The sequence below is a fragment of the Numida meleagris genome, chromosome 3 (assembly GCF_002078875.1).
Source record: "Numida meleagris isolate 19003 breed g44 Domestic line chromosome 3, NumMel1.0, whole genome shotgun sequence".
In the NCBI taxonomy this organism is placed as follows: Eukaryota; Metazoa; Chordata; class Aves; order Galliformes; family Numididae; genus Numida; species Numida meleagris.
In genome coordinates, this window is record NC_034411.1 from 65544764 (window position 1) to 65669091 (window position 124328).

The window sequence follows — 124328 nt, forward strand, 5'->3', positions numbered from 1 at the left end:
CAAATAATGCGCTGGTAAAGCACCTCTAGAACTTGTTTTACATTCCTTGTTATTTTCTCAGGGATCTCACATTTGATTAAAAAAAAAAAAAAGGAATGAAAAAATCATGAAAAAGAACTGCTAGACATCAAATAATCTTTTGCACATTGTGTGGAAGAAGAGATTACTGTGATGATGAGGAGTACATCTTTGGTAAATGCAACAAATGCAAGAATTTGAAAATCTCTGCAGTGTTGGCACTTAGCTGGCTTTTTGCTAAAAGTTTGATTCCCCTCTCAATAAGGTCTGTAGCCAAATTGCTGGTGACTCCCAGAGCATACCCTGTAGACCTAGGTGCCCATGAATCATCGCTCCTCCGCAATTTTAGCAACTCCATTATGCCCAGAGCTCAGCTGCCAAGGGATGTTTTTACAGCGTCATGCATGCAGAGCTGCTGGGAGATCAATGCAGTGGCCCATCCAGACTCCGGCAATCTCACACTTTTGCAGTTGCCATCCTATCCCTCAGAGAACCACAGTAAAATTAGTATCAGCTCACTGCCAAAACCAGAGTCTTAAGGAGTGCTGTAGTCAAAGCTGGGCAGTGGAAACTGGTGAGGGAGGGAATGTCTTACCCACTTCAGGGCCTAAGTTTGGGTGCCTAATGTCTAGGACTGGGATTGTAGGCAACTGCCACTTCACAGAATTAGGCTCCTCAGAAGGACAACCTCAAATATCTGTGTACCCCTGCCTAGACATGCAGGATAGGAACATTCCTTTGTGCCCAGGCCTGCTCCTGGGTGCCCTCAGCCAGGCATGAGTGTCCCATCCTGATGGGTGGCCAAACCCTGGAGCTGCCAAGCAGACTGTGGCCCCTCCTGTCCTGGTGGCTGAGCAAAGAGGCAAGAGGAAGTGGAGCTACTACAGCACTGAGGCCTTTACCCAGGAGATCACCAAATAAATGTTCTGTCAGTAAATTCTCCTTTTGGCCTCATGCATCATCCCTTGCCTTCTAAGTAATTGTACAGCACATGTGGATATACTGCACAGAGCTGCAGCTTCATGCATCAGTAATGATGTAGCATGGTATACGTGAATTTACCAGTTGTGCTGCAACTCACGTCTGTCTCCTGCAGCAGATGTAGATGATTATACTTCCTGCAAGAAAGCAGTTATGTTGCAATGGCTATTGGTATTAACAGCTAAAAAAACAAAGCTGGAAGACTTTGCTTTGGCTCACATCAGCTTTTCCTCAGTGTGTTCCCTGTTGTAGAGAAGGTCATCCTCTGTCACTAAGAAAGTATCTGTACCACATCTTCAGCTCTATGTTGTGGTCTAAGAGTAATCACTGTGATTCCTTTGGCTGAGGTACAAGTTCACTGTCAAAAAGTCACTTAAATGCCTCCTATTCCTTATTTTTGCCATTCCAGACATAACGCTAGAGCGTTTTTTTATGCTTACGATGGGCAGAATGTCTAAAGAATGCTTTTTAGCCAGAAAACTTGAAACAAATTATTTTTTCAGTTTATATTTGTTTGCTTCACTCATTTTCAGTTTTGTCTTCCCTTGATTTTAAATTTGAACTCAGAAGGGTTAATTTTCTGCCTTTTTTCATTGTGAACACACCAGGTTGCAGAGGAACCCCATTCCAGTTATCTGCCTCAAGGTATGTATTGCAGAACATAGTGAGAACTGAGTGTTCATCTATCTATGCATTTGGCTGCCACCTTCACTAATAGCAGCTTTCTCTATTTCTCTTCTGTGAGTTCCTGTGTTCTTGAAAGGCACTGAACTGACAGCTGTGAAACTGATTTTACCTGCAGGAGAGTTGGATTTTGGAGCAAAATGGCAAGCTTTCAAACATGGCCAGGAACCTTATGTCAGCCGTAACCCAGAGGTAAAACAGATAGCAGAGCAAGGAAAGTTTATGTTAGAACTCAGACCTCTTCAGAATCAGTTCACTCCTGGCTCTTTGCTAAGACAGCTGGGCAACTGGCCTCAGAGTTTGACCCTTTCTTCAACAGTTACACAACTATTTCTTGATTATAAATATCACAGGATGCAGCTTTCAAAGACATTTCTAAATCTATCCATTTTGTATTCACCTCTCCCTATAAAATTTAATTGTATATGGAAACTACTATGAACAATTTGGTGTGAGTGAAGAGCAGCTGGTTTTCATTACCAGCATGAGCCTGATAAATACTCCAATTAACCCCAGCACATGTGATCTGCATAGGTCATAGTAATTATTGGTGGTCTTTTTCATTTACAAAAATAATATTTGCACTGGCACAGCCATAATGCAATGGGTAGGATGTGACATGAAATTCTCAGGAAAGCCAACTCAGCTGTTCTCAAAATTGAATCTCTTGGGTGTTCTAGAATTTAAAAAGAAAAATTACAATACAGATTTTTAGTAAGCAGCTGTCTCACTTTAAGTGAGAGACATTATCCCTGACATGGGACTCACACATGCGCAAAATGCACTGAAACAATTTTTTGAGACTGCAAAGTCAAGCAAGAGTCACGTGCATTCAGTGTTTTTCTGTATACTCATTAGAACATTGCTTCTAATTACAGAAGTGGATAACAAGCTTGTCTATGCTTGTCCAGTACACTAGAGGATGGTGTTCACTTAATGAGCATCCCACTGATAATTTGTTTTCTCCTCATTATTCACTATCTGGGCCTCAGCTTCATGTACAGCACTCTGTTCAGCTGTTCATTTTCCCCACGGATTTTTCCACAGGCTTGGCACAGCATCTCAGTGATTCACAAACAGCCTCCTTTCATGTTGTGGGAACGTGGCTGTACTTTACAAAGAGTAAACTGAAATAGACATATCCATGGGGAAAGTACTCACTGATTTTGCAGCTCCTGTGATTGAAGGGTAGTTGTGTAAATAGCTTTTTAGAGAAGAAATCCCCTAAGAACTAGGAGGAATCAAATGTCACTGTCTGGTGGCAGCTGCTCTTTGGCACAGGGCACTGTGGAAGTAAAAAATTAAGATGGGTTCAAAATGTGACTAGAAAAAGTCGAGGAAGAAAAATCCATTGAGGACCATTTGATACAAAGACAACTGGCTCAGAAAGTTGTTGAGGTCTCGTTTTTGGAGACTGGGAAAATACCCCAGGGAAGTATTACTACATGATAGTCTTGTTCCTACACTCTTTCCATTAAGCCTGCTATTGGACACTGTCAGAGACAGGATGTGGGAGAGATGGATTATGTATTGCTCTTGGTCTGGCACAGCCATTCCTAACTGTACTCTTAAATATAACCTAGCATAACAGTAGTCCTGCGTTTGGCATCAAGACTCCATGTGGTTTCATAGAGCTATATCAATATGTGGGGGGATTTTGACATACCCAGTAGCAATATGGCAGAAGGTGGATAGTGTATTTTAAGATGTCACTGGAAATTCAAAGAGACAGCCAAATATTTCTGCTTGTTAAGGTCTTTGCCTAAATGATGTAGGTGATTAACTGACTTTGACTTTCATGGTTGCTCAGTTTCCCCAGTGATGCCTCTGCTTTTGAAAATGCTAGCCTTTAGATTCCTTTATAATCCCATAAAATAACTTTCAACCACATAACAGGAAAATGAAAACAAAAAAAAGGTATACATGATAATGTCAGCAACTCTGTCGTGTTACTTAATGCATCTTTTCAGTGCTTCAAAGAAATTAAAGTGAATGGATGCAACATATGTAGCTTCTCTTAGGCACACCATCTTTGTCTGAGATTTTTCCCATCAGCATTGGCTAGATATTTTTCTCACTCTTCATTTACGCACAGCAAAGACCTGACATCTAGCTATCAGCATGAATCATGCACTGAACAAAGAATCCATAGTCATGAACAGGCATGGGCATGTACAGTGATCTGCTGCCATTTTCTTAAAATTTGATTGTGTTATCTTGTGTTTAGGGAGAGATCATTTTGATGCTCAGTCTCTTAATCCAATTTGACACAGATACATCAAGGAAAAGCATCTGTGTTTCTACATTATATATCCTTAACGACTCTGAAAAATAAGAACATCAGGGAAATCTCCCACAAATAGCTCTCTACTCACTGCAGACTTACACATGTAGTGCAATAAATATCTGACTTTAAGTGAGAGGAGATTTTTTAATGACTCAGTGCTGTTTCTGTCATTTCTGCAAAACATCACTGTCAAAAGCATGATGATGTGAGGATTTGCTGGCTTTGAAAAAGTTAGTCAGAAAGGATCTGTGAGATTCAGAGTGGATTTCTGTTCTGAGAAGTACCCATCTCAGAATAAGACTGTCCTGGGAGTGAGAAAAAGACAGTAAGGAGACTTTAAGGGTAGTGAGGAGTGACAGGAAGGATCCCATATCCTGGGTCAGAACTTGGATGTTATTACTGCTTATTGGGGTAGCTCCACACTGTAGAAATCATTGAATAAGGATGGAAACAATGAGGGAAACAGACTTGACAGCTTGCTTGGAGAACTCATAATAAGTCCCACTTTCAGGTCACAAAGGGGAAATCAAGAACGAGGGCCTGAACTCGGCAGTTCAAGGGATTAGGAAGTGTTGTTTTCTTTCAACTTTCAAAAGACTCTGAAGTGTTTCTGTTTCATTCTTCTGAATGGCAAAGGTTCAGAAACCACAGGAAGTTCTGCGGCACAAGAGAAACCTCCCATCTCGCTGCCTTCTCTTTTGCCAGTTTTCCCATTCCCTCACTATGAATGCAAACTCTTTCTTTTGCTGCTTTGCTTTGGGGACAAAGACTAAGCCCAGCCCTAAGATCTTTCTAGTCTAGAGATAGCCTGTGATTCATGTGATTTGAGGTGAGGGGAATGGTAGCCCAAGTAAATACTAAAATCTGTGTACTATCAGATAGTTAGGACATTTTCCTACAAGGAGGGACCTTCAGATATGAGTCCAATCAGACACAGGAAAGATTTAAACTTGATTCTGCTGTGGAGATAAATTCTCCGAACAAGACATGGAGCCTGTGCACATGGCTTCATCTCAGGTGTCCTGCAGTCACACCATCTGCATTGGATCTCACCATGTTGAGCTTGAACATGCGGGGTTTGACACGCAGTCGCTTCTGGGACAGGCAGTGTGAGATTAGTGCATGCAGAGCTGCCATGAAGTCTAAATCAGAGAAATACTAGCATATATATGGCTCAATTTTACTGTCTGTGACATCAAATCTTTATTGATACTGGAGCACAATGCTGTTCCATTATGACTGGACGATCTCAGACAATCATTTAATTTTCTGTCTCCATTAGAGACCAGAGTGGAGTGCTAAGATGGAGCACACTACAGCTCTGCTTGTGAGACATATGGTCATTCTTCCTCAGTTTATCTCAATACTTCAACACAGCCTGAATATCATATTACTGAAAGATGACATTCATAAATTATGAAGACACAAGCTGTGAGCATAATTCCCCCACCCATTATGCTCTCACATACGTGTTGGAGAACTTTCTCTGTGTTGGCACAATAATCCACTTTGCAAGTATCAGGAGCACAGCAGGCTTGTCTAATTGAAGAGATAATGACAGTGGAATAGCCTCCTACTGTAAAATATTGTAAATAAATTAAAATATTCATTCTGACTTTTTTTAGTGACAGTATTTAATGCTAGTAACTCTACAGTCTCGTTAAAGTATCAGCATATAGAATCAAAAAGTAGATGATGGTGATTTGTTTTACAAAATGACAATTTACTGAAATGCTGAATTGCTGATAAAACAGTTCAAATTATTTGTGTCAGTGGTATCCTTATCTCCAATAAACTTCACTGGAAGCAAGAAGAAAATTTTCAGAATAAGACTTTGATCTTCTAAAACTTAAATATGCATCTTTATCTTCATCCTTTATTATCAATACTATTATTGAAATTAATAGCTGAAGCCAAGTGCAGGCAGAAGCCTTTACATGACTGAGAATGAGGTACAATCTAAAGCAGCTCACAGTATCAGTCTGACTGAAAGGGCAGATGTCATCTGATTTTATTAAGTTTGGCAAATTGCTTCTTTCATTTTTGGAAGTTATTTTCACAAGCTGACAATCTTCTCCTTATTTTCCGAATTATGTCAAACTCATGGAAATAAATGGTAATGCTGCCACTTTATGAAATTTTGTCTTCCCGAAAGTCTCACATAATCCCATCTTTACAGAATGTTACATACAGCATTTCAAAAATAAATTGAGCTAGTTCTGCACTGTGGAGAGGTAGATGTAAGCATCTGAGAAAGCCTGGTCTTGGTGATTATATAAAAACACATTTATTTTATTATTCCCTATTTGTCCTTTTGCCATCTGCTTTCCCATCTATGTATTTGTCTGTCTTTGTCAAGCTGCCACAGACATCAGACTTACAAGAATAACACCACTTAATCATATACAAGCTTAAATTCAAAAGCTGATCTCTAGAGCTTTGTCCCTCTTCCTAGTATTGTAAGCCATCTGTGAAGAGGCTCTTGCTTACTGCAAAATAGATGCATGTACTGCAGCCAATGGAAAATAAGAACCCATTCATTATTTCTGAGTTAGCAATTGAGTGAGTGATTTTCAGCACGAAGAGGGTCTTTTTGTTCAGAAGAGAGGAAGACTAGATGTTGTGCAGCAACAGGAAGGAAATGTTTGCTTGAGTGTCTGTGGCTCTTTCTTGCCATTCTGCACCTGCTACAGTCACTGCCCTTCTGGGACAGTACTTGGATTACTATTTACAATTCCTAAAATAAAAGCCAGGTCCTGAATCTGATCATTGTAAGGACCCTTCCCATACCTTATCTTTTTTTTGTGTGCATTCCGCAACAGCACTGCAGCATCACACAGTCACAGAACAATTTAGATTTGAAGGGTGTTCTGGAGATCACATATTTAGGTAGAGATGCCACAAACTTGTTTTGGAAAGGAATATCAAAGCTGGTTTTTGGCCAGCCAACCGCAGTCCCATCTCCTTGATGTCAAGGAAAGTTTGAGTGACAGAGCCTGGGAATAGAGGCAAGGTGAAAGACACGTCTCATTTCTTCCTGGACTGTGAAGAGGATCACAGGAGAAGCCAGTGAAAATGTTTCCTTCTGCAGGAGACCATAATGCCTTACAGTGGAAGCTGGAAGATGACAGGAAGCAATATGATTTCTGTAGCACTGAGCTAGAAGCTCCTCATATCAACAAAGGAGGGACTGACTTCCCAGAATCTAGAGGATGAAATCCATTTGAAGAAGCTGACACTTTTCAGCATGGACGTCTCCAGTACTGCTCAGGTATGTGAAAGTCAGCAGACCATCTCCCAGCAGATCTGTGCATATGTGGCTTGTGCCTTTGAGTACACACATTTGTAATGCACAACAGGTTTAAGAGAACAATATCAAACAAAACAAGAACAACATAGGTTATTATCAAGACAACACTAGCAAGATAATCATATTTAATTGTTATACTTTAACAAAAAGAAAAAAGGTCATCACTATCTAGAGGATTTCTAACCTACTCTGATTAATGCCTAAAGTATACTTTCAATCTGCTTATATGTGCAATAAACAAATACATATATACAATTACCCTAAAAGAGACAGAAGACACAGATGAAAAAATTCAACCCACACTACACAGGACAGGAAAGGGCAAAGAGCAGAACCGGTGCAAGCCCACAATGCAGAGGCTTAGACCATTGCACCATCCTTTCTCCCCAAACCTTTTGCTTTCTTTTCACTAGGTTTCCTCTTCTGTGTTTTTGTGACTTGTTCTTCAGGAGAAACAATTGTGTATGCTAACAGAAAGGTCAACAGAATGCGTGTTTTTCTTACCTTTTCTTCTCATTGACTTTCTTCGATTTTCCTCCAGAAATAAAATTAAAAAATAATAATAATAATCTTCTCTCACTTCTGCTTACAAATCCAGAGAAACTGAACTGAAATCACAGTTTGTAACACTCAGATTAATGCAGATTCTATTCCAATTTCTGTTTTCTCATCTTAAATCAATCTCTTTAAATCATTTCTGACTTCTATGCCATTTGAATTATCAGTAGTAACCAATTAAGGAAAATTATATAAAGTTTAAATACAGACACTGAATGCTTCACAATATTCACTTCCTTGTAGAGCTGATATTGTCTGATCCATTGAGAATGCCAATGGAATGTTAATATGCACAAGTTGCTCTGAAAGTAATGTCTCCTATTTATTTCCATGGAAACTACAACAGAAACAAAGAGCACGATAACACTGTTCGATCATGGAGATTCTCAGCTACAAAACACTATTTTTCAACATAGTTACCATGATTAGCTATGCAATTTTGCCACTGATGAACAAGAGCCTACATGCTGCACTCATCAAAATCTGCATCAGTGGAGGTGACCTACTGTTGCCACTGTTGAAACAAACCATCCACCACCTTACTGTGCTCACATCCACTTTTTGGTCTCCATAAATGTTCAGCAAGCATGGATGAATGTCAGTGGGTGCCATTTTTTCCACATGGAGGAACTCAGTGGAAACACACCTTTGCTTCATAAACACTTCAGACGCCATTCTGTCAGACTGCCTCTCTGCTGCCATCTGTCACATGGCAACAAAATGTAATGGAATATGGGTGGGAATGTTCAACCTCTCCTGCCATATCACCAACATCTGCCTCTGATGTCATGGGCCAAAATCATAAAATAGGAGGCATTACTTTTGGAGAAGTACCTCGTAGTAGGTCACCTCTAAGCCTTTAAATAATGAAAGTAAAGAGCAAGTAAGTGAGCTATAGTATCAATTCAAGCTTTTTTTCTCTAAGTCTTGAGTTCTTCTTGCTGACTAGATCAGAGTTGTTGAACAGTCATAATAATGTCACCAGTTCAGAGTCAGCCCCTTTGCTCCCTGATAATGTGTATCCAGAGCAAGAGCTATTCCTGATTTGGAAATACTGGTTTTCTCATTAGCACCAAAAGGCAAGAGTAGGAAGAGGAAATCAGCATCATCCCACTTCTGCTCTCAGGCTGTCTACTGAGATGGAAGGGACAGCTTGTCTACACAGATCCAGCAGTGATGTAGGGTATGGTTTGGGCAATCACTCACAGAGGTGTGTTTGTCACATGGTATGTTATTTTGGACACTGCAGCTTCACAGCCAGATGCACTCCTGGGTGGGCAGTCAGTGAGGCCACTGCACAAGGCACAGACACAGAGAGCAGCCACGGGCTCATTGGGGACCGCATGGCAACCCATGCCAGCAGCATTTGTGAGAAAAGTGCAATATTTTCATATTATTATGTATGACCTGGGAGTCAGAGACACAAAGTGACAGCTTTCAGTTAGCTGGGAAGTATTTGCCCTTTGACTAGGAGTACATCACATCCACAGAAGGAATTTACCCTTTGTTTGTTTGGGTCTGACCTCTGCCCATGGTAGCGGTTGCAGGCAGCCCCTCCTCCAGGAGCAGAAAGCCATCTCAGTGCTGAAGTCTCTTTTCTCCATGAAGCTAATGGAATCTTTGTGCACATAACCCACAGAGTGTGAACATTTATCTGCTGAGTAAGAAGCTCTCCAGCAACACAGGAAAGAGATGTGAAGAGCCAATTCAAAGCCTGCTAACCTAGAACAATTTGGTATGGGAATTCCTTTATTGCTACATCTGGGTGAATGGAGTAAAGAGCGGGTGCAGGATTTCATCCGTATGCATTTCTCTAACTGGCATGTTCAAGTTTCATGTTGCTCATCAGAACATTTTGCATGATTTTAGAGCTGCTCAAATTGTGAAGCTGATCTAGGAAAGTAAGATGAAAAAAAGAAAAAGGTGGAGAAAAGACATTCCAACATTTAGGGGAGGAAATGACACAGATTCTGCTCTTCAACACCAAAAGCCATCGGATTTGCTTTCTTAAGGTCTTTGCCCAGAAACATATTTGCGGGGATTACAGGTGCTCACAGACCACTTGCTGAAGTGGTGCTAAAGAGAGCACCACAGGAATTCTGATAAAGACTCATCTCTGGAAAAAAAAATGGTACTGAAATTATGGTGGCATTGCTAAGGAGCACAGCTCAGCACTGCACAGGCAGCTCTTCACTGAGAGACTAGGAGATGCCTCTCTGGGGGTCAGTACACGCTACGTTTGTACATGTGTGAGCTTCTTTCCTTCCCTGACTGCCCTCCTCAGTACAAAATGCAGTGTTTTAGCAAATACTTAGATGTCTGTTGTCAATACATTTGTGCCAAACTTTCCAAACTTTGCTTCTTACATGGCAGAAAAAAACCCTTTCTACACTTTAGTAGGATATGAAAGTCAATATGCGAGAGTTGGTGTTGGTTTTTCCTCCTCTCACACGGTGAAGTAACTACTTAAGGAAATATTTGTCAACACAGTCCTCATTTTACTCTTCTTACCATATATTGCAAATGGAGATCCTGTAAAGGATAATATTAGGAGACTTTTGCCAAGCAGAGGCACAAATGAGCCAAACTACATTTAACATAGTAAAACATATAAGTCTGGAATTACATCATCTTGGAGCTTGGAAATATTTATACCATCTTGGATACAATCACTTCCAGATTTTAGCATGCTGGTAGTCTTTATGAATGGGTCAGCGTTCCCCTTCCAAATCCCTCTGTTTAACAGTGGAGAACAAATGCAGAAGGCCAGTGGCTTAGTAGAAATAAGCTATTTATTTTCTATGGTCTAGAGAGTGTGATGGATTTCTTTTGCCCAAGAGAAAGATATTTCCAACCAGTTACTGCTACTCATTACCAGTGTAAAGCAATACAGCTATACTGACTGCACCGGAGCCCACCATACCATATCCCACAACACCATGAGTATTTAATGACAGCCACAGAGGAGGATACCTTCACTAAATGCGCCCAATTCCAGCTTCATAATAATTCTACTTTCTATGAATTCTCTGGGATCAGACAGAAGTAACAGAAAAAGTGCTAACAATGGAACTATCCCTGCACTTGAAAATGCATCTGCATTCCAAGGCATGACGTGATCCCTCTTAAAAAACTTTAGAAAATGTTTCAAAGGTCATCACATGGGGATAATTTGGGCCTTGAAAGACCCTTTGTGTTTCCAGACATGGGAAGTTTCTTTCTTGTCCAAATTAAATCCACACTATTTTTATGTACTGACTTTTCCTCTTTTTCCTCTTTCCCCCCTCCCCTATCTGGAGGAATTAATTCACAATACTGTTTAAAGGAAGTGAACTCATTTGGGTGGAGGGCAGTGAAAGATATAATCCTAAATCTCCATGTTTCTGTACATGAAGCCTACTGTGAAAGAAAAACGGCTGCCAAGCACTAAGCCTTTTAAAACTGCAATATTGTGTCCCTGGAGTGGCTTAGTAAGGGTGGAGAACAACAGTACACTGTGCAAAGTAAAGCCAGTGAGAAATAGTCTCTGGTTTTTATTTGTTTGTTTTGTTTTCTTTTTTTCTTTTTTTTTTTCCTAGAATCCCATGTATGCTGTTCTGTCTTGATGGCCAAAAATCTCATAGCTTTGAATCTTCCTCTTTTATTTCAAGTTATGGCTTTGACCTTTGAAACCTTTGCTTGGTTTTAGTGTTGAGAAATACTAATTGCATTCAAATGTCAGTTATGCTGAAAAGGTTCCTTTCCATCTACCCAAACAATCAACGCTACACCAGAAAAACAGCCCGACCTTGACAATGTTCCATCTCAGAAAGGAATCGGCCACAGTATCTGCACTGTTTGCTTGTAACCTCCTTACACACTTTTGAATTGTTTAGTGATTTTATAAACAAATAAATAGAGAGACACAATGAAAAATACAAGAATGCAACCTCTGACCCTTCTAACCTGTATTGTACTGCAATCCAACAAATCACCTAATAGTGTATCTCACTGAAACAGATATTTGATTTAGCTTGTAAAGAAGAACACTGGATGTTTCGTAGTATCAGAACTTCAGATATTCCACTACAACATATAGTGTCATTCTCTACGCTCTAAAAACTTCAGAGAAAGGCTTACTAAGGTGTTCTTTCCTCCTAATCGTCAGCTGCTTTCTTGGACTTTATATTGCAATGATAAATGTATGTGGAAAGTTCAATAGTTTCTGCTTTGCTTCTAAAGGTTTACTCCCTCTTTTCTGTTTTAAATCTACATTGTTTTTCTTCACTTGCAAGCTTCCTTTTATAAAAACACATGTAATTACATATGAAAATATGTGGCCAATGCAGATGCAAAGAGAATAAATTAAGATTTTCTCCTTTCCATTCTAAGAGAAAAATATTTGGGGTCAAGTCCAGGTTGAAGTCAATAAAAAACTCCTACCACCTTTGGTGGTGTCAAGAATTCACCTAATCTACTTCTTTAGAAAAACTATGAAATTACGCAAATAACTTGGCCAGCAAATTGCAATCTTGTTATATTTTGAAATGTTCTACTTACATTTTTTTAAGACGTGGATAACTCCTAGTTACACTAAGTCAGTTCAATTATTTGTTTTGCATTTGATTTCATCAAGGTGTGTTTTAATAAATCACAACAAACTCAAAATGTGGAGAAATACAGAACAGGGAAATAGAGATAAGCAAGTTATCCTAGTAAGGAAACCGATTAATCCTAATTTATGTTAACAAACTCCACTTAGAAGACAGGGACCAGATAAGATGAAGGATACCCAGCTCCTGAAGTAAAGTTTCCTCTTTAAAGTATTCATTAAACCTGCACTAGCACTGGTGCTTACTGATCTCTAAGCAAGCAATTCCAGGAAGTTAAACTAGCTGAAAACAATTTGATTTGTTTTGTAAGCTTCATTTTCAGCTTTAGTTCCCTGAACTGGCTCACCCCAGGATCAGAAAAATGCCAGTCCTAGTACATGAGAATAAATTAGATCAGAATAAATTGCCAGGAAGTTGAAAAAAACAAGGCTTAAAGGCAGTTAGATAAAAGAGTGAAAACAGCACATTAAGTGCTTAGTCAGTCTGACTAAATTCATACTTGATGACTGTGGTCAATGTTTCCTACTTTGCTTATCACTTTGATGGATTTAGACAGCACTTTTGGAGTATAACAGCACGAAACTGTCAATAGGCTTATGCAAACTAGTAGGATTGTCCAAAAATTACTCATGAAAAGATCTGACAGAGCAATTCCCCTTTTTTTATAATCAATTCTTGCAAATTTTACTGTCTCATATAATTCATATATGAGGTATAGTTCTATATTTAAGTCTTTAAGAGATTCTAACACAGCCTATGGCAAGATTCCATCTGGCTTTCATTATACCATTGTCTATTCCTGACGTCACCATTAAAACTCAATTCTATACGCCAAATCTGCAATGAAACTTCAAAAGCTGCTGGTCTGAGTTTGCTCACTTTTTTGCTGTTGATTAGAGCAATAATGTCGAGCTCATGCAGCCACACTCAGGATAACCTGTATTCACCATCAACCAACAACAAGTGGTCAGAAGCAAGGAGTTCCAGAGCTTACTTTCCAGTATTAATCCACAATCCCCCAAACTGTGAAATCTAACCTAAAATAATCTAGCCCACAAACACAGACTTAAAAATCCGATGTTAAAAAATTGGACAACTCATACCAAATGACATTCCCAACATCATGAGCTTAAAAGCTAAAAATATTTAAAATTTCTGGTTTTGCTACAAAACATAAAAAGGAGCTAAGGGAGCTTCTTGGCCCAAAATAATATCCTAACAGCCACATGTTGATAGCCATGAAGGTGAGAGGGCAGGTACCACTGGCATAAGAGCAAGGCAAAGAATCAGAAGTAGCAGGATATCTTGTACGATGAACAATGTTAAAACCATCTGCTCTGAGAAAGGGGTGAGTCTGGAGTGTCAGCCCTGAAACTTGGCTAACAAAACCTTTTTAGACATCTTTATTTTATCCACAAGAGAAACTTGTACCCAGCCCAGCAAGTACTGAGGACTCACATGAGGCCCAGAGCAACTATTTCTGTCTTTCTGCAAACTCAACCAAGAAGGAAAATATCTTCTGTTTAACTTGATGATCTGCATGAACAGTTGAGCCTTTCATGCAAATCCAGCATTCATCAGGGGTTGTTTCCAAAGCCGTTGAGTGTGATGTTGGCTGCTATGGATACATTAAGTGCAGTCACTGCAACAGCCATGAATTCTCCCATCATGATAATAAAATGTAAGAGCCCGTTGTGTCATCTGATTCAAGCATTCTGCCAACCACAATAAGGTCTGGAGCTAGGGAAAGAGTGATGTGAAAGACCATCACAACCAGCAATATTAATTTGCTTCTACTTGTGCTTGTCAACTAAGGAACAGAAAAAATAGAAAATAAGAGGTTAAACACAGCTTTTGCAGCTATGAGTAAAATCTAGCTGGGAAGTGAAGAAAACTTCCTGGCAGCTAGCAGTAATTTCTAGTTTATGGAAACTAGTAATAGTCACTAGAGAAAGTGGTTGGTTTTCTTGGAAACCACAATGGGAATGGTGTCAAAGTGTTAGTGGGTTTAATGTTGTCTCAGTGCCAGGAATTTTGAAAGTGTATGATTTTCTTGCCATTAGATTAGTGGTAAGCAAAATATATAAAGTGCTTTGTTTCCTGCAGCTTTGGCGGGAGTTATCAGAATGATGCTAGCTTTGTAAGCATCATTTGGACTTCTTCATAACCAGGGTAATGAGTGATGCTATGGAGACATGGTATATGTGCTGGAAGGGTATAGCAGACACTGAGTCAGGAGGACTTGGATGCATTCACTGGCATTGCTTTTAAAATAAATATAGATCCCAAAAAGTCTGAGTATTCCTTACCATGTAGAATTTAATGACTGATGAGGTGACTGGTTTGACGTTGTCCTGCCTCTGTCCGAATCAGTCAGCTGGTCCTGACTGCACAGATGCTGCACATGATAGCTTGCCTGGCTTTCTCCCTTCACACAGCAAAGGTTAAGGAACTCTGTGGGAACTGAGTGGAGCGCTGAGGCTGGAGTCTACATGGCTTCCATCCACACTGATTATAGATCATAACACTGTTATCACAGTGGGCCAGGTAGCCTGCAGTTACAGACCCACAGGACTGACCCATTATTAGCGTTGTTAATCACTTTCAACTCAGAAACCAAGTCTTGCTGTATCCACCACCCTAAGCAGGAAGAGTAGTTTCTCAAAAAGATACTCTCAGCTTAGCCAAAAGAGTAGTTTAGTGCAAAGTTTAGAGAAATCAAAAGAAATATCCTCAAAGGTATCTGAGCAGTCCAGTCATCCTCCAAATGTCAGATATCTAACAGTGAGATCTTCTCAGGATGTCTAAACTTCAAACTCAGCATTGAGTAGTTTTTCCTCAGAGTAGTTTGTGCCTTCAGCAACATGCAGCAGATCTGTTTAATGCTCCCCACGTCTTGTTTGTGATCATCCTATTTAAGTTAACACCTTTCTATTCCTTAGTAAACTTCTGATTCTTGTTAAAGGCAGAAGACTTTTCATGCTTGAGATAAAGTCTGCCTAAGACTCCAGAAAAGAAACAGCTGCCTCTGGTCCTTGTAGGGCATGTGTATGTAAGGGCAGTTGCCTCACAGCATGGAACTCTTTAGGGTTTTCCACAATGCCTGTCCACATGCTTGCAGACATTCAGATCTCTGATAGCTTTATAATAGTGGATAAAGCCACATGGATTCTCTCACAGCTATGAAAGCAAACGTCTAAAATGGAAGGGACTGGCTTAATCTGTAGCTGTCTGACTGCATCGCTAACAGCTTGGCAATTAGGGAGCTACCAGGATTCATTTGTATGTGCGGAGAGGCAACTAAATCAGCCAATTTTCAACTTGCATGCACACTGCTCTGTCTGTTGGCTCCACCGTGGCTGGCTGCTGTCGTAGCAAAACACTTTGTGCCAGCTCAAAGATGCTGCTGTCTCCCAAACTCTTGTTCACTGTGTTGTACCTGAAAACACACCATCATTCATGTGTGTTACACACTAGGGGATGTCACTGCATGACGAACATGTCCTGCACATTTGTAACGATACTTTCCAGGGTGCAGGGATTCTCTCAAAGCAGCTGACGTCATGGAGCTGCTGTTCTTTTTCTCCATTCTGGACAGATGAGGGTAGTACTTACACAATTCATTAGCCATCAAGACATGCTATGGAGCAGGTTAACAGCTGAGATTTTGTAGCTGTTGCTGTCAGCAGTTTCTGGCAATGGGACAGGGGCCAGCTGCTCAGCCAGCCCTGTTGCTAACAGACAGGCTGGGTTAGCTGGTATTGTGCCTCCTGTCAAAGGGAATTGCTTTGTTTTTGTACTGAATCCAATGGCTGTCCAGGGTGAAAATCACAAAAAAATTACACAAATGAAAGAAGAAAAATTCTTTCTTACCAATGTTAACTCTGTGGGTGACTTTCAAACACATTTGTTGACAAGACGGCCCAAGGAAACCATGCAAACTAGTGTGAGCAAGACTATTTTTTCACCTCCTTACAAATCTGTTTTATACAAATAGTTTCAGTTTATTATGCAAATTAAAACTTTTTTTTATTAAAATGAAATCATCAATGTAGTTAAGATCATTTGTGGTCCAGGACAAATGGGAAGTAAAATAAACACTAGAATAAAAAGAAATCTAATTAACTGTCTTAGTTCTCTGCCTTTCTCATTTTGACAGTTTCTATCATTCTCATGCCTTTGATTAAGCTCTTTTGGAAAAAACCAGAGAGCTCCAGCTGTCCATCATAATCTATGAGCTCAGCTAATTGCATCATACCAGCCAGTGCCCTTCATCAGATAGTCAAGACTTCATGAGCATTCATTTAATGCCTGTAGACTTGATGTTACCAAATTAAGCTGTCAGGAATGCAGGTGGCACAGTGCAATCAACATTTATTCCTCTGCCTTGCTTACTGGGACATTCAGAAGAAAACACTTCAGCATCTAAAACCATATAAGCTGAGAGAGAACATGCCCACAACTCCCTCCTTGAAAACAAATGCAGAAGAGTAGTATGGAAACCAAGGATTTGAAAAATTCCCCATCAGATCATACAGCAGGAGATATGGTAGAAAAATCTGGACATTTATAAATGTTCTGAATCTGCCTTGCTGAATTGTTCATGTTGCAGGGCAATATTTCTCTTTCTCATCACAGTACAGAAAGTTCTGAATGCATTTTAGGCTTGCTATGCAAGCCAACTAAGACTGTTTTCAAGCTCTGCTGGCACAGAACAATTTTAAAACTTGTGAAATGCTTAAAAAGGGAATGGCTGAGCAGACAGAGATGGTGGGTGTGGGGATGCCTGCCCATAGGACAAACAGGGTTGGAAAACATCACTCTCACAAGTCCAAACTGCTGTCTGCTCTATCCAGCACTCATCTGGGTACATTGAAAGCTCAGTAGAGGCTACAAAACCCACTCTACTTGCAGGGAAACAGCTGCACCAGGTTGTTTGCTGTCTTGGTTAGACTGCTGGTGTTTTCAGTATTAGTTCAGCTAGTTGTGTTAGATTCCATTTTTGCTATTAGCTGTAGGTGACATGCACCCTTCTGACCTCCAGCACACCTTTTGGAGTAGCAGGATAAACTTGAAGAGATCCGAGACAATTTTGTCTTTGTGCTGATAGCACAGGATCCAGCAGAAGTATTTTGACTGTGGAAGCTGGAATACGTACTTTTGTACGCCTTAATACCCAAGGCTGTATTAAGCATTGTTGGATTTGGGAGGGGAGGGTTGTTTGTCTGTTTTATGGGATTTAGGTTTGGGGTTTTTCTTTTTTCTTTTTTTTTTTTCAGTTTTGGCAAGCAGTTTTATGGGCACTTCTAGAGGGGATATAGAGTTCAGTGTGGATTTTTATGCAACTCATTTCTTTAGCCAATATTCCATTATCATGATGAAACAACTACTAGTGAGGAAGGGTGGGGAAATTCCCCTAGAGAGAGAATGGAGAATTAAAAAATAAATAACTAAATAGAAATATGTAACTTGACTTAGACAAACAAGTTGGGAGAGAAAGGGAAATATCTCAAGACTCCAGGCAGAGAGGAAAATGGTCACTGTGGTTCAAAGCATAATGGAATGGAAGTATAAAGGGAAATGTTGCACCATGTAGGAACAGAATAATTAAGTATGCTGCTTTATCAGGCTGTGAGTACAAAAAACAGGTTGAGGATGACTGATTACAAATTAAAAATCAGGCCTTTTTGCTTTAATCTTCTTTGTTTTTGTTAGAGTAAACTCTTCCTGACTGAACTCAAAAGAACAATCAGCCCTTTGCACTCTGTTTCTGTGAAGGACACAAACTAAAGTCAGGGAGACAATTAGATGAAGACACTAGCTTCATGAAAGAATTGTAACTTTGAGATCTCTCTTGTAAAGGGATTTCCAGAGGCAGTAAGAACACAACTGAAATCATGCAGAGTGGGCAATTTAAGAAATATCTTCTTGGAGATTTGGAGAAGATTGGCAAGGACAATAGCATAAAGAAGGAAAATGTAAAGAAATTTATTGTTGGGATAGCTCTCCACTTAGTCTGAACTTGATCAATATTGATCCATTATTACTCTGAATATGGCTAACATGTTGAAAATGATTTATCTTTCACTATCTAATCTTTTTCAGAAATAAATTGAGTATACAATTAACAGCAGGAAAAAATCCATCATCCACAGCCTAGACTATAAATAGGGTCAGGATAGGCACTGATTATGATTAATCTGTCCTTTGGGTCTGAGTTTGAAGCCTATTCCTATTGATTTCAAAAAAAGTTGTTCATCCTATTTAGTGTCAAGGGATATCACTTTCTTTTGTATAACATTTTGCTGCTATCAATAGGAGATATTAATAACCCTAGAAAACACGTATTTGCTGTGCAATGATGACATGTCTTTTTCCATAACTCCATCCATTGATATTAGACATCATAATCTATGAACAAAATATATCTGTCCTACTGTACTAACTGTATTCCCTCCAGAATCATGGAAATCTACAAATATATTCGATAAAATTAGGGCCATCTCCTTTGTAGAAATAACATATTGTTTCCTTTTTTTCTTTTTTTCTTTTTTTTTTTTTTAAATTTTATTTTCCTGGCTTCAACGTACAATTGATTTGTCTTGGCTTATTTGATCTTAAAAAGGAAGCAGTGACAGAGAATCCCAGAACTGATATGAAATACCATGTGGAAATATCAGGTGGTGGAGGTGCAAGACAAGGTGTTAGAGCCAAATACTGGATCACAGGAAACTGAATGAATTGGAATATTACAATGGTCCACTCTTCACAGGTGAGATGGCAAGAGGATCGTAAAAGAAAATAAAAAGATTTAACAGTTCATCCAAAGAAGATGGGAAGCACAGTCTCCATCCCTTCAAAAAACCCTTCACTGTCACCTCTCCAGCTCCTACTCTAATTCAGTTTTAAAGATCACTGAAACTTTGCTATTTGTGCAACACTAAGTATGATGGCTCTTTCTCTTCTCATACAGCCTTCTACAATGGGATTTGGCCTAACAGCTTATAACACTTCCCAGTAATTTGCATAAATATGTTGTCCCAGAAGTAGACAGAATCTTAGGATCCATAGGGAATGAAGTAGATGCTGCCATTAATGGTCATATAGCACCTCTATAGCACCTGAGCACCTAGCTTAGCAGGCCATTTGATAGAAAGCTGATATAGCTGAAGTACAACAGAGTTCAGATACGGCTGGCAAAAATGACCAAGCATTCTGGAAAACTCAAACATTAAGACAATATGGAAATGTTGTTATTGGCTACCACTAGAAGAGGATAATGGATTGGGAAATCCACCATCTGAATCTGACTGGCTTCAGCAACGAGAATAGGTTAGATTTTTCAAGTATCCAGTGCTACACGATACCATGGTTCATTTCAAGTCTTGCAAGGTCCATATGGTTCCCCAGTACAATCCTTTCAGCAAGACAGACAGACAGCTGTTTCCCATCTAGTTGCACTCTAGAGATGGAAACCCTGAGAAATCTTTCTCAGTGAACAAGCTTGCCTTTAGTAGTGTAGTAGTGAAGAATTAGGGCATTTTCATCAGACTTGCAAGACTTTGGCATGCTTAACTGAATTTGAAGATTTTTACAGAGGGGAAAAAAATAAGCAGTAATAATGTATCAAGGCAGAAAAGAAGTGCTGTGAAGATAGTTGAAAGTAGTTTGGGATCAGCCATATCCTAGGGTTGCTACTAACTAATAACACTGTCATGGTTTTATGATTTTCGGTTATTGGTACTCCACATCATAACATCATGTAGTGGATATACCTGGTTCTCAGAAGAGAAGGACTACTACAGTCCCCACGGTACTTTGTTCCTCTGTTACCATTTTCCAGCCGGGTGGAAAAGATAAAAACTCGCAGTATAAAAACTTGCAGATCACGAGACCTCGTCTCTTTTTCTGCCGTCTCTCGTCTTGGCAGCACCTCGCTCTCCAGCCGTCTTATCGTCGGTAGTAGAGTAAGGCCTACCTTGATTTTGGGACATTCTCTCTCTCTGTATTGGATTTAGCAGCTTAAATTGTAATTATAGTGTGTTGTTTTGCATTCTGATATCTTATTTAGTAAATTAGTTTGTTTCTCCTCAGATTGTTGCCGCTGTTCTTTGCTCTCAGGACCATCTCCCTACCCTTTTCCCCTTTCCCCTTTTCCCGGGACGTGGGCTCTTGAGTCCCCCGTCCCCTTTGTCACGGAATCGGGCCTAACGCCCGTAAACCATTGACATAACACCAAGAACAAGAGTTGTGGGCTTGAAAGTGTTGTCACATGGGGAATTTATTACATAATGACCTTAACCATACAGCCAAGAGAAACATGCTTGTGCATCCTCGCACTAGATCTAAAACTGAAAGCCTTTAAAGGTACTCTCCCCTTGAACCCTACAGCATAAATTCTATCTTCTACCTGAAAACCTTGACTTTTCCTAACATGACATAATCCAAAACATATGAAATAACAAAAGCGCGGTTTTGTTTACATAACTGATATTTTATTTGCATATCTATGGCACAAACTATGGCTGACAAATCATTCCTCATTGCCTCTCAGCTGACATAGGTCCTTAATCCAGATTGTAGAATGTTTTTGCATTTGATGATACATAGATATACTGCCAACATCTTCTAACCTTTACAAAAGTACTCAAAAACTGTTTCCAAAATACTTTATGTTACTAACACCAGCCATTTGCCAACATTTCTATTGGACCACCATCCACCATCAAATGTTTAACTGGTAACATTTGCACTGGAGCTTCACTGACTGCTTGCAGATCTCCCACTGGGGCCTGATAAGCCACCAGTGGCCCACACACAACAGCTTGATATTAGTTAATTTAGAATATGTTATTTGTAATAAGTCTTCCACTGGATTCTTCCTTTTCTGTCTCATTAATCCTAATGTCTATCACACTTGGAATCAAAACCAAATGTTAAGTCGGGGGAAGTGGTAGAAAGAATAGAAGATAATACTATGACAGCAGAAGGATAAGCTGCTGTTTCCATACCCTGACATATTGAATAATTCCTCTTCCAAATCTGGGATTGCTCATGCAACATACCCACATCATCTCTGCCAAGTATAAAGAAATGACAAGTCCATCACAGCACAAATTTACATTCAGAAGCCTGTCTTTTCATATGTATCCTATGCACCATTTATGTTTTTCTTTATTTCTACAAAAATTGTCAGTTTTTGAAAAGGAATATGATATTTTTAAAGATGTAAAAGTAAATGCAGGCAACAACTTTTGTATGCAGATGTTGCTTATACATGATGGTTCAGCCAGCTATCCTAATGATACAAATTATAGAAATATTCAGTCATTTTAGTATATATAATATTTTCTGCTCAGAAAAATTTGTTATAATTATTCTGGTATGGGACTAATATGTGCTTGAGAGATTCAGATCTTGTGAGCAGTGATGAAATGTGTAGTCTTTGGTTTCTAGTATTTCATAAGAATAAATCATTAATTTTTAAGAATTTTATAATTTTTAGTTATCTGCATTTCCTTCTCTATGTGGTTTCATCACACGAGATTTTCTAGATTTTAATGCCTGGGGCCAGTTTGAGATTTTTTTAAAAGGATCTAATTTTCTAAAAATATTAACCAGACACCTTCTTTCTTTTAAGACTTTGATCCTGAGAATAATTACAGTGTTACTTCTCTCCATTAAAGTGTTGTAAATCAGCGCTGTGAATTCATTTACAAGGGATATGAATATCTTTATTCTGATTTTATGTAAAAATGATGTGATGGGTAACAATGCTGTTTTCACATAATAACCTTTTTTTTTCACTAACCCTGCTTGGATCACTTGCAGGCTACTCTTCCTTGAGGGTGTTCATGCCCTGCTGTGAGTCACCAAAGCCACAGTTCTTCAGATTCACTCCACATGTAGCACCAAGCGTGCCCTTCCAAGACTGCATCACCAACCACCTCCCCAATGATGCCCTCTACCAGGCATCCCTTCCATTTCATTTCTCCACATGTATCTCTTCACACTTCTCCACACGCACTCCATTTTAGCATCTTCTTATCTTTCCTTTCGTGTGTTTGCAGTTAGCCCTCATGTCTTCTTCAGTGTCTCCTGCCCCAGCAGTACTGACTTTTCTTGAAAGTGTTTGAGCAGAAGAACCATGTTTTGGAACACTGTTTCTATTCATTTCTGAGCTGAAACAGAGTGATCCATGGCTGCCTCCTGCACAGGGCACCCCACAGCCCCTGCTCCCAATTCCTGCCATTTATTCCCAATACAATTATTCAGTTAAGCCAAATTTCTTCAAACATGTAAGCACTTAACTCTCCAAAGCCATTGTATGGTCTGTATACACAACAGCAGGATCTCAGCCAAAACCAAGTGCGCATGCACACAATGCTCAGCTTCCCTTAACCATCTCTGTAATAAAAAGACTGTAAAAGAAACAAGTTGTCAAAGTGTGATAATTAAATTCCTCAAATACATTAATTTATCAAAACTGAATCAGTCATCATTATGATTGATACCTAACATTGGTCTCTTACATACTGATACTTCTTGTCACATATTCTCTGTCCTAAACTGTACCAATATCATTTTATTAGGCAGATGAAAACACACAAAGAGACTCTACCTACTACTGTTCTAAAAGGAGCACTTTTAAAGTTTTTTATTCTGAAAATGTATTTACTGAAGTAAACCCAAAATGTTCTACTTATCAACAAAACATAGCTTCAATACTGTGAAAACTGGAAGGAATCTTTTTTCTCAAAAATTAGACACAAGCAATTGTACAAATGCAGTTCTACACTTTATTTTTTGTTCCACTAGAATAAGAAGTCTTGTTCTCCAGAGCCAAAACTGTAACAGCTAATGACTTCCTAGGAAAACTAAAGCTCATAGAGATAGGAAACTCCTCAAGAAGGCATTTATCCATTCCTGACCCTTTAACACTTTCATGTCTCAGATTTCTCCACTGATATCTTTCTCGCTTTGATGGATATTGAACCAAGGATCTTATAAATCATAGACTCATAGAGTGGCTTAGACTGGAGAGGATCTTAAAGATCATCTAGTTCTAACTCCCTTCCATGGGTAGAGTTGCCAAGCACCAGATCAGGCTGCCCAGGATCCCACTCAACCTGGCCTTGAATGCCTCCAGAGATGGGACATCCACAGACTCCCTGGGCAGCCTGAGCCAGTGCCTAAAACACTCTAAATCATCTTCTCATACCTACTGTCTTTAAAATTACATCTCATTTTCTGCCTTTAGCTTTCAACTTTTGGCTCAATATGTTCTTTCTCTGCTCAGATGTAGTCTCAGATTTTATTTCCCACATATCTTTCTTGAGCATCAGCTCCAGAAATTACTCCCAGATTGGCCAAATCTTCTTGTATTCTCCATCTTTCTGATTCATGCCATTTCTTTCCAGATCATCTACATGTTTCAGTTCCTTTTTCTATTAGGCAAGATAAATTTCTTCCCAAGTATCCAAACTTGTTAAAGATCGCCTACCAGAAACATGTAGATTTGACTTTCCAGTTCTTGACTTTCCAGTTCTCCTCATCCACAGGTTTGTGAACTTTAAGTAAATGTTTCCCAAGTTATCATTCTCTATTGTTTTCTCAACAGTTCCTTCCAAATGGCTGTGAACAGATATAGAAGATTCTCTGCTAATTGCTTCCTCCTCAAAAAAAAAAAAAAAAAAAAAAAAAAAAAAAAAAAAAAAAAAAAGGTTCAAAAATTATCTCACACATAGTTCTGGTAATTTGCTGCACAATTCATTGGGTAGTTTTAAATCTCCAGTGCCACCACCCTAGTAGTGATCCTGCCACTTTCTCTCAAGATGTTTTATTCTCTCTTTTGTGCCTTCTTTTTAACTGTTACCTTCACACCTGAAACTTGTCCCTATAGCAGGAGGCCTAGTGGGAACTTTGTGGGGCCCTGGCTGGGACCCTTCACTGTCTTTTGCTCTATAAGCCTCTGGACCTGCTCTAGGCCATTTCCAGAGCTGCCACTGGCAGAAAGAGCTGGAAGAGACCTGGCAGCCCCCAATAACATTTCACCGTCAATCTCCTGGGAGGCAGCATGCTTGTCACTATATCTCTCCCAGACAAGAGATATCTCTTGTCACTCTCATCCCAGACAGATGTCTGCATTGTGCTCAGGGTGGAATTACATGTAACCACCTTGACCATGCTTTATTTCCTCCTGCACTCCCTGGACCCGATCCTCACAACCTTGGGTGGCTTTTTCTCCTTGCCCATATCAGTTCTGAAACACAGAGAGTTTCTTGATGTGTAACTACTTTATATTTCGTATATGACACTTGTATAGCATTTAAGGGTACCAATCTTTGCCTACAGGTATGTGGAAATTCACAGATCAATCACAAGAGCACTTTATTTTACCCTTAATTCTCCACTGAAAGCATCCTCAGTTCATAATTCCTTTAATCAGATTGGAAAGGGAGGTGGGTGGGAGGGGGGAAAGAGGGAGTCCACTTCCAGAACTAAGCCCAGAAAGCCAATCTCTGGTACAATGTTGTCGTAAAACCCTGAAAATAGAACAGCTAATGGACAAGGTGCTGAATCTTTAGAAGGAGCAGTGCACTTTAGTATAATTACAACTTCACTTTGTCCCAAAACTTAAGAAGGCTTTTGCTTTGTCTTTTTGAGATTGTAGACATAAAATTAGGTCAGCTGTGGGCAATATATTAAGCTTGCTTTCATACACTGCAGGCCTTGTTAGCAGGGCTTCACAAAGCATCTCTTGAAAAAGGAATACAAGATGCTCTTTGTAAATAAAAGTTCATGAGTCTGAGTGATGAAGTCATTTTCCAAAATTGCAGTGAACTATATTCTTTTTCATGAGCCGCTGAGAAGCAAAGAGGTGGGCTTGAGGAAAAGGGTTTGAATGAAGCATGTCAGAGCAACCACTTTGCCCTATTAGCCCATGGCATAGCCAGGCTGCCTCCTCCCCCCATCCACAGCCTCCCCTCCCCCTGACCAAAGAGAAGGGCTGTTGGGCAGCTTTTAATAAATTTGGCACTTTTCTGCTTTCCACTGAATAAACGAGATGTTTAAAAAAATAAAAAAAAAATAAAAAGTAGTCACGAGAGCCCCTGCTTTGCACGGAGGAGTCGAGGATACCCAAACAGAGAGCAGTGGGGACCGTGGGGGGGGGAAGGCTGACCTCACTTCTGAACGGCAAAGTTGGAGTGGGAGGGTCCAGGCACGAAAGGTAAAAAGGGAACAATGTGAACACGTGAAGGAAGCCAGAGCACCACGCACAGCGTCAGTCTGCATCCTGACAGGGGGAGATAAGGTGGCTGGGGAGCCAGCGGTGCTTTCCTGGAACACAACCTCCGCTTGACACTCTCTGCTTAAGCACTGCCCATCTGTATGTTATTGAGCCGGAGCCTCTGGGGAAAAGAGGAGCCACAGGCACAGAGAGTGAACGAGGGAGGGAGGCAGCAAAAGCGCTTTTCTTCCCTACTTTGCTTTTTTTTTTTTTTTCACCCTTTTAAATAAGGATCTGGTTAGACTGCCTTGAAGTGCCACATCTGGAAACTGAACGCTGAAAGAAAGTTAAAATAACTGAGGCACCACTAAGCCAAGGGGGGCTGATTGCAGAAGAGGGTAAACAATTACTAAGACGCTAGAAGACCACTGCTGGATGTAAGGGGAGGAAATGGCTTTGATCTCCGCCTGGCCCCTGGTTTTTCCTATATTATTCTTTTCGAGATGCTTCTCCTCCAGCACAGCCTCAAGCGCGGGAGGCGTCTTTCTGTTTGACATTGAAGGTAGCTCAGCGGTCAGCATGCAAGAAGCTACTGTTATCAGAGGGCAGCAGCAGGCAGTAGCTACTGGAAGTTGGGTGCCTTTTGCTGAGGTACAGTAACTGCGTTCTCTCTCTGGTGTCTGCGCTTTTCTGCTTTCATCTGTCTGTGTCGAAGTTCCCATCTGGTTAACGTTAGCTTAATCATTCGATCCTTACAACGATGCCGGAGATTTTTGCAGGGGGTCTGAGACGCTGCATTTGGAGACTAGAGAGATACAGTTCAGGACTTCAAAATGCACACATGCCCTGCCTGCTGCGAGCAGGCAGCTGCTGTGCTTTGCAGCGAGACCAGCCTAGCACGTCTCCAACTTTCCTGCCAACATAACTAAGCAGGCTTGCCCAAACAGAGCTGTTTTACAAGGGTTAATTGTCACTACACTTTTCTGCTTGCCTTATGTGGTGCTTGGGATTTTAACTGACTTAAATTGCCAGAGAAACTCTCTCTTTTCGGCGCATACACCGTGCAGTAGAAGTTTGTGCTTCTGTTTCTGAATGCCATCCACCTCCAAAAGTTCCTTTTGGCGATGAGAGCAAGGATAATAAATCAAATGCGTGTAGGAAACTGCCTGCAGAGAAAACACCTGCAGAGATGTTGTGCCTTCCAAAAAGTATGAGGTTGGGATTAGTGACAAATGAAATTAGAGAGACCTGAGAAGAAATTTGACTGTGGAAAATTTTCGAGCAGTCACTGTGTTAGGGGAGAGGGTGATACTTATTCTAGCAGGGCTGCATCTGGAATGATCTATAAAAAAAACACAGCTTGGGAAAACAATAAATTACTCCAGCATGCACTGAGAGGGGGAGACAGTAATGTATCATACGTGGGAGATGCAAAGTAGAAGGCAAACTGAGTTACATAAGGTCATGGGAAGGGAAAGAGTTGTTCTAGCATGACATCCAAAAATGAGGTGTGATTAGCACAGCCAAGTCAGTACGATAATATCAAGATCGCAGTCTCTTATATCACAAGGCTAATTCTACCCATCCGCCCCCATACTACAATTATTAGAGCTAATAGCCATGCAAATTAATGTACGAGCTTTTCAGATGGCTGGAGTTACTGCAGGACTGGGCAGAGCCCACCCCCCACACTGCTGTGGCTCCAAGCAGCAGTGAAACCTCCCAAAACGCCTGCCTGCCCACCCTGTGAGGGACTTGCTGTGAAACATGACCTGTGTGAGAAAACTGGAGCCTAACCCCTGCTTTGCTCAGTGTAGGGGCTCTGAGGAGCCATCAGAGGCTTGGATGGGCTCCATGCCATGGGATGTACATCTTTGCTCTGTCAGCCTGGGATCAGCCCCTGGGAAGCCACATTGCCTCCTGTTGCTTACAAAATGGAAAGTGAATGAAATGCCAGATTTAAGAGTTGAATGGTTTTTGTGGCTGGATTTCACTGGATAAAGGCTATAAATCTCTTGTGGCCATTCTCAGTATGATTGTTATATGGTTTTCCCAAAAGTCATGTTAATAGACTTTACCTTACGAAGGTGCTGTGGGATATAAATTGGACTTTGCAGAAGAATGACAATTTAGCCCCATTCACCTATCTCAGTCATCCCTGAAGTTTCACCTAATATACTCACTAACCGATGTTTCTTCCAGCAGTTTATTTCAGCCCCGACAATGGGAGTATTTACACACTGTTCAGACCCCATATTCCAAATGAATGCTGCTGCCTTCAGTAATTATGCCAAGGCTCTTGACAGCAGGATATTATCAGAAAGAAACTCAGGCTCCTTTGCTACATGCAGATGCATCCCATAACTATGTTTCAGGGCCCACACCCATACCTACTTCCAGAGAGGCCCAGTAGGATGCTCTTTTGGGATAGGGCTGATGGCTCTGTTGCATTAAGAACCTGCTACCCATTGACTCACGAGCTGGTAATGGTGGCTTAGAAACTTACTGTAAGCCCACAGGTTGACCTGGGGACCAAAGAGTGACACCTGGTAGCATCTCTTCCAGCCCTCAGATGGTTTTCTCCTCGCAAAGCCCATCACCTTTCATTCTTGCCTGAGAAGAGAGCCTATCCCAGCAGTTTTGAATCAGCCCTTTCCAAGCCCAAGTTCTTAGCCCACAGCTCACAGGGAACCACAGTATAAACTCCCTTACACAGCACGGCTTGATTCAGCTCTCTCGTCTAAATATTGACTCAGGCCCACAGCTCTCCCAAGCAGACAGAGGCTGTTAGTCACATTGAATAGTGCCAAGTTATACAAGGGGGTTGGTTAGCAAGGCAGAGCTAAGGGAACCACAGGCTCGCTGTGCACAGACCTTCATGAGGTCTGTGGTGCCAGTCAACCGCAGAATCAAACACGCTGCTCTGAAGGCAGAACACAGGGAGGATAGAAAGCATGGCATTTCTGCATGTGGAGAACGTGATAGGCAGTACTGGACCCACACGGGTCTGCATTTCGTAGTGTCTTCAGAAATCCAAGTCTATAGCAGTGTTGATTTCTAAGATGCAAGCCACATGATGTTCTTAATTCCTGGTAGGAGCTAATATTATGAACCAACAGAACGGGCAACCTCAGTTAATGTAAACAAGTACGTATTAGCGCATATTTCTTAGTTTTCCACTTCTCTTCCTTTCTCAAGTTTGGCAGCCTTAAACTTAGAGGCACTTGGAGAAATTGTTTAAAAATTCAGAATTAATGTTAACGTGGAGCTTTCTTGTGCCTTAGATTTGAATGAAAGTCTCTTTGTGTCAGAGAGAAGAGACTAACTACATTTTCAGTGATAGGCTAACTTGCTGTACCTCATCAGAACGTGGATCGTGAGTATGAGTTGGACCTCAGGCAATATCTAAATAGCTTGGTGCCCCAGCAATAAATGAATACATAACTGAGATTCTGTACATATAACTCAGGCATGTAACCTACACTTAAACTTTTTTCAATTTGAATCAGGTATAGCATTCAAGCGTAAGCCCAACTTTCCTATATGATAATGGAGACACCAGGTTTTGAAATTCCCAAATTCCTACTGGTCTTCCCTCAAAGGAGGCTGTTCCCCTGCAAGGACTTACTTCAGGATGGCTCCATTAATTAGCTAAAGATTGGGGCACATTTCAATGTTTAAATTAACTGGACTACGTTCCACCCAATGTAAGGTCATGTTACGTGCAGAATGAGCACTGGTAGTGGCCATTGTGAAATAATATATCTAGCTCCATGCCTCTGTTTCAACAAGAATTCTTATAAATTGATGAACGTTATTCAGAAAGTATAATGAAAAGGATTAAATTGCTAGGAATTTGAAGGTAACTGAGAGATTCTAGAATTCAACATACTAGTACTTAGCTCAGGGGATTAATTGCATAAGGACATACACAGGCAACAATTTTTCAATAAGGGTTTCACTGACCTACACATGAAGGTGCAATCACATGCAACAAGTGGAAATTGAAAGTGACTGTTCATACTAAAAGTTAGTTACAAATTTAAATTTTAAAGGTAATTAAGCAATGGAGAATGTATCCACTTGTGTTGGATTGCTTATCAAGAGGCAGATCAATATCAACAACACTCTGTGAAGTACTCACCTCACACATGTATAACTTAGGATGCTTAAGTTCCTTGGGATAGTAGCGCAATAAGGCATGCAGGGGAGATGTTATGGTGCTGAAATTCAGAGGGAGCATGAGCCCAAAGCTCCAGATCCAGCTCATCAGTGTAACCTATCTGCAGCTGACTGCATTAAGTTAAAGATTTTTTTTTTTCCAAATAAGGATGGATTAAAATATTTTGCAAGGAAGGCTCATCAGAGATGAAAGGATTTCAGACTGGCAGCCCAACTGCAAATGAAAGCAAACAAGTGAATTGCAAACATTAAGAACCCTTGGCTTTGTGTTCAACCTTTTTGCTTTAGGAGGGCAGAAGGAAAAGGTGTAGTGAGGCACAGAGACATGAATGAAAACATAGAGCTAACTTGTGAGAAAAGTTACATCCCACTGTCAAAAACATGCCTTTAAAATAAGAGGTAGGTTGTACATTACCATTAGGATCTAAAGCCTGCCACTGTCAACATTTACGTTTGCAAATTTCACTGACATTATGATTTTAATTGTATAGATACCAATTTTATTTCCCAGTAGAATCAAAGTTGCTTGTAATCAATGGAATAGTACAGAGTCTGAGGTGAGAGTAATCAATGGGGCAAGACCTCAAATACTGGAGAACATGGCAAAGGGTTCCCTGTGATTCACATTGTGTAGTCACTCACTTTAATGCAAAATGAATGTAAGGCGATATCCAGATGAAGATTCACTTCATTCTTATATCCTACAGGAGGCTCCAGAAAATAACAAAGAAAGCCGGGTATAGGAGGTCCATGTAGAAAGGATTAGTGGAGAAAAGAGAAGACATTCTGTGGAGATATTTGTTAAGCGAGAAAAGATGAATTGAAACATCCTCTGTGGAAAGAATTGAAGCGTACAGTGGGAAAGGAAGCAAATAGTTGAAGGAGAGGAAAAAAATAGAGCAGGAATGAGATAATCCAAAGCCTTAAGGGTAAAAAAAAAAAAAAAAAAAAAAAACTGAAGTAGCAGGGAGAAGGCATAGAGCCAATTCTCAGACTGCAAGAAAGCACGATATTGTTGGATAGCTTAAAAACTTTTTCCAGCATCAGTGCTTTTGATACAGGGGAAGGCAGAATAAGAGAAGTCCTTTAAAGGAAATTATTGCAATAGCCAAGGCAAAAATTAGCTATTTACTATAGAAGACAGTAAGAGGCAGAAATAAACTGTAGGAGCTTGCACAATAAAATTACATGCTTAACTGTCATTTTTTCCCACCTGACTTACAGTAGCAGCTGCTGATCTAAGTTTTCAAAAACAAGAAACAATATCTGAGGAGCTTTCTTTCTGGTTTTCTAAAGCAATAAGCAATAATGAGTGCAGGAACTGTAGTAACCACACCTCTCTAAAATGGCTTACGTTAAATATCTGAAATAAAACAAGTAAAAGCCTTGGCCACTTATTAACAAATACTCAAATTATCACCAAATTGCCTTCAGCCCTTTCCCAAAAAGTTTTGGGACAGGAGGCCTTGTAGACTGTTTAGAGAAAGCATCAGTTGATCCTTACTTGTAGCATTATTCTGTTCAAAACAAACTAGTGCTAAAAGAAACAGCAGAAGACCTAATCCTGAGGTCTGAGCCAAAAAGGGTTTTAGCTTGACAGAAATCTTTATATTCTTTTAAGCTAATGGAAATTGCACCTACCATTGAAAAAGCAGATCTTTAAATAAATTCATTTCAGACCCTTAGGGTTACATTAGGTTAACTCCCATAAGAAGCAATTCGGATTTTTTTTTTCTTCAACAAGGTTATGTTCTGAGAAGCTTCTATTAGCAGGGAGGAAGTTTTACTGCAGATGTTTGTGATTCCAGCTTAAGTTTCTCATCAAAGCTTTAATGAAAATCAGCTGCTAGGAGCAGAGCTGTCAGACCCCAAACCTTTTAAATTGTAGGACGCTTAAGTGAATGGAACCTAAGGACAAGGCAGATGGATAGTTGGAAATGTTCTCTATTTTGAAAAGGTGCATAAAGCACCTACCAGAATAATGCTATTTAAACTGCACTGAGTTCCCACAAAGTTTTGGGCTAATATCAGGAAAGTGCACCAAAGCCTATTCAGGATTGTGAAAACCAATAAAAGGCAAAGGTGTTTCGTGCCCCTTCTTATTCACGATATGGGAAGCAAGTTAAGAATTAAAATTCCAGGTTTTCCAGAGGCCATGAGACGCAATGAAATAACTGGTTACTGAAAGAGAACATACCTTGATTTTAGCTGATAATACATCTACAATTTTAATTACAGCTCTTAGTGTTCATGAGCTGTTCAAGAGAAAATAGGTCTTGTCTCTGATTATGATATAACCAGCCACTGATAATGTACAGTTTGCTTCAGGACTTTTATTTCAAACCCACAAACATGGACACATTTGGTTGTTATATTTTAACTGGTCATCTCGAACATTTGGATCTGATCCCAGTTCATTTTCGGACACCGATGTGAGCTGGGGATGTTTGGGTTGTGCATTTTAATGCAAGATTCAACAATTGATGAATAGTACTATATACAAAGCTGTTAGAGCTCCAAAGATTTTGAAACCTAATTCTTTGTCATTAAATGATTTCTGAGAGGTTTTCTTAACTACCAGTCGGTTTATATACAGTGTATATTTGGCCATGCAAGCATAGATTGACTAAGTTGCAGTAAATATGACCTGGCTGGCTTGTCTTTCCTCTTTAAATCTCTTCAACAACTCTTCAGATGGTTATTTCCTTAAAATAAATACTTCAAATACACTAGGGCTCCTTTTTTTTTTTTAATGACAAATAAACAAGAAACTGAGCCAAAAATCCAACATAAGAGACACTAAGAAAAGAAATATGAGCCAAAGAATAACAAGAGGCTAGTGAAAAATATTTTATGAATTACTATTCAAATTTTACAATATTCTATAAAGAACTAAAATGCTATTTTTTTAAGTTCTGACACAGGGAATCCAGGGAGGATGGGAAGAACTGGCACATAAGTGCTAAATCCAATCACAATTTAATAAATAATGAATAAAGAGAACCTACCTGCATGAGGAACTTGCAGTGATCTGGGGGGTTGGAAGTAGGTAATCTTTAAAGTCCTTTCCAACCTAAGCCATTCTGTGATTCTATGATTCTAAATACAGCCATTTTATCTAAGTGAATGACAGTTAAACTCTGTCTTCCCAACAAAAATGAAAAAAGAAAAAATTATTCAGCCTTTCACTGCTAGTGCCAGATGTAGGAAGATACATGGGGAACAAGTATCTAAATCAGATCATTTCTGGGCTATGTTGTACCCTGTTATTGCCCAATGATTCAGTTGCATCCTGTAGCTTTTGAACAGAAAGTCTTTTCGGTGGCAAGAAATGAGCAGACTTCATCTTTCTGCAGGTTTATGGTTTTCTCTGTCTCTCTACTTCCCTATCAATGGAAGAGACTGTCTGCAGTGGCTCTACAACATTACTAAGGCACCAGCTAATTACTTCTAAGTCAACTGAAATCTGGAGTTTGAGTAAGGGATTTTTCTTAGGGATGGGGAAGGAGATGATTTTCTTTTTTCCTCTCGATGCATCTATTTTTCCCTTCCTTGAGACAAGAAAATGATTCCTTCATTATTAGACCTTACCCATGATGAAACCAGCCATGGGCAGAAAGGCAGTGAAAGATCAAGACAGGTCATCTCTTTTCATACCCCTTAAATTTCCTCTGCCCACCTCCAGGTATCCATCAGAGAGCATCTCTGGGTGCAGGACTTGCAGCACAAGATTAACCATGCACAGCTGCCTCCCTTCCTTCCCACACATTTGCAAGGTGCTAGCATCACCAAGCTGGAAACTGTGCTGAGAATACAGCCCAAAAACGTGGCACCTTCTGTCAGCTGTCCCATTTTGCCCACCATCAGGCCACTCTTGGGAAGCAGAGATGGATGAAAGCTCCTTTTCTTGATCTGTCAAGTTCTTCACACTGTGGCTTGCATTTGGTACTAACAGGCTTTTAAATTTATGCTTTGCCAACTGGACAAGAAGATCACTTTATGTCTCTACTGCAATTCCAAAATTTCAAAGAGCTGTAAAATCAAACCAGGAAATACTAGAAACTTGGTGAGGTAGTTGTGGCAAAAGGGAAATCAAAGGAAGCTTCAGTCATCCCTGAACACCTTCCTCAGGTTTACCACTTCTGATTTAACGCTGTCCCACAAGTACAGTAGTACATGCTTTAAGAAACACTTTTATTGCTTATCCCTCCAAAAATGTTGTGTCTGTCTGGAAATTTCTCTGGGACTGCTGTACTACATCAACTGATTATGTCCCCCTTATATGGAGGACTTAGGTGAATGGAGTATGGCTTGGAGAGCACATTTTGTGTGAGTGATCTGTGGGGACTGGGTGGAGGGTGGTTAATAACAAAGCAAAATTATTTATCCTTTTAGCTGTAAATTGTTTTCTTTGAATAAGATTGGTGTTTTGTTTGAAAGAGGAAGATCAAATAGCAGCCCTTCCAGCTGCAGATCTTCCATTTGCAGTAGTGAGCATCTGTAACTGTAATATTTTTACTTAGTGGCTGTAGTAATAAGAACATCAGAGTGGAGGCTGGTGTTAAGCTCTAATCCTTAGCCAGCTTGCAGACAGCTAAGACATTTTAGTCCTTCCCCTCTTTGGAGAAGAATGCCGTTTAAGCAGAGGCTTTGTCTTTCTCACTGTATATGGAAAAAATGACTACGCACTTCGATGGAGAATGCCTAGCTGAGAAGTGTTTATGTTGGATCCAACCCCATCTCTGTTGCTGAATGGCATTTTGTTTTTCACTTGGACTGGAGAAGGGGTAACAGTCTGGAAACGTTTTCAACACAGGAAATTTTGAAAATTAAATACAATTACCTTCTTAAGGCAATAGATAATGCCGGTGCTCCACATAAAGCCGTCTGGCTTTCAGCTTTGGATTGTTTTTATGGCAGCCACAGTTACTCTGTCACTATTGCAATGGAAGCATACACAAACCCCACTGAGGAACAAGAATATTGTGACAGTGGTCTGGGAGGGGGTCTCCATGTGGTTTTTGCCTGTTGTCCACTCTCTGTTTTGCTTATTGGTTTGGGGATTACCTGTGGATGACAAGCCATATTCCCTCTCCCTCCAACTCCAAACTCCTCTATGCAACAGGGAAAAATAGAAACTTTTTTTCCACACCACCTCTGCCAACAAGATGCTATCTACAGTCAGAGCAACTGGTTTCAATCTTGCTACTTTTAGTTTTAGCAACCACTGAGTGTTTTGTCCAAAACTTTGGGAAGACAGTTTCTGCCAGCAGCATAATCTGGTGTTTATTATCATCAGAAAGAAAGATCTATTTTGGAAGCTGACAAGTTGATAACTCTTCAGGTGATGCATACATATTCCCAGTTGTCAGGGGTAAGCCAGCAAGTGAGGTTTTCAAGTTGGTCTGTTATTAAGTTAGGGCCTTGTCCTGTCTCCCTTAATGAAAACACAATTTTTTCAGTAAATTTTGAGGAGAGCTCAACTGTTCCTTATATACAAATGATGAAGATCTTATTGTGTTTCAATAAGAAACACAATGCTTGCTTGGGTGGAAAATCAGAGTAAATTCAGTCATTAGATATTCCCTTTAGCAGCTGCAGGCTGGCCAGACATGGCATGCATGACTGCAGAGCAGCCGCTGCACTGCGCTCTTACTGAGACATCATCAGAGACACAGACAAAAAGGGATGATACTGAGAGCCACACACAGGGGACAAGATAAAGGAGACTAGTAATAGGAAACGGCTTTGTTTCTTTCATCACTCACTGAACTATTTGTTCACTGAAAAAGATTATGGATTCAAAATCAGTGACAGTTTTTTTTTGTTGATTTTAACATTAAAAGATTCAAATTGCTGAGGATCATAAAAACACACCACTGCAGTTTTAATGACCATTTTGTATACATGAAAAACCCTAGAAACCCTATTATTAGATTCATTAGCCCAGTAAAGCCTTAATTTTCATTGAACCTATCATGTCTTGGAATTTAATTTGAGAATATGTAATAATGTTGGAGTTTTTTCACCAAATGACATTCAACAAGAAATAATTTGCTTTCACATTTGTAAGCTAAATAACAAAATAGAAAGCTTGTTATTGTGTAATTCAAGTAATTTCTTTAGTTTGTAATCTCATTAAATGTAATTAGAATTAAGATATCTGCCAAGATAAGCGGATAAAAAAAGATTACCGGTATTGTGTCCAAAACTCTTCATCAACTTCTGGTTAATTCCTGATTTGCAGCATCACTGGAGCACTGGAAGCAATAAATATTTCATAGCTAGCAGTGTCAGAAATTGAAGCAAACAATACAAAAATTTAATGTACTACATCAGATTGTTTATTATAAAATCTATCATGAATATTTTAAAAATAAGTTTGAAATTGCAAATAACCAATTTACGTGAGGCTTCTGTCCTTGAAACAGCAAATTCAGTAGAGTGGCTTTTTCCATGCAAACATTCATCTAACAACTGTAGTGTCCTAGTAAATGGGGTAATTAACTGCCTGGCTATGATGTCATAGAATTGATGTCACAGAAATGACGACAGAGAATTTACTTTTCCAGTAATAATATTTAGAATGTGACCTCTGTCATCCAGAAGAATTTGATACTGTGGACTAGAGGTAATGTAGGCTTACAGAAATTATAGATAGTGCTTGGGGGACTTAGGGGAAGCTGATGAACAATCTTATTTGGTTTTAATTCTCTAGGTTTGTAAGGTCTCAAAGCTCAGATGAATTTAGCAAACATCAGTAGAGAAGAAATAAAACTGAAGAGCAGATGTTTGGGTTTGTGTGCATATTGTGGAGCCCTTCACAGTGTAGAGCTGGACTTCTGCCCATCTCTTACAATGACTTTGCTGACAGAATATGTTTGGCCAATGGGTCTGGTCAATGGCTCGGTTACTAACTTCTGAGAGCCTCATTCTGCAGGGAAAGACAAAGATTCCTCTGAAATGTCACTACATAGGGATTTATAGGTTCAAGTACAAAGACAGCAAAGTGAAGAAAACAGAAATCCCTTGAACAGCTTAAAACCATTCTTACAAAGTTAATTTCACTTTTTCATGTGAAATTTTAGTGCATTCTTTCTTTTTCTCTCCAACTAATCCTTTTCATATACCTTTTTCATATACTGTGGCAGAAAACCCTTGAAGGTCACTCATGAAAGCCACCCTCAAATATCAGAGTGTGGTCTGTCTCTTAGGAAGGATGGAGAAAAAAATGGGAAAGAAAGACAGCACAATGTCAAGCAGTGCTGTCTAATTAAGTAAATTATTTTAAAGAACGGTTGTTTATTTGTAAGCCAAAAAAGTTCTTTCAGCACTGGATTAAAAAGACTGAAGTCATGGGACTGGCAACAACTTCATAATCATAGCAGACATTGAAAATAAGTAATGGCTACCAGAAATGTCTGTCATATGGGGACATACATTATTCCCAGTTGTTTTGACTAGTTCTCTTAAAAGAAGTCATAGAATCATCATAGAATCATAGAATGGTTTGGGTTGGAAGGGAACTTTAACATCATCTAGTTCCAACCCCCCTGCTATAGGCAGGGTCACCTCCCTCTTCACCAGGTTGCTCAAAGCCCCCATCCAGCCTGGCTTTGAATGCTTCCAGGGAGGGGGCATTCACAACCTCGCTGGGCAACCTGTTCCAGTGTCTTGCCACCCTCACAGTAAAGAATTTATTTCTAGTATCTAGGCTAAATCTACCCTCCTCCAGTTTTAAACCATTTCCTTTTGTCCTGTTGCTACCTGCCCTTATTAAAAGGACGTCCCTAGCTTTCCTGCAGGCCCCCTTGAGGTACTGGAAGGCCACTATAAGGTCCCCACAGAGCCTTCTCTCCTCCAGACTGAACAAGCCCAGCTCTCTCAGCCTGCCCTCATAGGGGAGGTGCTCCAGCCCTCTGATCATCTTCGTGGCCCTACTCTGGACCTGCTCCAACAGCCCCATGTCCTTCTTGTTTGGGGGGCCCGAGAACTGGACACAATACTCCAAGTGACTTGTTTCATTGTTGTGGATTACACTGGGTACACAGAGGTTCTTCATCTTGTGAAAACTAGAGCTGATGGAAGTTCTGCAGATCATGTTCTTTGTTGTTGCCTTCCTGGATTTGACACCAACTTGGGGAAACATGGAAAAATAGGAAAGCTTGTCTTGATCCAAAAAATGAGATACATGTGACTGGGAACAGAGTTTTAAAAAGGCCTGAAGCCATGGGTGTGAAGAGTAATAATTATAGAAATAAGGCTGTTATGTAGCACTTCCACTAGTATACAACAAAGCCCCTTCCAAAGTTGACTGTTGTCATTATTCGATTTCACAGATGAAGAAACTGAGGGAAAGACTGACGTGCATAGTCACACAAGATGAGCAGAATAAGTGTGGTTTTTTAGGTCTTGATATCTTAATGAACATGGTTAGAGACAATGGAGCCCACGTATGGAAACAAGGCAATAATTTTCTCAACTATTCAGTGAAAAGCAATATTTTTCTTATGATAATTTCAAACTTAATGTAATGAAACTATCACTGTGTAGGTTTTAGTAGACTAAAGGTGATGGGATGTCATGAAGTGGATGAGTGACTAGAACCAGGTGCAGGGAAATGCCAAATGGAGAAGAGGGATAAGAGGATGAATGGAAATCCAGACCAGGAGGACACAAGCAGAGAACAAGACAACAGTAGAAGAGCTGTGGGAGCTGATTGGTGACAAATGGAGATCCACAACCCATCAACGTAATGTTCTTATTCGCCATTAATAGAAACAGCCCAAGTACAAAAGCCTCCCCCATGAAGGGCCAATGAGCAACCATCTCATCTGGATGACATTTACTGTAAGACCATTTAAATGACATTCAAGCCTTGTTGCCAACGAGAGAGACACATAATACAGACAGGACTAAAAGGTATACTATAAATAACAACTGGAGTGAATGAGTGTTATGAATATAAATGGAGGAGACATGGATTTAATTAATATCTCACTATAAATAAACAGACCTACTGGAACATGCTGTCTGCATCAAACCCCTCAAGGCTACAAGTCGTCACTAAGCTTTTGAGGAAACTTGAAACCACACAGTTTCCTATCCATAAGATTATTCTTTCTCCTTTGGAAAACTGAAATACATCCACATTTGAGGGACTTCAGAGCCAGAAGAAATTGATATACAAAGGATTTGCACCTATAGTTATAAGTGTAAAAAAACAAGTGGCGAAAAAATGAATGATGGTTATCAAGTACTTCTACATAAAGAGCCCAAGGATGACTTCTAGAAATGTGTCTGTGTTCATGAATAACATGTCTTTGACTTGAGGAATTTGCAACGTCTGTTACTCTGCTCCCAGGGAGCAAGTAATGGTCAAAAGTCCATCAGTGTGCAATTGGAAGTCTGGATTTTAAAAGTCCATGTTTAAAAGTACTGGACATCAATTATGCCTTGAGCTGAGAAACAGAGGTAGAAGTCATGTTGGTGCCCTCAGTATTTTCTAGCTGAATTAAACACTGTAAGAGTCTCATATCTGTTGGAGGTAAGGAAGTTTGCTGTGTAATTAATACTTTCCAAATATTATAAGCTGTAAAAATTGTGCCTACTCAGAGCAGTTTTAAGCTAGGCTGTCCAGGTGTCAAATGTTTTGTTTGCTTACATACCAGGCAGTATTTTTAGTGCAGAAAAGGTGTGCTTTTTAGACTGAACCAGAATATGTCCTCAGAATGGGGTTATGCTCCTTTGTTTGCTAGGGCTTTGCTCTGTAGCCGTTCAAGGAGTTGCCAGGCACAAGCTCTGTGGATTGTCCAAGTCACTCACAACAACTCAGAGCTCTTCTTCCCAGATACATCTGCAGTGCTCAATTGCAGCTTGAGCCAGGAGTGAATGTAGCAACCTTAATGTGATGGTGAGGATCAGTTTTGCTCTTTGTAAAATGGGATGATCTTGTATCCCATAGGCACGTTAGAATTAATGTTGCTGTTTGCAATGAGCACATAGTATCTCAGATGACAATAAAAAGTCTTAATAATAATTGCTTACAAATTTCTTTCATACAGTCATAGAACCATAGAATCGTTTGAGCTGGAAAGGACCTTTAGAGGCAATCTAGTCTAATTCCCCTGCAATGATCAGGGACACCTACAGCTAGATCAGGTTTTCTCAGAGCTCCTTCCAGCCTGATCTTGAATGCCTCCAGGGACAGGTCATCCACCAACTCTCTGAGCAACCTGTTCCAGTGCCTCACCACTCTTACTGTAAAAAACTTTTTCATTATGTCCAATCTAAATCTCCCTTCTTTTAGTTTGAAACCATTTCCCCTTGTCCTTTTCTAAATATGCTCAATGCTGTCCAAAGCCATCAAACTGATGTGAGACTGAGTTATTAGCATCAATAAGATCAATTCCCAGATAGCAATGTTCAGCAGCATTTTTTTAACGCTTTGTAAGAATTACAGCTTTACCAAGGGTGTTAGCATATATTTATGCTTTCTACTCCCACCTCCAAGAAGAAAAATATATCTCAGAGATGGGCTGAAAATATTTTGCTTGTGGATTTTTGAATGCATGAGTATTCAATGGAGATGGTAGCACCAGTGCAGGGCAATATAACAGAAAGCTTTGAAAGCTAGCTGTAAAAATCAGAGGAGATGCTATCAGAATGAAGGGAAACATCACACTTTAAACTGGCCAGAATCAAGCTAACTCAAATGTAGCAACACAACTGCTTGGGTGATTCACCTGCATCTGAACTAGCAAATCTCCCTTTGCAATCAGTAATGAGCAACAGGCACAGCTGACCTACTTTAGATGCATTTTCTTATAAAAGGAATTAAACCAGCCAAAGGAAGACTAGTTAGCTTATTCTCATGTGGGTATCTCTGCACTGATGATGCTCAGCCTGCTGCGGTTTGGTTGTCTTACACAGGCATCCCGCTGCCCAGCTGCAAGGGTTGTTGGCCTAGGTGCCCCTAGGTCAGCACAGCCACAGCTGTGTCAGCACAGCGTGCACCTGGGCCAAGGAGGTCCCATGAGGTTCAGCCTAGGCATGTCTTCATTGCTGACATAGGCATGCCAGTGATATTTGCTGAACGCTGGAACTTTTCTTCTGTGAGTACTTAGCTGGAGATTGAGTATTTCCTAATGTGAATACAACATTGTAGGCAATAAAGACCAGGAATCTATTTGGAAAGGAATCTTACCTATTCTGAAGAAAACAGAGAAAATTGGAATAGCATCAAATGTACAGTAGAGGACTGCCTTCTCAGAGCTGTTTGTCTGATGTTCTAATTTCCAATAAATAATTAAATAAATAAAAATACCAGGAGATATTCAAGCAGGAAAAAATCTTTATTTTTAGGAAGGGCAGTAGGTTATTTATTCAAGTTGGTGTAAGCAAGCAATCTTCAAAAAGGCCCCAGTACTGTGTCTGCCAATTCCAAATATTGTACACTGAAAATAAATAAACAAAAGCAAGTATGTTTGGGTTGGATTGATTCCCCAGGTAGCAAATGGCTGTTGCTTCTGTGGCAATACCATGTATTCCAGCAGACTGGTCTTTCCCATAGACCCACAGATTTTAAAATGAGTGGAAGATGTTTAGAGTATTCATTCGCCTCTGCACAGCAAAAGATTCTGAGTTTCAGGGAATTAATATTATGCTGAATCCTAAACTTCTGTTAGGCTAAACCATGCCTCCTAGAAAAACATTACACCTTGACGTGAAGCTGTCAAGAAGGGAAGAATCTATTGCTCTATTCAATGGGTCTAATTCTTCTAATCAACATAATGGAAACCTGTGCTTTATTAGTCATGTCTGATTTTGACAGCTATCAGTGGCTGATATGATGCCTAGTATATCACAGGAGTAACATTTTTCTGTTTTCTTTTCCCTGGTTTCTGAGGTGAGGCTCGACAATGAAAGGTTTCTTCTTTTTTTCTTCTTTTCTTACACTCAGTGCATTGTACACTCAGTACAGTGAGAACTTCGAGGGTCACAGAGATCTGAAAACCTTGATCAATCTATGTCAAGTGATACTATTACACAAATAATTCACAATATGTGTCACAATTCTCCACAGATATGTTTCTGTAAGTAAATAACTTATTTTATCAGATGTCACAGTTCTCAGACTAGGACTCTCAAGAATACCTGTTCTGTCAATATTTTTACAGAACAGCTCAATCTGCAGAAAAATGGAAACTCTAATGCATAAAAGGTCTTCCAAACTAAAATTGCATCTCCAGTGTACTTGTCATACCATCAAGATAAAACCAGTGAATAAGCTGTGGTATGTCTGCTCAGCTGCAATACTGGTGTATGTCCTTGAACATCATCAGATGACTGCTAATGAGAATTAACTTAATTCTCTTTCAGTGAAGGTGAAAATAAAATATTTTTTCAAGGGGCTAAGAGCATGCTCAGGAGCAGTCATCATGGATTGGCTAGCATATCTTAATTTATGGTACAAATAGTTCTCTACCCTTTTGACATATGAAGAAATGCAATGAGGTGGTTGCCAGAAACTAAAAAATTCTTCATTTTTGCCTCACAGGATTAAAAATCAGAGAAAATACAGGTGCTTACGACAGAATAGAAATTATTTGTATTTCCACATGCTTGGGATATTAGTTAATCCAGGTAATTTTAATTTAATCACTAGATTCTGAATTTAACGATTTAAATGTGACCAGGTTGCATTCACTTTCACTACCCTGAACTGACTTAGCGAAAATCTGCTAAGCAACACCATGATGTTTGATCCTTGCCCACCTATCTGAACATCTATGCAGCCGAATGAGGATCCTTCCCAGATCTGGAGGAAAGCACACCTTTTGACTCTGTCCTTAGCCAGCTACAGCCAAGTCTCACATAGTAGTGACACGGTAGCTAATGTGCCCTGACTGCTACGTGGGTGCTGTTCTTCAGCTTCAGTTCCCCAAGTGCCCTATCTGCCTCCTCTTTTACAACAATCCTGGACGCAAACACCATCTTTTTCTTTTGGATTTCTTCTGTGTCAAATCCAATGAGGTCTCTGGTATGAGAGTGGAAGTCTTGTATAGCAAAGGCTGATTCCATTTAGCCTGGAATCCCCATCTCTCCATGCACTCCAGCACTCAAGAGAAAACTCCAGAAATAACAAAAACTGGTGAGGATTCAAGGGAGACTTTTATTGCCAAAGAAAGAGACCCTTTGTGCTTTATGGCTATGTCTGAATTACTGAAGAAAGAAGTCTGGGGACCTCCTTGTCCAGTAGCCTAACACAGCTCATGTCCACGTGCTTAAACTCTCTCTGTGTTTGCTCTAAAAAGAGCAGTCCCAGACATACTGCCTCATGAGACTGTGTCCTAAGACACATGCTCTGAGCTGAGCCTGGACATGGTCAGGAAAAGCACAATCAAGTAAAATCAAGGCAGAAAATGAACCATCACTCAGTTCATAAGCCAGTGCCTGAAGCCATGCCTTGCCCTTCTTTAGTTGGCTAACATGGTTGAAACCACAGAGAACACTCAGTGCATGTCACAGCACTCTTCTTTTGGGAAAAGCAAGCCAGAAGAGACATGATCACAAAAAACAGACCTACCTCAGCATGGCTGCACCAGGGCTGCTATCTGGCAGCAGGGAAGGAATGCAGAATCAAGATCAAGAGCAGCTGCAATCAAAGTGGTGAAACTGCTTGAATATAAATAGCAGTAAGCTCATATCCTATGTATCTGGACTGCCATCTTGAGTCCCAGCTTACACTTATATCATCAGAAATGGCCTACAGCAACAGACCATGGCTACAGGCTCCACAGCACTTGCAGCACCACAGCTGGTTCTTGTTTGTAAGAAATGTAATAACTAAAGCCAGATGCAAGGGAAAAAAAAGAAAATTAAATGCACTATGGGGTATACAAGATTTTCAAGGGCTCAGCAAGATCCACATTATATGGGACTTTTCAGTTTGAATTGGAATAGACATTGTCCCTTGGGCAAAAAAAAATAATAATTGTGAATATGTAATTGCTAATGCAGACCTAGCTTTCTGGCCTACTAATTGTCTTCACCATTCAAAAACAGACAGTGGACGGAAATGTTCCTCACTCAATTGCCTACATAACAGTTTTTCACGGGGAGGTATTTCCACTTTTGCTCTAGACCTGTTTGTACTTTGCATGCAATTATTTTCTGCTCCCAGAACATTTGGCCATTTGAATCCCTCAATTAGCTCAACACTCTGACACTTCTTTTTATAAATACGACACTGGCTCACGCCCTGGAACAACTAACAGATCACTCCATTATCACTAGTAGGGCAAGGAGCAACACAAACATATCAGAATAATTGAGAAGGCCTGAAAAAATTTCTGAACCCCAAGGAAACAATCTGCGTCCAATTTTCATCTCATTCCCATCTCCCTCATAGCACTCATTGTCAATACCTCATTTCTGGTTTAAATTGATGCAACACAGGGTTTAAAATAGCATCTTCCAAGATACTGTGATGAACTGAGTAGTTCTGGGAAGACAATGTTACCAGAAATTACCCAGGTGACTTAGGAGCCTGCATCTCATCTTCCAGTGTCTCTGACAGCCACGATAGCAGACACTCCAAACCGGGGTAGATGTCTCTGGGGGCTGAGAAGTGTGTCCACTCAGAGTAGGAGGTAAATTGCTTCCCAGTATGTTCCCTCAATAACCATGCAACCCAGCCCATACAGCTGGATCCACTGATGCTGTGCTGACCTGCATCTAACTTGCTTCTTCTGAGTGAGAGAACTGGCTGCAGGTCAGACTTAGCCCTAGATGAAGTTTAAAGCAGATAATACTTATGGCCATCTGAAGAACTCGTTTAGACACCTTTGCACATACTCATACATTTCCATTGTCCACATTCACCATCCTATGTCACAAACAATTCTGCTTAGGCTTGCAGGGCCAGGCTTCAGGCAGACCCTCATGGATCAGCTAGGACCACCCACCAGTTGCAGGGCATCTGAGAACATAGCATGCCTTAAAACTGTATGGGTAAAGAGAAATATCACCAAGAAAGACACTGGGAAAAGAATCTGTTTTCAATTTAGAAAATAATTGTCTGCCTTCCACAGTGTGTGGCGTAATCATTCAGCTGAAATCCTTAGTCTGGTGGGAGTTAGTCTACAGTTCTGCATTAAGACTAAACAACTGAAAGAAACAAGCAGCACAAATGGATAGTATTTCTGCTGTTCCAAAGTGGTGAGGTGAAGGCTTTTCCTCCCAGGAGCTATTATCTATGAAAGTGTTTCCAAAGCAAACCAGATAAAATATTGTGTGCAAGAATGTTAAAGGCGACTGAGTTCTCCATTTATGTTCATCTCAGCTCCTTGGAGTTCTCTGGCATAAGATTGGATTAATGATTCATTTGTAAGCCTCATTTTTAAATCTTCTTGTTAGTCATCTCGTAAGATATGTTATTTCCTAAACAAGCAGCTCATCCGACTGGATAAAAGCATCCATCCACCCTTGAGAATGGAAACTAACACACAAATAAACCTCAGCATTATTAGTCTTTGCTACCCAGTGCTATACACTGTGTCTATAGCACCAGGCAGAAATCCAAGATCCCAGGCCCCAGAAGCAATTCAGCTGTAGCACTGTGCCAGGGTTAGCTCCAGCCACCAGTAGGACAGGGATCAATGCCATGCTCAGGCTGGCTTCCGAGCCAGTGGAGGAATCACCATGCTGCACCCATGTTATAGTCCTGCTGTTCACGTCACAGCTCAGAGTGGGCATGCAAAGAAATGATTAGGCCAGTTCAGAAAAGAAATCATCCTTTATTTCAGGGCAGCTTAGGAAAATGAGGTAGAGGGAGATCCAGAGGAAATTTAACCCTGATTATATCAGTACAATATACTTACCTCATACAAATGCAAACTATGTAAGATCACACCCTTGTAATTCACTTGAATTTCCCAGTTTTTGCAGGTATAAGTGACATCAGGAACCACAGAATACAGAAAGTACTGTAGAGTCAGCTACAAAAAATATTTCAGGAGAGCCTGGTGTATCTCGGGCTCTGACCGTCATGTCAGGGACAGTCTTCTTCAGTGCCTGTTAAAAGAAGGTGAGGTAAATAATTTCTGGAGATCTCAGTGATACACTTCCCATCAGCTCTGCAACAACACTACAAGAGTTACACAATGGTAACAGCTTTAAGATCCAAAAGTTCACGAGTCCATGTGGATCTAACATCATACATGTAATGCAGGGAGGTTGCTACACAGGGAGAGCAGGCGCTGTCTGAACAGCAGAGATTGCTCCCAAGACTAGCTCATGCATTTCTCACCAAATGCACAATGAGGTGGAAAGTCCTCTGTGGAGAACAAGTTACACATAATAGACCACACAAAAGCAATCCTCTTTAATTTTCTTCTTATCTTCCAGTCTTAGAGTGGCATCTTAATAGCTTTGTGTTTCTGGCTGCTTATACTATTGCTGTAATTAGTATTTAAAAGAAGTCAATTTAGATATTTACAATCTTCTGTTTTATTTTGATAAGCACAGTTATGTTAACTGATACACGCCAGGCACAGCCACACCTTCAAGAAAAAAAATGGAAATTTTACCCTTCATGTAATCTCTCCCATTTATTTGTTGTGTCATATGAAGGATAATTAAAGAACTGTTATATCTCCAAAGGACTTACATAGAGCTGGCGCATCTCAACGGTCTTACAGACAGACAGACAGACAGACAGCCCTGCCTTGGCAGCACCTCACAGAGTTCACCAGCTTTCAGTCAGAAGGACACTGATCTTTGTAGATATGGTTCTGCCTCCTCAGGGCTCTTCATTCAAAGCTCATAAAAGCCAATATGAAGTTTGCTTTTAGTAAGTCTTCTAAGGCTTTTCTTTTTCAAGTAAAAGCTATTCTTTTCCTATGGATATACCTTCTTTACTCAATAACAGTCATCACTTCTAGCTGACCCATCCTCTAGAACAAAACGTAGCTTCTTGTCCCCACTGCTGACCAGGGGCCAGACACAGGCAGGGATGCTGGCATCTTGAACACCACAAAGCAATACGCAAGCACCAGGGCAGAGAACGTAGGAACAGACTGAAGCTCAGCAGTGTGTGTGGTCTTCTGCAAAAGGGCCATGAAGTATACTCAGAGGAAACCTGCTGGATGTAATTCTTGTTTTCTCCTGCATCTTGCTTTCTCCTGCCAAACCTAACTCTCAGAATACATCTGCATAGGGGATACTTTATTTTTATTTTCTCATTGCAGGGATGCCAGGAAGGATTTTACCGTACCAGCTCAGGAAAATGCTCTCCTTGCAACTGTAATGGTAATGCAAACAGATGCCTTGATGGATCTGGAATCTGTGTGGTAAGAAATTCCTGTCTCCTTTGCCATTCCCTCACTGAACAACAGCACACTTGGTTTTGGGTTTCTATTGGTGATAACATGAATGCTTTCACCATTGCATGAGGCTTTACACAAAGGAAATATTTCCCAGGCAAACCCAAGAAACTGTGGGCCATGATCTGACTCTTCTATTAATGCCAGTGCTCAGTTTCAATACATGGGAAAAACAGTATCTGTCCTGCAGGATTGTTTTTGCTGAAGGGCAATCATAAGCAGGACCAAGATCAAAACATTAATAAGATTATCTTAGCCAAATTTCATTCTCACTTACTTAGGTTATCCCTGAGGATTCCAAACACTTTCTGCATGTAGTATTTGCAAGAGTCAGTATGCTGGCGCAAAATTTCAGTCCTAAGGAATATGGAAAGAGTTTTGTATTCCCCAGAGAAAAATGCATAAATTCAAACAAACTTCATTCTCCCCTTTATGAATACAATACTGTATATCATACAAACAATTTACAGTGATGAGTGACCCCTGTGAACGTCTATGCATGTGTTATCCATAGTAATTCTGCTGCATCACAGCCTCCTGCTGTGAAGGAACACGAGGAGGTTGAAATAACACACCAAGCAAAGAAGATACTGAACTCCAAGGTAGTATTACAATTTCCCATATGTTCAGGCTCACTCATCATCAGCTCATACAGAAAGCTGTGAGTTAGCATTAGTAGTTGATCACTCGTAGCTCCAGAGCAAAATTCAAGGCAGTAAAACTAACCCCGATTACTAATGGATAATCTGAGCAGTAATACATTAGAGAAAAGAAGGAAGTTAATACTGTAATGTATCTGAACAGCATAGCAAGAGCAGACATTAGTGTTCACTTTACAAGCTTGTACAGAGCCCAGATCTCCTGGTTTTGCAATGGACTCACTGTGTTACTTTTGACAAGTCATAAACCTTTGCCCTCCGTTTATCTCTTCGTAAAATGACCTTATAATATTCACATACTTTGCATTGCTGCAGCCTCTGTCAAGTTTTCAGTTATGTATAATTCCCTGCTCCATGGCATATTTCCCATTCCATTCCCATAGGAGGAACACGGTGCAGCTGTTCAGCCCAGGAATAATTATTATGGCTTGGCCACTGTAGCGTGCATAGGATTGGTTAGTTTCTGCAGAATATATATTGGCTTTGTGGGTTAATATTAAATTTTAAAAAATAGTTCTACATTGTAAAGCATTCTCAGCTATTCTCCTTCACATGGATATCATTTTTGGTCATGAGACAATGAGAAGAGGAAACGTCCAATGGAAGAGTTGGGAACAAGAGTAAGAGTTTTTCAAATCTCTGCTTCTTGTGATTCTGTTGACCAGAGAATTTCTGGAGTAGAATATATGTGGCAGGAAAGTGGTTATATCCTCAGTTTACAAACACAACAGAAGACTTGCTTCCTGTCTTCTACAAAAATGAGGCCATTGTCAAGAGCTGAGGAGAAGAAAAAAAAAAGGAAAAAAGATGAAGTTGCTGTATTAGCAGAAAATAATCTGAAAGGACATGTGTATTTGTGACTGATGTTCCTCCAGGATACTAAATTCCATGAAGTGATGAGGTAGTAAGAAGAAAACTAAGAGCTAAAGCCTAGTTTACTGCTTGAGTTCAAATAAACCATTTGAAGGCTGGTCTGAATGATTTAGTAAGCCATTATGCTCAGGCCATTTACTTCTCAATAAAGATGAACAGAAAAAAAGTTTAAGAAAAATAAGAGTCAAAGGGAAAGGGAAAGAGAGCGGTGCAAGGAAAGAACAGCAAGAAAAGGGGCTTAAAAGGTATGATAGCTGAAAACAGAATCAGAGATACGCATGGGGACAGCAACAACAGGGATTTTCTGAGGATGCAGAAATTGCCAGACAAGAACTTCCATCTCCTGACTGGTGAAACTGGTAAACCACAAAGTGCAACTGAGAAAGCTTGGGAGAATAAATGCTTAGAGAAAGAAAGATATTATTTGGAAAAACACCAGGCAGAACCAGGTTAGATGAATAGATGTGAGTAATTTGAGAAAAGGAGTCTTAATTGTTAAGACTCTGATTTTGTTAGAATCAGTGGAAAAAGCAGCTTTCCCTAAGGACCATTCTGGAGAAACACAGGAATGGATCTGATCAAAGTGTTCTAGGAGACAAGAATGGGACAGAGAGGAGTAGATGTCTGCGTGGCTGGGAATTTCTGGGAATTGATAGAACCATGTGGTATTGAGTGTTCATTGCTTTCTCCTCCTCCAACTTTTAGGAAATTATTCCAATAAATCTTGCAGTGGTAACCACCACACCTGATAGTAAGACATAAGACTCTCTGCATTCAGTTAGTTTTTGAAAGACTGATAAAAAGAAAAGAGAGAAAGATTCTGTATATATCCTTTACTGTGCTTGTCATCCCGCATATATATCCATACGAAATTGTTATGTCCCTGCTTCTGATACACAACTCTGAAGTTTTATCACTTACGGACTCCCCACTGGCACCCCAGTTACGTTAGCCCTGAGTTACAAGCATTACTGAACATCCTTAGCAGAAGATCTTTAGACAAACTGATATTCAGAAAAGCTGAAAGATTCTACATTTGCATGTTTATTCATACAGTAGAATTATTTAAATATGAAATATATATATACTTTAACTGCTAACAATGATGGAAGACAACAATAAAGTAATTGTAACACTGTATTCAGTTGATGAATTATTATTTTTTTGCAGTTTAAATAATAACTAAGCTGTAAGACCTGAATAAATGAACAAGTCTCAGGCAGTATGAAAATTAAAAAGTACTCTACTTTAAAAGGAATTAAATATAAGGGCCAGATTCCATACAATGCTCTAAGACCTTCATATTATGCAAATATGCATGCAGTTCCCACTGCATACAAATTAATGAAATTTTCATTGCCCTTTGCCTGAATTTTTCATTGCCTTTGCCCTGAATTTGAAATCAAATAAAATTAAACCCCTATCAATGATGTGTTATGATAAAGTACTCACATCCTTAATTTCTGCTGACATAGATATCTAACTTCTGCTCCTGTTTTAAAACTTCTCTCAGCTTGTTCATAGAGTGTAAATCAAACCCATGAGTCTCTAAAAGCTTATCAAATGACACAATCAATAAATCAACAATCTCATTAGGTAACCAGACAGAAGAAATTAGTGCAAAGAGAGCCATTATTGCATAGATGTCCACATAAAACTGGTGCAGAAATCAATCATGTGGTCCTGTGATTAAAAATGAAGAGCCACTCAGTCCATTTTTTAGTGCAGAAAATCACCCAAGTATTAGAAAAGCAGTCAGCATAGCATAAACTCCATTTATGATATAATACAGTACAGATGTCAAATAATGCTCCATTTCAAATTCATTGTGATGCACGTAAGGCCAATAGGGGAAGAAACACATTTTTGATGCTGATTTTATACTTTGATAATTTAATGTAACCTCCTCAGTCCTAGCTAAAAGAAGAAAAGGGAGGCACTTTTAGGACCCTGTAGCTTTTCAGTTTGGAAACATGCATTTATGTGGTGATAACTGGATGAAACTGTAATAGCTAAAAGTGGCAGTCTCCACACAGAGTGATGTCCATTCCACCTTCATAAAGCCCAAGTAATTAGGTTTTGTTACCAATAAAATACAAAGATGCAAAGTCAATGTTTTGCCTCCATCACCATCCCCAGATCCTACAACACCAGCAATCCCCAGGCAAGCTATTTCTTTAGAGTGTCTCTGTTGAAAATTCAGCCATGGGAGTATGCTTCAAATGACTTCCAAATGACAGGCTGAGAGAGCTGGGGCTGTTCATCATGGGGAAGAGAAGGCTTTGAGGTAACCTGATAGTGGCCTTTCAGTATCTGAAGAGGGGCTATAAGAAAGCAGGGGACAGACTCCTAAACAGGGTCTGCGGATACAATAAGGGGAAATGGTTTCAAGCTTAAAGAGGGTAGATTTATCCTGAATGTAAGGAAAAAGTCTTTTACAGTGAGGGTGATGAGGCACTGGAAGAGATTGACAGAGAGGTGGTAGATGCCCCATCCCTGGAGACATTCAAGGCCAGGCTGGACCAGGCTCTGAGCAACCTGATCTAGCTGTAGGTGTCCCTGTTCACTGCAGGGGAGTTGGACTAGATGACCTTTAAAGGTCCCTTCCAACTCTAAGGATTCTATGATTCTATGGCGACTTCGTAACTGAGCAGAATGTCACAGCAGCCATGATGGTCATCTCTGAAATGAGTAGTATACATACTATGTGCAAGAAGAAAAATGAGCAAGGATTTACTATACTGAAAAAATATATTGCATACGCTATGAAGGAAGTTACTTGAGACGACTGCACAGTATTGTGGCAGTAACTTTGAAGAGCATGATGAAATGGACTGAAAGTTTTAAAGGATTAAGAAATTACAAAGATGGATATACAGGCAAAATTTTTGTTGGACTGAGTTATTAGTATGCTTTCTGTGATTACTTCTACTAATGGAGAGTAAATATTATTCTGTGGCTAGATCTTCATAAATGCACATGGATTAGAAAGAGCAAGTCCAGAGAGAACATTATAGCAGAAGGTGCAGTGTCAGCCTGTTGGTACCTACCTAAAAATCTCCAAGTGCTTCATTATTATATGTTCCATATATTTTACCTGTAGGTATGGAAGGCATCCAAAGACTACATGAAAATAGATAGATAGATGGATAGATAGACAGATAGATAGATAGATAAGATTTTGGGGGGAATAAGAAAGGCTAAAGGATCATAACAATGGAGAGGATATATTCACTGATATCCTTTACAGACGTTTATTGAATTTTTGGCAATAGAGGATATTGTCATGTAAGTGATTTGTGGTATAGTGTTTGAGTTTACAGTTGAGTGGAAAAGTTGGAACAGATTTCGCAGTTCTGCCCGAGAGGATAACATGTTCCACATGATTGCCAACGCAGGTCTGGAGAACCGCCAGTGGATCTACAACCATCCATCAAACACAAGCACAAAGCAGCAGGGAGCAAGCACGAGTCTTCAGATTATTAGGTACTCTAGGCTTCATGAAGAGCCTTGCAGCTCTTACAGCTCATTATTTCCTTCTTTAATGATGGACTACATCTTTAGTGCCCGAGGTGATACATGGTTGGAAAGCTAAACAGAACTACAGCAGTCAAAATGGCTGTCAAAATGCAGCCATTGTCCAGAGTGGTTTTGTACGCATTAGTTGTCAGAAATGCCACAGATAATAGCCTTAGTGCCTCAGATGTAGATGTTTCCCTTCCTCTTGGCTCTCTTTTAACACAGAATATCTGTTGTCTTTACAGTTTTACTATTGCAAACTTGCAACAATAACACTAAGATGTGAACACTTTGTTTTCTTTCTCTGCATAGCTTCCACAAGTCTTGTATTAAGCCAGACCAAGGCTGCAAGGAACACTGCCCTTGCTCACATGCCAGCTCAGCAGCACTTCCAACACTAAGCCAAGACAAGTGGCAGAAGGAAAAAGTAAAGGGCCAGGTGTTTTGGCAAGACATCCACTCCCACTTCACTCAATATAGGACAAGTTCTACAAATAAAAACTTTGACATCGATTGGATACCCTTACCCAAACCAGATCAGGAACTGGGTTTTGTTGCTATTCTCACTATTTCATGTGTTCAGTTGTCTTTACTTTAGTAGATATTTAGTACACAATATTTAGTATTTCTTTCTAGTCCTCATCACGTCCATATCAAATTCTGGAAACTAACACTGCAGCTCATCCATCCACAGTTGCTGGAAAGAGAAGGATGAAATCATAAAGATGAAAAAGATAAAACATAAATACCATGGCTTTGAAATCATTATGCTGAAGTAATTTTTTTACTATTATTTTGGGACAGCAATGAGTTTTGGCATTCTGGCGTGGGCAGTACTATGTAGATCTGTAACCTCAGACAGGAGGGCATCTCTCAGATTTGGAAAAGTCTAAACCTACATCCAGATATCAGGCCAATCTCTACTGGCCTAGCAACAAATACAGAGTGCACAACAATGTAAGCCACTTTCATCACTCTATTCTTATAATTTATTTATATGCATATATATATACTTATTCTGCTTTGACAATTGCTGCTCCATTTACAACTATTACAAGACTACCTCTCAGAATTATAACTGAAAAAAGAAAAAAAAAGGCCACTCCTGCTATCTGGTAACAATGACTGTTTTCAGCTGCAAATGAATATTCAGAATTCCCAAACAAGGTTTGAGGACTCTTCCAGATTTCACAAATAATATTTCAGAAGATAGGACTTTATTTTACTTTTAATTTTTTTGCTCACTTTATTAGCCTCACTAGAAGCAGTGCTGGCTATTAACTTTTGTTGCCCTGGAGAGGCTCGATACTACCCAGCATGAGGTGCCTAATGTCATTCCGTAGTGGGTCCTGTCTTTTTCCTTTAACTCTGGAAGAGAAGTAGAAAATTCGCAGGCTATTTTATTTACCTGTGGAAGAAGTACATCCTGCCTAAATTGTGCTGGAATAAACTGTGGAAATAACCTCCCCAAAGTAATTGTCTAAATGGCACATTTAATGAAGCCACTGTCTTTGAAGACAATAAGAGCTCTGTTCTCTTCAGGATCTTAAACTAAGTTGGGGCAGATTCTACAATCTTTGGTAATATTTATTTGCAGAAACGTGTTTGTCTTTTCCTGGGACAAATTACAGTTTTACTTGTCACTGTACTTGTCACTTGCCTGAAGAGAATGAGGAAACTCTTCATTATTATTTGTGAACAAACGTTATTACAGAGCAGAACTGCATCACACTAAGTGCACTATGATCTCAGAACAGCAATTCCAGCTTTGCTTTCCAAGTAGATGAGCGCAGGAGCTCAGTGCTGACAACCACTCCTAAATGGCTTTGCACAGCACCTTTTCAAGTGCAGATGTGTGAAATATGGATGGTTACAGTTGGGGCCAAAGGTAGAAATGCTCCCCCTGATTGATGATACTTCATGAGATCAAAGTAGGTCAGCGAGTGGAAGCATTTTCTAACAGGAAAATGCACTTCAGCCAATCAGTCATAATACAGGTTGCTGTTGGTGTAACGATGGTGAATGATGGTAGCCTGTAACCTCACATAGAAGCTTTCAGAAGCCAAGCTGCTATTACATTTGATTACTTTCTCTGAAACTGAATTGCCTGTGAAGAAAGGACACTTCTACCTATTTTTGTTCTATGAAAATAAAGGCTGTATTAACATGGGCATCTGGAAAGAATTCAGCTTAGAATTTTAGCTTAATGTAAATTTAAAACCTAGTTTACAAATCCCAGAGCATTTAAAGAGCATTGCAATACTTTTCACTGCATGGCTGTGCCTCCTTTTGTGAACTGTTTCATGTCTCACTCTGTTCTGTATAAAGATAGGCAGCAATTTCCTGTTAGCTTCAGTGCTTGATTTCCTAAGAGACAGATCTAATGACTATTTTCTAGAGATCTTTACTTCGGTCTTCCTTGCTATTCATAGGAAACCTATATATATACATATGTATGTACATGTATAGAGTTTCGTTATTTGTAAAAGTAGACACCAATATCACTAAACATGTTTCTACAAATTTGTAAATACTTTTGAAAGAGCCTCTGAGACAGGAAAGGCTGTGAACAATCGCACACAGTCAGATTTATGACAACTACTGTAAATGAAGTCTTTCATTCTAAAGCAGGTATGAATACTGGGATGAGTACCCCTTGTTAACTCTTAGAGCAAAGCACTTCTTTAAAAGCCAGTTTCTCAAAGAAGGCTATAAATGGAATTCTATTTTTTATCCCATGATTATTTCTCTGTTAGAAGTAACTGGTTCAGCAGCAAAACATTTTTTCAAACTACCAAACTAGTGCCACTTGGCACTGAGAATCCCTCATGGGCTGCAGGGAGGGTGTCCTGCGTCCCTCAGAGATGTCTCACAGGCTTACTGTAGTCAGCAGCTTTGTTGGAGATGCCAAGCTAACTCAATATAAAGAATATATGGACACTTTTTATCACTGTAAAAATGTAATTCTAAATACCCACAGGAGTGCTGATTTGTTAAATAAGATAAAGCCACTTTTAGATAATCACTAACCTGAGAAAAACCACAGAAGTGCCTCCAGCATTCAGCTACCAAGGCCTTTCGGGTAAGAGGGCCTTTTAGCATTTCCCTTCAGTTTAGAAGATGAAAAGTACTGCAGATGTAAGGAGCAGCATCAGCTACCCTGCAGCCCTCCTGTGTTCCTCACAATAGTACCTGTGATTTGGAAACCAGTAATGGATTTATTCTGCTAATGCCCCAATGTTGTTTGGGGAGCTGAGGCCAAAAGAGGTGATGTGAACTGCTCAGAGAAAAAATGAACAGAATGACGAAAGCTGCAAATGAATGCAGCCCACCTGAGGCCTCTGCCAGCACTTTAGATACAAGATTCTAATTTCTCTTTGAGCTCTCAGCTCCTACGCTCTCATCTTTTTCTTGCAGTATATCAAAATTGCATTTGCATTGAAGAAGGACAAATGCAAACTATTTTTAAGATGGTGTTTGCCTTCTGCTGCCTCCTGGTTCGTGCTGCATGCCGCAGCGGCCACGCAATCTCTGTGCTCCTACAAGAGGAGAGGGCAAGGACCGGACATCTCCCAGGGGCTGCCCGTGGCTCTGCCCTCATTTACTCTTCTCAGCCCCTCTGTTCTCACCAGGCTTCTTTCCTTCCCCTCCTCTGACTCAAAATGTCTATCTTCTCTCGTCTTAGAGCCATTTTGTTAACAGTACTTTCTGGTTTTGTGCATACTAAATACTCTCTTTACAGCAAATATTACTATGGAAAAAAACCCTTTAGTTCTGCAACTTTTGGTGTCTAATCTATTTAAAGATCCATGGAAGAAGAGATTGACTTTTTTTTGTTTGCTTTCCTTATCATATTCCACCTGCTGTAGAGCTCTCTGGCCAAATCACAGCTTTGTAGAAATAAATAGTTGCTGTGCAATGGGTTCTGCATGACTACAAAAAAAACCCAGAAACACATGCAAAGTCTCCTTGAATCAAAAAGAGTCTGAACTGAACTAAATTAATGAGTCCTAGGGAGATTTGTGTGATTCAAATGAGGAAGACTGGCAAAAAAAAAAAAAAAATCTGATATGCTCTGTGCTCTGACAAGGATAATTGTCTTTTACTAAAATGATGCATTTTCAATGGAGATAGATAGATGAGAACAGCACAAAGATTTATGAAAACAACCCATCAACATTGCCAGGAGAAAACTCTGCCACTAAATCAAACTCATAGTGTTTAGATACAAAACTCATTTAGCAATGCAAGCACAAGAAAAACGTAACTATTTGTTTTCATTAAACATCTTTCTTAATCTTATTCCTCTTTCCTCATACTTTCTTCTTTCAAGTACACACTGTAGTTGGAGTAGAAAGTGAGTTTCAGATCTGTAGCATCTTGGCTCAACAGAAAATCAGTGAGTGAAGCCTACCCCCCAGCCTGTGCTACTGAAGGAGCCCTGGCACAGACAGCCCAAGGTGGAGGCTCACCAGCACTTCTGAAACCTAACACACAACTTCTCGCTTATTCCAGGCGCTGCCAGCTGCTGACAGCTCAGAGATGTCTCTGATGGGATTAAACAACTACCGGAGGAGAAGCTGGGGCACCATGGTCATTTCCCAGCACCTATGCCAACTCTGAACACAACACAGGGATTTGCAGGGCCTAAGCGAAGGTTTCTGTAGCCCATACTGGGACTCCAGTGGTAGCAAGAGGACCCACTGTTAGGGGACAACACCTTAGCCTGGCCTGTTTCTGATGTCTCTTTGCTTCATACTTTACCAGCATCCACAGTTGCTGTAATAGGGAACATTATGGGGTACATATATCCATTAATTTCTCCTGAAAATTTTCACTCCTGCAAATATTGTCATCTCCTGGCAGCAGGTTGCAGAAGTTTCTTATCTTCTGTGTAAAGTATGCTTTAGAATACTTAAACTCCTAATGGTTTTAAGTACTTCTGTCATGGAGGTGGCTCTTCATTATCTCAAGCTTGCATTGCTGTTTGCATCCATACTGTGTCAGTAAAAAGTGTTGTCATTGGAGAGTTCTGATGCAGGGACACTGCAAAACCAATTGAACTGCTGCAAGAAAGAAAAGCACTTCTGCACACTTCTACTCTTTGAAAAACAATTCAGGAAGACAGCTAGAATTTAGAGAGGTGTGTTTTTTCAATGACAGCCTCTGGGTATTTTGCTGAAATGGAGAGTAGAGCATTACCATGTGCATAGGAGAAAGCCCTTGTAACCTGCCACATCTGAGTGTGTCCATTTCTCAATTAAATGATGTAAAAATGCTTATTTGGGCCTGCAGAACTTCTGAATTCAATTTAGAACTGTTTGCAGACAAATTTGACCTTTTGGAGGGATTGAAAATATTAACTGCGAGGCACAATTTTGCACCCAGCATGATGAAAAATTTTGAAAAAAATATTCTGTATAGATTACCACAGCTTGATTTACTGCCATGGAACTCCAAACATATCAATCAGTGGCCAACTTTCCTCTGCGTGAGGAAACACATTTCCTCACAAACATCAAACTGTAGACAGGAAATTTGCTTACAAAGTGAGTGACATTTTGTACCGTTGCTCTGTAGTTTATAAAAAGGCCGTTTCAAATGCAGTTTGGCATGAGACAGAAATGTGCTAGACTTCTACTTCTTCCCTCCATTTAACAGACCTCCTTTAAGATGGAGAAGAAGGTGCAGTGATAAAACATCCCATCTCAGGAGAAAAATCATCAGAACCACACAGTGTATTAGCCACCATCTGCCTGAAGATTCCCCTGATGCCCTTTTCCAATTATCAAGACCAAGAAGCAGCCTCACCGAGACCTATGTCTAGACTGAAATCTGCTGACAGCATTTACCAGCAGATATTTTTCATGTTGGTTTGGTAGCAGGAAAAGAGATCTTTCCTACTGGCACTTACAACTCAAAGCTGTCAGCTACACCTGAATGCCCATGACATCTCTGACAACAGCCAGTACTCTTTCTGCTCCAGCACCCTGCACACACATGTATCTGTTTTGTTCTGTCATGCACCTTGCCAACACTTGTTGGCTGGCCAATGTGATCATATGGAGCATTCTTATTTGCAGCAATAACAGTTACTATTGGGTTTGGCTTCACCCATCAATGCCTTGAAGGTGTTGGGGTCTGGCATCAGCCCCTATTCTGCTTGGCCAGCTCTTCGGATAAATGATTTCTTTCTGAATTAGGCAGCACCTTCATTTAACTTTCATCATTCTCTCTCTTTTCACTGAAGGACTGCCAGAGAAATACAACAGGGGAACACTGTGAGCAATGTCCAGACGGCTTTGTTGGAGACGTTGTTGGAGGAGCACCCACATTCTGCCAACCTTGCCCCTGCCCCCTGCCAGAAGCTGCCAAGTACGTAAAAGAGTCTCTGCTTTCATTTGTGCTGGTCTGTGCCCTTTGTAAGTTTGGGTAAGCATCCCTGCCTCTATGCAGCAGACAAAGCTGCTGCCCTTTCCAACTGAGAAAGCTAAAAGGTGCTCTCATTTATTACCACAGGAAACAACAAAAAAAACAGTTTGTGACCTTTGGGGGATAAAATCAACCAGGAGAAAGCATAGCTTGGCAGACTCCTGTGCAAACAGTAGCTGAATCAGCTAAAAGGGAAGGGTGGGAGGACACTGTGACCAGTATGGTATCACTTCAGTTGACACAGCTACAAGGGCAAAAAGCTCTGAAGCCTGAAAAAAAAACAAGACCAAGCTAAAGACCTCCAGGGTTATCCATTTTGTGTCTTCAGAAGAAACAAAAAACTACAAACTGTGACGAGTTAGTAGAAGCCTAGTGGCACATCAGTAAAGCATTTAAAGAACATATTAGTAGCTCCCTCTTGCTTGAGGTCTGTGCTACGTGAGAGGCATCCAGGCAAATCCCACTGTAGTGCACAGAGGAAATGCCATGAAATACTTGCCAACAGGTTGAAGCTATTTTTTACTGAGCTACCTACTCCCCTTGTGTTTTTTTCCCATTCCGCTTGCAAGCAGGGCTCCTCAGCAAAGGGGAACTTTCTTATTGTGTTTGTTTACAGTTGCTATAGCATTTCTCATCCAACCCCAAGGTGGGATGAGCCTCACTTTGCTCAGCTGCTCCGTGGCACAGGCTCAAAATGGCAACAGAGAGCAAAATCTCTCCAGCCAAACTCCACAGATTCCCTCTTGGCTTTTGCAGTGAGCTGTGGACATGAGAAGGGCCACAGGGTGGAGAACAGCTATAGCTGAAAACCTGCAGCTTTGACTGGGTTAGAGAGAAAACCCTCAAGAGACAGGGAAAAAACTGGTTTTGCTTACATGAGTGAGCTCACAGACAAAACTTCCTGCTTCCTCCACTTTCAGCAGCAGAAGTGATGCCAGAAATAGGAGAACGATAACAGTTGGAATCACTGGTTGCTCCTTAGCAAAAGAAAGTTATTATTTCTAACCTTCTGGGCACAAAGAAGCCACTTGTGTGTAAGGAGAAGCACTGCCCACCACAGCCCATTGGCAGCCCCAAAGGTCCAGCACTTCTCCAGGCTGCCCTTCCTGCAGTGCCACTGGGCAGTGCATGGCCCATCTGCCACCACCAGCCCATGCCCACACCCTGCTGGGCTTCAGAGCAGTGCCCCTGACACTGGCAGCCCCACAGATCTGGAGAACCTGGGATTAAGGGAGCTCTGAACTCCAAAGGGCATCAGCGTGAGGTAGGGAAAAGAGTACAGAACTTGCCAGGAGCCCTCATGTAGGTGCATCAAGAGCAGCAACGCGTCACCCTTTTAAAGCTATCCCAGTAAAAATCCACTTTTTTGGGGTTTTCCTTGGAATCAAGTCCTGAAGGCAACAGTTCAAAGAGTGTCCTGTCCCAGTTTGTCTTATGCCTGTATCTAAGTAACATGCAGAAAATCCCTGTGCTCCATCTTGCATGACAGAGATCTGGCCACAGCAATAGCCTTCAGCTGCCTGTGGAACACAGGCAAATATTAATAACTGAGCAACATTCAGCCTTGCAGAAGTAAATTCAAAGAATAACTATCCTTTCTTATCCTTGTACTTTTCCTCCATAAATCTTAATCCATGTATACTAAGGCAAAACACAGTAATTCTACCAGAAATCAGAGAAGCATTAAAAGCCTCAAATAAAGAACATATAAAGGATACTGTTTTGTACCCTGTGTTGGAAATAATCAGTGAATCCATAATAGTTGGATGAAATGACCAAATCTGTAAACTGACAGACTTATCAGACACATGCTTGTTCTTGGGATTCATCTGTGTGTCTCCAGATTTTCTGGCAAGATCATGTTCATATCGGCTGTCCTGGGAACTTTTGGAGTAAACTACATGAAGCATAATGTCATCTCTTTGGAACAAAAAAAGGGGATGGACGTTGCTTCACATTCAGCAGATGTTACTTCTTTTTAAACCAGAGGGAATTTTTTGAACTTTTTTCCCTTTAAAAATATCACAAAAAATATAAAGCCTGAGGAAGGCTTCAGCCGTATTTCATAACTTAAATCCACAGTGTGGTTTGTTCAACTACGTGAAGGAATTAGCTTCTGTTAAAGAAGAGGAAGGCTGCCAAGCTCTCATGATTTTCTCAACAAGACCTCATAAAAGCCTTACTGAAGTTAATTTGTGAATTCTATGAGAAGGATCTCATTTTGTGTTCTCGCTGGTTATATGAAATGTTTTGAGACAACACCAACACAGACACAGATGTATTTGACCCTGGATGTCCCACCAGCTAAGAAATGCTACTGGGAATAGAAATTTTGCAGGAATTCTTGCCACCCCTTAATGCTGCTAGTTCCTGGAAAAAGCAGTGTGTAGATCATGCTCTTTCCCATCGCTCTGAGTCTTTTGAAATCCTATGCAGAAGGGATGCAAACTGCCACAGCTGCACAGCATAGCTTGGCATCGCACTGAAACATGAGATGGACAAGAGGACAAAGACAGTCATTCTTGATGCTGACAGTTCTCAAGGGGCATGCAGCCATTTAGGAACTGGAGCTGGTACTGCTCAGGATGAGGTTAGCAGTAGGACTCACAGCCTCTACTTTAGCAATCATGGATCTACAGCTGGCAACTGCTGCCACTCAGTATGCCGGCTGCCCTCCCATACTGGCATGAATTTGGACACGCAGATTGCAAACTAACTGGAAACATCTTTAGGACTGTATGTCTTCTTACAGCAGCTGTATTTAAGTTATGTACATCACTGTATTTGAAGCAAATGGGATTTGTACTTTCCAAATCTGGCTGCTGCTGCTCCTTGGATGTTCTATTTTGTTAAACAGTTGTTAAATCTTGAAAACATACAAAAGCAAGAGATCCATGTTTTAGAATCTTAGCAGTGGAAATTACTGTACAAGGCATTACTGCAATCAGCACAGCCAATTAGCAAGATGGTCACACAAGAGGCACTGAGGTCTTTCCAGCTTTCTCAGAGAGATGGTAGAGCAGCCTTCATTATCATAAATGAGGACAGTACCAATGAGTTCAGTTTTCACTACTCACTACTTCCAGGTGAGATCTGAGGAAAATTGTGAGATTTGCACAGAAAATTATCACACCCATACCATGGTCTGACGGGATCTCTGCAGTGTTTTTTGTAAGCAACACCATGTCCCTTAGAATAAAAGACAAGAAGCAATCAGGTTTGCATGATATACACATTTATCCTAAATCCCTGACCTAAAACACGTGTAGCAAAACCTGTAGGTGTCTCCGATCTACACTGCAAGACAGAAATTTGTATGTATCTGGGAACTATATAGCTCCATAGTGCTATACACTAATTAGTGGTCCTACACTAACTAAAAAGACTAGACAAGGGGTTTAAGATGCATCACATACAGAGCTTAGGGAAACCTGTAAAATAATATTCAGCTGTGAGAAATCAAGAGCCAGAGTTTGCACTGACAACTGATGTCCATCATTTGTGAAGAAATACTCTCAATTGTTTGCCATTGCCTGCAATTCTAATGATTAACTCTAACGAAATTCCAGTTTTGCAGTCTCCTGTTATCGAAAAAATGGAAACGTGCGCTGTGTCTGTAAGGAAAACTATGCAGGACCCAACTGTGAAAGGTAAGAAACTAATAGGATGACTTAATGGTCAACAATACTGAAGTCCAGGAGCCTTCAAGGAAGCCTTTCCATACTGGGGAGAAACGCTGCACAGTGCATTCATTTGACTGAATCATGCTTGTTCAAGAATCTCATTTAGTTCCTAGTAAAAACTATAAAGACTCCCTGTGGAGACATGTCAGGTAAGACAGACTTTTATATCTGATGTTCTTTGACCCACTCCTTGCGCTCTGTGTACCTCTACATGGTGATCTTACTAAAAGGAATAAAATTTACAAATGAAAATACAAACCAGAAAGAGCAGCTGAAGTAAAAAAACACCACCAGAGACGCCTCTAGCAATTCTCCACTCCGAAAACATAACAGGCTTCTGCTGATTAAATGTTTCAAAAGCAAAGGAGAAAATGCCTTATCTGGCCAAATCCTTAATGAGCAGATGCTTTCATTAAATGTACTTTACACGCATTGTTAAGCAAAGTCAAGCAAACAACCATAGGTCAGTGTTGCTTTTCAACTCTCCCTTAAGCTCACAAGCAATTCCAGTAAACTACAAAGTGCATAAATAAATGGAGCTTTGCAGTAGAAATATAACTTACTCTCCTGTCTTATAAAGGGCCATCTTACTCACCATGGACACACACGGACAATGCTTCAGTGAATGTCAGAGGTGGAATTATAATTCTCCTTGAGCAGACAATAAGTTAAAACTGCTTAAACACAAAGACTAAGGGGTATACGACAGTTCAGACTCTGAATTTCACAATGCCTCATTTTGGTTTTTCTTAAAGCCCTTGAACCATTTAAGAATTCAGTCCACTTTCATTAATGAGAAAGGTTTAAATTCAGATGATACCTTACTAGAGAGGGAGAAAGGGGATGCTCAGTGTGCAAAGAGAAATCAGTGTGAAAAAGGTAAGATAAAAAAAGAGAGTGAAGACTTTTGCCCTAACAGAGGATGCAAAAACATCGGCGTATTACCTCTGCATCACTAACACTGTGACAGCAATAGTGAAAGGCTTCTGGACAGATGGCACAAAATGAAAGAAAAAAAGCCTTGTTTCCTGGGCTATGGCTGTATGCTTTTGTTCTTAGGAAATGTCAGATGTATGCACAAAGGATAATGCAGACAATTAAAAGGTCAGTGAGGTTTCCTAATGGTTATTAAAATGTCATTCTAGACTACAAGCAAATCAAATCCCATAAAATGAGTAGCAGATTCATAGCAGCAGCGGAGAATGGCAGCAGCTTTCCCTTCTAACAGCCACTACCCAGCCTTACATACAGCAGCTGTTTCAAAAGCTGTGTAGGTGGGCTAGAAAAAGCCACAAAAAGAAATCAGTCTGTCCTGGTCACTGCATTAAGCCCTCTGCAAAATGCTGTGGTAAGTAGCTTGCAGTGACAAAGAGCCCTTTCCTTCTGCTAGGCTGCTGGTCCTGCTCCCGGTCAGACAGGACAAAGAGCATTTCAAAGACTAACGAGAGATGCAATGCTCATCTCTGTTCACTTGTCAAACAGCAAGCTAACACTAGCTGCCGGTGTTGGCAGCCATCGCACCATAGAAGCACCAAAGGAGACGGGGCATTGCTCTCACTCATCCCTCATCCCATTGGGCATCTTCTATTGCCAGGGCAGAGGAAGACCACATCCTATCACCCTCTTTCCCTCCATGCCCCCTCCCAGCTGCCTGCAGCAGAGGGGATAGGGCAGCGGGACACCCTTCCTTGGGCAGTGCCTGCATGACAACCCACTTTGATCCCCTGGAATTATGTAGGGGGCTTCCTTGTGCTATGCCAGCGCCTTGGCACAAGTCTAGCTGGTTTCTTTTACGTGTGCTGGTGAATAATGTGAAATTGTGGAGGCCTTTCCTAGGAACCGTGAAAACCACCTCTCAGTTCAACGTTTAGGAATTAATCATTTTACTCCTGGACTCTGGCAATAAAGTGCTGAGGTGACAGGAGATGAAATGCAGGTCTTGCTAACATCCAAATGTTAAAAAACATAATTGAACAAATTATGCTTTAGATTTCAAAGTGAACAGAAGAAAATAGTCCTTTCGGCATTGCCAGGGAAGGGGAAGTTAATTTCTTACTCACCAGTAATTGCAGGAAGCAAACAAGGCTGTAAAATGAAACAAAGATAGCTTAGCAGCTTTATTATCTCCACAATGCTGACAAATCACGTGGAAGAAGAAATATTCTTTCTTAGCAACAAAGAGACCCTTACTGGAGCAGCAGAGGAAAAAGACATTTACCGCAGGCCTCTACTTTTTCAGACCATAAAGCACAGAGATGGAGCAATGCATTTCCATTTGTTAGTCCCTCCTCTTCTCACATGCTACCAACCATTCAAAAGAGGAAAAGCACAATCCAAACCTATGACATGCCCTGAGCAGCAGAGGGAAGGAAAAATTGAGGGTGACACATTTATTCACAGCTCTAAAAGTTCGTATTTGTTTTAGACAGCTACTCCAGATTAGCAGATATGGCTAATAAAAGTGAGTCAGACGATCGTAAAAAGCAGCACTTGCTTCCAGGCCCACAGATTTATCTGTGAGGATGTGAGGAACTGCCCGCTGCATTTCTGGCAAGTGAACTGAATGGTGTATTTCTGAAAATGAAATTAAAAAATCGCCTTGTCCTTATCAGAAACCATGGGCCTGATGGGAATAGGAGGCAGTCTTTGGTAGTCACTGTCTGAAAGCCTACACTGGCTGGTGGTACATTCTCACCTGAGCACTGCTCGGTGGCTTTTGTGAGCTGGTGGACACATCAGACAGATGATTATTTGGAAAATTGTTTAAGTACAGAAGATAAAAGAGAAATGCTGCAAGGTATTGAGAGCTCAGAATAAAACAAATGGTTCAGCAGATTTAAACAACAACAAAAAAAAGAGATATTTCTTCTTTTTCAAACTTCATATACATCTTGAAAATTTGAAATTTTGGACAGTAGGACTATCCCACATTGTCTGAAATATTAGAAAATTACAGTAACCCTTTTGGCATGACTAAACAGAAGCATCACACATCACTGCCTGCTCTAACTTCCATGGAAATGGGGAGCAATTCTGCTCAAGTCAGTCAAATCACAATCCTTACACTCAGCATTGCATTCACATTTCTTTGAGTGCAGAGAACTCCAGGTCACATTTTTATTCTTTACATCTGGGTCACCCAAGTGATAAGATCTGCAGCAAAGATTCTGGCAGTGCTGCAAAGAGACAAACAGACTCTTTGCCACTGGCAAAGGCAGCATTTGAGGCAGCCAAGTGGTTTATATTAAGATGCTTAAAATTTTATATGTGTTTTTACTGTGGGGGTTCAGGACTGGAACATGAACAAAAGAGCACTGAGGAAATTACTTTCATTATTAAAAAAAAAAAATTCAGCAAATGTAGAAACAAAACTGGAAGCTCTTATCAGATCTCCCACATTTTCATTGTTCAGACAGAGCAGAACCAAGATTTGTCTATGTTCATATTTTAGGAGACAACAGATCTCATCCCATGTCCCCAGCCATAAACTTGGGAAAATTAAACTAAGCTGCCTGAGAGCTCACCCTCCTCACCCACAAAGAGCAGAACAAACAGTTTCTGAATGCAGGGCTTTAGGGATGGGAAAAGAGACAAGGACAATGGTGATAAAACAGGATAACACAGAGTACTCCTTAACTAAATCACCCCAACAGCCATTCAACCCTCTGACTTCTTCAGTGAGCAATCATTACACCAGCTAGTTACCCCTGCCCCGCAGCTGTTCTTCATTCCCATTTTGGGGCCACAAATCCTCAGCCTCTGTGGTGCAGACTGCAGGGTCACGAGCCCTCCTGCCACCCTGCAGCAATGCCACATGCCACGTGGGCTGTCTCCATCCTGCCAGCTCTGGTTCTTTCTGCTACCTAAGTACCTGGAGCAGGTGGGAAGAAGTATATTGCTACCAGTAGAAACTTCTTTAACTGAGAGCCTGCCCTTTCCTTCCAGATGACACCAAGTCTACTGCCTGGTGTCTTAGCAGAAGGTCAAAACTCATCCAGCAGCATGAGGTACCACTGGTTTGTCTAGACTTCCAAAAATTACCACAGTTTCAATACCTCTCCCATTTCATGATGTAGTGAGCATTCATCGCAAATGCCTCCCAAAAGTGACAAAACGTGAAATGCAACTTCTCTGCAGTGCCTGTTGCCCATCTCCTGCTCTCCCTCTGCAACCCCCCAGAGACATCCTCCCCTCCTGGGCACACAGACACTTATTTTAGGCTCAGCCAAGAGGCAAACAGAACAAACCAGAAAAATGCTGTGGATGTAAAGGACTGGTTCAGCACCTGTTTGGTTCTGCAAATACCAGCAGCCATCCCAGTGCCACATCACAGACATATTTATTTAGCCCTCTTCCGGTCAGAACTCTGCTATCTGCATCATAATGAAAATAACATCTGAACTTCCTCTGAGTTTCCACATCACGAAAAGAAGTCTCTTGCCTCAGTTTCCTATATAACACAATATAGTTGGACAGATCCAAAGCTGAAAGAGACCAAAATAAACACCAGAACTGCCTCTCTGCCAAGGTCATGCTGTTATATATTTTAAAACAACGGAGAACAAATCATTGCCCCACTAACAATACAAAAAAATGATGCAGAGTGATTGAGATACCAGAAGTGTTCAAGAAGGGAAAAATAAATAGCAGTACAGTTTGAGATTAGAGCATAGAACAGCCTCTGCAGCAACACAGCTCCTAACTTCTGTCCTTTAGTGATTGCTGACTGTCATCAGTTCATGGGGACATAAATAAGGTCAGAGAATAATGGTACCGCAGATGAGAATGTCATTGCAAAGCCAACTGTAGGCTTGCTTCTCCTTTCAGGTGTGCCCCTGGTTACTACGGGAATCCTTTGCTAATTGGAAGCACTTGCAAAAAATGTGACTGCAGTGGCAACTCAGACCCAAACCTGATTTTTGAAGACTGCGATGAAGTGACTGGCCAGTGTCGCAACTGCCTGCACCACACCACGGGCTTCAAGTGCGAGCGATGTGCTCCAGGTTACTACGGGGATGCCATATTCGCTAAAAATTGTACAGGTATTGTCTGTAGTTCAATGTAATGGAGCAGAACAAAATAGGGTACAGCAGGCGGCACAGACTCTCTCCCAGAGATGTTTGAATTGGTCATCAAATGCCTGGGAGTGGGCCTGGGAGGCTGGGGGTGTTTCTGGCCACCCTTCTAGTGCATCAGTTTGGATGCTCCATCAGTTGAATCTCCCCTGACACTAGCCTGTTATCCATTGCCCATGAGGAAGTCTCAAGAACCCAGACCCCACATCACAACTAAATGCCAGACAGTACTTTAGCCTCATGCCCTTTGTCATTGCTGTGGCTCTGGTAGGAGAGACTGTATCTTTCTCCAAGGGGATCAGAAACAACCACAGCCAAAGGCAAAATGCAAGCGCTCAGAGCAAGGACCTCCCAATCCTACTGCCAGCATCCTCCCCTCAAGGACAACAACACAAATGGGGAGGATGGATCACTCCTAGCTCTCAGCTTGACTTGAATGTAAGGCATTCAAGCATGCAACCAGCTTAGACATTTGAAGTGCTCCTGGGTTCAAGGTACAGTCCCTGGTGCCTTTGCAGTGTCTTGATCAAACTTACATACTTCTTGGAACTCAGTATGCACCTGGAGTTTTTATTAGCTTACTACGAAGTGTTAAGTTTGCTTTCCACCAAGACAGTGGCTGCAGGGAGCTGCACATCCTGAAGCTCAGTTCATGTCTGGATCTGGGCACCCAACACATGCCTGCAATTTAGTCTCTGTGATTTTGAGGTTGTAAAAGCAAATCCTGCTCTTTCTCTCAGCCACAGCAATTGTGTGTGCCTTGGGCATGTGGAAAAGCTGAGCTCCAAACAGCCAGGAGCATCTTTGCCAAAAGTCTGAGGATTACAGGGAATTTCAAATGTCTAATCAGCCAACACGAAATATCATTTTGGAAGGTCTATCTGAACATAAAGCATCCAAACTGAAGTTGTCACACCTCCATCAGCTCAATATAGTTTTCGTTTGCACCAATAAGGAGTCGCAGAAATTAGGGAAAGAATGTCTCCATATTATTTAACTTTCTGATATACAGTTTAAGTGGGATTTTGTGGTGCATGCAGACTACGAATCAGCTTGGTAATTCTCTTCATTAGCAGATTTTCTTGTAGTATTTGATCCTTGCTAAAAATAAAAAGTGCCTAGCACTTGAATCTTTTAGAAAAATATTGATTCTGGAAAAAGATAATTATCTTCTTTAAAACATAAAAATACAAAAAAAAAAAAAGAAGAAGAACATAGCATAAAAAAAAAAAACAGTCTAAGTACACATCTTCCACGGAGAATCTAAAGAGGTATACAGAAGGAAAAAAAATGCAAAAGAAATAAGCGAGCAATTAGTTCTATCCAGCTAAAATCATCCATTTTTCTTTCAAGCAGAAGAACAATTTTTGTAGCTGCCAATAGCTATTTTCAGCCTCCTTTCATTAGCTTTCTTAATTATGTGTCCTTTATCCACACTTCAAAGCTTTCCACAAATGTCTCTGAGAAATGCAGGTAAATTAGAAACTTTCTCCACCAGTAAACCACAATAGCATCAAAACTCCGAACTCCCTATTAAAAGTTTGGTACCTTCTGAACAAGTAGATGAAATATCATCAGAACTGCTTTTGAAATGAATTTACCATAAGTATTCATGTAACAAGCTACGAGTTATCCAGTTAAATAAGAAGACAGAATTTGATTTTCTTGAGTACAAGAAAAGTCTAATCCAAACTAGGGCTAGTCTAGATACAGGTTAAGAGAAATCTCTGCTTTCAACTGAGATTTCTCTTTCACTTCATAATAAAAGAAATAACAACTTAAAATAGTGTAGTTCCAGGAGCTGCAATACGCCAGTTCATAATTGTGGAGAAGTCAAAAGGTTGACTACCTCACAACATTCATAACCAAATTCTTTTATCACACAAGTATAAAAAAATGAGTAGTTCCACTAACTTTGGTTCAGTTACAAAGAAATATTCTAACGTTAGGGTATTGTGTTGACTTTGAGGCTGTATTACACATTTTCCTTGAAAATTCCTTGAATGTTCAATGTGGAATGTAAATATAAGGGAACTCACAGAGAACAATGAATGGGCTGTAATAAAATGGCAGTAAACAATTTTGTTAGATATGAGATTCTGCTGAAACCATGAATCACAAGAGTAAAATGAATTCCAGATAAGTCACTGCTGTTCCTCTGTTTTGCTAGTTTTTGTTATTCTATCAAAGTGTTCCAAGAATATTTTAATCTTGAAAATAATATATTTTAAAAGGCCAATTAAATCTTGAGAGAGACACTTCAGATTAAAAATTATACCTTTTAAAAAGCCACTTGTGTTGGCAATAGAAATGCAGCTTACTCAATTTAAAAAAATGTTAAACTTCACTCGTCCTTCATTTTAAGTGGTAGGAGATACTTACTTTTTGATATACTTAAACTGGAATTAGAGTCCACTATCACTCCCTGCCAGCTGGAAACTTTATTTGGTGGGAACCTGACACAGTGTTGAGAAGTTCCACAGGCCTGCAGAGAGATATATAACAAGTAATTAACAACAGCTGTACTGCTTTCCTGAGCACACCTCTTAAACATCACCCTCTGCAGATGGTAATGTACAATGGCACTGCTGGACAACTCTGGCCTTTCTGCCTCTGCTTTTGACTGACTGACAAGCTTTGAAAAAGTCACTTCAGCACATACTTTCTGTGTTCTATCTCATATTTCGTCTGGTCCAACCTATGTAATTAAGGAAAAATCAGTCAAGGAAGCCCTTGATTTTGGTTTGATTACCTTTGCACAATCCTACATACGATCATTTCATTAGTGTCGGAATGGGAAAGCTGGGTTGAACATTTTGAAGATTACTATATTTAAAAACCTTTTTTTTTTTCCCTCAGCGTGTAACTGTGGAGGGAGAATGTGTGACAGCCAGACTGGAGAATGCCTCGCAGACAGTCCTGTAGTTTCTACTGGCACAGACTGCCCAACCATCAGTAAGAATAATATTATGAGAACATCAGAAATGAAGATCGCTCTCAGATGTTTGCAGATACTAACTTAACAGCTCAGCTCTCTCTCCACTGGGCACTCGTATCTTGATTCTGCAGGGCACTTAAACATGCAAAGATGCAGTGCACTACTGACTGTGTATTTAAATGTGTGAGCCCATGAATATGTTCAGCTCTGCAATACAGGCTATATGTTTGGGGTACAAACTGCAGAGCAGTAAGGATGTATCACCAAAGCTACTTCTCTATGCCCAGAGATACAGAGCCTGTAAAAAAATATTGTAGCCCAAAAATGCTACCTTGCATATCATTTCTGTTTTTCTCACTTTATATGAAATATAAATTGTTGCTGTTGAATTTGATGTACACACATCAGTCAGTTGCTTTTCAGCTATCTGCCCTATTCTAAATATAGGAAGCTGGGGAATTTTTCAAAAGCACTATGTTATAACTACTGGTGAATACTGATACTTTTAAAATGTTAGTATTAAGGCTATAGTAAAATACAGACCCCGTGTCACCTATGGACACCTAAGCCTGCTCCCAAGAAGAGGGATCACATGTCCAGAAGCAAAGTCAGAAGGAAAACATTTGGCATCTGCTGCCATCAGGAATACAGACTGTACAATACCGAGCAAAAGTTGCTACAGGAATCTGGGTTTCATTTTCACCTAAGATTCTTGCATTTACTGGTGGCACAAATGTCACTAGAAACAAGGTGGTATCACAAGCATTCATACAGGACAAGGACATAGTTCTGCACCAGCATAATTTAACATGTCGAAACTCTGCATTGAGAAGTTACTGTTCTAATTGGATAGACAGCCAAGAGTCCGGCTGCTGGACATCCTTACTTCTCATACCACCAGATTTAAAATGCAGAGTTCTTTCTGCTGGCAAAATGAACTTGTTTTTTTGACCCCCATCTGTTGTTCTTTGGGACACAAACACATGGAGCCTCTGGGGAATAGCCAGGAAATGCCTCATCTCTCTCTCCCTGCTGATTGCAGTGTCGCCTCGATGGCCCTTTAGAGCAGTCCCATCTGGTGCTGCTCAGCTGGAAGCATCGTGGCTGTGCTGTGGGACCTTGGGAGTGGGTGGATGAAAGGGAAAGAAAAATGGATGTAAATCAAGGCCCATCCATGACAGAGAGAGGAAACCCCATGGGGCACTCGAAAGTAAATTTAAGATGTTGTTTTTAACTTTCACAAGCACTACAAGTAAAATGACACTTTTATTTTCTTATCAGGCTGCGATAAATGTATTTGGGATTTGACAGATGACATCCGGTTAGCAGTCCTGGCTATTGATGAAAGCAAATCAACTTTATTGAGCATTTCTACAGGTGTTGCAGCACAGAAACGCTTGAATGACCTGAACATCACTGCTACCCATCTCCAGGTACAAACAATGATGATTTTTTGTTTGTTTTTTTTTAATGTAATTTTCATCTATGGATTTCCATTTCATTAATGTAAATTTAAATCTCTGCCCTCTCTGCAGAAATTTGGTCTGGGATGCACTGACTTCTTTTCCCCCCCCCATAGGCAGCAATGTCCAAAAAAAAGGACCACTCCACACTTTGGACCATCCAGGTTGATGATGCTGCGGACGACATGAACGATCTCCTGAGAGAGGCAGAAAACCTGGATGATCAGGTTTGTTCACAGCCAGTGCACAGAGGCCTTGTGGCTTCACATATTCACATGCTGGCAAACAAGGTCCACTGCACAAGAGTGAGAGTGCCCTGAAAGAAAGTTGGGATACATTTTTATTTCTCTACTTTCTACTTTACTGAGGCTCTAAATTAAAAGTGTAGACCTACCAAGTCTTCTTCCCAGGAAAGGAAGAGCCAAAGTCTGCTGAGTGTGGTCAGAGGTTTGTCAAAGACAGCAAAGAGCCTCCCCTCGGAATCTAGTTCCTTTTTCCTCCCCTTACTCCACAGGCATGGTAGACACTCTGCCTTGCTATTTCGAACCAAAGTAACCAACATTAAAGTAATTTGGACTGACTCTGGGAATCTTCATATTATATTTATTTTATATGTATGCTCTTGTAAAATTCCATTTAGCCTGATTAATCATTTCACAATGTGCTACAAAGCTGCTGGTTTAAAAGCCTTTTGAGGTACCCACTGAGATGGGGGCCTGATCAGCACTCAAGATATGTTTTAACACAATTATAATCATAAATGTTACATCCATATTCAATTGCCATGCTATAAAATTAAGGTTATCTGCTCTCAGCTCACAGAACACTTTCACTGCACCCTAAAAGAATACTGATGTGATATGTTTCAGGCGGGGTACTGGGAAAAATTTATTCTCAGAAAGCGAGGTGAGGCACTGGCAAAGGCTGCCCGGGGGGGTGGTGGAGTCACTGTCCCTGGAGGTGTTCAAGAACTATGTAAATGTGGCACTGAGGGACATAGTTAGTGGGCTGGTGGAGGTGAGCTGGGGTTGGACTAGATGATCTTAGTCATCTTTACCAACTTTAATTATTCTGTGTTAAGACTGATTCTATGTTAAGAAATGAAGTTCAAAATTGCATCTCTTAAATTTTAAATGAATATTATTAAACAGCTTTTTGTTATTGAAACATGTATATTTTAGGGAGATACACCAGGCTGTGTTATTCCCAGCCAGAGACAACCACAGTTGAAGAGTAACTGGAGTATCTTTCATGCCTATTGCAAAATGCCATGCCTTACATTCACTTACCAATTCCTTCACAAGGCAAAATTATACCATTAGGAAAACTGAAATATAGGAGAACAAAGAAGGAAAAAAAAAACGAAAAAATGAAGAGTGAAAAAAGACTGTATAGAGAAGTGGAAGACTAAATTTGAATTTGAGTATTTTAAATCAGCTTTTATTTAGGAGAAAGGGCACTGCAGAATTACAAGGGCTCTGTGTTCAAAAGAGAAGTGTGAATGAGTGTGATCAATGTGATCTGTAACTCCTGGAATCTGCTTGGGATGAGCTCGGAGTGAAGTTGCACACAGCTCGATCATGAACGTTTGGCAGAGACTCCGGGGAGCCGAACACGTGCCCTGCCCAGGCTCCAAGCAAAGCGCAGGGCAAGTGCCCCATGCCACTGGGGCTTTGAGGGCCACTAAGAGCATCCCCAACTCACGCAGCCATGCTTCCCACTAACCTCTTGGCAATCCACGGGAAACCCTAACAGCAGTAAAGTACAAGCCCTTGAAAGACTGAAAACAAGCAGACAGACAGAAACAACACGAACCTTTGTCTAAGCCCGGCCGTGTCGGCGTGGCCTCAGGCGCCCCCTGGTGCCGCCGCCTCAGCAGGCCTCGCACCGCAATTACGCGAGCACAGCAGCAGCCTCAGCTCTCCAGGCTTCTCTCCCACGCTCAAAAACTGATTTTACAGCGGAGATTTTCGCTGCTGCAGCCCTGAGAGAGCACTGAACCGAACACCGTGTCACTGCCAAGCGTGTGGTGCAGGCTTACATGTATACGCATGGGCAGCAGCCATGTTATCTTCTCCTTCCTTAGACATACCAGTGAAAATTAAATCTAAGGAATCCCAAAGTCAATAGCTGTCCAAGTAACATGATAGCTGTGCCACGGTAAATGTTCACCTCCCTAACAGCTTCACTCAATGCCTCACTTGTTTGGGGACCATATCACCTCCTGCCCATATGGGGAATGCAATGGTGAGTGCAGCCCCAGCCATAATACAGGACATCAGGAAACACCTCTTTACTATGACATGCTGTGAATGATGGAGCACTGGGACAGATTGCTGAGAGAGGCTGTGGAGTCTCTTTCCTTGGAGACCTTCAAAAGCTGTTTGGGCATGGTCTCGGGCAACCTGCTATAGGTGTCCCAGCTTGAGCAGGGGGTTGGACCAAATGACCTCCAGAGGTCCCTCCTGACCTTCACCTGTCATTTATAGGCTTTTGTGATTAGAGCATGGCTATGCTCTTCTGGGCCTTTTGAATCCTCATGCTCATTTTCTTAATTTTAACAAGTTGCAGAGCTGGCAACCTCGCATGAGGGAGACAGTAATCTAAAAATGGCGGTGAGCTTCATGCCTTACTCTGCAGTCTATACACTTACTCAATAAATGCGATATCCAGCAAAATGAGCCAGCCCTGCTGAATGCTGAATGCCTAGGAGACTCGGCAGATGGGAGGTTTACAACTGTACATAATTTATGACAATTTGATTGCAGCAAGTGATGGATAAATGTGGGACAGCTTTTAATCTCTCACTCTGCAATGCTGAAAATATCGACAAGGCAGCCCTTTACTTCAAACACCTTTGTAAATACCACTTTATATGATAAATGGACTTTTGCATGCTCATCAGGAGAAAGCAAAATGTGTGTTTACACTGCTCATCTCTATACATGCATACAGATCTGGAAAAAAAAAAAATCTAATATCTTGCTCACATGGTTTATTCATAGGGAAATCAAGCTTCCAGCAAGGGCCTACTGGTACAGAAGGAAACCATGGAGACCAACAACCGTGCTACTCAGCTCGTGCAGAAGCTCAGTAATATGAGGGATAATATTCAAGGTAAATAGATTTATTTCTAGTTCAGCTCACTGTGAAGCATGTATTAATGAAACCTCCAGCAAAAAAAATGCCACAGCACCTGGGTACTCTGACAAAGCAACTCACACATAAGGCCATTAGAGCCTGCAGTGCCACGATGAAAGGTTGTCTCTGAGTTGGTCTGACAACTAGAATATGTGCATCTTCTTCCCTTTTCTCTTTCTGAAAAAGCAAAATAATAATAAATAGGCTTACATTAAACACTTTAAGATAATTCAACTTGTAACTTCTGATTGTTTGAATAGATGCTCAAGGTATTTATATATACTAGTGGTTAGAAAGAAAAAGAGTTGATATTAGACTGGAACTGATTGCAGGCACAAACACAAGCACAGGATTGGAGGTGAGAATGTTCAGTGTCTTCTTTTATAGCAGATTAATGCAAGTGCACTTTTCCAATCATGCAGGTAAATAACAGAGGGCATACAAATACTAGACAGATTTTTTTAAAATATCACTTTTCCTTTTGAACCCATGGCAGTCTGGTGTCTTATGTCTGGTCAGACATAAGATCCCTTATGTCCATCTTTGGGCAACACACTGGAGCAATAAAAGCATCTCTAGAACTAACATAAATTTCAGAACATAATTTCTCTTCTGACTGTAAATGTACATATTTCAGACCTTCCCAGGTGAAGATTTGTTTGATTTACAGCTTGAGAGACTGCTTGGATCTTCAAGAATTTTTACTGTACTATGCCAAATGTTAAACGACAACAGTGAACACCTTCCCAAGCACAATTGCACTTGAAAAAGTATTCCAAGTCAAATATGATCATCTTCATCTGGAGTATCTGTGACATAACATTATCACAGTGGTATATAAAACCAATATTACACAAATCTCAGCCTCTTCTTCTATACCTACAGAAAGCAATAAAACCCAAGTGAATGTATGCAGAAGTGTCCCAGTCCCCTGTGCACCTGCATCACAAAAACATCCATTCTGCCATAGAGAATACTGATTTCTCCCAGTTCTTAGCAAAGCCATGAGGGTAAAATTCTGTGTATGGCACCAGAACAGAAAGTTGCCTAGCAGGTGAGGTTATAGAACACTTTTTCAATTAATAGAAATCCTTAATTAACAGACTTGAGTGGTTCTGACTTAGAGCAGTAATAGCAAGCTCTATGGCAGCTTTTGTAAGGAAGAGCTGTGACGTATCACTCATTATCAGTGTTGATCATTACCTCCGTGGGTGTTTCAACCAGTACTTTAATTTCAACAAACACAGTTAACATAACTTGTCACAAAGATGAGGGAAGCTAAGACCATGCACACATAATGTTAAAAATGTACTACATTCTTACACCCATGATTCTAGATCACCTTTGATTATGTGGGCATCTGTCATATTTTATTTCCACAGTTATTGACTACAGGTGTCAGACTAGGCCTCACTGACTGTCATCAGTATTCAATGGCTGACTTGTGTAGATAATTCTTTTTAATCATCAGTTGTTTTGGGGAGGAAAGGAAATGCAGAAGGCAGAAATGTGTCTAGTTTGGGACACAGATAGCAGAAGTCAGGTTGAGCTATTGTAAAAAAGCAACGCCTGTGCCTGCAATTAAAAGAGTGCCTGTTCACCCAGAAAAGAAGTTAGAAACAAGTGGGTGAAAATGATTTTCACCATGCCCAAAATCATTCTCTTCCATCTCTTCTGTAGAAAGTGAGCTAGGTGCTTCTGAAGATAAGATGTACACGTGTGCACATGTACATGTGTGTATATGTTTGTGTGTGTCAGGAGAAGGAAAAAGAAATCTGTGGAGCCATTCTGTTACTGCTGAGACTTAGATTTTACAGCTTCACTAAAGAGTTCAGGAGCCATCCAGAAACCACATGAAAAGATACTCTGCCAAAGAATCTGTTGAGCCACAATGACACATAGATGCTTTATTAAAAAGTTCAGATGGATAGTGCTGGCTTTGGCAGATCTGTTTATCCACAAAACTGGTGGTGAACGCAAGCCAAAGCTGCTCACAGGCTATAAAAGAGGATGTGGTTGATATTTGAAGCCAGGGATTAAAAAGTGGGAAAAGTTTGTAATGTTTGCTCTGGGAATAGGTAAACTCAGTTTCAGCTGTAAGAATCTAACAGCATTTTCTGAACTGAGACTAAAATGTTGAAATAATACCCATCTCCAAACCAGCGAGCCATCATCAGACAGAAGCCATATGTTATCTCTTAAAGGTGCCTCAAACTTCTTCAGATGCCAAAGAGATTATTTTAGTCTCCTTGCTGCTGTTGTTATTTGATAAACATCATATTTTTGCAGTAGCACTTAAAAACCACGATCCTGGATGAAAGCCCCAATCTGCTACGTGCCACGGAGCTCAAAATGAAAAGATGATCCCAGCTGCCAAGCCAAGTAAGGCACATTAGCCTTGCCTGTTTAATCTCATCGTCTTCTGATGAGATCCCTACATATGCCAGAAAGTGTTTATTTGCAGGTTTCATTTTAAGACTGGATTAAAGATAATAATTATCTACTGTAGAGTTGTAGGATAATTAAAATTTTCTTTTGCTATCAGCATGATCTGGATTCACAAAAATAGAAGTACTCCACAATGTTTACTTCTCTGTAGCAGGCTAGATTGACCATCTGTTCCTTTTTCCCACAGAAATCAGCAGCAAGATGAAATACTATGCAATTCAACAAGAGCTGAGCCCTGAAGAAATTGCCCAGAAGCTGAGTGTGGCTGAGGAGATGCTGAAGGAGATCAAACGCCGTAAGCCTTTCACGAATGAGAGGCAACTTGCAGATGAGGAGGAACATGAAGCAGAGAACTGTGAGTTTTGAATCTGTTTTCCATTCACCTGGATGTTGATGTGCAGCTGGCTCAGGCTGGGCAGCTCAGGACACAATGCTGAGGCCCATGCTGGGCAGCTCGGAGGGTAATACTAAGGCCCTGGGAAGGAACAGCAGGTGCTGGTGGTTGAGCAGCTGCACACGTCGCAGTTTGGGAGAATGTAAGAGCAGGTCATATGAGACCTTTGTGTCCACCAGCAGTCTTCTGTCATTAATTACTTAAACAAGAAGTGAAAGAGATTAAATAATAATTCCTACTCCTGATGGTTTGAAGGAAAAAAAGCACAAGAGCAAATCTGGGGTGAAAAAAAAAAGAAAAAAAAAAAAAAGAAGAGTGAAAGAAACCATTATCTGCCACCATGAAAGTGATCTCAGCTTCAGACAGCCAGTCTCCTACCCCAAGCTAGTGTAACTCTGCTGACTTCAGGATATTGTCAAGCATTAAATAAACATCAGGGCTACAGCTTTTTCTTTTCCTGCCTTTCCCCACCCCACTAAAGCTGTGGAAAAGAGGCCAGCAGTATCATGGCTCTGATGGGCATACACAGTGAGCCTGTTGCAGCAGCCCAAAGTGCCCCTGCTTTAAAGTGACTGCCCTAAGTCTCTGCTTGTTGCCCAGATGGCAGAACAGGCATAAAAATACACAGTAGACTTTATGCGTATCTGCATGTGCCTGCTCTGGATTAATCAGTGGTCTCTGATTTTTCTTTCAGTGTTACACCGAGTTGAAGAGTTTCATGAGAGGTACAATGACACCAGATCCCTGGTTTCTGATGTGGTGGAGCAGCTCAGTGAACACAATATGAAGCTGTCAGACCTGGAAGAGGCATTAGGCCAGGCACTTGACTATGTTATACAAACAGAGGCTATAAATAAGGAAAACACAGCCAATCTTCAAGAGCGTGAGGTATTATGCAGTCTATTTATCATAAGCATCTATGAAATAGCTCATATTTACCAGTACTTAAATGGTGGATTACCGTTGAGATTTAGAAATGATCACCTCAAAAAAAGGTCCAGGATGAGTTTAACATTCCAGTTCTAAACACGTTGAGAAGTGCAAAAATCATGACTTTTTTGTGAAGTGACAATGTGTGCAGCTTTTGGCATGACATGTCCTAGCTGGCCAAGGAAGAGGTGGTTACCGATGCCTAAACATAGGAAGATGTATTCCAAGTAGCACAGTTGCTATAATTATTGTGGTGGAATTGTTTCACCTATTGCACTGATTTATAATGCAAAAGGACTTCGTGCTCACAGAAGTAATTATATTCTATTGAAATATTCTGTTTATAAAGTCGGCAGTGCATTTTGGTTCTCAACTGTGGTTGAGTTCATACTGCCCCATCCAAACTTTCACCCTGCTCCTCTTTTAAGTAAAATGTCTCCACTTTTTTTTTTTCCTCAGGATGAGCAGATGACTGTCTTTGCATCAGCAAGCACAAATCCATCCTCTAACCAGTCACACCAGATATCTTGAAAATGGGTTTCCTACTTGCTGGGTGAACTGACTTGCTATGAGGCAACAGTAGTTTTCTCTTATGCACTGTTATATACTGAATAAGTTCAGTATTTTGAACAAAGCAATCAGTCAGAGGAGAGCTCAGAGGAGACCTTCCCCTGAGGGCCCCCCATAGAAGGGGGAATTTCACATATGAGTGGTAGTGTTAGGTTCAAATCCCATCTGGCTGATGAGGAAATTGAACTTTGAGGTCCTTCATCCCAGAAAGATACTTAATCCATCGTTCATATATTTAAAAAAAAAAAGATATTTTTTTTCCTTGCAGCAGTTCGATGACTCTTCTGTTTTCTTAAGGGATGCAAAATTAGACTGTCCCACATAAAATTCTTTTTCTGATTTACTTTTCCATCAAGCAAAAAAAAAAAAATGACAGAACAATATGGGATCATTTGAACCTGTTTTCATTTTAACGACTGAAATTGTTTGGAGTCTGGAGGAGATCAGTTTAGGGAGCAATCCTCTCATCACGAGAATGATCTTACGAATTCAAACTAACCTCTGTGTTTCATAGCACCAGTGGCTGCATTTTGTGCTCTTTAAATCCGCTGTACTAGAAGTTCGTGATGATGTGGAAGGTCTAATAATTCAGAAGATAACTCAGGCACACTATTCTTGTGAAGTCATCTACGTGAAGCTTGAGATCCTTTGTGTATAAAGCCTCTTTTATTTTTCTGTTGTTTTGTTGTTATAGTTGCAAGTTGCAGCTCATGAAACCAAACCTTAAGTGAGCTTTGTTGGATTTTCCAGTTGGATTTTCAGTATTCCTTTCAAAGAGAGATTGTTTATTATTGACAATGAAAAACATTCTCAATACCATAAATTTAAAAAACCTGCAGAAAAAAGTTTCCAGGTCACTATAAAAAGCCCGTGGTTGATTTGTTTATGCTGAGAGTAAACTGACTGATACTTAATCCCAATAACTGTTCCTGCTGTAATATATAAAGAAATTAATTCATATAAATGATTTTTTTCCCATAAGGACAAAACATTAATGGAATAATGCTATTATATTAATAGGGGTATCTATGAAAAACTTTGATTTCATAGTTATCTAAAATCTATTTAGTTTATCTTTTCATCTTTTCAATTAACATTAGTAACAAAACAGAAATGGCAACACTATTCTAGCAATTCACAGCAATTTTTTTTGTTGATTTGTTTTGTAGAAACAAGAGAAATTAAAAGAGCAAGTAGATGAAGTGAACAGTATTCTGCTAAGTGCCACAGCTATTCTGGCAGAACCACAAAAGATCAGCTCAGAGTTAAGTGAGGTAATAAAGGTAGGTGCCTCAGTGACTTGTCTAAATGGTATGTCCTGAATTTTTGAACTTTAAAAAAGCTGTGTGCTTAGACCACTGCATGAAAACCACTCATTTATTTATTTTTTGACTGCTTCAATGAAATACTGATAAATATTTCATGAAAAAAAAAAAAAAGTATAACACCTCCTGGATGAAAAGCTCTATAATGACATTTTACTGCCTTGGAAAAATAATGTATTAGAAGTACACCTTATTGTAGGCACAACTAATTGAAGGATTTTGCTGTAGGGTTCTCAGTCATTTCATTATAAGTGGCTGCCAAAAGGTGCCCTGGTGACAGACTGTACTTTTCTCATGCTTGCAAGTGAGCACAGAAGGTGGCTTAAGATCCCATGTCTCGGTTTCAAAATCAATGATGGTCAAAATGTAAAATGTACATATAAACATATTACCTATCCAGAGCTATGAATGAGACAAGGTGTTGTGGGAAATTTTTAGAAGATTAAACTTTCCCATGGTTTTTGAACTTTCTATGAAAAAAAAAGAAAAGTGGGATTTTTCTAACTAAAATCTTTGCCATTTTACAAAAGCTGTTTGGTTTTTTTCATCTCTTACAATAAGAGTTGTTGATAGTTCAAGACAAATGAAAATTCTCTACAAACATTTATTTTGGCCACAGTTGCCCAAAGCAACACAAAAACAAACATCAATATTTTTCCTTGGAAAATTAATTTCAGAAAACAAGAAGAGGACAGCTTTCTTTAATTTTAGCCATTCCAGGGTAGTCAATCAGCCTGATATTTTCTTCTCATGTGTTTTGTGTAAAATAAATTGCTGCAGTTTATCATTCAGGGTTCCCCAATCCTGCAGGTAAATCTACACATAGAGGATGTTTATGTAGCAGGGGTGTAGTATGAGAACATCACGCATCTTCCATCCTCACCAGCAGTGAGCATCTACATGCTTCACTCATCCGTCTTTTTTCTCTCCCTTTGTTTCATCCTTTTCTCTTGTATTTTGTGATCACAGATGTAATCATCAAACCTGCCGCCAAGGTTGTGTATTGGAGAGGAGGTGACTGGATGTCCACTTGGGTCTTCCCACAAATATTCATATAAGAAAAATCTATAGCTAAAGCAAAGGGGTAGTACTTCTCCTTTGCCCACACATACAGAGTTAGTTGTCTGATAGGCTCCTGTAAATCAGATGAATACAAGATATCCTCCTATCATAAGAGCTATTTCTGTGCAACAAGACTGAATGGGTCCAGGACCCATTCTCACAGTTGTTTGTGGCACAGCACTCATCTGTATTGCTAAACTCTGTCCCACTCCGAAAACATGTCTCCTCCAAATTGCCCCGGGGGCACACACTGCCTTGTGTTATTCCCCAAGGAGGTAGGCTTGAAAGAGTGGCAGCTGGCCAGGGCCAAAACAGTGCACTAGTGGGATGCTTTGTAAGCCAGCCCACTCCTGCAGTATTTAGTTTGCTTGTAGTTTAGAAGTCCGAGGAATAATTTCTGGCCTGCAGATTTGGAAAAAAAAAAAAAAAAGCGAACAACATGGTTTCCATTTCCTAATTTAGTGAGAATCACAGCAAGGGGATTTTTCAAAGATCTGGTTTAATTATCCTATCTAGTAGCACTTCAAAACAAAAAGCTTGCCACTGGCACTGTTCTGGAGTAAACACAATGGATGGTAAGACATCTCTCAACTGTCTCTCTTTTATATTTCTCACATGTCTCTCTAATATCTTTTGGAGAGATTTCTTGAATTCTGGCTAAATTTTATCTTCCTATGTTTGTCTTGCTTCACCAGCAGTCATAAGATGCTCTTTGTTAGACCTTTACTCTCTTTTATCTGATGAAAATATAAAAGAAAACAAAAGCATTATAACATAAAAGGTGTAATAAAGCATACTAAGAAAAAAAGACTTGATTATTTTACAATTTTTATATTCTTTCCTTCCTTCCATATTCATTCAGAATGTATCAGGGTTCTACGCAGAAATAGATGGAGCAAAAAAGGAATTGCAAGAAAAAATAGCCAATCTGTCTCTGTTTGATGAAGAGCTGGAAGAAAAGGCTATGCAGCATGCACATAACCTAAGAAGACTTGCTGATGAGTTGGACCGGTAAAATTTGACTTCAGTAGGCTCTGTTCATACAAGTGCTAATTATTGAAAAGCTGAATGAACTGAGGCAAGCAGAAACACAGTGACATTAGATACACTGGCTGTAAATAGGCATTAAACAAATTGCTGGGAACTCATGTATGGGAAGAACTTTCATGGTCCAGAGGGAAAATCTGAAGTTCAGCAAAGCAAAATCTATTCACCTTCTCAAAGCATAAACAAATGTATCTTGTGTGTTATTCTCCCATTTCTAATTTGGCACATTCTCCTCTTGCCATTGCATGAGAATAGAAAAGGCAAACTACTGAAAAGTAATACAATACAGGCAGATTAAATGGGGCTGGCAGATACTGCTTTCATCAGTAAGTAATTTCACATTAAAAAATGTTTTTGCAGTATGGGCCATAAAATGGGATTTGTGATAATTTTTTTTTTAAGAACTGGTTTACAGATGGAATAGTTCTGAAAGCGTAGATTGTGCCTCGGTGAAAAAAGCCCTCTGTAATACCAAAAATTTACTGCAAGGCCTCCTATTTTGCTGGAAGATTATAAATGCACAAACTTTCCTTCAATTTACTAAAAAGTCACTCTAGGCAGATTTGAAATATGACTTTATTTGCAATTGGTACTACGCATGAAAAAATCACTGCTGCAAGTGATTTCTTAAAGAAAATACTTCACCAGCTTCTACCTTAAGTTACATAATGGACATATATTTTCAGAGGAAAAAGTGTTATAACTACTCATCAAGCATATTATCTAAATACCAGTTGTTTCTTAATATTAGTACGCACTGGATGGGAGATTAAAACAGTGAAAAAATAACAGATGGCTTTCTTTTATAAAACTGTACAAAGCTGGCAACTGAAACTCTTGTTCTATAATGCTAGACAAACTACAGAAAACCTAGAAAGTGAACAATATGTTCAGTCTGAGATCGCCTAGCTGGGAGTAGTAGAATCACTTGAAAGAAAATACCCCATATGGCTAGTCTTCATCCTTTCCTAAAATAATTTTAAAATGACTACCAACTCCAGCATATCAGGAATTTAATATAAAATGAGCAGAAATAATTGGAAAATATCCAGATGGAAATGTGCTGACTCTTTTATTTTTTAAGAAGATTGTCCTGCAGTGAAACTTTAATCCTTTAAGACTTTTAGCCTATCTTCAAATCATTATGTTGTTTTTTGTTTGGTTCGTTGAGGTCTTTTCATGTTGATTTTTTTAATGGATTTGCTGTGTACACTTGTTAGGCTTTTATTTTTTTATTGTTTTTTGGGGGGAATACAGCAGAAAATTCTTCTAACAGTAATGGTAATTTGGAAATTATTATGTCTTCAGTGTGCAAATACATTGAAGTGAATACACACAAGCAGATACAAATATACATCTAGTATATATATAAATATAATCTCTGAATTCTGTTTATCACAAGAATACAGAAAATAATGCTTACTCAAAGTTACTAACTGTTGAAGGTTCAGCCCTAAGCCAATTGTTTTGAATCTCCTCTGAAGACCATTTACCACCTAATATACGCATTGAGCTCTACCATGCCAGCAAGGCAATGTTATATTTCTGAAATCCAACTTCTTGCAAAATGTCATGACCAGTGGATAGTTCTTCATCTAATCCTCCCCCTTATCTCATCTACTTTTGGAACACGTAAACAGCCTGGTGATACAGCTCTCCTGATCACTGACACACACCATTCTTTCCATTCACAGCTAGGAGTTATCACCGTTGAAGGACAACTCATAGACCTGTTATTCTGTCCATTTATGAAATATTTATCTAGATTTTTTAAAAAGATAAAAACTTAGAAGTTACTTGCTACTGCTCACGTAGACATGAAGGCCAAATTCCCAGAGCTTTAGCAAGTCAGATACCCCAAGGAAGTACCTGCTGTCCACACAGTTTTCTCCTGCTTTAGGAGGAGAAATGATGAGAATATGGATCAGGCCAAACATTTTATGTGCAAAATTATGTAGTCAAGGTTCATAGAATGTTAAGAAAACTAATCGATTTGAAACTAATTTGATGCAGTTTGGTTTCTTCCTTCGTTTACTCTCTTTTTAACAGGAATTTACATGGCGTTGATACAAATGGATTGGTACAAAGGGCAATAAATGCTTCAAATGTATATGAAAATATTGCCGGTTATATTGAAGAAGCTAATAAAGCTGCACTGTTGGCACTGAACACAACAAACCGGATCAATGATGTAAGTAGTTGTCGTCATATCAGCATTAACTTTGCAATGCTGCAGGGGCTTTGAACACCTAAGTATGAAGATCTAGCTGCATTGTCTGCATCAAAGTTCTCACTGCACATTTTGTTTCATATCTTATTTCCTGATTTAAATCCTAGGTGGTTAATCATTCTGCCTGTCTACATTCCCCTGTAATTTACAAAGAAGCAATAGGGCCTTCCTATCAATAAGTATGGGGAGATGCTTCTTTGTCCTGTCACTCAACCTGAGACAGTCCTGTGAAAGTGCAGACAACTCCCTGGCCTTGTAGGAACCCTGAGCTGATGATCAGTGCTTGAGTCCTTCTACTCCACACAGTACCACATGGAAGGAAAGGATCATGACAGGATTGTAACTGTTTTTTGTAGAAAGTTAAAATGAGGCAAATAGCCCATTTGTATGCTCACTGCTTTGATGAGGATGCTAGTTTTGTCTCGGGCCTTACTGTTCTAAAATATTTTATTTCTTTTTTTAATGTATGTAATTTTAAAAGACTATTTAGTAGCAATTTATTAGTGGGATAGAAAGAAGAAATGGTTGGATTGCAGGGACCTGACCCCTAGGGATTTTGAGTCCAGTCGTCTTCTTACAGAGTGGGGGTTAACACGGTGTTAATGGGGACTGGAAACAGTTCCCCACACAGCACGTGTGTTCATCACCTAATGGAGTCAACACTCAAACACAGTGCCTAACTAACATGCAGCATGAGTACCAAGTTGGAATATTAGAGCTGATAAATTAAGAGGACTTCTGTGCTTTCTGCATCTTTGTTATTCTGCATTGCTGTCTGAAAAGTACGTTTCTCTAAACTTTTATTGCAGCTTATAGGAAATTTTCCTCAGTCTTCTTTTTCTATTTCAGCTGCCAATCTTAAATGCTAACAAGGAAAATGAAACTGCTGTGACTTTGCAGTTACATTTATATCAAGTAATACATTGTCGACAATTATACACATTAAAAGGAAACGTTTGGTAAACATTATTCTGACTTTCTTTTTTGGAATATACATGCAGGCTGCAGTTGGAATTGATACTCAGATCATTTACCATAGACGTAAAAGTGAAGAACTTCTCAGCCAAGCCATGGAGCTACAGCAGACAGCAGCTTACAGTAAATATACAGTTTATTTCATTTACAAAAGGACTGTTTAAAATAAAACCACTATTTAAATATATGCACCCATAAACAGCTTTTCACGTGTAAATATATTCAGTTAAGTAGTTGACTGAAATCAATTCACAACAGTTTAAGCATTCAGGAATCTGGATTTCAACAGTGGAGGACAGTAATAAATGTTAAAGGATTTTGACCTTTTTTTTTCACTGAAAATGAATGCAAGTACTAAAAATACAGAAATGACCTCTTCAGTATTTCAGGACCTTTTAAGTTTCTTAAACCTTCTCCTGCATAAGTTTGGAAGTATTCTCAGCAACAAGAGATGGCACTGACTGAGTTAAGGCAAATAATGGGTATGAGCATGAAGGTTGCTTATGACTTCAGACTATGTGAAGTCAGGAGCGCTACTATACCCTATGCTAAATGACATCTTACCATACTGCCTATGGTATATTAAAGGCTTAATAACATACCTCAACAGGAGAAATTTTATCTTTTTAAAATGGTACTTTGATATCAGTCAATTATTTCTCCTAATTTCTCCCCACAGGTAATGATTTAACCATTGCAGACACCAGCCGTCATGTTAATGGCACTACGGCACGAATGCATGCTGTGCAAAGCAAACTGATGAGAGCCATCACAAAAATGCAGTCAGCAGAACTAGGTTGTAAGAAATTTCATTTTTATGATTCTTTACCTTCAAATGCTTTACAGTACATTTTATCTTTGCACATGGCCTATGAACTTGATATTAAGATTTCAGTCCCGGGAAGGCTCAAACAAATTTGGCAGAAACTACAAGACAGTCAATACAAAACCATCTTTGATGTATTCATGATAAAATTATGCATTTTTCCATCAGAAATTATTAACATTTCTTTTGATCCTCCTTCCTACAACTGTCTTCTCGCATTTAACTCTTGATTTTTTCAAGGCTTGGAGAATTTACAAATCTGTGGACTTACTGTATTGATTGTCAAAATCTAATTCACATATACATCACATGTAAAATATTTGGGAGATTAATTACTGTCAGTCTTGACTGACAAAATCTCACTTTAGTTTCTCAGAAAACAGAAATCATAGAGCATCCAGCAGGTATATCTAAAGGTGTTCAGTGTTGACATATTCAAGAATTCTTCTTAATTCCTATTAAAAATAGCTTACTTTTTACTACTAAGATATCATATGCAAAATGCCATGATTTAAGAAATACAGTCCTTAGTAACTACAAAAAATACATATATATATTGGGTATGGAATAACAAAAGCATTTTAGCGTCTTGGATTTCTCTCCATGAAAAACAACTTTCATGAAAAATATTCAGTCTTTACATGCATTTTTTTTTTTAAAACACAAATTAAAACAGAACATCCTTGGCTATGCAACAACCTCCAAAATCTAAGGAAAAACTTTAACAATCCAGAACAATGAGGAAATGAGGATTTGTTACATTTAAAGAAAAAATTAATATAATGATAGATCACCCAGTGGGAGTTTTGAATATTCCTTGTGGAAATAAAGAGAAGACCAAATAAGCAAGGTTGGATCTCCATTCTGCAGAAGATAAAATCCTCTTAATCTCATCACTTTTGAAGTACAGGCAACAACTCATTTGACTCTTTGTCAGTGTTCATTTCTTCTCATCCCCTATTTATTATTTAGTGGAGGCCAGACAGCGCTTGGAGCAAGCTAAACAGAAGACTGCAGAGGCCGTTAGCACTACTGTGACAGTAACGCAGGCTACAACCCCCATGGATGAGAATGTGAGGTTGTGGTCTCAGAACCTGCAAGACTTCCAGCACAACTCAGCTGCCTATGACAGTGCTGTGCACTCAGCTGGGGATGCAGGTACAGCAGCCTAAGTTTTGCTATTCTGTAGTGTTAAAATGGAAGGCAATCACTGCAGTACCATACTGTACAAATTGTTTACACTGCATTTTCATTGCTTATAATCTTACAGAATTTTATCTACAGGAAAATATTTTTAAAAGTAGCAGTTGCCATGAGACTTGACTCCTCTTTAAAACTTTTGGATACGTGAGCGTTTCCAAAAATGGCTTAAAACACTTAAGGGCTGAAGTCATATTGGCTTCTAAGTCAGTTTTATTAGGGTACCAAGGTCACACTGAAAGGTGGACAGCTTGTTTACATACTTCTTGTATTATGATTCATAGTTCAGCTATTGTTTTTGTAACATCAGGAGGCACTTGAAAATTGAGCCCTTCTATCCTCAGTGGTACAAACATAGAGTTGAAAAGGTCCCTGATTTGATGATTTTGTAGTCTAAACAAAGGAGTCAAAGAGGAATAAGGAGGAAATATAATATTTAAGCAGGGCGATTGCTAGAAAAGCTTGTAAACATGACATTATTTTCACTTTTATTAGGAGGGGCAAGGAGGAAGAATAGAGAACAAATGAGAGGATTTGTTAGGAAGAATGTAGGGTACCAGCTACAAAGGAGGCTGCATTGGAAGTGCTCCAGTTAGATGTGGCTGTGATTCACAGCCTGCAAAGACAGATGTTGACTTGCCTGAGGACAGCAGAGTGCTCTCAGATCACCTGTGTGTGTTGCCAGGAGTGGCTGACCTGGAAACAGGAATGTCCATCAAAGCCCAAGAGAAAGTCATGAAATATGTTAAGCTAGGTGCCTGCAGCATCATGCCCATAACACTGCCATGGCAGAGAAAGTCTCTAAGCTGGTTTTCCCAGACTGCCCTTGACCTAAGTTTGCATGGCATTTTTGGAAGGGTAAGAACATGTCATGGCTCTGGTGTTTGAGAATATTCCCTGTGTTGCCATTGTGCAGGGAATTGATGGTTTTCAGTAGAGAGGATGAAGGACAGTTTGGGAAGGAAAACACTAAAAGACAAAGTATCTGGAAGGTTATCGTCAAGGTATTTCCTACTTCACAATTTGCTTTCTATTCTTTTTTTTTTGTGTGTTGTATTACTGGGAAAAACTCATTTTTACTTTTATTCCAAAGACTAAACTTAAAAATCATTATTCTTCTGTGTTGAAGAATGCCATATAAAGTATAAAATGAAGAGGTTTATGGCAAGGTTTTACAATTGTACTAGGAGTAACAGATGATAGTTTGTCACTTTCATATCACAGCTATGTTTCTATCTTCATATCTCAAATTTCAAACAGACAAAAAGCCAGTTTTTCAAGATATCTGATCAAATTTAGTTACGATTCAGTTGGTCATTGAAACAAAACAAACAGCAACAAAAAAGGGATGTTTGAAATTTGCTGTATCACTTTCTGAGCTTGCAATTTTTTATTTTAACAGTAAAGAGGACTTTTTTTCTAAGTGATTATTGTGATATGCTTCATTTCAAAAGGCAGAGCAAACTTTCTGCAAGATAATTATTATACTGTTGTGGGTTTTTTTTTAGTAGAATGTTTAATGCATTCTGGAAATAATGTTACATTAATTGAATGTGCTTCGTGGAGGATCTGTTGAAAAAAATGGCACTTTTTATATACAGTAAGGTTTATATGCAATATATGATCCTATATAGGATATAAGGTCTTTCAGAACTTAAGGAGAATAACAAGAGAACCTAAAGGTCCTCACGGCTCACTCCTACACTGAACTTGGAGAGAAAAAAAACAAGTGAAAAGAGCCAAGCTGAGAGAGGGCAAGGCTGTGGCAAATACAGCTTTCTACTCTGTCCAAAGAGAAGCAGGCTGTGTAGGACTCCATGGGATTTTCTAGTACTCTGTGCTACTCTGAGTGAGGCTGAGATCTGCTTCAGTCTGTAGACAACATGGAACGGAGAGCAAAGAATAGAATTTTTTTCCCTTCTTTGTAATGCCAGTACAGCTGAGGATTAGGTTCTCTACCTGTCTTCCTGTCTTTTCAAATAAGAGTGAAATTACAAGGGGAGGAACACAAGAACGGGTGGATGCAAGTTGATAACCCTTAAAACATAACTAAAAACCTGACAAATCAGATCTTAACCTTTGCAATGAATCCATGTCATTAAAAATCAACTATGAATACTGGATCTTTCTTGTATGCATGAAGCTGGTGGCTAAAATCACATTTAATTATACTCAGCTACTTATACCTACACTTAATTGATGATGAAAAATGATGTGATGTGTAAATATCCTTCAAAGGGCAGCTTGTCAGTAGAACCTGGCGTGACAAAATTGGATTATTATTAGAAGTAGTTATTTTCCTTTCTCTGTAATTTCTCTGCTTATCTCTCTGGGAAAGCACTCCTCTGCCTTTGAACACATTAAAGCAGCCACATTTCCCTTTGACCACAGTCTTTCTCCCACACATACCAAGAGACATTGCAGCAAAAAACTGGAGGCACAGGACTGTGATTCATGACACTGTCATACATAGACAGGAAAGCTGAGGAGTCTGGGGCACCTAAGCAAGTACAGTTTAGGTGCATATTCATCATCTTCTAAGCCTCTGTGCCATTGTAAAGCACAGGGCTTTTACCACAGGCTGAAAGCAGCAGTGTTTCTGTTAGCACAGTGGGCTAATACATCACCTCTCCAGCCATTACTTCTCTCTGGGGCATAACCTCTGGGAGAAATGCACAGCTGAGAGCAGAGGGAGGCAACTTCTTCAGCTCCCCTAAACTGAATTTGAAAAGCTCATGAGCCATAGCTCCTCTCTGAAATTCCCAGGTCAGCCACAGATCTCCAGTGAGATGCCAGACAACTAATCCTTTTGCTCCAGTTGCCATATCTGTAAGATTGGGTTCAACATTTAACTGCCTTGAAGGAAGATGAAAAGGTTAAAATGATTAACATTTACAAAGCTCCTTTAGAAAAATGGTACAGAGATACAACACCATAGTAGTAACTAGAAGTCCCATGAAAAAATAGCTGCATTTGTGCAAAGAAAACAGTTTTTCTTCCAAACACTTTTGCAAATACTAGATCCTGATAAATCACTAACCTTTCTGAAATCAGTGCTTCTCACACACCATACCGAGGACCTGTTCTGAAAGTACAAGAAAATAGGCTGGTTAAAGAGTGTAAGGAGCAATTTTCCTAGTGCAAAACTGGTGTTGCAAAGAGGAACAAAACAAGCTGTCGCTTCTTTTCTAACTGCAGTGAAGAAACTTACAGAAGTCTTCCCTCAACTCCTGGATAAATTGCGCAAAGTAGAACAGAAGACACCAGCAAACAATATTTCTTCCAGCATTCAGCGGATCAGAGACTTGATTGCCCAAACCAGGAGTGTAGCAAGCAAGGTAAAAGTTTGAGATGGGATATTTGGTTTCTAGTGCTAATTATCGTATACGTCTTTCCGGGCACTTCATTATCCTTGGCTATGTCAAAAGCCTGAACCTTGACATCTCCTCCCAACTAGATAAACAAAATATGTGAAAGTCAATAAAATATTTGCAATTCATATTTACAAGCAATTAATATTATCATAGTGTTCACTGTAGACTGTTGCTACTGTGGTAGCAACTTCAGTTAAGTGATAGGCACAGCATTAATGATGGCCACTGTAAAAGAACCATTCACAGGTAAAACTAATAGTTCATCACTCAACTGGGAATATTAGTTAGAAGCAGGAGTAATTATGGCAACTTAACACGAACTCTCCTTAGTTCACAGTATTCCTTTTTTTCCTTTTAAATTAATTTTCGGCAGAGTAGGAGAATCTTTGACTCATGCATATTTAATAGATAAAAATGCTTTCATTTTCATACATAAATTATGAAGGATTTTACTGTAACAAGAACACTGAGGTCAAAAATTAAAACAATATATTAAAACAATATTAATTCACATAAATAAAAAATTCAGTCCATTATTACATACTCACAATGCTGTCCATGTACATTGCTTTAAAAACAAAAAAAGGCAAAATTCATCTAGTACATGAGTATGTGGGAAGTGTTTCACTGTTCTTTAAAGGTATTTCATCACCCAGGAATATTGTGCTTAAACTTGAAAACATTACTGCAGTTATGTTGAAGTTCATCGTTCATTTTGAACTAAAATGTTCTAAAATTTGATTAGCATCTTGTATATATCACTGTAACTTCAATAATAAAACAGGATTACTCATAAACAGAAAATTGGCCATAGTACTCTCAAAGCAAAGAAAAATTATTGGTAGAAGTTTTATAGTCATGTAGGAACTTCATTATGGTCGATACCTAGTGATGTAGCCCTAATTCAACTAAGCACACAACAATGTCCCACTGAAATTTACATTATTAAATAATTTAATATTCTAATTTAATATTAATATTCTTAAGCATAGCTAATGAGTTTAAAAATAACTTTCTATGTCTTCTTTACAGTATCTTCCATAAGCGATTGTTATAAACATACAATTTTGAACAGCACCCCCATAGGTGCTGATTCCATTCTAGCAGTAAGAGAGGCTACTCACCAAAAGTTCTTGCACATTTACCTCAAGTAATGTCCACTGGCAGCAATAATGTCTCACTTAGCACACTTGCAACTGCAGGTCCAAGTGTCTATGATGTTTGGAGGCCAATCAGCTGTTGAAGTCAATCCAAAGATCAACGTGGAGGAACTGAAGTCTTTCACTTCCACGAGCTTGTATATAAAGCTTCAAAAAGACGACCCACAACTGGCAGCATCTCCAGACAGATTCATTTTGTACCTCGGAAACAAAAATGTAAGAGAACAGCCCAGTCAATTTTTATATATATATAAAAATGTTGCAATAGGTTTGAAGTTTATTTGCCCTTGTTTTTTCTTCTCACCTTTTCTCTATTTCATAAAATATGAGGTGTCTACTGTCAGCTGATTTAATGACTGTCACTGATTTAGTGCCAAGCAAAGTGCAAGGGCTTCCTTGTAAAACATGTAAAACAGCATGCTTTTTTTTAAGCTTTTCTAAAAAGAACATCTACTGAATATAAATTAAGAGAAACCCCTCCTGGTAGAAGATTTATTTGCATCATAGTACCTAGTCTCCAGACAAATTTTTCTTCCTGTTTCCTACATATGCACAGTAAATACTGATAAGCAACTTCCCATTAAACACGACCAATTTACAGCCAGTAGAAACCTTATTACCTTGTATTTTCCTGATTAAAAATGGGTAAAATATCGGAGATGTTTTTTCTGTGCAGTGAGGGAAACTAATTAGAGAATTAACCTTTTAATTATATTTTATATAGTATATAAAACATTAATCTGTAAAATTATAAATATAAATATATAATGTATATATTATTTTAATACAATATGCAAGAGACCTTATTTTTAAAGATTTCATTTTGTCTTATATAGCCCAGTGCTTTACCTGGGCTGCAATAAATCTGTTTCAATGTTGTAGTTCTGACATCTTTCTCTGCTGGTGTTTTAGGTTAAAAGTTACATGGGACTGGCAATTAAAAATGACAACCTTGTCTACGTTTATAATCTGGGAGACCAAGATGTGGAAATACCTCTGGACTCTAAGCCAGTCAGCACCTGGCCTTCTTACTTCAGCATCATCAAAATTGAGAGGTAAACAGACAATGTGCATTTCACCAAATTCAAATAGCTAATAGAAGAAAAAAAAAAAAAGAAAAAAAAAAAAGAAAAGGCTGTCCCAGAACTGCCCATTAGTAGTCTTAAGTGTCTGGTTCTATCCCTGCTGAAATAAATGCAAATTCTCTTTGCTTTTAGAGAGCCAGGACCCACGGGGACATGAGGGGGAAGGAAAAGTGTCTGTAATTTTTCTATTTCTTTCCCTGTAGAATACCAGTCTTCTAATGAGGAAAAAAAAAACCCTTCCTTGAGCTGAGGGCTTGCTGTTGTTGTTTGTGGGTTGTTTTTTTTTTTTAAGTCTAGCAAATGTAAAACTCTCTTCTCTTACAATTTCCTTCTGCAGGATTGGAAGACATGGCAAAATGTTTTTAACTGTACCCAGTCTTAGCAGCACATCAGAAGAAAAATTCATCAAAACAGGAGAGACTCTTGGTCCTAGCTCTCTCCTGAATTTGGAACCTGAAAATACTGTTTTCTACGTCGGTGGAGTGCCTCCAGACTTCAAGGTTGGTAAGATAAATACTTCATATTCGGAGCTTAAATAATACAAACCTATCTTGCTGGGCTTCCCTTTTAACATAGAAATGGCTAGAAAATGAAATGTCCTTATTTAGTAATTTATTATCCTAGGACTATCTCTTCTAGCTATAGCAAAAACAACTACTTTCTCCAGCATATCATGCCATACAGTAGGATGATCAGGTTCCTATGAGCTATCAGTAAGGTTTTCTGAAAAGTAATAATAAAAGTGATTTTTTTAATTAAATTGCACTGGTAGCCTAGCTCAGTAGGGCTACCTGGTTTGCAGGCTACCCATTTTTTTAAATGCCGATGGATCTTTGGTACTTAACAATTTTTCTTTTACAGCTGTTACGAAAATGAAAGGTAACATAGCGTTAATACAAGCCTGGTGTAGCAAACTTCTGATGCACTGATTTGTTTGAATTTAAATTATCAGAGGTTTAAATTCAGCCTTGCAATGACATGAAGCCTTGCCTGTGCAGTACATGCCTAGGGACTTCCTAGGAGGTGCGTGCTTCTGCCTGGCTCTTAGTGGATGGCACCCACCTCATCACAGTCAGCATGAGCTAGCACTTTATTTATCTGCCTCTGTGAATGCATCGGACCAACTTTCTGGATTTAGAAAATGTTATGAATGATCTTGTTATTAATAAAAAATGTATCACATAGCCACTGGATATCTCATACTTAAAATAATTTAATAGAATAGTAGAAGAAGCAAAAGAAGAAAAGAAACGATAATTTGCCAAAGCACAGGTTCTGTGCTGCAGATGAGAATCCCATTTTCCCCTACAGCAACATATATTCTGCATTGCTGCATTACTGTTACTATTGTACTGTAAGCAAAATGGAAATAACGAGAAGCCAAATATAAGTTGCCGTTAGTGATCAGTCTCTGAAGTGCAAGAGGTGTTATTAATATCACACCTGTTCCACAGGGCAGAGTATTTTAATATTAAAAGAATTATTCACTAGCGCTATCAGCTTTATTCTTTTGTATCTTTCACCAGTGTGGCTATTTAAATTCCATTTGCAATGACCTTTGTTAAAAGAAGGAGTGTCTATATCCTGCTAACTGTTTAAAACTGATCCTTAGACACTGGTACAGTCTTTGAATCCAAGTACCCTGGGTTTAAAGTGCTCTTTCATTTCTTTCTCTTTCATCATGGTAGGAAATTATTTTTCAGGGAACAAAGAATGTCTATACATTAGACATGAAATATCTATTGAGAGATTCAAGTACATTGAGCAAGATTCAGGATTAGTCAAATCCTAACTCTTCCAAGTGCACTCCCTTCAAAACTACCGAACTACAAAAAAAGTTTTTGCCTCACCTGCACCGATGTTCTCTCTCTGTGAGGACATCTTTATGCTCCACAGCTCTGTTTTCACTTATGGAACATTTGGCTAGTGGCTGTATCAAGACAAGGACTGCAATGACTATTCTAAGGCACCAACATCCCATTTTTCTCACAATATGAGGAGCACAGAGAAAAAACTGATCCCAGGTACAAATGCTTTCCTGGTAACCCAAATAAAGCACGTGTCCTTTTACTTCTCTCTTTCTGCTCAGCTGCCTCCCAGCTTAGACTTGCCTGGCTTCATCGGCTGCCTGGAGCTGGCTACCCTGAACGACGATGTGATCAGCCTGTACAACTTCAAGCACGCCTACAACATCGACACCACCACATCGCCACCTTGTGCCAGGTAGGTGACAGTCCCGCCATCACTCCTCGTTTGTAGGAAGTGCCACTCCTGATAGTTCCAATCTGTTTCAGAAGACAGATGGGAAGGTGATGCTGAGTTATCCAGAAGGAACTTTGCCACTGTTAATTCCTAGCTGTGGCAAGAAGCTGAACTTAGATATTTGCTCTCCATTAATTCTCTCACAACCTTGTTCCTGCCTTGGAAATGGAAGTGTAGAGGGAGTGTCTCAGCTATACCATGAGGCAGGAGCTAGACTCCCACTTTACCCAAGCTGCTTGCCAAGATCAGGACTGTTCTTGCCTTGAAACCCTTCCCTGTAAGGGATACGGCCACGACCAGTTAGCTCCAGCAGGCCTGGTGAACTTGAGTGCACTTCCACACCCAGCTAACAAAGTCAGTACAGAAGTTACCTTTCAGCCATACACTCTGAAACCCACAGTAGAAATCCCCCAGATAAGCCATACACACATTGGGAAATACGTCCCTTAAAGTAGAAGGGAGCATTTACCACAGCATTTATTTGGCACAGGCATGAGTGGGCATATTGTTCATACAACACTAGAATCTCTCCATACATAAAACAGGAGAAAGTTGCAGCTCTCACTGGGAAGAAATGCAAGAAGTATTGAGACAAAGCAGTGAGAGTAAGTGGCCTCCCATGTCATTCCCAGAGGGAACAGGAGCTGAGAGCTGCTGCCCTCCAGGTCAGTGCATGTGGCCCATTCCTGGGCTCTCCAGCGGGGCCCATTCTCAGTTAAAGGCCATGGAGAATTCAAATGGATTTCTGCACAAACCAAGCAACCTCTTAACATGTATATCTTTATAATAAGGAGGTGTCCTTACTTTTACAAGGATCAGCAAAGAATTTTCCCGTCTTTTACATACAGCACAGAATAAAAGCACAATCTAATGACAAAGGAGTTAGATACACCTTCAAAGCATTTCAGAAAAAAATCCCAGAAAAAAATTTGAAAGAAAAAGTCACCAGTCTCATCACTTCCAGGAGAAAGCATCAGTTCATAATAATAATTTCAATAAAGTACCTTAATTATAAAGGCTCTTAAATTTCCCCAAATGAAAATGGGGACCATAATGCTGACACTGTCAATTTTTGCTTCCCTGGCTGTTTTTTCATAGAAATAAGTTGGCTTTCACTCAGAGTCGAGCTGTGAGCTATTTCTTTGATGGTTCTGGCTATGCCGTGGCAAGAAATATCGAGAGGAGGGGAAGATTCAGCCAGGTGACTCGGTTTGACATTGAAGTTCGAACACCTACGGACAATGGATTGATCCTGCTGATGGTTAATGGAGTGAGTATCAAATTCTTCTGGTACTCTTTAGCCATGAGTACCACAAGTTCTCCAGTACTTACAATATAATGGGAAATACAAAATATTTAAATTCTGGAAAGAGGTAATAACTTTGCATTCATCTTGTGCATATATACATTGGGAGAGAACTGGCATACGCTTTGCAATGAGTGGAGCTGGACCCTGCTCTCATCCAGAGATATTTAGGACTTTAGAGTCGTAATGACCCTGTGATGATACACCAGTTAAGACCAGGAGTTGTATTTTTGTTTTAATGTGAATGCACATTCAAATCTATAGAAAATTTCTGTGAAGTAGCTCCTATAAAACAGCCATTTCATGGTAGCTGCCACTTTATAGCTGTGTCTCAGGGAGTGCTAGAGCTAAATAGTTATTTAAGTTACTGAATACAGAAAGTAACCCAAATAAAACAGCTAGATCCAGATGTTGCCGGCTTTTCAGGTATTTGATGGTGATGCAAACTCTGAAATGGTTTAAAGAAAGAAGACACTATATGCAAATATCCTCTGAAGACAAGCTCAGATTTTTTTTATTTTTTTTTTATTTTTATTTTTATTTGTCTTTTGGCATCTCCACATCAGGCTTCCAAGTTCTTTGTGGATTACAGCTTGATAAAGCCACAGAAAACAATGTACTATGTTGATGCATACCACAGACATACACTGGTCTACACACCAGCATGTACCAGCACAATGAGTATTCAGAAGGCAGCAAACCCACCCTCAGTACAGAGTTACTCTCTAGTTTTCACGTTAACTTGAACAGGAGAGTTGTGGAGAGAGATTTTCTCTGCAGCATAGCATGCCACCACTAACTTTACTCTTAGGAGAATCTGGACTAAGCAACTGCTGGTCAAAGCTTTTCAGCCTCCATTGCAGATCTTCTAAGCAAAAATGCACAGAGGTTTGTTGGACACACATGCTCTTTGTATGTTACAATGAAAACTGTGATCTGTGGAAGATCATGCCTGCTTACAAACACTTTTAGAAAGACTGTATAAACTGCCCCATTATTACATTCTGCAAGGATGGAACAATGCAAGCTCATAAATATTATAAATGTAATCCCCGCTTAATTTTCAAGTTTAAGGTTTTCAAGACAAACCCAAGCTGCAGTTTCATTTAAAAGCACTAGATTAAGACCTACTTTTATTACTTCAAGTAATGACTTCTGAGGGTGGAATAATTTGTGTCAGAGACATTAGTTCATGGCCTGTAGTTGTTTTTAGAGTGTTATTGTTCCCATGTCTCCATTAAGTATGGGAACAACAGCATGCACACTAGAAGAGAACACAAACAGTCGCATTAAAAGCACTAACCCAGATCCACAGTTGCTGTAAACTGTCCTTTCTGCTTTTTTATGTTCAGATTCAGAATGAGACTAAGTCTGTGCTACAGATCTTCATTTCAAGCACTCCATAGAGGTTTCCAGGAGTAGAGCTTCTGTTTATAAAATCTAGGACACTCGACCACAGAAAAGAATCCAAACCAAGAAGTAGGAACAGTCAGGAAATCTAGAAACCAAATATACAGTAAATACACACTACCTATTGCTCAGCCCTCAGCAAATACAGTGGTGCTGATTGGGGCTGTGAAAAGATATAATGCTGTGCTATTATAAGCATCTTGACAGAAGCTGCTGATGCAGCCCCAGCTATTCTAGTACATCATTGTTTTTACCAAGATAGTATCTTTCCTTGGGGCATGTGCTATTACTTTGACAGAAAATAGATGTGTTCACATTACAAATACTTTGCTGGTGAAGAATATTGACATACCTGTCCTACTAAATACAATTTCTCCAGAGAAGCATTTCACCAAGCCTTCAAATATATGGTGCTTATCAAATAACTATGTGTCTATGTACACATATATTATGCATTAATCCAGAAACTCTGTTCTAGTTTTGCAAAAATATGACCTTTTCCCAGTAGCCTGCTGTTCACAATGTCAGATAGTCTCATTACACTGCTGATTTTTTTTAATTCCTGCCACAATCATAGTATTTTTCTGACTGCTTTTTTGTTTTATGTAGAGTATGTTCTTCAGTCTAGAGATGCACAATGGATTCCTGTACCTCCGCTATGACTTTGGCTTCAGCACTGGCCCAGTGCTGTTAGAGGACTCCATGAAGAAGGCTCAGATTAATGATGCCAAATTTCATGAGGTAGGGATGGGGCTACAGTCACAGCCATTTGGTTAACTATCTCAGCAGCTCCAAAGTAGCCATAATTTGCTCCAGCACCAATTAGAAGAGGAAAAGGATGAGAGGCCAGGTGGTGATTCAGAAGTGGGCAGAAGAGAATAGTAGACACATACCTCACATGTGAAAGAGTACATAATTCCCACCAGCACTGAGCCGTTGGTGGGGGTCTCCCCCAGCCTCCTGGCAAACCAGTGCTTGTGGACAGATTCTGCATACTGCTAGACAAGAACAGGACTGTTCATGTGAAAAAAAAAAAGTATTAGAATTCAAATTGAAATTTTAACAGTGACAAATCTATCCTTCAAATATACAATTCTCCTGAACTAAAAACATGGCTTGATGTTAACTTGATCACTTTAGTTGTTATGCATTGTGTTACAAGAGGTATTGCATTTCCTATTTCATTCAAAGTAAGAATTATTCAGGTAACAACCTTTTATATAGGGATAGTATTTTAGGGATTTAGGCAGATCATAAACACCAAGGTGCACTAGTTTTAAGAGAATTTACTTTAAGCCAATGTAAGAGAATTTACTTTAAGCCAATGTATGAGAATTTACTTTAAGTCAGTGTAACTGTGACAGTGGCAGTAGCAATAGTAAATCTCCCCTAGTGGCCTGTTGTAAATTTGATTCAAATTCGAACTATAGCTACAGCTACTGTTCTGCTCAAAATTTTTAAGCAGGGCAAAAATATGCCTTTTATACTTTGACAATGTGATGTGTTTTTTTAGAAGTATGCCCTAACTTCTTGGATAAAACAAGAAAGTACTGCAAAGTTAATGGAGTTGATCTGCTTGGTGCAGAGTAGAATTTGGTGTGGGGGTAGTTTTGTTTGAATTTAGTCATAAGTGAAATATCCTGTTTCTTCAAGCATTAGAGAAATTATGACATCAAAATAAGTTCCCTATTAGTATTGACAGCCTATCCTATTTTACAATAACTGTTCAAAGAAAAAGACATAAAGATACTACTGATCTTGCAAAATCACCATGACAACTTACTAAAGATGATGTTTTAGAAACTTTTAAGAACATGTTTTTCTTTTCAGATTTCTATTATATATCATAATTCTAAGAAGATGATCTTGGTAGTAGACAGACGACATATAAAAAGTGTTGACAATGAAAGAACAGCAATGCCATTCACAGACATCTACATTGGAGGAGCACCTGCTGAGATCTTACAGTCCAGGTTGGTTTACAGCTGGGATTTAGTCATTATCTTCATGTAATTTAAGTTACATGTGCTGAAGGGCTTACAGTACATCATTGTTATTTCTCAGGAAGCACTTCTTTAATGCACAGGTGACTGAGCACTGGTACAGGTTACCCAGGTTGGTTATGGAGTCTGCCTCCTTGAAAAGACTTGAAAGCCTCCTGGACATGGTCCTGGGCAAGCATCTCTAGGTGTCCATGCTTAAGCAGGGGTTGGAGCAGATGGCCTCCAGAGGTCTCTTCTAATTTCAGCCCTTCTGTGATCCTGTGTTTCTCCTAGTTTCAGCACCCTACGTGAAACAACCCTTAGGACAATTTTCTAAGTTTTTTTCAGAACTCTATAGTACCAAAGACTAGGATGGATCCTGTACAGCTAAATTCTGCTGAAACTTGTCCTATTTTGGTTAGGTTAACAGAAACTGTTGTCTTCTTAAAACAAAAAGGCAATTCTAAACACATGAATATGTAGAATCATTATTTCTTCTCACTCTGCAAAAAGTGATCTTTGTAAAATAAAAATGCATTCGCTGAAGGATCATTTCATGCATTTTCAAATCTAAAGATGATGCCTTTCCTACTGTGCACATCAGTTCTGCTGAGTCTAATTTTCTCTTTAGATTCAAGTCAGCTGGCTCTGCGTGGGTGTGGGAAGAAAATAAAAAGTCTCATTTTCCCATCATACCATTTGACAGAAGCCAAGCTTAATCCCAGTGGACCATAATACTCCAATTTACTGTAATGGTAATCCACCAAAGCAGTGTCACACTCTGGGAGAGCAGGACGGATGCATGAAGAAAGATATGGCAGGAAACATGCGCTCCCTACAGCTCAGCTATTCAAAAGGGCTCTAGCTGCTAACTAAAGAGTCACAACTGCTAACAGAAATACAGATTCTCTTTAAAATAACCTCGATGTTTAAAAAAAAAAAGAGAGGATATTAAATGTTGCAGAATAATTGCTAGGAATTACTGGTAAATCTCCTGAAACCTTATTTTGTTTCCAGGAGACCCTTTTGTTGGAATTGATAAATAATGAGCTATAATGATATACACTTACAGATAGGGACAGACCCCTGTAAAAGAAAATGATACCTTTTGATCACACGTAATTAATTGAACATGAAAATAAAATGGAGGGTAAGGGAGAAGTAGCCTTTGCAATATTCCTGGCTCTTCGTAAAAGTTTGTCATAAGGACTACTGAAAAAACTGATGGGTTGGAGGAAGGAAAGGCTGCAGTGGATTATAAAATGCCTGGAAAAGGAAAATGGGACATAATAGTAACTCCTTCATTTTCACAGTGTAAAAGTTACATAGCACATGCCCAAAGGATCTCTCTTAGGGTCGATACTGAATACATTAATGATTTAGGAAAAAACAAGGCAAAAGGATGGTGAAAAGTACTTTCATTAATCAAGCCTAGAGAATACTGGAAACACCAGAAGGATGCAGAAATCCAAGCAATTGAGTAGTTCCATGGCAAATTAAACTTGTTCACAAGTGTAGGATACAAGATGAATCACATGAATTATGTCCATGGTTTTCTGAAGGTATTGTGTTCAGTTAAATGAACAAGCGGCATGAGAGAAAAATAACAACAGACATTATAAAAATATGGTAAAAACATTATAAAAACTGAAAATGTATATTGTAATGATTTACACAGAGCTACAGCTGTGCTTTGTATATTGTACCCAGTTTTGTTCTCATGACAAGGCTAGACAGCAAAAAGTTTGATTCAAATGTGGTAACAACTTTCCATTTCCAGTGGGTGCATAGCTTGCTATCAGAATTATAACACTAAAGAAGTACAAATATCTGTCTAGCTACTACTGATACATATGCTTCCTTTTTCTAGGCAGATTGACATTTGACTGACATTGGGGTACATCAGCAGGGGGGAAACTAACTATAGTCTTAGTCTTTAATTTTTCTTCAAAACAGTATATTTTCCTTCATTTCAACAACACTTTCCTCTATCAGTTGTCTTTTTTTCCCAAATAAATGAATATGGAGCTAATATTATGTCTTATTTTTCTCCCACTTCACTCACTTCATAAAGCAAATGCTTAAGTGGATCTAGGAGTTCTGAGGGCTGGAAGCTGTGAGAACAAATTCAGAAGACATTTTTGTCTTTAAACCTATCTTCTTCAGTTCTGGTTGCTTCTAGAAAATGTTAAGTTAATGGCCTGTTTGCAGCTTCTGCATGATCAGTCAGAGTGCAGGCTAAACTGACTGACCGACTGACTGACACACCACACTTTGATCCACACACTTTGATCCAAATCCCAGTGACAATGACTGGAGCCTTCCTGTTCTTTTAGCCTTCCTGCTGATTTCACTGAGCAGCAGATTAAGCCCCCCCATGCTCCTCCTCTCACCTTATTTCGGACATGTGCATCTGAACTATTCCACTTGATGGTCTATTTTAGCCAGCATAGAAAAGCAAATATTTCCAGGGCTTGACTCATTTTTCATGTTTCCAGTGCCTACCTTACAATGAGATAAAGCATAGAAAACTATCGCAGAACCAGATGTCAGCACTGTCAGTATCATTTCATGTGAGCTGGGAACCTAGCTACTAGGAAGTCTTGTGGATAGCACAAAGACTGTCTACATGTTAGCCAGGTCAAAACTCTGAATTTCACATTCATTCCTTCAGTGTATTTGTTCCCTGATTATCTCCTAGACTGGTACCAAGTAAGCCCCATGTCATTTTCCTGCTCTGCAGTTTTTGGCAAATTTCTTCTTCTTTGTACAGCTTGAGTATTGTGAGGATAAATTCAATGATATTTGTCCTGTGCTGTAATGCTGTGATATCTTGGTGAGGAGTGGAGTAGAAAATATTAGAACAGTGAGCAAGAGCAGCTGGGATACAATGCTGTGCTATGCACCTTTGGCACAGAAAGTATCTTGGAAGCCCATCTACTGCTCTGATTTACAACTATGTAAACCTATTCACCGGCAATCAGTATTTACTCTTACTTCCTTGATCTCTTCTTGTTAAGAAATATGGATCCATTGGCTTCCCGGGATAAGAATGGAGCTTGCCAGTAAAAGCAAAAAAGGAAAATTAAAACAGAACTTTTCTAAAATGATAAATGAAGATATAAATCAATTTATTTTTAGCATAATTGGGTGCGAATCCATTTAGAAATATGTCCTTTTGTTTCAGCAACCATTTTTATCTTTTTTAAGTTATTCCATACGTGTCTTCTCTCTGAATTCTCATACACTTCTCCTTGTAACATTTATTACAGCTGGTGCATCTTGACTTTTCAAAACCACTAATGTGGTTAAATTGCTGTTTTACATAAAGATGTAGGAATTGGGCACAAGTGACGCAAATGACTGAAGCTCTTCCAAGTTTTTAGAACACCTTGGCAGTAAATGTATATTTTGGAAGGCAAAGAATATGTAATTGCAGCTTGTTTGACATTGTTTTCCAACAGCATTAGTTCACATCTGGCAGGAATTATTGGCTTTAAAGGCTGCATGAAGGGTTTTCAGTTCCAAAAGAAGGATTTCAACTTGTTGGAAGAACCAGGAACCCTGGGAATCAGCTATGGGTGCCCTGAGGATTCACTGGTAAGCATAACTTGATCTGTGAGGTAACAAGGAAATTTTGGCAATGGGTACACTCATGAGCTTGACTTTCACTCCAAACAATGGAAGGTAACTCTTCAACAAAGGAAATGAAAACTAATTCATTCTTTTTGTGTATGTGTGCGTGTGCACATGCTAAGTCTGCTGACATTCTATCCGACTTTCACAGAGAATTGCAGCAGAAAGTACTTTACTTGATACTGTTATTATATGTGAGATTATAATATGAAGGCTGGATTTGAAATACATTGCATGCTGTATTCTGAATGGAAATATTCTCAGGTAAATCAGTTTTTATTAAAGAAACAAGGAGAACTGTTCTCAAATGTGACCTTCTGCAGGTGTTTGGGATGAAAAAACAGCAAGATATTCACCCTTCTAATGAGTTACAAAGAAACTCTTAAGTCAATCCAGCTCTACCTCTGTGATACACAGGCCAACTGCACCAGCTTTAATTCTGAGAAAACTGTCTTTTATTTTTTGATTCTTTCCATCATTCATCATTCGTTCATTACAATGCAAGACTGGTAAATCTAAGCAGTGTTTGTAGTCTTTATACTATGGCCATTACTATCTAAACCCACGCTGAAAAGTCATGAAGATGAAGGAGCCCACCACTCATATAATTCATTGCTCAGTCTCACCTTCTATAAAGGAAGAATGCAGTTTGGACAGCTGCAATTTGTCCTATCTCAGACCCAGTTTTCCTTCTCTCTCAGAGAGCTGTAGACTGCCGTGTCCAGCCAATCCCCCACACCAGCATTTAATGCAATGCTGGGGTTGTTCTCAATGCCATACAACTCGAATAGGGCCTTAAGCCTCCTCCGCTTCTAGCCTTCATGCTCATTTTCAACATCAGCAGACTTAGGATGAGGCCGAGAATCCCAGGAAACTAAAAGCAATTTGGCTTACACTGTCTAAAATATCTGCATTTCCTTAAGATTTTCACAGCATGCCAGGGAGAGCCTCTAAAGTTAGATTAAGACATACAGAAAAAAAACTGGAGTTTTTATAGAAGTACTGAACTGGCTTAGTCTTTAAAAGAAAAAAAATGGCCTCATTCTTTTTATGATTTGAATGTTTTCTGCAGTTTACATGTAAATTTGTTTTATTTAATACACAGATGTCTCGCAAAGCATATTTCAATGGAGAGAGCTTCATTGCTTCAAGCCAAAAAGTGTCCCTCTTAAGTGACTTTGAAGGAGGCTTTAATTTCCGGACATTGCAGCCCAATGGGCTGCTGTTCTACTACTCTGAAGGAGTGAGTATATTTTTCTTTATAGTTTTTTTTTTCCTTTGAATTGTTTTCCAGGAGAATACTATGGGTATAATAGAATTTCTCACTTCATCTTTTAATAATAGAGAAAGCAGTCTGCAATATAGAAGCATTCATCAATGTCCTCATTTTCACAGTTCACATTTCATCTACAGATGAAACCCTGCAGTGCCTGGACATTATTTTGATAGAAGTGCACAGTGGATCTTACTGCACTGCAATCCCTATTTGAACCTGTAGATGCTACTAAAGCACAAATAATACTAAGGGCCTGAAATTTGCCTTTCAGGGACAACTCCCTACAAGCAAAGGCAGAAGGTTTGTTTGGATTAGTAGGATGTTATTCTGATTATTGCAGAGTTTACAGAAACCAGTCAGAAAACTGCCTTTATTCCCTCTACTTAAACCTCCATGTGTGACCAGGAAAAGCTGAACCTGAGAATGGCTCCTTGCAGCTATGGGAAACTGAGTTGCTCCAGATATCCCCTTGAAGAAGTGCCATGGGCAGAAATACGGACTTGCACTCCCAAAATGTTGAGTGAGCCAGAGTGATTCCAGAATTCTGCAAGTTCAGACCTGTATCAGCAGCACCCATGAGCTCAGATGATGGAACATCTGCAACCATTCCAACAGTCTTCTCTGCCATACTTGCAGAAGATCACTAGCAGTACAGCAGGGAAGGCTGTATGACACCTGTAATCACTCCTGAACTTTTCAATTTTACAGCATGGAGTATTGCCTTAAATTGAAACCGTGTCAGTTATCCATGCTGCTTGCATAAATGAGACTCTACACACCACTTCTGCTTTTAACTCAAAAGCTCTAATCCTATGAGATGCCAAGTGCCCTGTTTAAGAAATGGAGGTTCAGCAATTTAGTACTTGACAGAATGAGACAGCATGATTCCTCTGTGTGCACAGTGACAGTGCTTGTGCTAATGAAACAGATAATATTCAAACTATGTGGCACTGTGATCCTGTATGCCTGACCCAGATAGAGGATCATATCTCTAAGATAATTTTGAGTGACTGAACATGTCTGATTAGAGGGAATTAGGAAAATAAAAAACACATTGGTCTTATGACAGTGGTAATTGTGCAGCACAGCTGCTCTGTGTAGTACCATAGCAGTGGTGCCAGAAGCACAAATGAAATGTAAATATTGTAATTCCATGCTAGGTAGAAGAAGCTCCTGTGATAGATACATGAAACATAATCAGCAGCAGAATTCCTAGAATTCAGGCTTAAAAAACCACAAGAATATCAATTTGAGTGAGATAATCTCCTGTTTTGGTTCTCGGTATGTCTTTGTGCAAATACAGTAAAAATATGGAAAACAGAGATAAGAAATCTCCTCAGCTGGAGGAAGTAAATCCAACAGGAAAATGCACAGAACTGTTAACTTTCCTATACTGTACTTGTTTATGAAGATGCTTTTGTCTGTATTTCAGTCAGATGTATTATCCATCTCTATGGACAGAGGTGCTGTTGTTTTAAATGCAAGTGGAATCAAAATTCAATCACCAGACAGAAATTACAACGATGGAAAAACTCACTTTATCATAACTTCTGTCACACCAGAAAGGTAAAGCTGTCCAGCACATTTTAATCCCTACCTTTAGAATGTAACTATTTCGTGTAAAGAACATGTTATCATGTAATATTTTCTTTCAAAGTGATGGGTTTTTCATTGATATTTTTAACTGATTAATTCCGTTAAAAAAATAATCAAAGCCAAAATCTCTGACTGAAATTTGCCCTGTGACTTGAATATGAGATGCTGGGAATTGTTATTAAAACTAAAAGAAAAAAACTGTGGTTTTAAAAGCTTAGTCCTTTTCTGTCCTTAGGAATGAAAGCAGTTTACTATAATTAAAAAGTAGAATGAGATTCATTCTTCATCAGGATTGACTATTCTGATTTGTTAAAGCAATCCCAAATTGACCCTGAAATAATTGAAGCATCTTCACTTTCAGAGTGAAACATACTTAAAATATTTTTAGTACTGATAGACACAAATGTAGGATTAGATATGGCAGTGGGGAATAAATCTCTGTATCCACTTCTCAGAAAACTTGAAAGCATTGTTTTACTGGTATGAATTTTACTGTTGTTTTCAGTGTTTACAGTTTTCTTAAGAAGGTCAAATACTCAAACAATCTTTCTTCAAGAATCTTGCCTGTGCAGATGCAACCATTCTCAGATTTCTAACTGAAAGGGAGGTTTGCACCTATGGCTTCTAACATCCAAGAAACATGGTTTGAAAAGATGCAAGTAAAAAAAAGGTGCCCCAGAACAGTGCTGAGGGATGTCATGCTTCACTGAGTGTATTGAATTCTGAACTTCCCCAAAAAATCCATGCTGAATGTTTTGGCTATACTCAGTTTCTCATTAAAGCAGTAGAACTCTTTCTAATACTTGCAGCAATTAATGTGTTAGTTGCAAATTGATATTAGGTAAAGAACATTGTGTAAGGTCAAACATCAATGTATTGTGATGAAAGAGAAGGGAAGAGAGATAGGGGCATAAAGGAGAAATAGTACATGCTTAGGTCTTCTATTACCCAAACAGTGGCACCATCTATTTATGAGTAATCTCTTGGTTTGTGTATCTTCACTGGGTGGGCTGTATTTTTTTGGACTGCACATCCATGTGCCTTTGGACACTATGTTGCCAGTGGGCTAATTGCACTGATGCTTGTTGCACAGCAGGAAGGTCTCTTCATGACTTTGAGCACTGCTATTTCATGATTTTGTACATTGATCAGAACATTTTAGATGCATGTAATATGCTGTCTAATGACCAATATAGGCTTTTCCAAAACGAGCCTACAAAGTGGATGCTTTGTCTTTGCAGATATGAGCTGAGTGTTGATGACAAGAAACAAAGCAAGAAGAATCCAGTGAAGGACAGAGCAGGGAAGAGCCCTGACAGCATCAAGAAGTTCTATTTTGGTGGCTCTCCCCTCAAAACACAGCAAGCCAACTTCACTGGCTGCATAAGCAATGCATACTTCACTAGGTGTGTGGCATGCTCCCAAACACATTACCAGGCAATTGCTGCCTGACAGCTCGGGTTATAGCTCCAGAGGACTGATTTATTTTAACAATAAAAATCCCTCTCTCATTTTGTGAGGCTAGACCGTATGTGTGAATAAGTTTCTCACCTTATTTTCTATGGAATCTGTTGGCACAGACTTGCTAGGTTCTGATATTGTTGAAGTGGGAATAATTTGATGTAAATCAGTTTTCACTGTTGCACCTGCTAATGCTGTTTGTGCAATGTGGAATTTGCATAGCTTTCATTTACATTTATATGATGCAGCTTTCATCTCTGCCTTTGAAACAAAATGATGCTAAGGCATCTCATGGGCGCTGCTGAAATTAGGAGTTTGGTCATGTGAAAATGATTCATATTTGTTGACCTTAATCACTCTAGGAAATGTTCTTATATAGAAGATTTTAAAGGGAAGTTGGTGGTGCAAATTCAGGCTCTCTGTTTTTGAAAACATGGATAGAACAGACAAAAGGAGTATAGGCTTCCCACAATACCCAAACACTGACTGATACATCTGTACTTTTATCCAGAATCCAAGAATGAACAAAGCCCATCAAAACATTATTTAAGATACAAATGCTAATTACTGTGATTCTTTTTATAAAGATAATTAAATCACTAGGAAAAAAAGCTGATTTTGTCATCCCCTCTTTGAAACATAGATTGGATCGGGAGGTTGAAGTGGAAGATTTCCAGCGGTACTCTGAGAAAGTTCAGACTTCTTTTTATGGATGTCCTGTTGAATCCCCACCAGTTGCCCTCCTCCATAAGAAAGGAAGAAACTCATCAAAAGCCAAAGGAAACCGTAATAAAAAGGTTTGTTACAAATTGTATCAGTACAAAATTGGTACATACTGCGTTGTGACTAAACTCTGTAAAAAGTTATGGATCCAAAAATGTAATACTTGAGGAATACTCTGCATGTAGAAAAGGAAAGGATTCCATTCCTTTACACATTGCATCAGTGCAAATGACCGCCCTGACCGGGTCTATCTGGCCTACACTCACACCATTTTATTTTACTAGAACCGTAAAACAAAATTTCTGATATATTTTAAAAAGTCCTGCAAAAAAAGCCCTTCCTGATTTCTTCTACAGCCTAAAGGCAATAAGCTTTCTTCAGTTCTCAGCTACTTCAATTTGGCTTGCTCTACTGGGTGCAGTAAGCACACATTAATATGTATAAATGAGAAAAAAAATTCTCCTCCAGCATGTAGCACTTTTGGTCCAAGCATGTTCTTTTATACTTGTACTACTGCTTATATCATCAAAAGCAGAGAGAAGGAGTCTATCAGGAAAACTGCAAAAGAATGAATTATAATTCTATGCAGCTATTCTGTTTATTCCTTCCGCTCTAAATCAGCATCTATAGTAGATCTCTGTAAAGAAAATCTGAATTGGAACCATTCCTTGTATTTTTGTAAGAAAAAAAATCCAACATATTATTAACTTATATAGAAATGATGCTCTTTTAATGTGAAGTCTTAGTTAAAATTTCAGGTTAATGGTTCTCTTTCTGTGAAGGTGGGAAGAGATAAGGACAAGATCTCACAGCCTTCAACTGGCCTCAAAAAACTGTATCAAGAAGCGAATATGCAAAAAGACCCTCAGTGCCACTTGCCTATGAATCCCAGGGCAACTGAACATGCATACCAGTTTGGAGGTACAGCAAACAGTCGGCAAGAATTCAATCACTTACCAAAGGATTTCACTGAAAGGTAATGGGACTTCAGAAATAAAAATTATAAATACTGAGTAGGCAAAAGATGTATATGAAACATAAAAGAAGAAAAAGGGCATATTTTTGCTGTTACTGTGGAGTTTGTTTTATTTTATCTTAGACAAATTTTTGCAATGTGTTTTCAATTACATTCTTTTTGTAGAGTCTTCATCTGTATTGTGTATTTTAAAAGGTTTCTTTGCCCGTTTGCCTGGAGACTTCAAGGATGTTAGTTATATACAAGCAATGCATCATCAGTCTCTTTGTGTGAAAAGTAATGGCATTAGATTTGAGCTGGAAAACATGTTAGTTCACCAAGAAGTGAAGCTTAGTTATGTGTTGAGTGGATGTTAACAGCTGTTCAATGCTCAAGAATCTATGTCATGCAGTTGGACATAAAACTATGAAAACCATGACCAGTTCAAGCCATAACAGAAATACAAATAATTAATAATGAGTCCAAATATAGTGGATATTTAACTCTCAGGTTCCCACAGAATATGCCAAATGGTATGTTATGACCAGCACAGGATTTTGGTTTAATACTTTCCATGAAAGACAATAAATTCAACAACACAGTGCTTCCTGGAAGCATACCAGACCACTAATTCAGAAAAGAAGAGTGCTACTTCCTGACTTGGACAAGAAAAGCATTAGGTTTTAATTCAACAGTCCTGATTAGGACAGTCCTGACTGTGCTCGTATGAGATGGAACAAGGAAAACCCAAACTCTAACATTTCTAGTCATCCCTACAAGACATACTCCTGTTACAACTGTTATTACAGGTTTTTTGTTGTAATGTGCATTTAAAAAAAACAATGACTTGCAATCTTTTACAACAATTGATATTGGCAAGGCTCTTAGCATGCATGGAATGTACACACATATACAATGGCGAATGCATTAGGCCCTTCAGAAAACATGAGGAACAGGAGCTAAGCTAGTCACCTAACATGAGAAGCAGAACTAATCAGTTCTGTCATTGCACTACGCTAATACAGCTTTGCCATTTTTTAGACCTAAGTAATAGACCTAATGCTAATCATTGAAGTAATCTTCACTGCTCACTATGTTGAACTGAGTCAGCGTAATTTGCCATGTTATCTTAGATGTCATGAAGACTTACAAGGATGGAGAAACTTAGCAGCAAGTCTAGAGTAACATTAAAAGTTCATGAACAGAGACATCACTGGAAAAATGTTAAAGTCCTCCAACACGGCTGTGAACAAAAATGTACTTACTGTCATTTCCTGGTGGTCTGTATTGATTTTATTCACTCAAGAAATTTTGATCTTTGAAAATCTGCCTTGCAGAAAAGCTTCTTCTCCAACTTCTACTCTAAAGCTACTGGAAAGTTTATCAGAAACATTGCTTCGGTAAAGGAAATACATATTCCATACAATGAGAAGAAAATTTCAGTCATCTTCTGCCCACAGTTTGATTTCAGTCAGTAAAATCTGCTTTAATATTAATACTGTATTTTTGTTTGCCAGAGCTCAGTTCTCCATCAGTCTGAAGACTCACTCGTCTCATGGAATGATTTTCTACGTCTCAGACCAAAAGGAGACCAACTTCATGGCCCTTTTTGTTGCTCATGGACGACTCATTTTTATGTTTAATGCTGGTCATCAGAAGATAAGGATTAAGAGCCAAGAGAAATACAATGATGGCCTTTGGCACAATGTAAGTAAAAGAAATCAGTCAGTATGATGATACATGCTATAATGCTGCAGTAAAGACACCGCTGATCCAATAACTCATGGAGTTTTCATTCACATTTCCATAACCACACCTATATGTAGAGAAACTTCTGCCAGTACTTTTAAATCTTTCACACTATATTTTATCAAGTCCTTAACTATGGATAGGGAAGTGAATCAGCTAAAAAAATCCAAGAACTCCCAAAACTATCATGTGAATAGAAATAAGGGAAGTGTGCAGAAATGCAGAATAGTGAGACAAAAAAGTAAAAGCTACCTAGGAAAGGAAGGACTAGGATAATTTTGTTCAGCACATTTTTTTGAAGTATCTAAGGAACATAGCTATCTTAGGCACCCTTTGTCATCCATGAAAATAAAAAGACAATTTTAGGGGTAAGGTGAATTTCCTTCTGTAGCTATCTGTTTCTCCTCACTGACTACAGAGGGAGACTACAGTCACTAAGCTCCTAAATTGAGTGCCTAAGTCTTTGAAGCTGGTTGGATGAATCCAGATCATAAAACTGGAGAAGACCGTGAAAATACTAATAATGATTGTACTGTAGCAACAAATCATACATGCAAATATAAGATGTGCAGATCTCAGTAGACCCTGTGACACATTGATTACCTCCACCTCATACACCAGAATGGTAAGACTGCAGTTTTACAATCTAACCTATATATGAATGTGAAGAGAGAAGGTTGTCCAGCAAAGAATACTGGCAGTTAATAAAACTGATTTGCAGAGTATGAATCTCAAGCTTCTCTTCTTAAACTTCTTATTTTCTTCCACTGCACAGGAATGTTCCCTCAATAGATGAAAGTAATCTTCCAATTTTTTTCCTCCCTTTCTAGGTGATATTTATTAGAGGCAAAAATATTGGCCGCTTGATAATTGATGGTCTCCGAGTACTAGAAGAACCTTTCAATGGTAATGCTAATACCTGGCAAGTCACTGAACCACTGTATATTGGGGGTGTAGCTCCAGGAAAAGCTGTGAAAAATATCCAGGTAAGTCAGACAGCTATTACATCACCCATACTTCTATGTACAGCCAGTGCAAAAGCTGCCTATAGGGATGAGTTCAAAGAAAAGCATGTTATAATCCCAGTCCTCAGCATGTTGTGGAGCTCACAGCTCAGTTCAAGTGACAGCAAAGCTCCCACAGGGCTGAGCTGGCAGTATCTGGGCTAGATTTCAGTAGACTTTCAGCAGCATCTGGAAAGCTGGTGGTCCCTGAGGAAGAGAGAAATCTTAGCAACATCCAATCTTAGATGAGTGAGGTAAAGTTAAGTGAGATCAATTTCACCCTAAGATCTGAGATATCTAAGTTTTAGTGTTGTCTCTGTATCTCTGAGACAGTACCTAGAAATCAGTATTCTGCTCTATATATTTGATATTAAAGTATGTAGAAAGGAGCGTTAAAGGAAAAATCAACGTAATCAAAGACTCCTTCAAGGTAATCTTTGGTGATATGTGCCTAACAAGATAGCTACACTTTTCAGAAAAAATTGACCATTGTCCTGCCTTGAGGTTATACAGTATGTATAATACTGCCGTGCTCTAGTTGCACATTGTTTCCAATGGTTCTGTCAATCATGCTCTTTCTTCCCCCAGATTAATTCAGTCTACAGTTTTAGTGGCTGTCTCAGCAATTTACAGCTCAATGGAAGATCAATTACTTCAGCTTCACAAACGTTCAGTGTAACACCTTGCTTTGAAGGCCCATCAGAAGCAGGAACATACTTTTCATCAGAAGGAGGATATGTCGTCCTTGGTAATACACTGCTGAAATGTATTCAGTAATGAAACCATAGTTTTCACTGTGCTTCAAAACAGTGTATTTTACTAAAGAATGTGGTAATTTCCAAGGCTGTGAGCTGCAAAGATTATTAGATACAGATCATTATTGTGGTAGGCAACTGATGTTGACAGGTAAGAATGTCCCCATGAAAATTAACAAGTTGCTACATAAATAAATCTATATGTGTGTATGAATGCATATATTCAAAATAATAAGAATAATTTCACAAGGGAACAGATTCTAATGTCGTAACAATTATTACAGACCAAGAAGTCAATTCGGCTAAGACCAAGAACACCAACAAGTGATCACTCCTTATTTTTTACTTAATAAAATAGCACATAATTCAAAAATTCTAAGAAAAGACTTTCTGCACATCTTGGTAATGAACAGCGTGATGGACGCATCTTTTCTGTCATTGAGGCCTACTGTGTTCCAGGAAATGTTCTAAGAGGGCTTTTTTTGGGGTCACATTTTGCAACACCAAGAAGAACCACATGGTGTTTCTAATTTGCTCCCTGGCCTGCCAGCAAATTGAAAAAGGGACTTTCTGCTACTGAATCATCAAAGCTCAAGTGAACTCCCACTCACTGTATAAAGGCTGCTGAATGTCTAGCAAATTGCACAAAAAGAAACTGCCAAAAACCCACATAGAACCTATTTTCTCCTGTCCATTTTATTGCTAATATTTTTTAACAAAATACCTTTTTTTAAAATAATGAGAAACACAAGCAAACTATTTTTAGTACTTCAAACAAAATCAAATAAAAGTTTAAATGGGACATGGATGGCACACCATGCTATCTCTTCAAGGATGTGTATTGGAACAGGTTCTAATACTTTTGAAGACAGAATAAATAGGTTCTACCTTGGGACTTTGAAATTCCACGTTGATTTTGAGTAGATGTCCAGTTTCACCATTAAGTCAGTACAAAAATAATGTTATTCTTTCTCCCTCACAGACGAATCCTTCAGTCTAGGTCTGAAATTTGAAGTTGTTTTTGAAATACGTCCCCGAAGTAGCTCAGGAATTTTACTGCATGGCCACAGTGTGAATGGAGAGTACCTGAATATGCACATGAGAAATGGACAGGTATAGCGGTCACGTTTCGTCCGCTGCTCTGACTGGCTCCTCTACTACCTAGTTGGGCTCTGCTATATGCAGCTTCTGTTTTACAAATTTGCCATTATTTGATTCTTATTTCTCTCCTAGATAAGTTAACTGCTTACATTAGGCAACCCAGATACTTCTATTAACATACAAAAAATAACACTGAAGACAAAATCAGATCACTTTACTGATGCCAACAATAAATATTTAATTACCAGAGCACTGATGCTTTGGTACTATTTTTTAATCCACATATTAAAAATGTATAATAAGTAAGATGATTTTTATTTCTTGTATGTTAAAAGTGAAGTCTGGGTGGAGCGCATTCTCTTCTTGCTTTAGCAGATGTTTGTAATGGGGAAAGATGAGGAAAAGGCAAAGTTCTGACTGTTGATCCAGTCTCTAGAATCCCTGGATTTTTCTAAGGCTACCAATTGAATGAGGGAGGTTTGAAATGAACATATCAGGTAGTTGTTGCTGGTGCTATCTTTTGTTATGTTCTGAGTCCATACATTGTACACATGCAGCAATAAGGTGCAGTCTAAATAGACAAAAAAGGAAAGGTTTAGAGCAGTGATTTTTATTTTTTTTAATCTCCTTTTTGCAGTAAAGAAATTCAGAGCATAGTCAAGAGACTGGACAGTGTGGATATTTCATAACCATTGCAATGTAGTATCTAACTGTCCCATTATCTAACTGTCAGCCAAAGAGAAGGATATATAAGTGAGGCTGGCTGAACCTCAGATAGAAATGCAATACCCAAGGAAACATGGTGTCACCTCTCTAACAAGAACAGGAACCTTACAGTAGAGAGAATGAGCAGACAGTTCATAGTCCTTCATCCTATCCTAAAGTAGGTATCTAATATAGGTAGGATGGTCTATCTTTCCGATTTTATATATTTACTATAGAGTGGACAACAGGTGCTTCAGTTAGGCACCTAAATTTTGACAGCCTGTTCTTATAGCTGTAAATAATTGAAGAACTTCTTAAAGCACGCTGCATCACTATGTACAAGTATCATGCTGCTTTTAAAGGTTGCACCTTTACACAACTGGTCCAGCCTAGTACTTCTGTAGAGATCTGAAGGAATGTTGGCACATCCAGAAGCTTGTTTGCTTTTCCAGCTGTATCAGTTGGTCTAACAAAAGAATCATAGAATCACAGTATAATATAATGGCTTGGGTTGAAAGGGACCTTAAAGATCATCTAGTTCCAACCCTGAGTGGCTAGGCTCAGTGTATGACTTGTCCAGCAGTCACCACTGGGAATCTTGTGCCCTGCAAAAGGGACGCGGTGCTGCTCTGCTACTACTGTGGTGGTTCCATGCAAGAAGATACTCATCCACATAATTAAAGCAGAGGTACAAAATTCAGAATTAGGTATACTTTCTAGTTCTGCCAGAGGTTTCCTGGTAAAATTGAACAAGTAACCTAAAAGTCATTCTTGAAGTCCCCTGTTTGTTTCTCAGATCTTGTCTCTTTGTTTATGCTTAGGTTTTTCATGACTGTTTTCCTTATTAAGTGGCTATCAAGATGCCACAACATCATCTGATGCTCTAAACACTAATTTAACACACAGGAAATTATAGAGTAGCAGTACTAGAAAATCTGGGTAAAATTAGCTGTTATTTTTGAATCTTTTTTTGAACTCTAAGTTCAAATCAGAAATGTTCAGAACTATTGAATCTTAAAAAAAAATCTGTGAATGTTATATTTTATTCTAAATAATTACATTATTTAAAAAATATATATATTTTACCTTACATACTATTCATGTTCTGAGTGGGGAATACTGCATTATCACAAAAGAAGAAAAAAGAACAGAGGGGTTTTACAGCAACAAGTACATTATTTTCTTCCAGGTTACTGTGAAACTGAATAATGGAATCAGGGATTTTTCAACTTCAGTGACACTGAAACAGAGTCTCTGCGATGGCAGGTGGCACCGAATCTCAGGTCAGTAAAGCATGATCATACCTTTACGAAAGTTAACAGTGCCAAAAATTCAGCTATCTATCTCCATTGGCCAGTGCACTGGAAATATTTTCACGTCTTCCCTTTCCCTTTTTCAAGATGCAGTGTGTATGAAAGTGGCAGTCCTTTTCCTCACTCAGACATAGGAACTGTAGAGTTTCCTGGGAGGACAAGAGCAAGTTCCTACCAAATACAAATATGAATGCTTGTTGTTCAGGAAACACAAAGACTGCGTCAAGGAAACACTGGCAACGTTTTCCAAGTTGCAAACCAGTTGATATACTTTTTTTCCCAATTTTCCCAATTAGAGGTTAAATACACTGGTAGAAGCCAGTACGGAACACAAGTATGCTGCCCTTAAGAGGCCAGCAGGACAGATCTGAGGAACCCCTGCATCACACATAGAGAGGTCTACAGTCAGGATTTTACCCCTGTGCCAGATAGGCATCCTTCATTCCTGGGTTTGAAAGTCAAGAAGTACATCTAAACTTCAGGTACTTTGGACTCCCTTTCTTTTCTGTCTGAATGCTGACTTGGGATGCCTCCTCGTGTTGCATACAGAAGAGATCTGAGTGTGTGCCCTTTCCCTATGCATCCTAGTTTCCTTTTGAAGGAACAAGCAAGGAGAAAAACTCAATGCATTCAAATAGGTACCCTACTGGGAATTATTTGGCAACCAGTTTTATTCAGCAGCCCACCATTGCACACTCATGCCCTACAGTCTAGACATAGGCAGCAGCAATCAAGAACCTCATTCAAAAGTACCCTTGCTTCCACACTCCTATCTTGCACTGGTCCTGTTCTGTGCCAGAATCTGCCCACATACTGGCACTGGCACTAACCATAGCTCATAGTCAAGCAAAGACTAAATGAAACCACTTAGATCAAACAGATATATCTCTCTGTCATAAAGACCTCAAATGTTACTTTTGAATATCTTTTTGATATCTGTTCCTTCTCCTTTCAGTTATTAGAGATGCTAACGTGGTGCAGCTGGATGTAGACTCCGAAGTCAACCATGTAGTAGGGCCACTAAACCCAAAGGCAACTGACCACAGGGAGCCAGTGTTTATTGGAGGTGTACCAGGTAAGTATTTGGCAGCTTTGCTCTCAAATTTCAACACAGTTTCCACAGGAAGCATAGAAGCTGTAGAGGGACTTTTCATCAGGGTGTAGTGAAAAGACATGGGGCAGTGGTTTTAAACTAAAAAAGGGTACATTTATATTAGATGTAAGGAAGAAATTCTTTACTATGAGGGTGGTGAGGCGCTGAAACAGGTAGCCCAGAGAAGCTGTGGATGTCACATCCCTGGAAGTGTCCAAGTCCAGGCTGGATGGGGCTTTGGGCAACCTGGTTTAGTGGAAGGTGTACCTGCCCATGGCAGGGGGTTGGAACTAGATAGTCTCTAAGGTCCCGTCCAACCCAAACCATTCTATAATTTTAAGATAAACTTTGATTTCAAAAAAGAACAAAACATACCCTTGTGAAAAACCTGGTAAAATTCAAAGGCTCAAAAGCTGATCAGAAATGTTGTGCCTCACATTCTCAAGAGAAAAATGTTCTCATTCATTTAACTTAATACAGTCATAGTTTCTGGAGAGTTGGGTATGGACTCAGTTCTCTAGTCTGCTAACCAGAAAAGAGAAATCTTATTATACACTTTCCTTTCCAGTGTTTACTTTTTTTAAAGAAGTTATTTATTTATTTACTCGTTCATTTATGAGACTGGAAATTCACTGTAACTGTAGCCTCATGGATTTTTTCCTGGTAGGATGCTTTCCTCTGGTTCAAGCAATAGCATCTTTGAACACAATATAAAACATGAAGATTCTTATTCTGACTAGTGCAGTCCTATTGCACAAATGTCTGCTAACATGAATTTGTGACTCACAGACCATCTGTGTAGCGTGGGCCAAGATTACTACATTTACTTCCCTTATTCAACAGACAGAGCTACTCTGTTGGGGTTCTTATGCAAACTGTAATCAACACTACGTGATCCAATTTTTAAACCATCTCCTGTACATCTCTCATTGAAAACTTGCAGCATTATTTTTCTGTGCCTTGCATGTCAATCATAAACATCTCTAACTACACAATTTATTATATTGCTTATCTTGGATTAGTGTCTTGAGTGCATGATGTTCAGATCCATCCAACACTACCAGGAGGAAAAATGAGCCTAAAGGGAATCATAAAATCTATGCACACATGCCTGTTCACTCTTTAAATCCAAACTGGAGTTTTATTAGGACAGAATTCTTCCCAGAGAGGTAATATAAAGTGGTAATTGCAAATGGTGTTCTGCCTCATAATAGAGCTTTCTATTTCTACATAAATTATAGAAAACTAAAGCAATGCCATACATTGGCTCTATAATACTATTATCGTTCTAGCACAGAAGATTCTTATAATGAACTTCACAACAACAAAAAAGATAAAGTACTAACTAATAACATGTAAATATACTAAACTAAATGCAGCCTAACAAATCAGATATGGATGACAACACATGTAATGTTAGAAGGAATTACAAACACATTGACTGGGATTCATCTACTCTGTTATTTAAATAAAATGTAGCTGTCCAAAAATGCAAGATTGAGCCTCTATCGATAATATATTATTGAGACTTTTACATAAATGTAGATAAATCCCCATACTTACTCCAGTGTCTTACTTTGGGACACTGTCAGTAGGCCAGACATTAAAGATTCATCAGAGCTGCAGCTGGCAGCAAATTGAAAAGAAAGAAGAATTAATTGAAGATTCTTATCTTACACACAGACTAGTCAGCAGGCACCAACCTTCCTTTCATCCACGCAAGCTGTTCAGTGGAACAAAAATATTTTTTCATATATTCTGGCTACTTTCTCTCTGTATATATATTTTTTTCCCAGCTACTCTACTCCAGCAGCTAATAAATTTTTCTACACAATTTGGTTTTCTGGGTGGTTGGATCATGGGTAGTATCAGTTATGCCATGGGCTTTGGAATAGAGCACTGAACTGCAGTTAAGAAGACTTAGGTTCCATTACAGATCATTCTACCAACCTGATTATTTTGGTTTTCACAAGCTCTAACTTCTTTTTCCTTAACATTTGTTTCTTCCAGAGTCTCTACTAACATCCAGCCTGACTACACGCAACTCCTTCATTGGCTGCATTCGTAATTTCATGATTGATGAAAAAACAGTGAGTTTTAGTAAAGCAGCCTTGGTCAGTGGTGCTGTAAGCATCAATACGTGTCCAGCAGCCTGATAGTGCACTGCATCAATCCTGCGAAGCATCTTAGGCCACAAGAAGGAATTATAGAGCAAAAGAAACCATGATCCATTCGTCACCAATGCTGAGGAAAAAAAAAAAGAAGAAAACATCAAGGATCCATTTACAAAAATCACTTTTAATATTTATGTGCAAAACAAAAATCACTGAAGAAAGAGGAGCTGTTGCTTCTGCAGTTCTCTTACTATGCCACAAGAGTGAGCTTTACCATTTCTTATAGTATATGTGCAGCCAATCTGCTACATGAAAATGTGGAATTATAAAAGAAAATTATATTAAATATGTTTCTTCCAAAATAAATCCTGTACATCATTTTGTTCCATATCTTGGGTCCCAATCTGTTTCCCAGGAAAAGATCTGCTACTGCATATTAAAGAATAAAGCCAATTAATAGACTTACATTGCAAATAACTGTGTTCAAGGATTTATTTTATAATTTTCTATTCAACTCATTTAAATATTCCTCAATTAGATTGTCAGCAGAGAGTATACTTAATTATGTAAGCTAATAAACAGTGAAAAATTAGAATGTTTTTATCCCACTTCTAGATTTTTGGAGGTATTCTAGCACAATGTGAAGAAAGGATATGTATTATTTAGAACAGATACTTTATATAAACTGACCACTTAATAAAGTAGGTGATTTTAGAATTATACTTGCCTTGTGGAGGAAGGGAAAGGAGAGAGGAAATTCCAAATTTCAAGCTTTTTCTCTACAATGTTAAATATACTTTCTCATTAATTTGCACTAGCATAAGTGAAACTACTGCAGGACTCCAATTTACAGCAGTAATCTTCAAACTAGACAGACATTCCTGCAGAATGTGCCCTCAAAGACAGACTGCTGTCGAGGAACTGGGAGTGAAAAAGAAAGATGCAACCAGGAAGCAAAAGGCTGCAAAGGGTTGCAGGTGTGAGCTATGTGAGCCTATATCTTTATAGGAGGTGAATGGAAGTAAAACTGTAGGCCTTTGCAGTATGCTTTAACATCAAACACACATAAATCACCTGCAAAACTTGGTCTCTTCTGTGATAAGCTATAGGGTATCAAAGACATTTCAGTATATTTTCTTTGAAGAATAAACTACTGTTGACATAAAGTTCTATAATGATTGGGCAAACTATTGGTGGAAACAACTCAAAATATGGCCAGCTGCAAAGTAGGAAAAGTACTAATGGCAAGAATAAAGGACACCACCACCCAGACTAAAAATTAATAGGAGCTCATCTGGAAAATACAGAAGAGACAATTGTCTCCAAAAGTCTTGAAGAGATGGACAGCTGGAGGAACCATTCCAAGATACCACTCAGTACCTTCCTCACTTCAGTAGGAAAAGGATTTCCACAGACTGAAGTGGTCTTGGCTCACTGTGCGTGAAGAACAGCAAGCTCTGGATAGACTGGCACATGGACTCCCTGGCAGGTGGGATGGCATCACTGCTTCTGCACTCGTCTCTAGAGCCCACTGTTATCGGACAGTTACAGTGATGAATGGACAAGGGAAGACAGCATGACTCCAGCAACCACTGCCTTTCTTTCCACCAGCCTTGTCAGTCTGCATATGCTTTCAGCCCCATGCACTCTCCTGGACACATCTTCCATTCCACTCCCTGCAACTATAAGCCAAAGCACCTCTAGGACCAATGGCCTCTATTCTGGGAATGGTACTGAGCCCTCTCTCTTCATCACTCACAGCCCGCTGTTCATCGTTCAGAAGGAAGCAATATGAGTACCCCCCTTTACCAAGTACATTGTGGGGTCCTCAAATACAGCTGCCTTCAAATGTATTTTTCTCTGATATCAAAAATAATACAGTTACTCAACAATTTCCTGCTCCCAGCCACTACCTTGAATGCGAGTAGAAAACTTAGAAGTTTCTAGAATTGAGATCTTATTTTGGGGATTGGGGTGAAGTTCTCAGATCAGTGAGCTGGGCTCCCAATTGGTACCACAGACTGTACAGTGTCAGCGCTGTGCAACTGGGACCAGGAGTAAAAAAGGGAGCAGAAGTCTCTCTCTGTTCACTGGCAGACAGTTGACAGATTGCTCTAATCTATCTCAAGATGCCACAGCTTCACCTAAACTTCCTTTGGCCTTGGTCTCCAGGATACTACTGCTGGAGAGAAAAGGACAGCAGATTCCCAGTTTAGATAGATTTTTTTACAAGGATTACTGAAATTCCTTTCAAGGTTGTCTGCAGCTGCTAAGCAGAGATAGCCAAGAATAGCATATGCTGCCCCCTAAGAGCATCACAGTTCTGTGAGTGCTGGTATTAATGGTATTAAATATAAATTATATGTTAACTGGTACACATACACAGAAAAATTTTCCATCTTACATCTACATCAACCTGAAGCTTTTTTTCTCATATCCACATCCAAGCTCTGGGAATAAACAGTATTTTTCTTAAGACACATTTGCTGCAATTAGATTTGGTTTTGTTCAGTGGTTCTATATATTTAAAAAATGATTTTTCTGATTAATCAGTCATTTGAATACTTTATATATGGAAAACAAAAAATACAGTAAAATAGTACATGAATAAAAAACACATTAAAATTCATAAACTGCTAGCATTCCGTTTACTTCTCTTTAATGCATCCCCAGCTAATCAAGCACAACAATGGCAAGTTTCCAGTCTAGGCCTCAGAGATGCAGGTTTTTTCCTCTGCAGAAAGAAAAAAGTAGTATAAACTGGAGGATTCTTGCATAGGCAGGAGAGAGTAGAGAATAAATTGAGTTTCTCTGCTCCCAGCACCCTCATGGACCTTGAAATTACCATTTGATATGCACCAAAAAAACTATCTGATGAATTACATCACATACACCTCTGCATTCATTTTGAAGCTCCTGGTGTTTAAGAGAAGGAAGCTGCCTAAGCAGAAATCTTCCCAGAATTCAAACTGTCTTCTGTATCTATCTGAAAATTCATACTTCATCTTCAAAGATCTGAGAAAAAGCTCCAAGTTCCAAGGTGCATTGTTAGATTATTCATTTGCATTCTCAATATGAATATAACTAACTCAATTCTGCAGAAAGGCTATTAAAAAAAAAAAAAGACCTTAAGGAGATTATGCTTTTCCACCTTCAAGTTTTTAGTAAGTGTTATTACCAAATGAAATATTCTGAAATTTGACATTCACGTGGCTATGTAAGAAAGAATCTAACTTCAAGTTGAAATATTCAACCAACTGATTCAAAATAGAATATTTAATTAGGATCTCTGACCCCCTATTTCTTATTTCTGAAAATCTGTAGAAATCTCCCACAGACGAAGATTCCTACCAACCTTTCTTTATCCTCAGGGATCAAGAGTATGTACAACAGCCTGAAAAGGAATATGAAAGATGAAGGTCTGACAGTAAATCCTCAAATACCAACAATACCAATTAAAAAAATAATAATATGTGAACTGGGTGCTGATAAGAATCTAGAAATAACATTAGTTCAAATTCCAGTATATTTGTCCTACAGTAGTATGTGACCCACATAGTCAAATGTCTGTCATTAACAAGATGCTGAAAGCATAGCACATATATTTAAGTTGTGATACACAATTGGAACTTAAGGACTATTCGCTGATTCACAGCGGTCCATGCCAACTCATTTCCTCCCAGTAACATTGTATGTTACTCCTACTTTTTGACTCATGTTCCAAAGCTATGGTATGCTATGGCTGTATAACAACAATAAAGAGTTACTAAGGGGAAAAAAAAAAAAAAAAAAAAAGAGTAAGAAACACACAGCAGCAAAAGACAGGTAATTCATTCCCATAGACAAAAAGTCTCTGAGAGGACATGACCAGGCTCATCCATTTACACTATCCTAACCAGGAGCTTTCTCTGCAACGAAACAAGTCAGTATGTGACTATTTCTTTTACACGGACGAGCTGCCTGTTCCATTAAACCTCTGAGTGCATGCAACAAGCCAAACTGGTTATTAGACATCCACTTTCTGCCCTTGGACCTCTTTCGGAGACCAAGAAGTATTCCCTTAAGAATATGAATCTTGTATTCTGATTTTTCCTTTCTGATTCGGAACATTTCCCCGCTCAGGGAGAACAATTACTTTACATTTTCCATTACAGACTTCTTAACAGTACACTGGAAGCCAAAGCACGGAGTTCCCCGGTGCAGCCTCACATTCATGTTTTGCTGAGGGCTTGTAATTGATCTTGGACA

At 39.4% G+C, this 124328-nt stretch overlaps 1 protein-coding gene across 1 annotated transcript; it reads left to right on the forward strand.

The window, feature by feature from the left end:
* LAMA4 (laminin subunit alpha 4) lies at positions 25643–120554 on the forward strand. Its single transcript, XM_021391121.1, has 38 exons — positions 25643–26312; positions 47096–47197; positions 58532–58656; positions 62283–62363; positions 67224–67438; positions 70331–70426; positions 71691–71842; positions 71989–72099; positions 74878–74989; positions 77649–77816; positions 78550–78743; positions 80525–80638; positions 82605–82753; positions 84839–84980; positions 86021–86117; positions 86674–86790; positions 87793–87978; positions 91219–91358; positions 92597–92770; positions 93467–93609; positions 93977–94139; positions 95729–95862; positions 97000–97171; positions 99227–99358; positions 100448–100590; positions 104064–104199; positions 105341–105478; positions 106944–107077; positions 108349–108513; positions 109212–109365; positions 110074–110267; positions 111764–111953; positions 112826–112981; positions 113588–113747; positions 114737–114867; positions 116750–116843; positions 117829–117948; positions 119977–120554. The coding sequence occupies exons 1-38, from the start codon at positions 26112–26114 to the stop codon at positions 120120–120122; spliced, it is 5481 nt and encodes a 1826-aa protein (XP_021246796.1). The 5' UTR covers positions 25643–26111; the 3' UTR covers positions 120123–120554.

Bases quoted from the DNA above. Each gene is read 5' to 3' on its own strand.
- LAMA4 (XM_021391121.1), top strand. From the start codon at position 26,112: ATGGCTTTGATCTCCGCCTGGCCCCTGGTTTTTCCTATATTATTCTTT. The intron at 92,771-93,466 runs GTAAGAGAACAG...CTGGTGTTTTAG, and splicing joins TGTACCTCGGAAACAAAAAT to GTTAAAAGTTACATGGGACT. The intron at 97,172-99,226 runs GTGAGTATCAAA...TGTTTTATGTAG, and splicing joins TCCTGCTGATGGTTAATGGA to AGTATGTTCTTCAGTCTAGA.